This window comes from Zootoca vivipara, chromosome Z1 (assembly GCF_965207765.1).
Source record: "Zootoca vivipara chromosome Z1, rZooViv2.hap1.1, whole genome shotgun sequence".
In the NCBI taxonomy this organism is placed as follows: domain Eukaryota; kingdom Metazoa; phylum Chordata; class Lepidosauria; order Squamata; family Lacertidae; genus Zootoca; species Zootoca vivipara.
The window spans coordinates 52,344,014-52,488,192 of NC_142583.1; the positions used below are offsets into that span (position 1 = coordinate 52,344,014).

At 44.0% G+C, this 144,179-nt stretch overlaps 1 protein-coding gene across 1 annotated transcript; it reads left to right on the forward strand.

The window, feature by feature from the left end:
* The first annotated feature begins 57,084 nt into the window (after nucleotides 1–57,084).
* Nucleotides 57,085–117,135, forward strand: DKK2 (dickkopf Wnt signaling pathway inhibitor 2). The gene is made up of 4 exons (XM_035113453.3): nucleotides 57,085–57,989; nucleotides 107,519–107,669; nucleotides 109,677–109,826; nucleotides 113,840–117,135. The coding sequence occupies exons 1-4, from the start codon at nucleotides 57,729–57,731 to the stop codon at nucleotides 114,088–114,090; spliced, it is 813 nt and encodes a 270-aa protein (XP_034969344.1). The 5' UTR covers nucleotides 57,085–57,728; the 3' UTR covers nucleotides 114,091–117,135.
* The last annotated feature ends 27,044 nt before the right edge of the window (nucleotides 117,136–144,179 follow it).

Genomic DNA, 144,179 nt, shown 5'->3' on the forward strand with positions numbered 1-144,179 from the left:
TTTTGCAGATTCAGCAAAATTCTGCCTGGCTCGGACACAATTTTTTTGAGCTATTCCCAGATCCATGTCTGGGGAAACCCAGAAGTATGGCAGCCCTAGTGTCTGGAAGTTATATCTTTGTCTGAGTGGATATATGTGCACATGTAGGTAAACTGATAGGCATGAATAGTCAGCCTGCCATTTCACACTGTGGTTGCTGAGGCCCTTCACAAACAGTGGGTTGTACGGACAATTGCTTTTTACGCATATATACCTAACCAGAAGAACTATCATCTTCTTGGCTTCTAAAGAAGTAGATAAGAGGGTATTGCAGAAGAGTAAATCAATACAACTATCAGCAAACAGCATACCGTACAGAAAGCTGTCTTATTTCATTGGTCCATTGAAATTAAGTATTGTCTACACTGATTGGTTCCAGTCCTATCTGGAGATGCCGGGGATTAAACCTGGGATCTTATGAAAGCAAAGCATGTGCTCTACCACTGAGTTATGCCTCTTCTCCATAACTACGTGCAATTGTGAAGAGGATGGGGCACACTAAGTCATCTGCAATGTTGAGAATAGGACTGTAACAAACATCAAGCATGTCTCTAATTTCAGCTATGAAATGTTGGCAGGTATGCTAGTGCTTAAGCTAGGAAGGTGTGAGTGAAACCTATTGAATGAATCGGACCCAAGATGCCTTCAGAAAAAATGGAAATGGCCATAGGCCTTGATATCAGCTAATTTGGGGATGCAATGCTAGACAAGCTTACCTGGAAGTCAAGCCTCTTGAATTCAATGGGGCTTTATGCTAAGGAGAGATGCAAAGGGGTTGTTCTGTCAAGCAGGCATTGCTAATGGTTAACTTAAAAATTGTCATAATTAAGTCCAAATGCCTGAGGACATTTTCCTATGCAAAGCTAAATGTAGAATGACTTGAAATGCAAATTCAAGCAATTTGAATTCCATAGTTCTTGTGGAACATGAAAGAGCTCCAGGAATTACAATAATTAGATTACCAGCAAAAAATAATAATCAGAAAATGTGATACATGTAAGAAAGTGAATTCATTGTATTTTTTTTTTAAAAAAAGCCATAGCAATTTAGTTATATGCTGGATAGCAAATTTCTTCTCTTTTTCCACATCAACTGCCATCTCATCCCACCATTTCCATGCTAGTCAAATCTGTTCAGAGATAATACCGTATTATGATTACAAATGTTGGTTTCACTTTTTTAAAAAAACACACAAAAACTGTCTGATTCTCAATATAGAAAATAAACATGCTGTGTGATGTATCTTCTGTGGTCTTGGAAAATACTGGTTCTCTAGATGTGGTGATATACAGAAGAGGGCAGTTTCTTCTAACCATGTTAAATCTTATCGCTCATATATGTTGGAAGGGTTCACTTTCATGAGTAATACCTAAAGCATAGCTGCCAAGTACCCCGTTTCCCCCAGGAAACCCCCATATTTTATTACCATTTCCCGCAGGTGTCCCGAATGGCAAAATACCCCGTATTCCCCCGGATTACGGAGCTCCTGCCGGCGGCCATGTTCTTCTGGTGCTGCGCCGGCTCCGGAAGTCACTTCTACGCAGTTCTGGACATGCGTAGAAGTGACTTCTGATGCCGCTGTGCCCATTTCCAAAATGTCTGCAGCGCCAGAAGTCGCTTCTACGCACTTCCGGACATGCATAGAAGCGACTTCTGATGCCGCTGTGCCCATTTCCAAAATGTCTGCAGCGCCAGCTTCTATGCATGTCCGGAAGTGCGTAGAAGCGACTTCTGGCGCTGCAGACATTTTGGAAATGGGCACAGCAGCATCGGAAGTCTCTTCTACGCATGTCCGGAACTTCAATCCGGAACTTGGCACCTATAACCTAAAGATATCAGGTTTCCAAACAGAATCCGTATCCCCATCCCTTTGTGTGAAGCATCAGAAATAGCATTCTCCCTTGGCCACCTGCATGCACAATAACATTCCTTGGGAAATGTGGCAGCAAGATCTTTCATATAGTGTAAAGTGGAATCAAACTTAGGCGTTGAAATGGCAAATTTGAGCAATATAAGTAATAGCCGTTGGGGCAAGCAGCTTCACATACACATTTAGGAAGTCAGAATTGGCAGTGACTTACCAGGAAAGAGATATTTAGATTGTGGTGGATTGTAGTGCCATGAAGATGTTTATTCAGTGTGCAGCATCTGTGAGGGGGGTAACGGTAAATTCCACATTCAGGATCATTAGGAAAGAGCTTGAAAAGGACCTTGCCAGTTTTAGAATGCTATTATACAAATCTATGGTGCAATGCATCTGCATTTGGAATACTGTGTACAATTCTGCATCTGAAAATGGTATTGTAGAGCTGGAAAGGTTCGGAAAAGGGCAACCAAAATGATTATGGGGCTGGAGCAACTCCCCTATGAGGAAAAGTACAACCTTTGGGGCTTTTTAATTCAGAAAAAGGTGAGCGAGAGACAACATAACAAAGATGTATAAAATTATACAGGATGTGGCGAAAGCGAATAGGGATATGTTTTTCTCCCTTTCCCATTATGCTAGAAACCAGGATCGTCCAATGAAACTGAACACTGCAAAACTCAAGAAATAAAAAGTAAGCACTTCATTGTTAAGTTGCGGAACTTGCTACCATAAGATGTAACAATGGCCACCAACTTGGATGGCTTTAAAAAGGGGGTTGGTCAAATCTAGAGATGATGTGGCTGTCAATGGCTACTAGCCTTCATAACCGTGTGCTGCCTCCTGTATCAGCGGTGGTATATCTGTGAATGCCAGTTGCTGGAGAGTGCAAGTGGGAGTGAGAGTGCTGTTGGGTTTATTTCCTGCTTCTGGACTTTCCATGGGGGAATTGGTTGGACGATGTGATGACAGGGTGCTGGAATAAATGGGTCTTTTGGTGTGATCCAGCAGGACTCTTATGTGATGGATGCATGTACCCATGGCTGTGCATATGCCATTGTATGTTAGCTCAGAGTTGGCATACATCGTCACATTTCAACTGATATAAAGGACGGTGGAAATCAGGTGGACGTTGCACAAATCCCTAACCCTTATGCAGGGTCATTCACATCACTGAAGGCGTGCTCTTTCTGAAGCAGGTGCCTGTTCCTTTCTATGTGTATAAGGGTTTGCCAGGTCAGATGGCTGAACCAGTCCTTTGACATATTGCAAGCACCTGTGTATCCACCCTTAGTCTATTCCCTGAAGCAGAAACTTGATAAAAATAGACAGTAGTCATTTAGCTAACATCCCACTGGGTGTCAGTGTTTACTGCATACAAATGAAAGTGAATTAAATTCTATAGTTTTTCAGGGGGGGAAGCAAGACTCTCATATCAAGAGGTAGGGATTCGAAAGAAAGTTTTGTATTAATTTTTGTGGCCATCGCAATTTTAACTATTTTGCAATCAAGATCAAAGTTCACATGATTTTGTAACCCCAAAGACAAGTCCTAAAGACCACCTTCTTTCCCACCCAAGATGATGGTTGCAATTTTCATGGAGTTCCTAGCTTGGCAAGCCAAGCCAATTCCACACAATTTTGAACTGAGCATAGTGACTTGTGAGCATAGTGACAATATGATGTCTCTATGATGCTGATCGCCTTATTCATCTGAACAATACAGAGAATGTTAGGGGATGGTTTTCTGGGTGTTTGATAAGAGGTGATCCTGATGCAAGCTGGGCTGTGGATTTACAAGTATCCTCTCTCAAGTGGCTGTGTGGATCAGTCTTCTGATATAGTACAGAAAGTGTTCTGAATGTTTCATTCAAAGGCTTATTTGCACAAGTTTGTGTGTTCCACTTTGGATAACACTTGAATCTGCTTCAGACGGTACAGCTGCTTTGGCTTTCAACTCTGAAGCCACAATCAACACTGGTAGTTCAAAAGTTAGAACAACTCTGCAGCCTTTTGTTATATGTCTTTGAAACTCAGCTGACGCCTCCCATTTTGAAGGGCTGTGTTGAGTTAACCCAGTAAAAACTACAGTGTCCTTTCATAGCTCTTTTAGTGTATGTGTGTGTGCTAAAAAAGAAGTTGTTCTTGGTGCATTGCATTTCATAATAGAGTGGCCCTGTGTCCTACTTTAGAGAATGGTTCTCTGTTTGCAGTGCTGTCTAGCTCAAGTATGGTTTAAAGAAGTATCAGAAGGGAGACCAGAGGCCTTAAGTTGCTCATCAAAAATCTGCACCCGAACAGATCACCTGGTTGCAGACCTTCCCTCTATAGTGAAATATACTGCACTTCTGTTCAAATTGTAGTAATTCTTTGTAATTTTGCATTCACACAAATAAATTAGCACATGTTAATCTGTGCCCTTGTTTTTGATAACATGAGAACTGTCCTCTTTTTCGGCAATGCTTAAGTGGTCACCTCACTCTATAGTGAACTGAAGAGCAAAAATTTGTTTTCACACAGCTTTCTTATGGAGTTAATTATAGAACTGGTGTGCATTACTGGGTGCTGAATATAATTCGGTGTGTCATTCAAAATAGATTTAGAAATGGTCCAAGAAAAGTGTGCACAGATCATCTCACTTCATTGAAATGAATGTGGAAGCCAATATTGCTTCTGGGCAAGCATCAGAATTATCCTGTTGATTATGGATTGGGGTGATGATATAGCAATGTGTGTACCAAAAATGGATGACCCTTTGACTCTGCAAAACCAAAATTCAGGTGGGGGGAGAGGAAACCACTGTGTGAAATGAATACCCAGCTCTAAGTTGATTATACCTCTTCCTGGACTTTAATTCTAGGCATTTTTGCTGAAAAGTAAATCCCATTGTTTTCAATGGTTCTTACTTCCAAGTAGGTTTGCTTCAGATTGCAATGTAAAGTTACAAAGCAACTTCTATTTTCCCCCCATTTCCAGCAACACTCAGATCTCAAACTCTTCAAATCAAAGCTGACTTCTTTTCCCTTTTCTTTTTCCCTTTTCTTTTTCCCCTTTACAAAAAGCATGCCAGGAGTTCTGCAAACTCCATGTTTGTGTTGCATTGCTATAGATTCCTGCAGAATCAACAGTCAGCTGAAAGCGGTTTGTAGGAGTCAATGTTGCAGCTGCAGCTCTGCTAAAGAAGGACGCCAAGTGAGGTGTGAAGTTGCACAAACATTTGTGTCTAGGATCTTGGGGCCTCTTTTTCGGCATACGTACCCATCTGAGTTCTGCACTTAACTGACAAATTTTGTTTTTACAGCAAAAGGCAAAATAGGCTCCAGCTGACGCCCTCCCAGCTGCACTCACTTTGCTGCTCTAAAAGTAGCAGAATCACAGCACTCCTATACATGCTGTGTGCTTCTTCACCAACTTATGCTCCTCGGTAATATAAATAGCCAAGACTAGGGAAACAACAACACAGCCATCAAAGCAGATGTCCTGGGCATGAAAGCCTATAGTCTGAGTCAGGCGGTCTGTAAGTGAAATTTAATTTTTTAAGTGTTTTGAGACAAACCTGAGAAGAAGAAGAAAGCCCACACTTTTAAAAGGCTGTCAAATGCAACTGGAAATATCTGGGTCTTCCTGTTTTTTACCCCCTGAATTCCATGCCATCCATTATGTTTTTGTTTTCCATTTTAAATCATTCCAATGATAATTTAATTAGTTATATAGGATTATAGATGCATTTTGGAAATGACAAAGCACATTGATCGCATTGATTTCCTGCCAAGGAAATCACAGATTTGATTCCAGGGCTGCCAGAAATAGAACTTTATGAAGCATGACAATTCTTCGATATTTAAAGATTTTAGTTCATATGGTTCCCAGAGGTTCAGACAGGGTATGCTCCAAGCCTGACCTGGAGATGTTGGGAGTTAAACCTTCTCCATGCAAAGTAGTTGCTGTACCGCTGAACTATGGCTCTTCCCTTTTCATTTTGTTTTAATATATTAATACTAATTACAATACTAATTACAATACTAATTACAATACAATACAATACCCCATTAATACTAATGGGGACCCAGGTGGCGCTGTGGTTAAACCACTGAGCCTAGGGCTTGCTGATCAGAAGGTCGGCGGTTCGAATCCCTGTGATGGGGTGAGCTCCCGTTGCTTGGTCCCAGCTCCTGCCAACCTAGCAGTTCGAAAGCACGTCAAAATGCAAGTAGATAAATAGGAACCGCTACAGCGGGAAGGTAAACGGCGTTTCCATGTGCTGCTCTGGTTTGCCAGAAGCAGGTTTGTCATGCTGGCCACATGACCTGGAAGCTATACGCCGGCTCCCTCGGCCGATAATGCGAGATGAGCACGCAACCCCAGAGTCGGTCACGACTGGACCTAATGGTCAGGGGTCCCTTTACCTTTACTAATTACAAACCACCTAATGAGCAGTTTCCTTGCTATATGCCCCCCCCCAATGCATGATATGTAAGTATATGTATATATACATGCGTAGCACATTTCACCCATGAAATTCCCCCATATAATTATTCTTGCTGTTAAGAAATATGATGAGAGCCCTCTATCTGTGGATATTTTCCCCACCCCTACTAAGTGTGCATCCTATAAATTCAGCAGTCATTGGTCTGAGATAGGTTTCATTTCTGAGAATTGCAATACTAGTGTTTTTACGGTCAATTCATGATGCCTACATGAAAATTCTAGGTCAACATTCATTTTAAAATTAAAAGTTTCAGTTATCCAATAATACCCTCATTTCCTTTCATCCTGCACACAAGAAACAAATGCCGGGGGTGGGGTGGGGGAAGCAACTGTTTATGTGATCGACATAAAAATACAATTCAATGTGAAGCTGAACTACAAGTCACAAGATGTTCCAATAAATTTAAAGAATGATAAATTTAGCTTTGGAGACCAAGCTCCAAAATTGTACGAATTGATCTTGTTTGCTTTGGAACTTTCCTGTGTTATAATAGAGTCATGATTGCAACTCCAGCTATCTGCCTTACCGTGAATGTCTAAGACAATCCCAGATACGTTTCAAGAAGATTAACAATCCAGAGAATGCCAACAGTTAAATAAATGCGGTCTGGGATTTACTGGTGGATACGTTGGGAAAGCATACAGGAAGTTGCCTATACTAAGTCAGCCCAGTAGTCTATCTAGCTCAGGAATCTACAGTGACTGACAATGGCTCTCAAGGGTTTCAGACAGCTGTCTTTCCCAGTCCTACTAGGAGATGCAAGGGATTGAATCTGGGATCTGTTGCATACAAAGCATACTGTTCTACGATCTAATCCATATAAAAGCTAATTCTTCAGTTTGTGTGGTTCTTTGTCATGCTTCAAGTATGATGAAAATGATGAACTGGCTCTGTGCACCTTCCCTGTTACAATGTTCTTCCTTGGCATCACCACTGAAGAAAGAGAAAGGTGAGAAAAGGAGAAGGAGTCAACAGTGAGGAATCTCTAGGTTCCACCAACCTAGGAGAATACCTTCTATCCACGGCAACAGAACCACAAGGGGAACGTGGAGTTCTAAAGTTATAGGGGTGGTATATGGTATGGGGTGGAATGGGAAGCCTCCCCCACCCCAAACAACCCCTGCCCATCAAATTGACCAATCATCATCCTGTCTGTGTGTCTGTCTCCCGCCTCCACTACCTACACACACACACACACACACACACACACACACACACACACACACACTCTTTCCACTCTTAAATGCCATATTGTATCTATTTTAATTAACTAAAAAAGAACCTTATGAGAAGGAGGTCTTTGTAAAGCCCTTGAATCACTTACCCTATGAATCAAGCCAACATTTGGTTTGAGTTGTTTGAAGTCACTTGATGAAAATTAACGAATAAAGGAAGAACTTTAAAACATATGACACATTTCTCATCACTTTATTGGGAGTAACTGTGGGGCTCTTCAAGCATTACCCTTGCCTCATGGGAGCTGCTGCTCATGAGTGACTCCCATACAGCTGGGATAATGTTTAAATAGCCAAACCACATGGGTGGGGGAGCGATGGTTTGGGTTTATCCCCGTTGACTCCACACCCAAGGTGCCAATTTTGTGGTTGGGACCCATATGGCCTACCTCGCCATGTGGTAGTGTCATTTGAATATTATGTGCTCGTGTCACTTAAATGTGCCAGCTCCGGAGATGTTACTCAAGAGAAACTGGCTCTATGTAGCTAGGGTAATGTTTTCAATTTATTACTGAATTTTAACATAGAGAAGATAGAATAACACAAAACCGATGCTAAGCCAAGTAAAAGAAAAATGGTCTCCACCTAGTTACAGCTTAAAACTAGGTGAATTCTTTTTGCCTAGTCATTTTCCTCTGGCTTATTGCTATTCCAGGAAAACATTACAGTATTTATTGTCCGTGCTTGATTACAAATGGCATTTCAAAAGTGCTTGAAAAAAGGCAGTTGCTTCATAAGAATAGCAGGTAACTCTTTTCTACTCTTGAGAAACATTCCACCATATATATATTAGTAGAATCATGAAGAAACCTCTAACCTCACCTCTATCATCCACTCTTAAGAATTCTTTAAGGAATCTGATAATATAGCTTTCAATCACAATGCAATATCATATGTACTCATAGCCCTTTACAACTTTCTTCCAATAACCCTGAACATATGTACAGTCCCACCATATATGTGAGAAAGTGCCAACTACTTGATTCCATTACAAAAACTGGTACTAATTCAATAGCATTTTTATTTATTTGTGTATATGTATGTATTTTTTTGCCTTATATTGAATAAATAAGAGAGTCCCTGCAAATGTAACTTCATTTTATTATCTGGCATTTTGCTTTGGAAATGTTCTTTCATGCATTTCAAGATTCATGAGAATTCTGTAAACTTTAGAAAGCAGCTTATTCATATTTTTTAAATTAAAAAAAAACCCCAGTTTAATTAACTTTTAAATTTGATTAATCTTCTGAATATGTCGTCATTTCTTTATAGGCCTTATATGGAATTTCTAATTCACAGGTACTCAAAGACAGCAGGAATCAAATGAAACATTTCCCCCCTTTTATTACTGAATTTAAGGAAACATACCCTGCTATCCTCAATTGAATCAGCATACCTCAACACCCAATGCTTTTTTTTAAACTCCAAAATAATTTTGTCTTATGACAAGGGGCCCACTGTTACCTGCATTTATTTCACACTTTAATTCCTGCATTCTGGATGTAACTTCTTTCTAGTTTTACGCAATCATAGAACCATAGAATTGTGGAGTTGGAAGATACCCCCCCAAGGGTCATCTCGTCCAACCCCCTGCAATGCAGGAATCTCAACTATAGCATCCATGACAGATGGCCATCCAACCTCTGCTTAGAAACCTCCAAGGAAGGAAAGCCCATCACCTTCTGAGATAGTCACTATTTTTAACCACAACAAAGCTGTCTGTCTTTTATATTTTCAGTTTTATGATGGTTAAATGTTGTATGTATAGGCTGGGGCTCATCTGTCTCTGAAATAGCTCCTTACATTTTCCCTAGTGACATCACTATAGCACACAATCTGCCTTCGCCTTTGTTAATATTCCCGGCTCATAAAAATACCACACTGATTGTTTTCTATAGCAGAAAATAAAGCAGTTGTTATAAACATTTTGCATCACCGAAGCTTTATGTTTCTCAGTTATATGTGAATTTAGATAGCTTGGCCTGAGCCAAATATAAAGTGAAGTAGTATCCAGATGCTTAAATATGCAAATACAGTTTGGGGTTTTTTTTCTGAGTCAACATGTTGTTTAAATAAAAATAATATGAATTAGAGAGTGGGTTACAGTTCTGCCAGAGAAAATAATTAGATTAAACGGCTACACATATTTTAATAGATTTTATTTTGCCTGACTGACATGTATTTGAATTAAATTTCAGGGCCGTTGTTTCATAAAATGAAGAAATCCAGAACAACTGTAATGCCCAGAACAAGGGAAAATGTAATTTACGTTTCATAGAAGTTTTTTTTTTTCATTTTCAATTTTCATTTAATTGTTTGCTTACATGGGAAAAGGATTCTATGATTCTATGATTGATTGAGTTCCTTTTTAATGGAAGACACATTTCATGGGTAATGGACTAATGGGTGATGTTCAGAAGGCAGAAGCAAAATATACTTCTCTGTGTCTAGACCAGAGTTTCCCAAACTTGGATCTCTAGCTGTTTTTGGACTACTATTCCTGACCACTGGTCCTGCTATCTAGGGATGATGGGAGTTGTAGTCCAACAACAGCTGGAGGCCCAAGTTGATGGGCTGCATCAATAGGAGTATAGCATCTAGATCAAGGGAAGTAATAGTACCACAGTATTCTGCTCTGGTCAGACCTCACCTGGAGTACTGTGTCCAGTTCTGGGCACCACAGTTCAAGAAGGATACTGACAAGCTGGAACGTGTCTAGAAGAGGGCAACCAAAATGGTCAAAGGCCTGGAAACGATGCCTTAGGGAGCTGGGTATGTTTAGCCCGGAACGGCTTAGGGAGCTGGGTATGTTTAGCCCGGAGAAGAGAAAGTTTAGGGGTGAGCTGTTCGACAGTGGAACTTGCTGCCAAGGAGTGTGATGCATATGATAGCCATGTTCAAATATATAAAAGGATGTCATATAGAGGAGGGGAAAAGGTTGTTTTCTGCTGCTCCAGAGAAGCGGACACGGAGCAATGGATTCAAACTACAAGAAAGAAGATTCCACCTAAACATTAGGAAGAACTTCCTGACAGTAAGAGCTGTTCGGCAGTGGAATTTGCTACTAAGGAGTGTGGTGGAGTCTCCTTCTTTGGAGGTCTTTAAGCAGAGGCTTGACAGGCATATGTCAAGAATGCTTTGGTGGTGTTTCCTGCTCGGCAGGGGGTTGGACTGGATGACCCTTGTGGTCTCTTCCAACTCTATGATTCTATGATTCTAAGTTTGGGAAACCTTGCTCTAGACACATAGAGCAAGTGAACCTATGGATCTCCAAATGTAGCTGGACTCCCATCATCTTGACCTTGGCCATGCTGTCTGGGGCTGAGGGCACTGTGGTTCAGCAACATATGGAGGGCCAAGGATTTCCCACCCCCCTGCTCTAGTTCTTCCAGTTAGCTACAGTCACTAATTCTTTTTCAGTTTTCCATTTTGGCTCCAGGATAAAAGTGTTCTCCCACACCTGCATCAAATTGCCCAAAGACACTTCCAAAAATCATTTGGGGCTGCAATGTTCTAACAGCTATTACTGAAGTTTTCTAGCAGATGTCAATTGTATGATTCCAGACCAAATATTGACCATCTCAGCCTCACCCCTGCCTCTTTGCCCAGAGTCTGATGTAAAGAACGTGTTGCCTTGAATTTGAATTTGCCTGCTTTTGGGAGGTCACCAAATGGCAAGACTTTGGAAGCTGTCCTTTAAAATAGCCAGAAGAAAAGAAAATGAAACTTTGCTTTCTCTGTTGGGCCATCTTTTCTCTTTTGCAGTCATATGCATACTGCCTACTCTGAAGAAAGTGCTATTGACTTCAGTAGGACTTACTCTCTCCCAAGTTAGTGTGTATAGGTTCGCAGATCAAAACGCAGGCGAGAAAAAAAAAACTGCATGGCTTTCTATTTCTATTTTCTGTTTTGCAGGTTAACAATTGCAGGTTAACAACACGATAAGCCTAACTATGGCTTACCAGGACTGTGTGAATGTCCTGATTCTTGGAAAGGCGCTTCACTCCTATACAGTTCCACCTGGAGATGCTGAGTTTGTAGCTGAGACCTTTTACATCCAAACATCCATTCTTTCACTGAGCTACAACCTTCCCCTAAACACCCACCAGCTTTGTCCCCTGTGTGACTTGATGTTAGTTGGCTAAAGATGCAAATGAAATCTAGCATGTCAGAGGCACAAGTTGTCCATATTTTCAGATAACGTTTTATCTGGTGTCTTCCTTTCAAAGGCAATAAATATGACTGTTCCTCTCTAGACTCTAGACTCCCCTCCCCACTTCCCACCAGTCATGTGAAGAATGTATTAATATCACTTTGATATATTTGCGGAATGTGGATTCTAATGGGATTTTTTTTCTGAACTTGGTGGGGGGAGCATAAAAGGAGCAGGCTCCAGGAGGATGGAATCTCTACTCCCTCCAGGAGGCAGAGATGGAATTTCATTTGTACCACACTTTCATTCTGCAGTTCCTACCACTTTTGCCAGAGTATTGTAGCCCAATATTAAATCATTTGTTCCTAACTGCAGGTCAATGTGAATGTCTTCTGAATGACCTTGGGACAATAGGGTGGTGGTGGTGGGAATAAAATCAGCCATACAGCTTTATTTTCTTCCTGGGAACTGGAAAAGTGGAGGTTCAAAAGAATTGCTTGAAAGGAGGTTCAAAAGAATTGCTTGAAATTGCCCACTGTTTAAATATTTGCTATTATATCTAGGTTGATTGCAGGTGAAATGCAATAAGAGGGACATGTGTTTTCTTAATGTGTATTAAGAATTGCATCCAATAATCCTTTACAAAGAGCAGACTCATTGGAATTAATGGAGCTGTTAGTAATGTCTATTCATGTCAACAAGTCTACGTTGAGTAGGGTTGGGAGAGAAATTTGATTCAATTTACAGTTGGATATATATCTATCAAATTCACACTTTCTGGAGCACTTGGAGAACCAAAACACAGCCTTTTTTTTTAAATTCACACATTCGAATTTTGTGGTGCAGATGTCTAACCAAACAATGTTTACAAAAGTATTAGGGGAAAGTGTGTATTAAAGTAAATAGATTAATATAACATACCAAAAATGCATCATGTTAAAATAATGTGTTTGCAAAAATGTGTGTATTAATAAAAACTGGTTACAAAAATGTGTTTATTAGGAGAAATTCACACGTACAATGCTGAATAATCTTCATGGGATTTTTTTTTAAAAAAATGATAGCTTTTGCAAATTGCTGCAGAAATGTGAAGAACTGCATTCCAGATTGAAAAAAGGAGAAACTGAGAAAAACGAAGCTGACAGTTCTTTCTGTCCCTGATTCAGAGTATAAATGACATTGGATTTAAGCCTAGACATCTATAGCTAGTACATGTTACATAAAGTAAGTGCATGCAGTTTCATGAATGAATATTGTAGATTATTATTTACTAAGTCCTTATTAAAACTTTATTGTTAAAGTTGGCAGTGAACTGAAAAGACATGCAACATTTTGAAGTGGAGGCCACTCTGAAGGTGTCTCACTGCAGCCCAGCGATACGTCTGCAATAGAAGCTGGCTGTGTGTGGTACCCACTCTGTGGGATTCCCAAGGAACAATCCCCCACCCTAAGAGCAGCTTTGCACTTTAAAAAGAACCCTTTTATTATTGTGATAGATGGACTGATTTGAAAGCTCCTGCAGTGCTCCTGAGCAGAAAGAAATGAAGACAGACAACAACTGAAGCATCAAGGAGCAAGATTGACAACTGAGATCTGGAGAAGGCAGATGAGTCCACATGTATCGGCTTCTCCTCCTTTCCTGCTCTCTCATTGCTTCGCCCTTATCTAAGAGTCAGTATTATTTTCTTTATCTCCCCCCTCCTTCTTTGCAATACAGTGGTACCTCTGGTTACGAACTTTATTTGTTCCAGAGGTCTGTTCTTAACCTGAAACCGTTCTTAACCCGAGGATCACTTTAGCTAATGGGGCCTCTCACTGCCACGGCTCGATTTCTGTTCTCATCCTGAGGTAAAGTTCTTAACCCGAGGTACTACTTCCAGGTCAGTGGAGTCTGTAACCCAAAGTGTTTGTTACCTGAAGTGTTTGTAACCTGAAGTGTTTGTAACCTGAGGTACCACTGTACAGTAGTTTCCTCTCCCATTGATCCAAACGACAAAAGCATAATCAATATTGAAGTGTGCAAAGGTTAGACGGGACTGACGGAAGGTAGTTTAGGCCCAGGATGTATTGGGTATGGCAGAATTCCTTTCCTAGGCCCCGGTGTCAGTCACAGTATCACCACAATATGTACATGAGCTCCTTGTTAATTCAAGGCAACACAGACCTGGGAATTCACTGTAGCAGGGGGAAGAATAGTTTCAAAGCATGAATAAAACAAAACAGATTCAGAGCACCAGAGGCTGCGTTTTATTTTCTGGAGCATGTCCCCATTCCTTTGCGGATGTCAGTGGCACCTTTCCCAGTTATAATAAACCAGCTTTTAAACTTCTTTTCAGAGTTCTTCCTGGGGCAAACAGCCATTGACGTCAGTAAGATATTTTTTATTAGACAACAAAATGAACAGTGATCAGGGGTGGCTGTGTCATTTTCTGTGTCAACCAGTAGCAACGGTATCTCACTGAAAGTTGTGTGACATCTGTTGTCAAAAATGTATGATTTGTTGTTAGAATGGTATACGAAAGATGAATTGACAAAAGATGTGATGATAAAATGGGCAAAAGATTTTGGGTATAATATTGAATACCATGTGTGGTTGAAATTGTGGAATCAAACATTGAAATTTACTGCGTGTACTGCCCTGAAAGAGAATGTCTTGAAGATGATGTATAGATGGTATTTAACACCAGTAAAATTAGCTAAGATGTACAGGATGAGTAGTAAAACATGCTGGAAATGTAAAGAGAAGGATGGTGAATTTTATCATATGTGGTGGACATGCGAAAAAATTAAAAGATTTTGGGAAATGATATATAATGAGCTGAAAAAGATCTTTAAATACACTTTCCCCCCAAAACCGGAGGCTTTTTTATTGGGACATATAGATCAGGAGATTGCAAAAGGAGACCAAGTATTATTTATGTATGTGACAACCGCGGCTAGGACTTTGTTAGCCCAAAAATGGAAAACTCAGGCGTTACCGATGATTGAAGAGTGGCAGACAAAAATGATGGACTATGTGGAATTAGCAAGGCTGACTAGCAGGATCCGAAACCAGGGAGAGGCAAGGTTCCAAAAAAGACTGGAGTCAATTTGTGGACTATATGGAGAGGAACTGTAGAAGTTTAAAGACACTTGCAGGACTGAAATAAATCCTACAAAATGACTCTAAGTAGAGGGAGTAAAGGAACTGCGAGATAGGAGTGGATAAGAAAACCGAATGAGGGGAGGGAGGGAAGTCAAAGCTTGGCAGAGCACAGTGAATTTGAGATAATGGAATAGATGTTAAAAGGAGAAAATTTTGTGTTTATTGTGTGTTGTTGTGTTTGTTGTTGAATGTTTGTTATTGTCTAATATGTTTATTTGAAAATTTAATAAATTGTTTTTTTAAAAAGAAAGTTGTGTGACATCTGGAAAAGAAATCAGTCACGAAAATTAATGCATACTCCTGTGATCCGCTGCTGACATTTGTGCATAGCTGTGCATTTGAGACATGGCAACCCTGTGATCTCTTAGCAGAGTCTAAACTCAAGGCACGAGAGACTTAAACCTTGTCCTCGATCAGTTCGAGTTGGGGATAAACAATGACATGTAGGGTGTGCTTGGGTAGATATAAATAAGCTATCATGAATTAGACCTAAGCACTTAATAACTGGATAAAGCTAGGTAGGAAAAGCTGAGCTCCGGGCTAATTGTAACCAATGAAGGTAGCTTCAGGACGGCAAGGGTGTCTGAGAGACTTAGATCTGCAGTGGTCAGGCTCCGTCTTGAAAGCATTCCTAATGTTGATGCCTCAAGCTTTTACCACCCCATCTCCAATATTCTCTTTAGTTACAGAATATGTGGCTGCCTATCAGCAGTCATTGAACTGCAGTTGCATAACAGCATTGGCAAGCCATAGCCACACAGTTTGAGGGCCTAAAGGCACAAGGGGTTACTGCAGAGCAGCCAAAAGATACATTACAGGTAGCCTAATAGGTTTAAAGTTACTCAGTTGTAACACTTTGTGGCGAGCAATTAGATGGGATATTACCTGAATGCCTTTCCTAATAGATGGACATCTAGAGAGGGGTGGTGCTTCGTGATATCCCTGAAGTGGGGGCATCTCCTCACCCCTGATCCATGTGGCTTTGACCCCGGGCTTTGATCAATTACCCTCTGCAATTGGCAGGCACAACCAGATTCTTTAGTGGCTTCTGAAAGCTCTCTGCATGATTGGAGAGGGGTACAAAAGAGCAGAATATACCTTGGAGCGCTTTGCATAGTCACAAAAATTGTGAGGCACTTGTCATATTGAATGCAAGGGTAGAGACCGTGCTCGCTGCCTCTGATCAAGCCGGTGAGAACCAAGATGGCGGCGCTGACTCATGGCAAGTGAGTTCTGACAGGAGTTGGGATCAGTCAGAGAAGACGATGCAGTGGAGGGCCCCTCGATTCATCATGATTTGGGCTCATGATGCTATTGAGATGGTCACACATGCTCTCACTTTCAGTATTGTTTGCTCCTGCAAAAGTTTTCAAGTGGCCACACTGCTTCATTTCCATTCAGTGCATATCCTACAACATCATGCTAAAATCCAACCAATGTTTATTTTTGTCCCATTTCCATCACTCTGTAGCCCCTCCGGATAGCAATAATGTGGCACCATTAAATCCACCACTCTTATTGTGTCAATAACATGTTGCAGAAAACATCTGCCAAAAAAAATCCTCAACACACCAATTTTGAGAGGCCCTTAGATGCACAAAACAATTTGATCTACAATGAAGTGTGCTCTTATGTTCCAGCCACTCAGACCTTTGTTACGTTTCTGTAGCTGGCTTGCTTGAAAACAAAGAGATTTGTAGGATGTTTAAAATTCACAAGGATGTGCCATATTGTGCAAAATTCCCTTAATCCTATGACCTAAGAATATTAGTGTTTGGTTTGGGAACAAGGTAAGATGATTTCTCTGGGATAGCAACCAGGTACTCACCAGTAGAAAATATTTCACCCCCTCTTTTCCTAAATTAAACAAAAGCCTGAAGCATTTTCTTGCACTGTGGTAGATTATGAACAGATTCAGAATTGTGACAGACCAGGAAATTTGAATGGAATAGATTGCAAAGTCAATGATTTATCTTCTTTGCGGTGCCCCACTTTTAACAAAGCCAAGATCTGAAATTGTCACTTTGAATTTGCTTTCAGTTCTTTCCAATTCTAAGACTGTTTTGACTCTAGTGCTTGGCTCTAGGATTTGGAGACATTAAAGAATATTCTGTATGACAATTATAAAGTATTTCCCCATATTTTATCAGTCAAAGGGCACATAACATGTAATAAGCAACTGACCATCTGAAAGTCGTTTGGTTTTGAAGCTCTGGAAGCTGTTTGTAAGCTCTAGAAGCAGTGCTGTTTTCTGAAGTTTTATTTCAGTGTTTAGCTATCTGTCATCCAGAAGTGCAATGTTTACTTAAACGCTACAACTTCAGTGTTGCAAATTAACAGGCACTGTCGTAAATTAGAAGTGTTGGCTTTAAACAGTTGTGTTGAACGTTATAATTAAAAACAGCTCCACAAATGCTTTTCTCTTTGGGACCAGAATTGCAGAAATATCTATATTTTAAAAAGCAGCAAAGCCCCCAAAAGAAACCGTCAATATGTACAACGCTAAATGGCCAATAGGATTATACTATTATTGGCCAGAGAAAAATGCCGAATCAAATTTGAAGTGCTGAAAAGTTTGAGGATTGTTACAACTGTTGTTCTTAGTTTCTCTTTGGATTGCAGAGATGATGATGATGAAGATGATGATGATGAAGAAGGTTGTTTTCTGCTGCTCCAGAGAAGCGGACATGGAGCAATGGATTCAAGCTACAAGAAAGAAGATTCCACCTAAACATTAGGAAGAACTTACTGACAGTAAGAGCTGTTTGACAGTGGAATTTGCTGCCAAGGAGTGTGGTGGAGTCTCCTTCTTTGGAGGTCTTTAAGCAGAGGCTTGACAGCCATATGTCAGGAATGCTTTGATGGTGTTTCCTGCTTGGCAGGGGGTTGGACTGGATGGCCCTTGTGGTCTCTTCCAATTCGATGATGATGATGATGATGATGATGATGATGATAATAATAATAATAATAATAATAATAATGGGATATCAGGTAGAATTAGTTTTTAACTGATGTTTTGATAACCATGCCAATTAATTCTCTTGAATCCTGACCTTGGGATACTTGTATGCATTGGTTGAAGTATTAGAATACTCATTGTCATTGACACTGAAAAATGAATAGGAATGCACACCTTCATTGATACCGGATGTCACAGTGAACGGATGTGTGTTCACCCTATCCTACTGATCTGAATGCACACGCGTGTATGTCTTATATAAGATGTTCTCTGTGCAATTGCATTTGGTACTGCCTCAGGCATTCAGAAGGTGGACCTATAGGCCCAAATTTCCTCCTTGGTAGGGTGGGGGTCCTCTACTTATGTACAGTTGTGCCTCGCTTAACGAACGCCCTGTAAGACGAAATTTTCGCTTAAAGAAAGGATTTTTCTAGCGGAGGTTGCCTCGCTAGACGAATTCATTTTACGAGAAATTCGTCTAGCGAATCATGGTTTCCCATAGGAGTGCATTGAAATTCAATTAATGCGTTCCTATGGGCAAAAAAAAAAAAAATTAAAAAAAAATTCAATGCATTCCTATGGAATTCACTAGATGAATTTTCCGTTATAAGAATAGACCCGTGGAATGAATTAAATTTGTCTAGCGAGGCACCACTGTACATGGAAAATTTCTTCCACTCAAGCAATGTTCGTTCCATTCAGCTAAGACAATTGTTGGATAGGCTTTTGAATGATTGAACAGCCTTCTATGTGACGCTTAGGCTGCATACACACAAGGACATCTGTAGCAGAAAATTATATATGTTGTGTATTGAGTCAAAGGATTTTATATCTGTATTATTATTGTCTGTATTTGCATTAGGATAAAGTAACTGCCTTTTGGTTCCAGAGGGTACAGCTACTATTGGTTCATTTAAGCTGCTGTATTTGGATCCTCTGTCTTATTGGTTCCCTCCAAAAGGCAGCACTGTGATTGCCTGATATTGTTCCCTCCAAAATGTATCCCTTCCTAGCCAGTCCCCTGTCCCTATAAATGTAGCCTTCCTGCCCTCACAGTCAGTCTTGTTCACTTTAATAAAGAGCTGTTACTAGAGAACTGTCTCCAGCATGTTATGTCAAGAGAGCTGAAATCACAAACCCCACGTCACAACAACTGGCGACGAGGATGGGATCCGGAATGCTGAGGAGCGGTTAAACACAGCCCTGCCTCAGAGTCCGGATTGCAGCTTAGAACAAGACTCACTGGCCAGCTGAGAAGACGACCCTGCCCGCTAGGACAATGGAGAGTCCAAGGGTATTGGAGCCCTTCCAGCCATCAGAGCCCCACACATGGGAAGACTACGTCGAACGCTTCGAGTTCTTTGCAGTGGCTCAAGGGATCACCGATGCCAGCAAAAGAAGGGCCACATTCCTGAGCTACTGTGGGCCCGAGACCTTCAAGCTGGCCAAGGCATTACTTGCTCCAGCGAAGCTGAGTGAGACATCTCTCAAAGATATTCTTGCCTGCCTAACAAGCCACTTGGCGCCTACTGAGACCAAGATGGCCCGGCGGATGGAGTTCCATAAGAGGCAGCAGCATGCTGGGGAGTCTGTATCCACATTTCTGGCTGAACTCCGGAAGCTCGCTCAGCACTGCGGCTTCCAAAATCTGGAAGAGACTCTCCTGGATCGGTTTATTGGTGGTCTGAGCAGCAAGAAAGCCAGAAGACGCATCGTGGCTAAAGAAGAGGTTACCCTTGCTTCAGCCTTGAAGGAGGCCACCGCCACGGAGAATTATGAAAGAGAGGAGCTTGATGCCAGTCGCAAGGCCACTAAGCCACAGATAGAAGTTGCGCATGCCATGGACGAGCTAGAGGCTACTCCGAGCCAGAGCCCAGTCCGTGGGGTCGAGTTGGTGCGTCAGGCCTGCACAGTGCACAAAGATCGCCGAGGCAGTTGCCCAGGTTGTGGCGGAAACCATGAGCGGAAGAGTTGTCGTTTCAGGGATGCTATGTGCCGGACGTGCGGAAAGACGGGTCACATCGCCAGGGTCTGTAGATCGGCGGCGTCGGGAGCAACAGGAGCACCTAGACTGGAGCATCGCAGACCGCCCACAGCAACTCGTTTTCTAAAGGACTGCCACTACGTAACGGAGATCAACGGGAGGGCCGTGCAGTTTCCAGCGCAAGGCAAGGCACACGTCAAGGTGAAGATTGAGGGTCAGCAGTGCGACATGGAGGTGGACTCCGGATCTGCATTCACCATCGTGTCGGACCAGACCGCGAAGACATTCTTCCCCAGGGGTAAGTTGCCCCCTCTGGAGCCCTTCCCGGCAACCTTGCAGTCGTACTCAGCAGGCCGCATCCATGTTATGGGAATGTGTGCCGTGAGAGTACAGTTCCGGGACAAACAGGCTGTACTCAAACTGGTGATTGCGAAGGGCAGTCGCCCCAGTCTCCTGGGCACTGACTGGTTCCCCGCCCTGGGACTGAGTATCTCAGGGCTTAATTCAATCCAAACCTGCCCTGAGATGAGTGAGGCATTATGCAAGGAATTTGCTGGTCTCTTTAATGGAAAACTGGGTTGTTATAAAGGGCCCCCAGTTGACTTCGAGTTGGACCCCGGTGTGGCCCCAATCCGACTCAAACCAAGGCGAGTGCCATTTGCACTGCAACCCAAGATCGAGGCAGAGCTGGATAAATTGGTCAAGCAGGGAGTTCTCTCACCCGTGGACTCTGCTAAGTGGGAGACTCCAATCGTCACGCCCCTTAAAGCAAATGGGGAAGTCAGGATATGTGCAGATTACAAATGTACTATCAATAAGGCACTCAGGGGAAACTCATACCCCATTCCAGTCGTATCACATCTGTTGGCTAAACTGGCTGGGGGCAAGGTGTTCGCCAAAATTGACCTGGCACAAGCTTACCAACAGCTGCCAGTAACCCCACAATCAGCGGAAGCACAGACTATTGTCACACATAAAGGGGCGTTCAGAGTTAACAGATTACAGTTCGGAGTTTGTGTGGCCCCAGGGATTTTTCAAGGGCTCATGGAACGCCTGTTAAGAGGTCTGCCGGGGGTCTTGCCATTTTTTGATGACGTTTTGATTGCTGGAAAAGACCCACAGGAACTGGTTGCGCGTGTCCGTGCAGTGTTGCTCAAGTTCAAGGAGGTGGGGTTGCAACTGAAAAAAGAAAAATGCAGTTTTGGGGTGCCAACTGTGGATTTCTTGGGGTTTAAAATTGATGCATCAGGCATCCACCCCACAGATGCTAAGATTAAGGCCATCATCGAGGCACCACGACCACAGAACAAGACGGAGTTGCAGTCATTCCTGGGACTTATTAACTTTTATCATTCGTTCTTACCCCAGAAAGCTTCGGTAGCTGAACCATTACATAGACTATTGCAGAAAAAGAATGTGTGGCGATGGGGGCGGGAGCAGCAGAAGGCTTTTGACTCCTTGCGAGGAATGCTGAGTAGCAGGAGCGTCCTTGCTCATTATGATGAGTCAAAGCCGCTGGTCCTGGCATGTGATGCCTCTCAATACGGTCTGGGGGCTGTGCTGAGTCATAGGGAACCGGATGGGTCGGAAAAGCCCATCTCTTTCTATTCCCGTACGTTGTCGCCCACAGAGCGCAACTATGCTCAAATTGATAAAGAGGCACTGGCTATTGTGTCCGGAATCAAAAGGTTCTATGATTATTTGTACGGTCGCCATTTCTCCATTGAAACGGACCACAAACCACTGTTAGGGTTGTTCAACCCAAACAAACAAACGCCACAAATTCTCTCCCCCAGAATGTTGCGTTGGTCAATATTCCTGAATGGGTTCCAGTACACCTTGACCCATGTGCCGGGGAAACAGTTGTGCCATGCTGATGCGCTGAGTCGATTGCCCCTTCCTGGCGGGAGCAATGAGGATCCTGCTCCGGCGGAGCACATTATGATGCTAGAAACACTTCCGGGGGCTCCTGTAACAGCTACGGATATAGCTGAGAAAACTAGGAAAGATGCTGTTCTCTCCCGTGTGCTCACTTGGGTGGGGAGGGGGTGGCCAGGTGGTCCGCATGAAGAAAAATTCAGGCCTTATGCGACAAGGCAGCACGAATTGTCCATGCATAAGGGTTGTCTCCTATGGGGAGATAGGGTGATCATCCCAGCACCACTGAGAAACAGGGTTCTTGAGACGCTTCACATGGGACACCCGGGAATGGTCAGGATGAAGTCGCTAGCCCGATGTTATGTGTGGTGGCCTGGAATGGACCAGAACATAGAACAATGGGTACGAACATGCAAGGCATGCCAAGAGGTGCGGCCAGAAGTGGCCAGAGCACCAGTCCACTGGTGGGAGCAGTCCAGGACTCCCTGGAGCCGGCTGCACATAGATTTTGCTGGGCCATTCCAAGGGAAGGTCTTTTTGGTTATCGTTGATGCATATTCCAAATGGTTAGAAGTGGCGATGGTCCCTAGCATGGCATCAGCTGCCGTAATCAAGGTGTTGAGGCAGCTGTTTGCAACCCACGGGTTACCTGAGACCATTGTATCAGATAATGGGGCAGCTTTTGTATCCCAAGAATTCAGGGCATTCTTGGCTGATAACTTCATAAGAGGGGTCACATCCGCGCCCTTTCACCCATCCTCCAATGGGCAGGCTGAGCGCATGGTACGAACAGCCAAAGAATCCATTGCGCGCTTAATGGAGGGTAACTGGTCGGCTCGCATTGCACGAATGTTATTTTTGCAGCATGCGACGCCGTGTACTGCGACGGGCAAGTCGCCAGCCGAGCTGCTCTTAGGTAGAAGACTGGTAACAGTGCTGGATTATGTCCACCCAGATAAAATGCCAAACCGTAATTCAAGAGCAACCCCCCAGGATGAGACTGACACAACAAGGTATCTCGCCCCTGAAGATCTGGTCTGGGTGAGGAACTATTCACGAGGTCCGCGGTGGGTGGCCGGTGTGATCACCCGGGCTAGTGGACCTGTGTCCTATTATGTGACCTTGGAAAATGGGCAGGTTTGGAAGAGACATATAGATCAGCTGAGGCGCCGGGCGCTCAGCAGGGAGGAGTCAGATAATTCATCCCTGGCTAATGACGCACAGCTGCAAGACCAGAGTGAAGATGGCCCAGAGGTGCAGTCACCAGGGGCTTCAGCAAATGAACCAGGGTCTGCTAGTCCTCAGGATGACGAGGTACAGGTAGGGGACCCTGAGGTGTCTGGGACTCCATCTGTTCCTGACGAAACCCCTATAGCAGCCCCTCCACCACAGGTAACACCCAATCCAGAACCTGCAACACCTGTTGTCAGGAGATCAGGTAGAAGTTGTAGGACCCCACAGTACCTGAGGGATTACGTCTGCTGTGCTCACTAGGGGGGGAGGGGTGTTGTGTATTGAGTCAAAGGATTTTATATCTGTATTATTATTGTCTGTATTTGCATTAGGATAAAGTAACTGCCTTTTGGTTCCAGAGGGTACAGCTACTATTGGTTCATTTAAGCTGCTGTATTTGGATCCTCTGTCTTATTGGTTCCCTCCAAAAGGCAGCACTGTGATTGCCTGATATTGTTCCCTCCAAAATGTATCCCTTCCTAGCCAGTCCCCTGTCCCTATAAATGTAGCCTTCCTGCCCTCACAGTCAGTCTTGTTCACTTTAATAAAGAGCTGTTACTAGAGAACTGTCTCCAGCATGTTATGTCAAGAGAGCTGAAATCACAAACCCCACGTCACAACAATATATAGTTTTATTTTGCCCACGCTCAACATGTTGGTTTCAATCTAGATTCATCCTGCTGCCCATAATGGTGGTTTTGGTTACTTGCAGTGGTGTGGTAATGGGTGGGGTGGGGGGGTGCCACGCTGGGCGGGGGGGGGCAGCAGGCTGGACGGGGGTGACCACCTCCAACTGCTGCTGCCGCTGCGAGCGCCCTCACCGCCCAAGTGGAGGCGATGTCGGGGTGCGCTGCGGAAAGAGCTCTGGCAGCTTCCGAGCCCGGCTCCTCCACGGCCTCTGCTCCCTGCCGGAGGAGACGCCCTCCGTCGGCAGCGCAGCCCTTGCCCACCTCCACGATGGCCCTGAAGAAAGCCAGGCGGCGGGCAAGCAGGACCAGCCCCCATGGAGCCAGCGCAAACTGGCTGTGAGGAGAACCACCTCAAGCACGGTAAGGACGGGTGGAGGGAGGGCCAGAGGGAGAGGCGTCATCGCGGCACCGCATCGTATGCCACTGGTTACTTGATGCATTTTTGAAAGCCCTGCCCTTGATTATATTATCCTTTCTTTCTTCTTCTCCCTGTGCATGTGGATGAAGAAGGAAGCATGGATTGTGATCTTGGTAAACGCTCACCCATAATGTCATTGGGAAACTGGGCCTGCCTCCATCTGTGTTAATCTGTTTTAAAATGGACACACTGTAGGGTAATGCAGAATCAATCTGCAATGAGATTTTATTCACAATGAAACCAGCTTCTCAAGAAGCTATTAACAGGGACATATATATATATATATGGGACCCAGGTGGCACTGTGGTTAAACCACTGAGCCTAGGGCTTGCTGATCAGAAGGTTGGCGGTTCGAATCCCTGTGACGGGGTGAGCTCCCGTTGCTTGGTCCCAGCTCCTGCCAACCTAGCAGTTCGAAAGCACGTCAAAATGCAAGTAGATAAATAGGAACCGCTACAGCGGGAAGGTAAACGGCGTTTCCATGTGCTGCTCTGGTTTGCCAAAAGCGGCTTTGTCATGCTGGCCACATGACCTGGAAGCTATACGCCGGCTCCCTCGGCCAATAATGCAAGATGAGCGCCGCAACCCCAGAGTCGGTCACAACTGGACCTAATGGTCAGGGCCCCCTTTACCTTTTATATATATACACCGTATATATATGCATGGACTGAATAGGGGGGGGGAGTACTCATTTTATTGATTCTCTAATAAAATGTCATGTGTATGCAGCTGATGGGTTTTGTTTCTACATGATGATTAAGATATCATATCTAACTAAATACAATAAAGCCATCAAGTGTGGCTTACTGTGTGGCCACATGAAGTGATTTTAAATCAGCCTCCATGTGGTAAGCATCACATGTAAGCCAGCCCTACATCACCACAAGCTAACTTTAACATGTTAGTTTTAAACCGTGGCACATATGTCATCTGAATGTACCTCCACAGGGTGATACACCTTATGTAGTAGGGCAGCGCAAAGCCACATTTCCAGTGTTTCATGTTAAATGACAGATCTTATATTCAAATGAAGTATTTGTTTAGCATATGTGTTTCACATGATAAACTATCCTATAGTGACTACTTTGAAAGGGTACATTTGATTGTAATCATCAGCAGGGAGGAAAATGAGGTTTAGCAGTGAGTGCAGAAGAAATATATTTGATTTACTTTCTATTGATTTGATTTCTGTACTGTGCAGCATTACAAATCCTTGAAACAGTTTACAACATTAAGAAAGACATCAATGCTATACAAAGAGCAAATACCATAGACAGTGTATGTCAAAGAGCCAGTTGTACATGTCAGCCATCTTCCAACTGTACTTCCTCTAACCAACTGGAAAGGACCCATTGGTGTCACAGTCTGTGAGCAGCTGCCCTGGGTGGTGAGTCACTGAACTGCAGGTGTCAGCTTCTCATTGAAGGACCATATGACTTTTGACTGGCTGGTCAACTGGATCCTCCTGGGCAGAAAGTATTGTAGCTCTGTGAGGGGGGGGCTACCATTCCCAGGATTCTTTGTGGAAGATGTGCTTTAAATGTGCATTGGATGTGCTTTAAATTTATGGCGTGGATCTACCCATTATGACTCTGAATACCGATTATGAGCTATTGCCTTCATGTGCTGCTTTCCAAAGGTATGTGCTTGGCCACTTTGAAGAAGGGATGCTAAGCTAGATACAGTCATACCTCAGTTTAAGTATGCTTTGGTTTGAGTACTTTCAGTTTAAGTACCCTGCGGACCCGTCTGGAATGGATTAATCCACTTTCCATTACTTTCAATGGGAAAGTTCGCTTCAGGTTAAGTACGCTTCAGGTTAAGTACGGACTTCCGGAAGCAATTGTGTTTGTAAACGGAGGTACCACTATATCCATTTATGCTGAATCCTGTTGGGAAACCAACTCATCCACCCACTAGGTTGGACTTCTGTTCATGCCAGTGATTTGTTCAACCCCCTTTCTGGTTAAAGGTAAGCTGATTAGAAGGGGCCTGGCATTCTTAGATCCATAGCTGTCAAGTGCTCCCTTTTTTAAAAGGGAAATTCCCTTATGTGAATAGGCTTCCTCACGAGAAAAGGGAAAACTTGACAGCTATGCTTGGATCCCTTCACCACAATAGGACAATTCTGACAAACCTCCTTGTGTGATCAAAGAACACAGGGGGAGGCAGTCTATCCTTGATGTACTACAGATGTGCAAGTGGAGTGCACATCGGCTCGCTCAGTGCAGAGTCTATACAATCAGGAATATTGCAGCAGGTGGAGTTACTCAATGTGTGTTCAGTACTAATATCCATATATAATTGAATGTGTTATAGGCTCTGCTCAGACATGAAGCATGGTGCCAAGGGGCCTGGGGTTTGCCCCTGATCACCCTGCAGATTCAATAGTGTGGGTCAAGTACTGCCTTTATCAATACAGACAGCTAAGCAAATTCATGGCAGAAAACCTTATCACTTGATGAGTGTTTTTTTTGTTTTTTGTTTTGTTTGGGGCTGATGTCAAAGAAGGTTTTGTCTTAGCATTTTACCCCCAGTTATCACCATGGTGTCTCGGGAGCTTCAAAGATATTGTGTAAAATAAACAAAGACATACTTTTTCTTCTTCACTTGCAAATTATGTGTTAGAGGTTTGGGATTGTGGATATTTTTAACTTTTTATTTGGAGTAGTTAAATTTAATGGATGGTAAAAATCCATGGTCATTCTCAGCTCCTGAAGAAATGAGTTCCATACTCAGTTTCTCCAATTACTGCACTTCAAGTTAGCTGTAAATTCTTATGGTGAGATTCCTGTTTTTGGTGGAGGAAAGTTGCTTCAATTAAATGATCAAACTGAGCTGATGGGGCAAGTGTCTTACATTAAATGTGCAATCAGAGAAGTCACCTCCATGTATTTGCTGTACTTTTTTGGGGGGGAGGGGATAGGTCTTTTCTGTTTTATCTCCCACCTTGCCATTATGCAGATGATTGGATCAAAGTCTGGAGGGTTTTGACAGGAGGCAGCTAAAGCTTTTGGAACTCTGAGAAACACAAGAGGCATGGAATGTGGAATGTACAAGCAGGTTAAATCTTTCCCATAAAATGAAAATGATTAGCAGCAGGGGAGGCAGGGTCAATATCTGCATTCTTGCTATTGTTAACATTGTCACCTTTAACATTCAGGTTACAGTTTGTCTTTCTGCAGGTTCAGGAAGGCATTGTTGCTTTGGCTATATCCTTTGCACAGGTAATACATGGGTTAAAAAAGAAACAAGTACACAGAGCATCTGTACTTTAAAATTCTGAAGTCACATGATAGTGCCACTATGGCCATAGGAATAAAATGGGAAATGTTTCTTACTTGAGAATATTGTCAATATTACAGATATTACACTATTGCAGATATTAAGGTAAAGGTAAAGGACCCCTGGATGGTTAAGTCCAATCAAAGGCGACTATGGGGTGCGGTGCTCATCTTGCTTTCAGGCCAAGGAAGCCGGCGTTCGTTCACAGACAGCTTGCCATCTCATGTGTGACTAAACAACTTCTGGCGCAACAGAACACTGTGACGGAAAGCAGACCACACAGAAAAACCATTTACCTTCCTTCCTGCTGCAGCGGTACCTATTTATCTACTTGCACTGGTATGCTTTTGAACTGCTAGGTTGGCAGAAGCTGGGACAGAGCAATGGGAGCTCACCCTGTTGCACATATTCGAACTGCCGACCTTCCAATCAGCAAGCCCAAGAGGCTCAGTGGTTTAGACCACAGCGCCACCCGCGTCCCCTATCAACCTCAGCATTGTCTACATGGCCTGGCAATGGCTTTCTGGGCTTGAGATATGAGATGCTCCCAGGTTTACTTGGAGATGACAGGGATTGAACCTGAAACCTTTCACATGCAAAACATGTGCTCTATCACTGAGCCATCTCCAAAAGGATGTTTGAGTAAACTGCTGGGCACTTTCATGCCTGTTTTTCACCATATGGTGTTGCTAGGCCTGCCTGCCACTGCCCCAGTTACCTGCTGCTCTCCAGGTGGACATTTGGGGGGGGATGTCCCATGGCCTGTGGGACCCTGGACCTCCCACCTGAGGTCCAAACCTAGTTGCACCATTCCAACCCTTCCTTGAGGTGCCAGACATTGAACCTGGTACCTTTTACATGCAAACCGAATGCTCTACCACTGATCTACCGTCCTGTTCCATGCATTAATCTGGAAGTATTGAAGGGAGAGGTTTGCCAATTGTGTTATTGAGCTAGATCTGATCCTATAGTTTGCATTGCCCCCCCCCATATTCCTCCTAAAATGCTTCTTAAAGAAGCTTTCCTCTTTGCCTCTATGCCTCTGTGTGTTAAAGTGCAATGTCACAGTGAGACTGGCTATCAAGGCCAAGAGCTGACCTTGTCTGGCTTGTCTGGAACACAGAATGAGAGGCAGAGAGGTTTATCAGCGGTACTGCCAGCCTGACGCTGACGCTGGAATCCTTGACGCATAGTCTTACTCAAGGCTGAGTGAGGATGCTACCGGGGCAGCATGAGTCAGCATGTGTTTATGCACAGGACCGGACACAGGAAGATCCATATATGTACTTGTGACCCCCTTGCGTGCACACATTTACAGAGGAGGGGGAAAGGAGCCCAAGGAGTGTATAAGAAGCTTTGCAATTTGTGTTTCTTTACTCTTGTCATGAGCTGATCACCTTGAGTCTCTTATTAATAAGAAATTAAAATTCTTTCTCTGAATTCAACCCCGGTGTCATCATTGACTATCTCTGTCCTGCCTGGGCGCAACTTAAAGGACCCTTAGTAGCTGATAAGGCTACAGCATAAATTAGGTGGGTTCGCTTAAAAATGTGGACAGAACAAAATTACCCTCCATCCCTAAATATGGTAACAGCTTTCAACTCTTTTAAAAGCTCTTGACTGTCTCCAGCTTGTCTAACTTTCCCCATCAAACTGAGGAAGGTTTGGTTCTGAAATTTCTGCTTCCTGTCTGAGGGGTGGGTGGGAAACCTACCACAAAATTTCTCACCTAATCATTTCATAATGACCCATCATGAAGTCTTCATCTTTTTCAGAGAGCGGAACTGACCTGAGGACCATTGTTTGAATAAAATCGACAGACTGAAATTACAACGCAGCTTCTTTTACAACTTGTCCCTTATGCTTCAGTTATCAATGGGAGCTGATTTAAGACAGCAGGCAAATGAGAAACATGCGTGCTACATTGTGGTGAGTGTGGTGCCAATTAAAATGCCATCCTTTGTGAGACTTCAAAGATAACAATCCGTTCCCAGCCCACAAAAGCATTATTAGAAAATAGAACTGAAGTCTCACTGAGGGGGCTCATTGAGATGGAGGCTGGGACAGACAAAATGGCCGCTTCAGGACAGCGGCTTTCAATATCTTGGCTGATCCTTCTGTCACAATTTATGTTTGTTTGCTGTTGATGCTGTTGGTTTGGATTTTGTTATTTCTTTTTTAAAATGCTAAGATGAATTAATTTAAAAACAGTGTATGATTTGCTCAATCATACAAACCGGTCGAATGGCGGTGCACTCTGTGTTGTCCAATTAAAGATGGCACAGTCCTGGCTGATAGGGCACAGGGGGTGAGTGCCAGGGCTAGGTGGCCCCCCGAACTCCCCCCCATGGATTAGTGGGGACTCCAGGGGTCCAGCAGAGCATGGGATCTCGCCCTAACCCAATCTTCTCGTTATGAGCACTAGATAAACTTTATTTCGGCCATAGGCCCATAATGTACTGCAACCAAGAATAAAAACAGTATAAAACTGACATACATAAAAACAATCAGACAAATTAAAAACATAAAAGAATCAGAACAATCAGGCAAAATTAGTGGATCTTCCGATCAGAGGTAAAAGCCAAAAAAAAAAAAAGTTTAAAGACGAAATTAGGTGTAAATTAACTGATATGGTAAAATGGAAGCCAAAGTTGTATAAGAAAGGAAATGAAAAAGTTTTTAAGTTAGAGGAATATATATATATAAGTAATCTGCCAAAAATAAAAGAGGAACAATTAGTGATTCTAAATTTCCCAAATAACAGTGCAAGATGTATTAGAGGCAATGAATTGGACAAAAAGTGGCAAGTCTCCGGGACCAGATGGACTAATGGCAAAATATTATAAAAAGCTAAGTGAGGAATTAGTAAATAATTAGTAATAAACCTCAAAACATGTAAATTTTGAGAGGTTGCATTCTAAAATAAACACAACACAAATTATGCACAAAGCTAATTGAATAATTAGCATTTTCAATTAGAAGTGCAAAGAGAAGTCACCTGACAGATTTATCTAGGATGGAAATTGCATAATGAACTGTTTTAGTCCTGTTTTTGTTGTCCAGTGCAACTAGACACTCTGAAGTCTGAATCTTATTTACCACACATTTTTGAAGTGCTTTTTGAGGTCTAGGACAGTCCAAAGAAGTAGACCGAATGTCTCCAACTTCAGAGTGGCTACTTTGCATCCCATATGTGGAAGAACGGAGAACAGTTTCACTACCAAACTCATGACAAACAAGGATTATGAATAGGATTTTTTTTTTAAAAGAGAACATTACTCCAAAATCATGGCCTATGCCTTGAGCTGAAATTATGTTTGACAAATGGGTAAGGAGAGACAAAGGACAAGTGCTTTTGAAAACAACTCCAGAAAATTTAGATGCATAGAGATCAAAGCTGAAGAAATATATCCATTGCCCAAGCATCGGGAGTTTGTGTTCTCTTTTCAGAACTTGAACATGTGTGGCAGAGTGTGGTTAAAGCTTTTAAGAAAAGCAGAGGACTCTTTCCAAACAGTCCTTTTATGGAGGAAGGCAGTCGCGTGAAGCTCGCTCTGAAGAAACCCAGACGCACCAGGGTCAAACCATGTAATGTATGTAATCTCTCCTCAACCACCACCCTAATATTTTCTCTTTCTCTTTTTATCTCCTACAAAAACCCTTTCTTTTCTCTCTTTTTTTTTTTGCAAAGGCTGCAATCTGCAGTGGAAGACTGGTGTGGGGCATGAAGGGTTTCCTTTAACCCTTTCCCTTCAGCCCCATCTTTTGATGTGAATCACTTCTCCCCAGCTGTTTTCCACGAAGCAACAAGAACACTGGGGTACCCATGATTTTACATGAAGGGAGGCAAGTGGCAAGTGATTTTTAGCTGCTTTTCCATTGCTGGTTACAGTCTCAACATCTGTGTCTTGTGAAAAAGAAAAGAGCACAGCAAGACAAAACCAAGTGACTCATTTTAGCATTGCTCAGTATTGCTACTTTGGTCCAATACAAAAGGTACAGGGTGCCAATTTTTGCCAGTCATGCAACTTTCTAAAAACAGGAGCTTATGAAGCAAGCCCCAAAGAAAAGGGGGTGACCCCCCCACTCCCACCCCTATAATTCAAGTACTGTTCCAGTGCTTGGCAGTCTATAAGTAACATGGATATTGTGCTTGGCAGTACATAGAAAATTAACATATACCGAGTCTGACCACTGGTCCATCTAGCTCAGAATTGTGTAATAGAATCATAGAGTTGGAAGAGACCACGAGGGCCATCCAGTCCAACCCCCTGCCAAGCAGGAAATACCATCAAACCATTCCTGACATATGGCTGTCAAGCCTCTGCTTAAAGACCTCAAAAGAAGGAGACTCCACCACACTCCTTGGCAGCAAATTCCACTGTCAAACAGCTCTTACTGTCAGGAAGTTCTTCCTAATGTTTAGGTAGAATCTTCTTTCTTGTAGCTTGAATCCATTGCTCCGTGTCCACTTCTCTGGAGCAGCAGAAAACAACCTTTCACCCTCTTCTATATGACATCCTTTTATATATTTGAACATGGCTATCATATCACCCCTAAACCTTCTCTTCTCCAGGCTAAACATACCCAGCTCCCTAAGCCATTCCTCATAAGGCATTGTTTCCAGGCTTTTGACCATTTTGGTTGCCCTCCTCTGGACACGTTCCAGCTATACAATATCCTTCTTGAACTTTGGTGCCAGAACTGGACACAGTATTCCAGGTGAGGTCTGACCAGAGCGGAATACAGTGGTACTATTACTTCCCTTGATCTAGATGCTATACTTCCCTTGATCTTGATGCAGCCCAGAATTGCATTGGCTTTTTTAGCCGCTGCATCACACTGTTGACTCATGTCCACTCACTGGCAGCAAGATTTCAGTCAGGGTCTCTCCCAGCCCTACTTGAAGATGCTGAGGATTGAACCTGGGACCTTCTCAAAGGCAGATGCCCTCTCACTGAGCTATGGCCCTTCCCACAAGTGGAGGGGGATGCTATGTGCCTCGGTCTTTGCCCATTTCCCATGCAGATATGTTTTTTTGGAATTGGCTTTACGCTGAGGGTCAAGCTAGAAGTGAAGTTAGTTCATATGCGTTTTGGTGATGTGAAAAAGTAGCGATGGGGCAGCCTGAGCAACTCAAGATGGCAAGGATAGAATGAGTCAGGCTGAAACCTTCCCATGATATGGCCATAGCTATTTCAGAGAGGAGATTTTTATGGGGAGAGAAAGAATTAAACTTACACACTCCACCATGGTATACTGGAGGAAGGCGAGAAGCATCAGGGAGAATGGGACAAAAATCTGAAGTCTGTCTTCTCCTGGTGCTGTGAATGTCGTTATCCCAATGCTAACACCAAGAGAAGGAAGCCTGGATGGGAGCTGAATGAGAGAAGCACTTTCTCCCTTTTGTGTCCACCCCACCCCAAACCACCACTGTCAAGGGAATGAAGCCTGTGCAGAACCTCAGCCAGGAGAGAGCCTGGTAGTCAGGTGGATGGCTGAGTGACTCCACCTTGGGACGAGGAAGCTTCCAACGCTCCTGAAACTGCAGAACCACCTGGTAGGGGGAGGGAGAACTTTCACTTTGTAAGACCCTCATGGATTGGCTGAGACTTTGCTTGTGAATGGAGGAGGCACAGTCCCCTGGGCACAACAGCATACACCGCAAGTGCCTCATTTTAAGTGGGACATCCCAGATCACATAAGCCAATCCTGGCTTCTGCTTGGATCCCAGATTGTCTTGCTTTTTTGGTCCAGTGCTCTGGCGTGGGTCTTTCCAGTCCAGCGCTCTGGCGATCATCAGCAGGGTTGCGACAGAGCCCTTTCCTTCCACTGCTCTGGGATGACCCTGCAGACAATCACCATAGCACCAGATTGGATGGCATCTGCCTCCTGATGTCTCATTTTGGGGATGAAAACATAGGGGGGAATATGCATATGAGGGGCTTATTCTTGAGGAAACAGGTGAGGCTGTGCAAAATGTTGCTTCTTACTGCAAAACGTTTAGGGTTCATTGAGCTGGACGAAGAAGCAATGCTGCTATCAGCTGAATTGGATACTAGGTTTTGGGTACGTTTTTAAAGTATTAGTCTCCTTATGAAATATCAACAACCTCAGATATGCAGATGACACAACCTTGATGGCAGAAAGTGTGGAGGAATTAAAGAACCTTTTAATGAGGGTGAAAGAGGAGAGCGCAAAATATGGTCTGAAGCTCAACATCAAAAAACCCAAGATCATGGCCACTGGTCCCATCACCTCCTGGCAAATAGAAGGGGAAGAAATGGAGAAAGTGAGAGATTTTACTTTCTTGGGCTCCTTGATCACTGCAGATGGTGACAGCAGTCACGAAATTAAAAGACGCCTGCTTCTTGGGAGAAAAGCAATGACAAACCTAGACAGCATCTTAAAAAGCAGAGACATCACCTTGCCAACAAAGGTCCGTATAGTTAAAGCTATGGTTTTCCCAGTAGTGATGTGTGGAAGTGAGAGCTGGACCATAAAGAAAACTGATCGCCGAAGAATTGATGCTTTTGAATTATGGTGCTGGAGGAGACTCTTGAGAGTCCCATGGACTACAAGAAGATCTAACCTATCCATTCTGAAGGAAATCAGCCCTGAGTGCTCACTGGAAGGACAGATTGTGAAGCTGAGGCTCCAATACTTTGGCCACCTCATGAGAAGAGAAGAATCCTTGGAAAAGACCCTGATGTTGGGAAAGATTGAGGGCACTAGGAGAAGGGGACGACAGAGGACAAGATGGTTGGACAGTGTTCTCGAAGCTACGAACATGAGTTTGACCAAACTGCGGGAGGCAGTGCAAGACAGGAGTGCCTGGCGTGATATGGTCCATGGGGTCACGAAGAGTCGGACAGGACTAAACGACTAAACAAACAAACAAAGTCTCCTTATGCAAGGTAGGAGCTCTCCCCCCCCCATCCCATGCCCGACTATTTCAGCGATAACAGGAGCAGGCTGTCAGCCGGTTCTACTGACAGCTGTGTGATTAGCTGCTCCTTCTCCTTTGTGCTGTTTATGGGTCCAATTTTCAAGGAGTCGGTAGTGGGGCCAAAGGAGGAAGGTGGGAATTCTTAGAGTCTAAGACTTAAGACCCTGCCAATGTCACTCAGTCCAACCGAAAGAATGGAAATTACAAAAAGATGTTCTTACAAGCATAAGGAGATAGTGCCAAAATTACACAGTCAGCATAGCAAATGACTGTAATGGATTTTGACACGAAGGCTACTCAATCACTGCTTCACCAATCAGGAAGAAAGAAGAATGGGAAACTTCTGCATGTTTCCGGAGATGTTCACTACGTTCTGCGAAAAAGAGGGGCTGGGAGCCCCACACCGCTGACATATTTATGGCTCTTTGTTTCACACATGTGTGGATATTGGCCCATAAAGCGAGGCTGTATGTGCATGTGTGCGATTTATCTGGCTTCTGGTAAACAAACAAATAGGAGATTCCTGTGGCTTTATCCCTTGGCTGTGGTCCACAGAGGCAGTGGTCAATGGGGAGTGGGGACTTAATCTACGTAATGGATCATTGCCTCTCCCCCCACCGATAAATATCTCTCTGATTGCATTCACTATGGAGACAAGCAGGAGTTGGAGCAGAAATTAGTTATGCTGAAAACATGCGAGAAATGGAGAGCATCGAACCATTAAGGCAAGCCCTTTCCATTTAAAATGGCCTGCTTAGGGCTCATGTATAAATGAATCATATGACTTAAGGGAGTTAGTACATTTAGATATCGGTTCCCATATACATATTGCAGAGAAGCAAAGAACTCTGTCTCTGTCTCTCTGATCTGGCCCTTGCAGAAGCCCTTCTTTAGGGAAAACAGGCACCAGCATCATGGATATGCAGTGGGCAAGGAAGAACTATCAAACCATTTTTAATTCTTAAAAGCTTCCCTTGAAAAAGTAGCCATTTGACCTTGAATGTAGCAGGAACATTCTGAAGTGTGAGGTAATGGAGTTACTGTCATTGAGACGGGACTGTTGTTGAACAGCAGATATCTGAAGCGCCTTCATTTCCCAAAGAGACTAATCCTGACCAGATTGATAGCAGGACCTCCCATATGAAATGAATATGCAGAACTGCCATGTACTGACTCAGAATATTGGTCCTCCGAGTCCAGAGTTGGGGAAGCTGTGCCACTCCAGATATTGTTAAACTGCAGCTCCCATCAACCCTAACCACTAGCCCTGCTGGCTGGAGCTGATGGGAGTTGGAGAGCCACATATCTGGAGGACCAAAGGCTTCCCAACCCTTGGTCTAACCCAATACTGGCTAACTCAGTGTGCTCAGTGCTATTTTTCTAGGAAAAGAGATGCCAGAACACCTCCCTCGTTCTCTTGGAATGGCAATGGCGCCCACCCGAGAGCCGCCACAACTGAGTTCCAGCGAGTTCTGGCTCAAGAAAAGCCCTGAGTGTGCTCCCAGCACTGGTTTGGGAAGCATAAGATCACAAGAAGAGCCTTCTGGTTCAAGCCAATGGCCCATCTAGTCTCACATGATTTATTTTACACCTGAATTGACCACCCTGAACTCCTATTCAATGAAGCCGTCATCTGCACATGTGTAACAGCTGTCTGAAATGTATACACCCCAGCTTAATCATAGCTTGCATTTTCAAACTGGATGGATGCTGCTTTGAAAGAAAACACATTGAACTTCAACATTTCTCAGAAAACTGCAAGATAGATATGGATTGTGGCTAACAGCATGTGCACTTGGCCTCGGACACCAGCAGTGGGAATGCACTGGAGCAGGAGTAAATAGTAATGTGTACACAGCCAAATGCTCAATCCCAGCACGTGACCCATCACTGAGCATTAAAAGCAACTTAGCTGCTTGCTGAACCAATACCTATTTGTGTCTTCCGGGATGAGGAATTAGGCAACAATACCATGGGAATCCCAAGGCTGGGAAATAGCATTCTTTTTTCTCTCTTTTTTTTACAAGAAATGTGATATTTGACATTTAAAGGAAATGCACATGGAAAACAAATGCTCAAAGCCCAGACACACGCCATACTGATTATTATCATATTGGACTAGTCATCTACAGTTTGTTTATTTTAGGGGGAAGGTACAGAGATTCAGTCACATGTTATTGTCGCACATTGAAGCCAGAGCGGAATAAATTCAATGTGTCTAAAATTGAGTGAAAACCACACTGGCCAACAATAACAGCAGAAAAGAATTAGGACTGATCTGGGGCAGCAGAATGGTGGGACTGACTGCCTTGTGGAGGTGCCCTAGCGGTGATTCTGTACAGCTCTATCATTGCTGGGTGCTGAGGAGCACTGTGAATGGGTCTTTGCGGAACGCAATGACCAGCTGGTCCTTGGCACTTGCAGAGTGCTGTGCACGGGACTATGCAAGATTTGATGACTGGCTGGTGGCTGGAGTCTGCTCTGCAAAGTCCCATGCAGAGCACTTGCCTTCACAGGCAGTAGCTTTGCCTGCACAGTTCGATTGCAAACTATGTGGACAAAAATGAGTCGCCTGACGTGACAATGATCTTTGGTGATTGACAGGTGGATGACTCTGCCCACCTGTCAAGCATGACCCACAGTGGGTAGGGGAGACAAGGATTCAGTCTGCTGACCAGATTCAGTTCTCCACAATAGAGATTTTAGGCTAAGGGTGGTAAACCTATGACCCAGGGGCTCAGGTGTGGCACATCCCGCTTCACGAATTGGAGCCTTGCCTTGTCTGCTGCTGCCACCACTACCATACTTGCTGCTACCGCCACCTTTTCCGCCCACCCTGCCACCTCTGCTACTGGTGGAGAAATGGTGCTGGCTTGGCACCAATTTCAGGTGAAAGGTGGCAAGGCAGGCAGAGCTGCCGCCTGAGGGCTTCTGCCACCTGAGGCAACCTCCTCAGTCTGCCTAATGGTGGGTCCTATCCCACCTATCTGCATGGGCCCTATGCGGCTAATTCCATTTGGCTTTTGGTGTTCAGCAGATCCCAATGTCATGCCACTTGCTTCCTCTGCTCATCCAGCTTCAACCCATAGGAAGGCTGGGTGGGAGGAGGGTGTATTGGTTCCTGTTGTCTAAACATGCTCCACTTATTTATAGAGAGAAGCCCATGGTGCATGCTCCCTCCCCCACCAAGCTTTCAACCTGGAAAGGCTTGGCTAGAGGAGGGAATATTGGTCACCATTGCCTAAAGGCATTCACCTCTCCATTGGGTAACAACACCCAACCATATGTACTCCATGCATGGAATCCAAATCCAAATAAAAGGCTGGGTGGGAGGGTGGAAATGCCTTTGAAAACATGGGTTGGTCCGATGTCAGCCAGCCCAATTTGCTTGTTCAAATGCCTGGATTGCCCCGAGTCCTGCTTGAGGTGGGAAGGAGACAGAGGGAACAAGGTGGATGGGATGATGGGGGGGGGGGTGAGAGCCTGAGGAGAGCTTTGAAGATGCAAAATGAACCAGCTGACCCTGTCACTGGTGTACATCAAAGCCAGCCAGGCCCCGACTGACTGTGTGGCCCCCAATTGATTTTAATGTGGCTTAATGGCCCTTGTTAGGAAAAAGAGCCCCTAAGCCTGCTTTAAATTACAATCCTGTAAAATGTCATTTCATTTCTTTCTTTTTTTAAAAGCAGCACAAGTCTTTAGTCTTCATGGCTGTAGAGCAAAGCTGTCTGAATCACATTATTTTGATGTGTTTTCAAAAGCTGTCTCAATTCTCAGGCACTGTCTTATGATTGTCAACTTTAGAGTAGGTTTACTATCCTTGCAGCTGCACACCTCCTTATAAAAGGCACTACTGTTGGTGTCACAATGGGCCACAACCAATTCATCAGAAAATAAATACTATATATAAATAATGCTGAAAGTCAAACTAGACATGAGGATGGTAATTCCCTATGTTTACACACAATGAGTAGCAGCAGAAAGGGTGAGTGGGTGAGAATCCTCCATACACCCGTTGTTGCAGCTTATTTTGCTTCACCTCTGCTAATGGAGCAATTAGGTAACTTTAGAAGCAATTCTAACCTCCAACTGGGAGAAGTGGAGTAGAGTGGCAGAACTACCACCACATTCAAAACTCTGATGGTAGTGCCATAGAACCATAGAATCATAGACCAACCAGAATGTTTCTCCCCTCATTCTTTGCTGTGCCATTTCCAGGCTGGTGCAGCAGACGAACCTAGATCAGGCCCATTGCTGGTACCTGGACAGGCTTAGGATCCAGCAGATCCTTGGCTGGACCAGGTCCGCCCCTCTCCACCTCCATGATTTTGGAGGTTTACACTGGTTACCTGATGGCACCGATCCACCTTCACACCTCTTCTGCTGTGGAAATTGAACCCCAATTTCTTTTCTTGTCTATATATTCAGGGCAGTTGCACATTTAACTTCGAGGAATGACTGGGCAGCTGCTCTGCTCAGATGCTCAAGATCATTCCACAATGCCTCCTTATGATGAGATGCTTTGAAAATGGGAGATAATGGGCTTCAGATGGAACTGGATGGGTGCTTCCAACCAGGTAGACTTCAACTCATTTGTCTGAAAGTCCCTGCTAATTATGCATGCATGGGATGTGTCTTCCTGGGCCGAGATGCATTTGTAAGGCAGCCAGCAGCGATGGATGAAATGCAAGAACCAGATCTAAACAGCCCCATTAGATTGCTTCTATCAGATCCTTTCTACTCCGGGGTGTTTGGAATGTGGGCTCTGGTTCAAAACCTCTGCTAGCAGTCCAAGCATATGCAGCTCAGAGATAACTTTTAGGAAATATTGTTATATACCAACAGGTAATAAAGAAGGGAGAAAGGAACATCTTGAGCCAATCAGACATAGCTGCCCCCTCCCCCTATCCAACATGTGCCAGCATCTTCATGTGTGTGCAGTCTAAAAATATGCAACTGTATGTGCATGGTTTTTCCCTCCCTGCTAGTGGGGAGAAAGCACTAATTGTTTACAGTCATAGAATCATAGAATTGTCAAGTTGGAAGGGACCACAAGGGTCATCGAGTCCAACCCCCCGCAATGCAGGAATGTTTTTGCCCAATGTGGGGCTCAAACCCATGACCCTGAGATCAAGAGTCTCATGTTCTACCAACTGAACTATATAGGCTCTATCTCAAGACAGGGGAACCTTTGGGCCTCCAAATTTTATTGGACTTCAGCTCCATTCATCCCTGACCATGCAACATGGGAGCATGAATGAAGAAGTCATAAGCAGCTGGACACTAAATTACATTTTCTTTCAGGCTTGGGAAGTCAGCTCTTTCAGAGCCAAGCCATTCATAAAAACAGTCAACATCACTGGACCTGCCATAAGATAGTTAAGAGTGGATGCTATGAAAAACGGTTTTTCAACTGGACAGGTCTGATGGACGATTAGGGCAAAAAAGAGGAAATACATGATATAAAAGGGGGCAAAAATGGACACAGTTTTGCATGCCACCTGCATGTGCTAATTTATATAGATGGGTGGGATTTCAGAAATAATTCCTGTAATTTAAATAGGAATAAACTGGCGTAGACCGGAAGACTGACCTGGTGATCTGAGTGCCTCCTCATTCTGCCGTTCATGCACATCTTCTGGTCTCCCTTCACCTATCTTTAAACTGAACCTGGGATAGGAAGCCCTTTAAGCAGGACACTGTCCTCAAACAGTCCTCAAAATAGATGATGGACTCTGTAAAGTAGAACACATGACGGCCCTCCTACTGAGAATGTCAGGGTACACCATGTCATTCAGATCATTCCTTTAGAAAACCATTAGCCTCTGCTAAGCAAATCCCTTTTGAACCCCATTTTACTTTAAAGTTGCCAGTCTGATTAACCATGGTCTTTGACAGTTGCTTGGATGTTATACCTTGGAATCCATTTTCTTTGCACTTGTCACAAACATTTCAGCTAACATTTCTCAAGGAGGCGGTCTGGATTTATCATAGTAGGCAGACATTCCCAATTTGTTTTTCGGTGGGATGTCGGCAGCTAATTCCTGTCTGATGCATTACCTAGCTATCTGAACAAGGAAAAGGAAATGGGGAAGATTTGCACATTTTCTGTTCCTCTTAATTGCACTGTGAAAGCAATCTATCCATATATATTTACCACCAATTATTCAAGAACATTAATGTGATTTACAGCAAACTAAAATACCAGTTGATTAAAATCAGTATGTTAAAAAAACTATAATAAATGCATATTAATAAAAACAACCATGACTTTCAGCATCCTGAACAAACTACAGTTCCCAGGATTCTTTGGGAGAAGCCATGACCTTTTAAAGTGGTATGATGTATAATGAAAATGGGTACTTATTATTATTTTATGCTGGAGGACCTTTGGCTCTTCAGATATCGCTGAAGTATAATTCTCATCAGCCGTAGCAACCATAGCCAATGGCTGAGGCAAAATTGTAGTCTGATTTGTAGTCCAAGAGCACCTGGAGGGCCAAAGTTTCCCCACCCCTGCTTTAACACAAAAGAGAAGGCAACGTGTTATCAGACAGCAAAGCTTCTATTGGCAAGGAGTTCCATAGGGCAGAGCATGCCACTCTGAAAGCTTGGACCTAGTAAAGGCCAGCTGAACTACAGGGCCAAGTGAGACTACCCAAAGTGCCCCACGAGAAGACCTGAGCAATCAAGGCAGGACATAAAGAATCAAGCAGTCCTTAAGGAACCAAGTTGTTTAACACAAGAGTAAATTAGTAGCCAGCGCCAAGTGCTTCTAGATGCCACTTCTGCATGCCAGCGCCAAACATTTCAGTATCAATGTGTGTGGTATTCAACTGTAGTCCTACTCGGAGTAGACTAAATGAAGCTAATGCACATTATTAGATTAGGTTCACTAATTGCAGTGGGTCTCCTCTGAGTAGGACTACTTTGCTTATACTGGGGGGAAACCATATGTGTTTCAATGAAGACAACAGCCTTCCACGGCAAAGTGCTGCAGCAGTGAAGGGCTTGTCCCCAGGCCTCGCACAATATCCTTTTGTGTTCTTTCCCAGAACAAATCTAACTACTTTTTGTGTTAAACTCAGTGCTTTTCTTCTAGAAAAAAAAAGGTGCTGGTTTCGCATACCCTCGTGTACCCCCCCCCGGGGGGGGGGGAAGCACTGACCAGTTAAACTGTATGTTCTAATTACAGGTAGGTAGCCGTGTTGGTCTGGGTCGAAGTAAAATAAAAAAATTCCTTCAGTAGCACCTTAAAGACCAACTAAGTTTTTATTTTGGTATGAGCTTTCGTGTGCATGCACACTTCTTCAGATGCTCTAAGTTTGTGTGTGTGTGTGTGTGTGTGTGTGTGTGTGTGTGTGTGTTTATAAAAGAAAGAGAATTGTTTCCTTTAGCAGCAACAGAAAGCCTCCTCTCCGTCTGATATTAACGTTTGATGGCGGCTTAAGATCACACAATAAAAGTCAGGGTGGGCTCCATCAGAAAAAGTTGTGTTTCACAGAACATTTGCTATTGATATGTTGGGAAAGTGGCAGACTTGGTGGGGTGGGGTGGGGGCTGCTGGGGAGAGCTTGCATGATCCATTAATAAGAAACAGTTTGGCACACTAGATTACTAAAGCATGGCTAATCTCTCAGCCAAAACCCACGCATTCTTCATTTGTGTTTCCCAGCCTTTTTTGAGCTTGTGTGTGTACACACACACACACACACACACACACACACACACACACACACACAAAACATATACACTGTACAATACAGAGGAACTGGCTAATTAAATCTTGGAAAGTAAATTCAGGTTTCTTTAGGCATTTCTGAAAGGGAATTAAAAACACAGTGGATTGGATTCATAGAGGATGTGCTTTCAAACAGCAGCACAGAAAGAGGAAGAGAATTGCTGTCTTTGTTACGAGACTGCTTGTTTGTAGAAAAGTGAGGAGGTGTTCTGAAATACGATGAATATATGGATATATACTCTGGAAACTATCGAGGACGTTTTGGTGTTTCAACAAGCTTTTCCAGCTGGATGAAAAGGTCTCTGCCTTAGATGTTCATTTTGTATTGTTTTAAAACCTGTCTTCAGAGAGAGAATGTGTGTGTGTTATAGATGGGGGAACCTCCATAAATCCTAGAAATTAATAAATGGTAGGATTTTGATTATTTGGAGTATTGAAGGGAAGCTTGGAGGGCAGTGGAAAAATACAAGCTGAGCTTCCTTCCAAGCAAGTGCCTCACCTGGGATAGATAGAGGCAGTGCTATTTTTATAGGAAAAGTGCTGGAAGTCACCATCGTGAACACCTCCTTCATTCTCTTAGAATTGTAATAGCACCCACCTGAGAGGTGCCAGAACTGAGTTCTGGCAAGTTCTGGCTTTTAAAAAGTTCTGGATAGAGACATTAACATGACAAAAGGTGTTGACGTCCCATCTAAGGGGAATCTTGGGCCTGGGCAGACGGAGGTTGCCATGCTGATGGGGCATGTGGGAAAAGAGAGTCTTTAGACTGAGCAAGGTGTGTTGGGAAGGAAAAGGGGAAAACAAAAGGAAGGGATCCATCTTGGGCAGACCGGCTGAAGGCTGGCTGAGAGAGATGCCTTGCATTCCAGTGCAGAACTGCTGTGGGGAACAAGTCCCTCTCGAAATGACCATGCTGTAAGATCTGGACTCCCTCCATGCAGACTGAAGGTGCAAATATGTGAATAAATTCAATTTCTTAAAGTTACGGCAGCCTTCACACCACATCTTCAATTCCCTAAAGGAGCACAAACTCTGGGAAGCCCCTGGAACCTTGCTATTGCTTGGCAGAGAGTGGCGTGGTACCCAACTTCTATAACAATATAAATCGTTTTGATGCACGTATACAAGGTGTATAGTTATTGCTAATAATATTGATGATAATAATTTGCTGAGTTGCTGCTCACACTCCTTTCTTTGTTCACGGACCTCAGTTTCTTTCAAATCAGAAGAGGTGTTTGTTGGCAGTTGGAGCGGAAGCTATCAGACCCAACCACCATAATTAATCAGCATCTTCCAGGGACGACAGGCAAAAACTGACCAAATCTCTGGGTTTGGGCTGGAGACCATTTTTTATGATAGTTCTCCTGCCTAGAATTTGTGTTTTCAACATACTGTGGTGTTGGGTGGAATTAGAGAGCTAATAAGCATTTGCTTTGCTTGGTTTAGGGGGCAATTGCCATAGCGTAGAGGGAAAATGGTGGAAGTGGGGGTGGGTGGTCGGAGCAGAAAGCATATTTCCTCATTTGTATTTCATAATGTTGGCATATATCAAGGTATGATACCTTACTTACAGACTTCCCTCCCCCCGGTCTTCCACTCAAATGAATTACTGAATGGCTTTGTTTGCCATAGGAAGTTAGACTTCCATGAAACAACTTTAACATGATTTACAGAAGCATAGCTATGTTAGTCTATTATAGCAAAAACAATAGAGTCCTTTGGCATCTTAAAGACTAACATATTCACCGAGGCATAAGAGCTTGTGGACTAAAGCCCACTTTGTCAAATCGGAGGCCACGGGACTCTTGGTTGTTGTTTTCTCTTTTAAAAGTTGACATTGAAAAGTTGTCTTGTTCTTTTTGGGGCTTCTGGGTTTTAGAGATGTGAGTGTTCAACTTAAGCCTTCCATCCTGGGTCCTTGCAGAGGTTTTGGACTCCAGATCCCATCAGCACCAGCCATCACGGTCAATGGTCAGGCATCATGGGAGTTGTAGTTCAAAACATCTGGACAGTATCTACCAGGTTGAGGAATGTTGGTTTAACTGGTTGGCAAGCATTGTGAATATCACATCAGATGTATATTGCAAGGGTATTGCTTTGCAGTTTCTTCACTGTTTGCCTTTGCATCTCCCAAAATCCATAATGGTTTGTTTGGTGCCTGTGGCAGAAGTCAAGATTACCAATATGACGTTGCAGAGTATCACGTGAATGGTCTCTGCCAAGTGCAAGCTCAGTTACCCAAGGTAGCAGGGTTTTATTATTTATTTGTCTATTGCATTCGCATTCCCCCCACCCCCAAGTTGCTCAAGGCAGCATATGTAGTTGTCTCCCAACATTTTTATCCTCACAACAACCTACACAGGGATCCTAAAGAAGGTACATGGAGGTGTGGGAGGAATAGTACCATGGGAGCAAAGAATTTGGGAAAATAAAGGGAAGGCAGCTTGTGCAAGCCTTGGATGCCACTCATAATATTTAACATTTCATTTTGGTGACAAGTTTAGTTAACTCCTCTTAAATTAGCATGGTGATTAGCACACACATAGAAATGATCAGGCAGAAGTTCTGTAAATATAACAGAAAAATAGGATATAAACATACTGATACCCTATGCAGAAACAACTCGTTTTCCTTTTCTTCAGTGTTTGAGCGGTCTACTAGTCTCACTGACTCTCTGGCAAGTTTCCTATGTTCAGCTTTCTTTTATTTAAGAAAAAAAATCGTATTGTTCATTTTAATGTTTTTTTTAGCTGGTTACACCAAAAAAAATTCCCCCTTGACCAGCTTTTTTATAGGTTTCCCCCCACCCCTTCATTTAACTTCCCAGAGTTTATGCTCCCTTCTGTTTTCTTCATTTGGACTTGACTTCCAGGATATATATATATATATATATATATATATATATATATATATATAATTTGCTCTAAAACTTCTAGTAACACTTCAATTTGCTCCTAAAACACATCTTTCTAGACTAATGTAAATTGGTCCCTTTCTCCCTGCTCATATGGGTCATTTCCCCAAACAGGCAATTCAGACAGCCGTCCCCGATGTCTCGTTCGTTTTATTCTTTGAGAGGACTGCAAAGAGCAACGAGCAAGAAAACATGGAAAGATGTACTAGAAGAAAGCATGCAGAAATGCGGAAAAGGTGAAGAAAGAGTAAAGGGAGAACACAAGAGAGATATTGCAATAATATTGTCCTCTCAGGACTCAAATCGCTGCTTGACTCTTTAGGCCTCATGCCTAGATCTTTAGTGTTCATTACTCTCAGGCTGTTGGCTGAATGATGTTCAGCCTGATCCATCTTCTTGCTTGGCCGGGTTATGCCACGATACAGGTCTCATTCACACGCAGCCCCAACATGTTTCCTTTACATGTGGTGGGCACTGAAGAAAACCTTCAGCTCATCTATCTTTCTGCTGCCACCCTGCACCTTTAATATGAATCGGAGCCCATGCATTTGGAGTCCATATTTAATATGTGTGAAGGTCCTGCTAAGGCAATCCACCTACTCTGTAGGTCGGGTGGCATCCGAAGAAGAGCTACGCTGGTAGACAAATTACTTGCACTACAGCCTTGTCGTTGCATTGAAGTCAGAAGCAGCTAATGGCCTGATCCTATGCAAGCCATTAAGCCAAGTAACTGTGCAGGGATTGAAATCCATAAGTGACTCGATTCAGAAAACTCCACGGTTCGGTTCAGTCCATTCTCTTCAATACAATAAAGACTCAGGGTGGGAAACAGCATACCGTGTGCCACATTCAGCCCTTGAATTACTCTGTATGCCCCCAATGCCCACCCCCCCGGCATCTTCCAAATCTTACTTTGATCAAGTATCAACTGACATGGCAACTGAGCTGCCTATGGAGAAATAAATTGCCTTATTCTTGCTCCAGCAGATCGCTTTTCTTCCCTGCTAAGCTTAGAGAAAGAGAAGCCTCTTTTTCTGCTCCCAGGATGCCAGTGGAGAAACAGATCAATCTATTCTTGCCCTAGCATCTCACTTTATTTCCTTGCTAGGCTGGCTGGGGGGAAATGAAGCTTTGTCTCCCTTGCCCATCACGGAAGGAGAGGAGAATGGGAGGTGATTATGTGAATGGGAGGGAAAGAAAGTGTGGGATGAGACTCTTAATTCCAGGGGTGTGGGTTCGAGTCCCGCACTGGGCAAAAGTTTCCTGCATTGCAGGGGATTGGACTAGATAACCCTACAATTCTATTATTCTATGAATGTGTGTATGAAAAAAAGAAATGGAGAGAGGGAAGCGGGTGGTGAAGAGAGAGACTGAGAGAGAGAAAGAGAGAAGGTGCTTCCTTTTTTTTTTTACTGTGCTTTGTGTGATGATGATGATGAACTGGGGAGTTTGCGTATATGGCTCTGTATTTGTGTGAATGTGGATGGATAGGTTGATGGGAGCGAGAATGAGTGCATGTAAAGGCTGGATGAAGAAGAGATGGGGTGCTTGCCAGCTTTTGACACACCCACCACTACTTTGCACTCCCTGGCCACTTTCCCTTGAGGGTAAAAGGTAAAGGCTGACTGTTGGCTCCAGTCGTGGACGGCTCTGGGGTTGCGGCACTAATCTCGCTCTATAGGCCGAGGGAGCCGGCGTTTGTCTGTAGACAGCTTCCGGGTCATGCGGCCAGCATGACTAAGCCGCTTCTGGAGAACCAGAGCAGCACACAGAAATGCCATTTACCTTCCTACTGGAGTGGTACCTATTTATCTACTTGCACTTTGACGTGCTTTCGAACTGCTAGGTTGGCAGGAGCTGGGACCAAACAACCGGAGCTCACCCCGTCACAGGGATTCAAACCGCCAACCTTCCGATCAGCAAGCCCTAGGCTCTGCGGTTTAGACCACAGCACCACCCGTGTCCCGACTCCCTTGACTACCCTAAAAGTGAAAAAAAGTTTGCCCACCCTTGAAAACACCGCGATCCCAAATGCTTCCATTTCCAAGTTAGCCTTTAAAACTAATGTTTAGTGCACTCATGCTTGGCTGGCTTATAGAATGGACAAACCTCAGCATAAGTATGGCAGCCTAAATTGCTTATGAATTGCACTATGGTTATGATGCATATGAGTCAATGGATTACTCTTGTTAGTAGAATGACATTATGAATCCTTGCCTTTAAATATTTGAAGTCATGTTACTGTTTTGTTACACGCAGCATCTTTGATGCAAATAATTGCTTTTGTGTGTGGGACGAGTGTCGTTGATTGTATTTGTCAGAAATTCCTGGTTTCTGACCAGGAATGATGGCAAGAGAACAATGCTGCCTAAACTGTCCCAATCATCCCATTTTTTGTGGGAGTTGTGGAAGTTCCTAATGACAAATCAATATCCATGCCTATAACCGAGTGACACACATCAGGGAGAATCAGGAAATGGACCATCTTTTTCATAGACTGCAGTGTGAGTAATGTGGCCTGATTCAGAAGGCTGTTGATTAAGGAAGCCATTTCGTATGAGCCATAAATGGAAACGTATCTGACATGAGTGCAGTAGGAAAAATGGGGAGGCAAGCACAACAGATCCAAAAGCAGTTGTTTCTTGGGCTGCTGTTAAATAACTCTTCATCTCAGAATGCCAATAAAGAAGTGGGAGCCCTAATGGTAATTTGGTCTGGCTCCAGACGCAACGATGCTCAGCAAGAAGGCACAGGTGATGGAACTGAGCACCCCCACCCCCCAAACTTCATTCCAGCTTTGCTAGTCACATAGAAATTTCCTTCCTCTTCCCTATAAGTAACCAGGACTTCATACTCTCTTCACACACTTTGCTTGGTCCACTGTTATTATGGACAACCGGGGAATGTCTTTATGACCTACAATATATTTTTCAATTGGTAATTAAATAAAACTGCGAAGGGAGCACTTTGGGGAGAATACGTCAAGGGATGAGCTCTTACTATATATGGCTTATAAGGGTTGCTGAATGGGATGTCAGAAATTCATTGCAGCTGGAAAGGAAAATTGTAAAAAAGCTTCAGAATCACTGAACAATACACCTTTATTTTTTTTATACAACGTCTTTCATTCAGTCATTGTCTCCGAAACTTCACAGAGAATGAAAAACAGATTTCATTTTTTTAAGAGCAGGTAATGTTGTTTATTTAAAGGGGGAAATATGCAGGATCCGGGGGGGGGGGGAAATGACCTCATGCTTGTGTAAGTCAGGTATGGTTGCATTTAAATGATTTGACTTACTAATGGTAACGCAGCCTAAACCAGAGTGAATCTACAGAGTGATCACCAACATTAGTCATACTCTGAGTTGGCTCACTTAAATGAATGGACCATTGATTTCAATGGGTCTATTATGACTATGATGTTTGGATACACCCTCCCATGAAGATGAGTGAGATGCTGAACTCCTATGGTAGTATGCTGGGCAGAGGCAGGGAACTTCAGACCTGGGGTAGGTGACTGCCCACTGTATCTGGCCCTCAGAACTTTCCAGGACAACACCCTCTTTCTCCAAGGCCACACTTCTAACAAGTCCTGCTTTTCACCCTCCCCTATTATTTGCCTGTCTGGAATTAGGGGAAGGATTTGATTCAGTTCACTGATCTAATTTACACTTTTTAAAAAACAAAACAAAAAAACAACCATCCATGAACCAAAACACAGCCATCCTTTGAGATTCGCACTTCTCTAAATGTTGTAGTGCAGTTCTCAGGCCAGCTAATGTGAGCAAAAACACATATACATGTGAAACGTGTGCATATATAGCATATATTGGTGAAAATAACATATAAAACACATGCTTTAGGTTGGGGAGGAAAAAATGAGACATTGAGATAAGTTGAAATTGGCAGATTTGCCCATCCCCATCTGAAATGTGTCCTCGAACTGAGATGTTGCATCTTACTTGCCTGGATAGAAGATAAAGGGATGTGTGTTGTTATACATGTACAGAAGCATCTGTGTACTCCCCTGGTGCTGGAGTATGAAGCTCCACCACTGGCTAAAGCAAAGCCTATTATAATAAAAGACATGTCCCAGCTGACCACAGACATGTGGCCCTTGCAAAGTTTCCTTGGGCTGAAGAAGTTTCCTCACTCCTGCAATAGGAGGCATTCAATTTTTTAATGTTCCCCTGGGGAAGAAAACACCACAATGCAACTCTTTATAAGTAAAAATCTAACATGTCAAGGGGAGGACTATACTGAATTCTTCTCCCTGACATGCTCATTTCCTACGTGCAGGAAGTTATTTACTGTAATGATAATTCAGAAATGGTATTTCCCATCTGCAGCTTGAAGTGCATCCTATAGTTCGGAATCCAACTATCTCTGTCTCACCTGAGCTGGAGGAGAATGTGATTGCACAGGGATTGGAACCCAGATTCTTCCAGGCCTGAGTCCAACTCTTTCTACACTATATGTGTGTGTCAAATGCCAATTTACCTGTACTCAGCTCTGAGGCCTTTTCTGACCCCATTCCACCTCCTTCTCAGCACAGTCTGCATCTGGCTAGGATTTGCTGCTAAAATTTTCAGCTGTTTCCATGTAGCATCCAATAATGTCGGTCTTCCTTCTGATCCAATCTCTCACACTGTCTTGGAAATTTAGAACGCCACCCCACCTTCAGAAATACTTAGAAAGCATTACATTGTAAGATGTTTCTTACAGATGGTCAGATGCTCTTCAGAGGAATTCACCCTCCAGAGCAGGAAATCCTTTCTGGAGGAAAAGGAATTTTAAGGCTCAAGGACTCTCGCAAAGCTACTTAATCTGTTGCATCGTTTAGATCCAAGTGCAGAAGAATGTAGGTGCCTATGGAGAGCACTAGGGCTGGTGATTAAAATTCACTATTGGGGTTCCACTTCCACAGCTTCTCAGAGCTAAAGTCTTTGTCTGAAAAGAGTAGATAGAATGAATGAGATAAAAGGAATTCATAGTCTTTAAGTACAGAAACAGTGTAAATAAAATGGGATAGCATGTTTTGGACACTGCTTTATGGACAACCTCCTCTGGCAGATGTTTAATAGAATCACAGAATTGTAAAGTTGGAAGGGACCCCAAGGGGCATCTAGTCCAATCCCCTGCAATGCAGAAATCTCAGCTAAAGCATCCATGAGAGATGGCCACCCAACCTTTGCTTAAAAACCTCTAAGGAAAGAGAGCCCACAACTTCCCAAAGGAGACCGTTCCACTGTCAAACAGCTCTTATTGTCAAAAAGTTATTCCTGATGTTTAGTCGGAATCTCCTTTCTTGTAGATTGAAGCCATTGGTTTGAGTTCAACCCTCCAGAACAGGAGAAAATAAACTTTTTTCCCTCTTCCATGAGACAGCTCTTGAGGTATTTGAGGATGGCTATCATATCTCCTCTCCGTCTTCTCTTTTCCAGGCAAAACATATCCAGATCCTTCAACCGTTCTTCATAAGGCTTGGTTTCTCAGACCCTTGATCATCTTGGTTGCCCTCCTCTGCACACATTTCAGCTTGTCAGCATCCTTGTGCCCAGAAATTGTGGTGCTCAGAATTGGACACAGTGTTCCAGGTGTGGTCTGACCGAAGCAGAATAGAGTGGTACTCTTACTTCCTATTTGCAAGGCATCTTTTGAGTGGCTTTGCTCAGTTTTGATGAGAAGGCTCCTTCGGTGGTGGAAAGTGGACCAGCCTTTCTTCCTTTCAAGAGCTCCACTCCAGTCTCACTCACTTCCACTCAACATATATGAGACCACTAGGTGATATTATGGATAGCTATGTAGCACTTGTAACTGCCGACAGCAGCCAACTTCCATCTTTTCTTAACATCCAACCCACTATCCTCAGTTCTTAGACAGTGTCCATGGCCGTCACTATTTCTCAATGACTGGGAACTTACTGTATCCCAGAGGTCTGTGATACTGTGGAGTTTTCCCTGTGACCCTCTGAGGCCCTCCTCAAATCTGTCCATTAAAAAAGAAGCTTTTAATTAAATTGAATTGCTGCTGTCATAGCAATAAGTTAAAACAATGATGCCCAAAGGGGTTTCTCCCCCAATTTTCCAATTCCTTTTTAAATTTTTAATATTTTATTGACCACTTCCATGTGCCCCCTGCTGTGATTCTGTGATGCCAAAAAGGTATTTGTGGCCTGTCATAACCTCCTCACCTTGAAATTTAACATCTCCATGCAGAATATAAGAATGATGAGAACAGCAACAGCAATAATGTAGAATATTTAAACCATCACTCACATTTTGGTGTGGTTTAGATTTCACAAAAGCCTAAAACTAGTGAATAGATTTGCATATATCTAAGCCAAGTGGTTATGAAAATGTTTCTCGATCTTCCCAGGCCAAGTACACTGTTTACTACTAACTAAGCAAACTTTAGCTGATACTCCCTTTTCTGTAAATAAATACATCTGTCAAATATGAATTGAACAGCCTTGTCCTTAACCATGAAGCCAAGGAACTTTGAATAATTAGAGGAAGTTGCCTTATGCCGCTCAGTCTGCTACACTGATTGGCTGCAGCTCTGCAGGGCTTCAGAGGCCATCTTGGCTGTGTGTCCTGGAAGACCTGCTCCCTTGCGTTGCAGGACTTTCCCCAGCTGGTCTGGAAGGGCAGGGCCCTGACTCCAGCTGCAAAAGCTGAGGACGCTGAACAGACTTTTGGGCTGTAGTGTTGTTTAGTTTGCAGCTGTATACTACTATGCTGTTACTGATACCCATAACATAGGGTTTTTTTTTATATAGCAATGGTACCAAAGAACATTTTTTGGCAGTGTGTGTGTGGAGTGGGAGATGAAATATATGCAAAGGTGTAGGGAACATCTGATCTTCCAGATGTTGCTGGAATGATGAGTCCATCATTCATGGCCATTACTACACTTTCTGGGGCAAGGAACATAGCTGCCAAGTTATCCCTTTTTTACAGGGATTTTCCCTTATGCTGAATAGGCTTCCTCGCGAGAAAAGCAAAAACTTGGCAGCTATGGCAAGGAATTGGCTATCTTTTCCCTGGTAAAGAGGAGACTGAGAAGAGATCTGATCGCCTGAAGGGTTTTCTCATTGAGGATGGAACAAACTTGGTTCCTTCTGCTCCAGAGGCTAGCATCCAAACCAATCAATTCAAGTTACAAGAAAAAAGAGTCAAACTAAACATCAGGAATAGCTTTCTGAAAGTAAGAGCTGTTTGACAGTAGAACGGACTCCCTCTGGAGGTTGTGGATTCTCCTTCCTTGGAGGTTTTCAAGCAGAGATTGGATGGCCATCTGCAGGGGCGTACCCAGGATCAAAACTAGGGGGGGGCAAGGGGTGGGGCCAAGGCATGGGAGGGAAGGGAAGGGAGGAAGCATGCACGGCGGAACAGGGCAGGGCGGGGGAGGAGCCGGAGCACGATGGCTGCCGGGCGAGGGGGCCGGCGGCGGCAGCAGCAGCAGCAGGATCAGCGGCAGTGGGGGAGTCTCCAGAGGCAGGTGGTGGAGGAGGAGCACAGCCCAGCGGAGCGGAGCACGAGTTCGGCATTCCCGCCCGCCGCGCCGCGCCCTCCAGCTTCCCGTCGTGCTCTCTGGTTCCCCGCCGCACTTGGCCTTGCCAGAGGGTGTGACGGGGAGCTGGAGGGAGGGCGCGGCGCGGCGCACGGGAACGCCAAACTCGCGCTCCGCCGGGCTGTGCTCCGCCTCCACCTCTGCCCGCTGGCAGCGCCGCTCTCGAGCGCCGGCCCTGCTTCTAGGGGGGGCAGCTGTCCCCCCCGCCCCACGTTGGGTACGCCCAGGCGCCCATGGCCACCTGTCATGTATGATCAAGTTGAGATTCCTGCATTCTTTCTTTCTTTCTTTCTTTGGCGATCACTGGTAGCCGAGTGAGATTGTCTTCCATAAACACGGTTTTAACAGTGAGTCCGTAAGTGACTGTGAAGGCCAATTATGGATCCACACATCCTTCCACAGTGGTTCCAGGCAGGAGTTTATCCCTCAGGGTCCCTTCCTACTCAACAATTCTATGTATGATTCTTCTGGTTTACACAGGGAGAATAATAATGGGGGAATGGGGGGGCAGCAGATTTCTCGGCTGCGGAGAGAGTGTATGGATTTGTACTACTTCAGACTGCAGGAGGGGGTGGGGATGCATGTTCTCAGTACTCCCCAGCTGTGCTAGCTGGGATGCATGAAAGCTGTAGTGCCAAACATCTGGAGGGCACCAGGTTGGCAAAGGCTGCTGGAAAATCTCCCACCCCCGCCTTGAGGAAGATTACATTTCCCCAGGCCCTCCGTGTGAACGTTTTCTGCCAGTCGAAATCTTTTCCACTCGATCACAGCAGGAAGACTTGGAAGTAAATCCCAGTGACTCCAGCGGAATTTACTCCCAAACCCCATCAAAGAAAAACGTCGAGATGTCCCTTGTTTGTACATCAGCGCTCGATTCTCTGCCTGGCCATCTTCCTTCCTGCCAGTCTCAGCTGGAAAGAGCCCGTCTAGTTATCAGTCCTCTTCTAGGCAGATGAAACATTTCCTTTTCGTCTTCAGAAGGTGCTGGTTGTGTGAGAGGCGCCTACACACAGAGAAGCATATATTCCCAGATAAGTAGAATTTTTTAATCGTGATTCGGGGCAGGAACCCCGGAGCGCCACGTTTCGCATAGGTATGCATACATCTTTGCAGAAGGATCGCGCCCCTCAGTCCTCTTTCCTGGGAATAAGACTATGACCATATAGGCACTTAAACCTACTCTGTCTGACACGTGTAAACCATCAGTCCATGTGACTACCTCAAAGGGTGTCTAAATGTGTGTCCCCCTCCCCAAAGAAAAATGGGGTTTGGCACCTAGAATCAAAGAATTATAAAGTTGGAAGGGATCTCAGTGCTCCTAGTCCAACCCCCTGCGTATCTCTTGAGAAATACGTCCCGTAAATTTAATAAAACTTTCTTCTCGCTGCTTTTATGCTGCAAACCAATACCCATTTTGTTGGGAGTAAGCCCCGTTGAACTCCGATTCCATGCGTGTTTACTGAGAAGCAGATCCATCCCGGGCAGATCTCATGGGGAGAAGAAACTTCATTCAGATTCGCTGCTTCTGGTTGGTAACAAATGGGAAATTCTTGCGCCCATGAATTGGTGGGGAGGGGGGACGACCGTTGAAAGCTAATGTTCAGGACCATGGAGCCGCCTCTAAAGCACCGTCCTGCGAGGTTGTGTGTGTGTGTGCATATCCTCCTTAGATCGAGATTTCCTGGATCAAGGGGATTCCTATGCTGTCACTTTCCTGAACCGGGCGAATCCGGAGGAGACCTCCAATGGCCGTGGTTTACAGCCCAGTCCTGGCTGTGCCTACTGAGAAGTAAGTCCCGTTGAAAATGAGGCTTACTCTCAGGTAAGTGGGGTTAGGAGGATACCCACTCACTTCTGAGCAAGACACCTCTAAGGCTGCAGCCTTGGCGCCTCTTTACACAGGGAGGAAATAAATTGACCAGAAAATGCAGCCTCTCCGCTCCTTCTCTGGGTAGACCGGGAAGGATTTTTATGAGCCTTGTTGTTTAACAAAGGGTCACGACAAAATCACACCCACGCACGCACACACACACACACCGTTAAAAGAAAGGACTGAAATGAAGAAAGCTGAAGCGGATCTTTGCGTGGAAGGACTTGAACTCAGCTCAGTTCTGCAGGTCATATTCCTCGGCTCAGAATAAGTTCGTCCCAATGGATGTGTCTTGCACCTGGCTCCATTTGGGGGAATCTAGTAAAAAAGAAAGCAGATGAAGGATGAAGGCTGCCCTTCCCTGCCCTCCTCCGGAATCGCAAGGAGAGTAATCTCTTAGAACATTTATTATTATTGATTTATTGCATTTATATCTCGTTTTCTCTCTCTAAGGCGCTCAAGGTGGTGTACACGCTTCTCCTCCTCCGCATTTTATCCCCACAACAAACCTTTGAGGTAGGTCGACTTGACAGGCAGTGACTAGCCCAAGGACAAACAGGGAGCTCTATGGCCCGGCGGGATTTGAACCCTTGTCTCCCAGATCCTCGTCCGACAGTCTTAACCACTCCACCGTCCCTGCCTGTAAAGATATTTTGAGAGAGAGGAAGAGGAAAGAACTTACAGCACGCAGGCAGGTCAGTCCAATGGTCCCTCTGGCCTCAACCCCCTTGGACTGCGGAGTCTATTATATTTGTTGGGACTACCCTACAGTTGCTTACCGGATGGAGAAGGAGCGCAGAGTTATAGCTCTGGGCAAATGTGACTTGGAACTACTGTCCTCGGCTTTCAGAGATCCAGTATCTTTTGCTACCTTAGACCCAACCTTGGTACACGTGAAACAAGCGGAAACTCCAAAATCCGAAGTTCACCAGCCAAACATGCCACAGAAAGCGAGACAAGCTTTCCAGAACTCTTTATCAGACAAGATGTTTCGCGAAGCAAGAGATAGAGGGGACCAGGGTTTATTTTTTCCAAGTACCAAAATTAGAAGGGTGCTGTAGCATGAGATCGTCCAGGCTCTGAGAGAGGTGTGTTTCTCTGAGCACATGCAGAAAGCCCTGCCTGCCTGGATGGGAGAGCTCTCCTTGGATAAGAGCTCAAGGAATCATAGAATTTAAGATGTGAAAGGGATCCGAGGGAAATCTAGTCCAACCCCCTGCAATGCAGGTCGGGGATATACTAAATCTAATATATGCCCATGGGGCACTGAGATAACTTTCTCACGAGGGCTCCTCAACCTGATCCATGCAAGCCCGCTAAAGCAAAGAATGGAAGCGTTTTGAATTTCAGCTCAGCCAAGAAAGGGGAAAATATTTTGATGGATTTGAAATCATGGGTGGTGGGTTCTGTTCAGGCATCGAGTTGGAGTGGGGAGAGAGGCTCAGCTTGGCTGTATCCAGCAATAAAAGCAATAAAAGGGTCTCCTCTGGCGTCAGGGACAAGACCCAGTCCCGTCGGTTCTGCTGCAGCAGGAAACAGCTACAAGGAGTTTGGTGGCCAGCAGATTTGATCGCAACGAAAGCTTCGCAGGGCCAGAGCGAACTTTGCCCGGCATGTATGACTGGCGAGCCTCGGTTGGTGGTTGATATCGAAATATGCAATATCAGGTGTAATGAGAGCAATACTGCCAAGTCCTGCTGATGTGAACTGCCCCGTTGCTTAAACTTGGATACATTTTAAAGGTTGCAGAATAATGGCACAGACTTATATCATTTGTATTTCATGGAGGTCTGGTCTGACTCCCTAAATTCAGAATGAGGAAAGCTCTCTCTCTCTCTCTCTCTCTCTCTCTCTCTCTCTCTCTCTCTCTCTCTCTCTCTCTCTCTCTCTCTCACACACACACACACACACACACACACACACACACACACCTCCCTCCATATCTATATGGCGAGTAATCGCCAAAGAATAAGGTATATATAGTACTATGAAATGCGCCAGGCAAACCCATGAGTTTCTCAAGTGCCGCCAGACGCCTAACAGTTTAAGCGCAACTAGAAAAATCCTCACCCCCACCCCATGCGTTTCGGATTCCGGAGCAAACTGTGCAGTGTGTTCGCCGACGAGAAAACCCTATTGAGCAAAACATTGTGTCGAAGGTTCGCAGGCTTCCGGTCTCGCACAGAGCTCTGAGTGCAAAGCGGGGAAGCTTTGTGTTCCTTCCGACGCCTGGCAATCCTGACCGGTCCCCAACATTTCTGAGAGGCGGGGGGTTCCATTTCCAAAAGAAAAGGAGGGCTCTAACATCCCTAAAAGCCCTCTTACTACGGTATGAAAAGAAAGGGTTTTTTTTCCGGGGTAGGAGGAAGAAAGTCCGCACCAGAGATGAGTGCGAAGGCGGGAAGGCACTCTAGACACGGACAGAGACAAGGGCAGACCGTTTTATTTATTCCTTCTGTACTCCGAGGGCTCGATAGGAGGAGCAGGAGGAAGGCGCCGGGTGGGACTTGGGAGGAGATGTGGGGAGTGGGAGAGAGGAGGGCGTATGAGTCAGCTTCCCTCCCTGTCAACTCGGCTCGGCTTTTGGGGGGCGGAGGGAAAACTGCGCCTGGGGAAGCTATAAAAGCGAAGGGGGTAGGAGGAGAGCTAGGCGAGTTGCCGGGGACAGGGCTGGAGCGCGGACCGACGGGACGGACGAGGCGCTTGAATCAACCTCTGCCCGGCCAGGCGCGCTGGGTCCTTCTCCCCCAGCACCCACCCAGGACTTTCTCCTGGCCTCCCCTCGGGATGTCCGGGACCAGCTAACTGCAAGCGGGAAGGAGGCGAGCGTGTCCCCTTTTCCCCGACGGAAGCGCGAGCGAGAGGGCGCTAAGCCTGTCCGGTCAGCCAGCCTTGCCTCGACCGGGAGCGGGTCGCCTTGGAGTTCGCCCCGCGGGCTGCTCCGGCAGCATCTGCAGCTAGAGGCGGAGCAGGCGGGCGGCGAGCAGGGACTGCCTTCCTTTCGCTCACTCCTTCTCCAGAAGCGCAGCCGCTGCCGCAAGGACCGAGCCACCCGCCAGCCCGCCCCCTCCAGGGAGCGCTTCTCGCGCCAAGCTCCTCGGAGTCTTTTCCAAAATGCCATCTGGGGGACTTTGATGTGCATCGCCTGAGCTTCCGTGAATGAGAAGAACATCGCGATGCAATAGAAGAAGCAGAAGGTGCTTTGAAATATCTATATAAAACGCACCAGTCAAGGCAAGAACAAGACCCACACCCCACCCCCAAACCCCGGAAAAGAAGCGTCAGCCTTCCTTTCTGGGGCGAGGGGAGATGATCATGCTGAGCTGGAATCAGTTCTCCACGTCGCGCCCTCTACTCTTCCTAGCCGCGCTCCTGGTGGTGGAGAGCTCCCAGCTAGACGGCACCAAGGTGAACTCTATCAAGTCCACGCTAATGGGCGAGACGCCGACGCAGGCGACCACCAACAGGTCGACCACCTTCCACCAAGGATTGGCTCTCGGGAGCAGCAAGAAGGGCAAAATCTTGGGCCAGGGGGGCAAGGGGCTGAAGCATTATCACCGGCAAGGCGAGGTAGGAAGCCATCCTTGCCTGCTTGCTTCTCTCTCTCTCTCTCTCTCTCTCTCTCTTTTCTTTTCTCGGTAGGATACCATCCTTGCCTTCCTCTGCTTGCGACCAAACTGCTCTGTATCAGCCCACACGATGCTTCAGGAACTTAGCTCTAACCCTCTTTTCTTAAAAACAAACACCAGTTTCAGGATTAGGAGGAGCTCCTTCCCCTCTCAGGTCCGTCCACAACATTCAGAGATATACTGCTCTTGAACATGGAGGGTCTCTTGTCTTGGGATCTCTAGCTAAGAATGGGTTGTAGCAAAATGCTGGTCTTACTCAGAGTAGACCCACTGAAATTAATGGACTTAAAATACTTGGCTGATTTGAATGGGCCTACTCTGCGTAGGACTTGCACTGCATGCAGCCCAAAGATAAAGAAATAAGAAAACATGACAACAGAGTAATGATTGCCGAGCCTGTACAGCCCCTAGCACAGTGTTTTCTCTCTGTTGTGTGTGTGCACAAATAGTACACTTCGCAGGGGTGTTGTGAAGGTAAAATGGAGGAGAGTGGGACTCATGAATGTTGCCTTCTGCTCCATGGAGGAAATGTGAGATGTATTACATTTTACACAGTAGTAGAAACAGTGGGCGCTACTAGGAAGAATGATAATTTTTCATTGTTTTGCTATTTGTTGTGTGACATTAGTGCATCCAGTTGGCAGAGGTGCAAAAATGCAAAGTTCAGCATGAAACCAGAACATTGTAAGACAGTGATCCTAAGCCGGCTTGATTGAAATCAGTGGGACTGATTGCTAAGCGCTTAAGGATCAGGATATAAACGTGTCTCCAATTATAGGAGAATAGTTGTTGCTCTCCTAAGTGAGGATAAGGGCATCAATGCTCACTCTCATAATAGAGGTCCATAGCTGGAGAGCGCAGGAATCAAATTCAGCTCCCTGACAGAACAAATCTCCACCACATACACTCAACAGTAAGAAAGACATTAGTGGCTGTGGAAAGAAGACTTGTTTCTAATTTATCTGCCGTGTGTGTGTGTGTGTGTGTGTGTGTGTGTGGCAGGAGCTGCAAACTCTACCCTCCATTCCACTACTGAAGTGTCCCCACACCACCAGATCAGTTGCTAGCCAGGGTTCGGGTGTCAAAACTAAGGTAACTGGAGATCTGTGATCAGATCTACCCAAACTGAGGGGAAAGGGAAATGAGTGGGACAGTGGAACCGGATGAGTGAGCATTTTATCTGCTCCCCTCCATAATAGCTGCTACTGCTTTCACCTCTCTAAGCCCTGGTGCAATTTGCACACACCCCAATAGCTGTTTTTAATTTATTTATTTTTAAGTGTGGAGATCTGAAAATGGATCTCTTGCACCATGTCTGTTTTGGCCCTTAGACATTCATAATGGAAGTTGGCATTGTAGTTGTTTTTTTCCATACCTGGTGTGGTAAGCACAGAGGAGGTGCTAACTGGGTGGTACCCCATCCAGTTTGCCTGACAATAAGGTTTCTTTTACTCCTGTCCCATCTTCCTGATACTCAGGAGATTATTAGGGACATTGTGCTCATATTGAGTCGTGGGGTTTCTCCCCTTGCCTCCTGACTTGAATAAGTTGAATAACTCTGCATTCTACAAAAAACACCCCAAACCCATAGACATTTGTGTATTGTTGGTGGTCTGCCCAGACAGTGTTTGGCTGCTAAGGTAAGACTGTTTGATATGCGCCACAAGGAGACAGACAGTGCAGCAACTGAACTGCTAAGATTCAGTCAACCATCAATTGTTTGCTAAGTCGCTTCATTTGCTGACCAAGTGACGGGCTCTCCTAACATTTTAACAGTACCTTCTGAATAATAGGATGTACGGTAACAGTTTATGACGGAATATGTGGTTACCAGGTAGGAAAATATATAATATTTGGGGAGGGGGTGAGTCACAGATCCATTGTCTGAATTTTGACCGCTTTCCCTCATTCTGTTAACTGCAAACCCTTCGGTTAAAGGTGTTAACAAAAAGATGTTACAGCAGATTACATTTTAATGGGATGGTATGAAACATGGCTTGACAGGCATATGCCAAGAATTCTATTATTCTATGTGCTACCATTCACAACTCAGCCCCGTGGAGTATAATTGACAAAGTGGCATCTTCAAGGAAGGAATCTTCCGCCAGCCTTGGATTTAAGACGGATAGTAAGTGGAGACAGGCAATTCTGCCATGAGGGATTGTAATGCTAGCTAATGGGAGAATTAACGAGCATTCTGGCTTGTTTGTTTATTTTTACCCATTGAGAATGTCGGAAAACAATGCTGGAATTTAGCCCAGACTATAGACAGTTACATTAGATCAGTGAATGAAGTTGTCACCATGTATTTGTGATCGTTTGCTTTGGAAGGGTTCTGCTTCATTGGTGGATAAGGTAGCAAACACAGGTAGTTCAAAAATAGTTTGATCTTGTACCTCCCTAATAATATGCACTATATTGATAGGATTTTCTCCCAGTGGGGTTTCCAATAAAGTATGTTTTTTAAAATAAAAAACCCCAATAAAATAAAGAGGGTCTTGCTTATTCCATCACAAAGTCATTGAGCCATCCCCCTCCCTTTTCCTCTTCCATTTCTATCTCCATGCCTTATACCATGCTGCCCCATGTGGTTGGATCGATCTCCTTTACATTCAGCAAATGACTTATGAATATTGTAAGCGGTATTATACAGAGTCAGTCCATTGATCCAGCATGACTCAGTCCATCTGCCCAGAATCTTCAGGGCCAGACAAAAGAAAATTCTAGCTTTGCTACCTGAAAATCCTGCCATTCGAGGTCTACCTAAAATATCGCTTGTTCCCTTTAAGCTCTTCACTGATAATTAATTTTGAGCCAAGCCCTCTCTAAAGTTCCATCTTAGCCTTACCCTCACTTAGAATCATAGAACTGTAAGGTTGGAAGGTACCATGAGGGTCATCTAGTCCAACCCCCTGCAATGAAGGAATGTTATGCACCCTGTACATTATTTACAGTATGCATGATAACAAATATCCAGTACATCACAGTAGTTGGGACAGAAGTAAGAGCTACGGCCAAGGTTGCTTTTCATTCTGTTTATTCACTGACTTATCATTCTCTGTTTTTATTTTGGTATGAGCTTTCGTGTGCATGCACACTTCTTCAGATACAGTGAAATGGAAGTTTCCAGGCACTTATGTAGAGAAGGGGTGGGGAGGGGTGGGGATGGGGAGGGGGGATCACTCAGAAGGGTGGTGGAAATGGGTGATTGACTGACTGATAGCTGTTGATGACCGCAAACGACTGCAAATGGTTTTGCATGAAAAAGCAAGGGTTGAGATGGCTGAAGATCGCTTATCATGTATAATGAGATAAGAACCCGATATCTCTGTTCAAACCAGGTCCCTCCATGGTTTTGAGCTTGGTGATAAGTTGCAATTCAGCAACTTCTCTTTCCAGTCTATTTCTGAAATTCTTTTGTAGTAAGACAGCTACTTTGAGATCTTGTATAGAATGTCCTGGGAGATTGAAGTGTTCTCCTACTGGTTTTTCTGTCTTCTGGTTCCTGATGTCAGATTTATGTCCATTTATCCTTTGGCGTAGGGTTTGGCCTGTTTGTCCAATATAGAGAGCTGAAGGGCACTGTTGGCATTTGATGGCATACACAATGTTAGAGGATGAGCAATTAAATAGTCCTGAGATGGTATGTTGGATGTTGTTGGGGCCAGTAATGGTGTTGTCTGGGTGTATGTGGCAGCAAAGTTGGCATCTGGGTTTATTGCAGGCTCTGGTACCAGTGTCCATGTTAAGTCTGGTGGTTGTATTATTGTGGGTGAGGAGTTGTTTAAGATTGGGTGGCTGTCTGTAGGCAATGAAAGGTCTTCCTCCCAGAGCTTGAGAAAGGGAGCGGTCATTGTCCAGGAGAGGCTGTAGATCTCTGATGATGCATTGTACTGTTTTAGCTTGTATCTGAAGAAGTGTGCATGCACACGAAAGCTCATACCAAAATAAAAACTTAGTTGGTCTTTAAGGTGCTACTGAAGGAATTTTTTTATTTTACTTCGATCCAGACCAACACGGCTACCTACCTGTTATCATTCTCTGAAAGTCAATGTCTGGGATGCCATTGAACACGATTTTAAAGGGTCAAATAATAAGACCTAGATTAGAACTACATGACATGCAGTTTGATGAAGTTCCACAAGAGTAGTGGAAAACTCATTCGCTACTAAAATGAGGAGGATGGCAAAAGCCTTGCCTTCAATGAACTCCTGCAAACACTTTTCCTTTTGATTTTGCCTGGGATTTTATTTTGAAATAGTTATAAATGCAGACAACGGAAAGGAAGAATGCATTTAACAATACAAAAGGTCCACTAAATTAAGGGAAATTGACTGATTGCACTCCTTAGTCCATCATGGGACCGTGAGAGTAAAACAGCCTGAGAAGAAGCAGATTAACTATCAAGAGAGTTTTAATGTGTAAGTTAAGTAGCTGAATCATGGAATGGGGGGAATATACAAACATCCTTGATCTGCTTGATAGATCCTTGAAGAGCTTCCATTTAGATGATAAGTGAAAACTGTAGCATCTTTTCCTTTCAAGTTGAGATTCCTTGCTTGTTGCAGTTGCTGATATTTTATCATCTCACAACTTCACTGCTGTATACAATTGCCTTTATGCAGCAACCAGGGTTGCTCGGTTTAAAAAGATGATGCAAAAGTCGCCTTTAATGTACAATACAGCATCCACAGCCGTTAGGTTTAAAATAATGCCATGCAAGAAAACTTTAGTACATAACAATCGCCAAACGTTATGATTTATATGATAATTTCAAACGCGTTCCACTCCTAAGGAAACACTGTTCAAGTCAGTGCTGTTTTGAAACTGGGGTTTCACACAGCGAACAAAGGTTCTAGCAAATGGTATTGGATCTCCCTATCATTGATGTAAACTGGGGTCAGTTCACCCAACAAAAGCAAGTGGCAAAGTCTGGACTCTTCCACAAAAGGCTTCAGGTGGGGTATTATTTATTTCATTTCTTTCTTTATTTTAAAACTGTACAGTATTGCCTATCTATCTGACCGGCTGGGTGTGGCGCATCACTCTGGTGTGGCAAGAGAGGATGGCAAGCATGGCGGGAAGATTCAAGGGCAGTCAAACTCACTGAGTTGTTATATACTTACGGTACATATCTAAGTGGCTCGTTTATATTTTGTGAATGATTCATGTTCTTATATAGCTGCATTGTTTTATCCTTCCTGGATGTCCCATGGTCATATTATAAAGTAGTTGTGTTCTGTGTTGTAAATCAAGCATGGCTAGGAGCTGTTTCTTTTTGTTTTCCAGAGTATTTCTTATCAATGGAAAAATTGGTGTGGCACGAGCAAAATTTTATTCTGAAAGTGTGGCCCAGAGAAAAACGTTTGAGAACCACTTCCATAGATGGAAAACACAATGGAGAAGCCTGAAAGCTTCTCCTCCGATGAATACCCCCCCCCCGGTACCTACAAACCTAGCATGCCAGTAGAAAAGCTCATTCCACTTTCTCCTTGCTTTCCTGTCTTTCTATGTGCAGGGAATTTTCTCCTTGACATGCTGCTTTTCAGTGTGCAGAGAGAGCATTTAGACATTATCCTGAAGCCTGCAACCACACAGTCCGGAAAGAACATAACCATTTGTTTCTGCTAAATATGTAAGCTATCCCTTTATCTCTGCTATGAAGCAACTTATAACAACAGAGCGGAAAGCAGGAGGGGGCTAGAATGATTAAACAATGCATCAATTTTTATTATGCCTTGTTAACATGACTTGCCTAATCACACAGACCACTTACTTGAAAGTAAGTTCTGCCGAAATCAGTTGGGTTTATTTCCTCGAAGTCGTAGTTCTGAAGCCTGGAAGGTTAAGAAAAAGGCGGGCAACTCTATGAAGAAAGGTTGCACCATTTGGGATTTCTTTTAGTTAGGAGGTGACGTGATGGAAGTTTTTTTAATTCTGCATGGCATGAAGAAAGTGGGTAGAGAGGAGTTTTTCTTCCTCTCTCATAACACTAGAAATCGTGGGCATCCAAAGAAGTTGAATGTTGGAAGATTCAGGACCAGGTCCATGCAGAGTGTGTGCCAGGGGCAGCCAGGTACACTTGTCCCCAGGCCGTGGAGAGTTAAACTGGGTGGGGGGGGGCCCTGCCAGGAGCCTTTTGGACTTACGCCATCATGCCAAGAGTTTATAACCTTATTCTAACAAGACTCCTGCTGCCCCAGGCCTCAGACAAACTCTGCTTGGGCCTGTTCCGGACAGTGAAAATAAAATATGTCTTCACACAGTGCATGGTTAAAACGATGAACTTACTCCCACAGGAGGCAGTGGTGGCCACCAACCTAGAGGGATTTAAACGAGGATTAGAGAAATTGGTGGAGAGGGCTATCGAAGGCTATTAGCCATGATGGTTAAGCTCTGCCTCCACAGCTGGAACAGCAGTACTTCTGAATAGTACCAGTTGCTGGAAACCACGGGAGCATGAAGCTTTCTCGTGCTGAGATGTGAGAACAGGATGCTGGACTAGGAGAGCCATCCAGCAGGCTCCTCTTATGCAAAGGACATTTCCAGAGTTGCCCATGGCAAGAGGGAGAGCCTGTGATGGGACACAGGGAATTCATTGTCACCTACAGAATTATGGGGAGTAAGTTTTACAGACAGACTAGAAAGTCTAGTTTGGAGGAGCCAAGGAGTAGCGAAAGTGTTTATTATATGAGCAACTATTTAATCTATGCTATAAAGACCAGACTTTAATGTACTGTGGCTGAGATCTGTGTTTTGGGGGTGCACCCTTAGGTATTCCTGGGTGCCATCCTTGTCTGGCTTGACACTCCTTCAAATTTAATTGTGGCCAGTATGTTTAACCCTGCAAGTATCTGCAGTCATTATTCTGTTATGAACTGATAATGATGTTCTTCTTCAGCTGATCATTTGCTTTGATGGTATTAACGGTTTCAAAGCTAGAAGTCTTGCCTTTAAGAAGAGTGGTTTCATATATCCTAAATAATTAGCACATAACAGTCAAATATTTTTTTGTTTTAAATAAACCTTTATTAGATTAGTACTTCTCCCTGACTTGTTTAGACTACAAAATATTGTTTGGAGGAACACAAAACTCTGTTAAAAGAACAAGGCTTCCTTTTCTCTCTCTTCATTCTCTCTCTCTGCCTGCTTTCTTTTCCTTTTCCTTTATGACATTTTATTTTTTTGATATGATTAGTTTCTAAGACGGTTCCCTCCTTTCATAAAGAGAGAGAGAGTAACTTTGGAAAAAGAGGCAAATGCACAAAACGAATGGGATAACATGGCTTTGTTTGCTACTTGTAGCTATTAGAAAGCTACAAAAAGTGATCCCACTGTAAATTAATGGAGTGCAGTTGGGATGATTCTGCCCTGCACATTAAAAATGATTCCAGGCTACACAAAAGAACAGGGTTCAGTGTGTGTTGGGTTAAACCGATTAATCAATTTGCCTTCAAAATACCTCATAAATAAATAAAGGATTCAATCTTATGTGCACACCTTCTTGGAAGTAAGCCCCATTCAACTCAATGGGGCTTCCTTCTGAGTAGACGTGGAAAGGACTGCACTGTTAGGGTGTGTCCAGAACAGCAGTTTTTCCATGTGATTTGCTACTGCTAATCCACATCAGAGCAGGCCAAAATCTGTAGTGCATTCCATTACAGTTTGCATTCCTGCTGCACACAAATGTGTGGGGGCCATTTCATGCCGTGTGCATAGCTGCCAAGTTTTCCCTTTTCTCGCGAGGAAGCCTATTCAGCATAATGGAAAATCCCTTTAAAAAAGGGATAACTTGGCAGCTATGGCCGTGTGCAATGAGACACATGGGTTTCCCAACAAGTGTATACACAACAGGGAGCTGCACTCAACTGTGGCTTTCTAGAAGGTGTATCTGTACGATGCAAGAGTTTTCAAACTCCTGCTTGTCATATCCAAACGTTACATTTTTAGGTGTTAACTTTGCAATCCAGGCATACACCTTGAAAAATAACATGTGCTCCAGCCATGCCTATTTTTGAAAAGAAAAGAAAAAGGCCTGAGTTTTTGCACAGCTGGTCTAGAGACTGGACTTGTGGTTCTTCTTTTTCCTGGCAAGCGATGTGCTCCATTACACAGTGCTTTGATTTTCTTGCCAGAATCCAGTGAAGGTTTTCAAGCGTCCTCCTCCTGATTCTTGACAACAGAGAACCATCAGGTTGTCCTGAAGGAAGTGCCAGCCTGGGCACTGATTCCTTAGTCACAAAACTTAGAATCATAGAGTTGGAGGGGACTTCAAGGCTCATCTATTCCAACCCCCTGCAATGGCTGAAACTTGTGTGTCAGCAGGACAGCACAATGTGTTCCAGTGTAACTCTGCCCCAGTCACTCTGGGGAATGGGCATTGCTCAGTGGTACGAGGTCCCAGGAGAGAGACTCGTTTCTGAAATCCTGCAGAGCAAAAGCTATTTAGAGTAAGCTGGACCAATGGTCTGATGTGGCTTACGGCAACTTCCTGTGCTCTACCACAAGCAGAGTGTGCAGGATATGATTAATATGCCAAAAGGGTGCTTGGGTGGGGAGTGTTGCACCCCCTGCTTTGCTTCTGTTACCTCTGCCACCTGTCCTCAAAAGTCACTTTTCATGCCGCCAAGTTTGATAGTGGACGCTACCCAAGCTGGGAGAGAAATGTTGGCACCACCATTGGGCAAATGAGGCATTTGCTTCAGGTTGTTGAGAGTGTGTGCATGCTACCTGCCATGCCCTTCACCCTCTAAGCAAGCCTGCAGCCCTTGGATACAGTTGAGGACACTGTCTCATTGCAACTGAAGCATAAATGAGCTCCCAATCTGGTCAGCTTCTAGAGGTGGAAGGGTGAGGACTTCACCTCAGGCAGTCCTGGTGGGGAGGGACCAGAACTTTTGCTTGTACATTCCTTTTGTGCTTTAAATCACACCCCCACCGTATGATATTATGGAGGGCTGCATTTGAAGTAGGGTACCTGTGCGTCTTTCTTTACAGACAACAATCTGATTTAATTCTGGTTTAGTAATACAGAATCAGAAGAGAGCAGCGGTCTTAAGATCAGCACCTGGACAGCAGACTGAACAGGCTCACAGATCACCTGGTCATGTATTCCCCACTAGGGTGATACACATTGTATTTCTATTTAATTTATAGCAATCAATTCTAAATTTGAGGTCTGGGCTGAACGCAGCTACTCCACTCTTCAATGGTGGGGCACTTCTTGAGATGCTCCACCCTGGGAGACTGATGGAATCCGATGGATTCCTGAATGCTCTGGAGGTATTTCCAGGCCAGCTGACCTGCCTGGTGTTCCCGTTGAGCCTCTTCTCTCACTCTGGAAGGGTGAGATGGGAAGAGCCATTGACATAATTTGTCCTGAGTGCCCTAGTCATTGTTTTGGAGCATGTAAGTCACCTTGGTACTCTAGTGTCCTATGTGAGATAAAACAGGAGGGTCAGCAGTTAGAGCACAGGGGGTGTAAATCTTGGTCCAAAAACTGACCAAACATGGATGACCAAACATTGCCCATCTTGACTTCTTAGAGCTAGTTCTCTGTAGACTTTGACAGTGTTAGGTAAAAACCAAGAAAAATATGCGATGCAGTTTTTTGATGGGGTATAATCGGAGATCTTCTTTTACATTTATCAATCACTTGATTATCTTTGCAATTATTATTTATTCACTCTGATTTCTAAGGAAGCTCCGTGGGTGGAGAATTTAAATCCAAACCAGAACATTTCTGTTTGGGTCCTTTGTGTACAATTCCCCCCCCCCCCCTGGGCTGGAGCATACCATTAAAACTGAGCTTGTCACATCCCGAGAAGAATCCCTAGTTCGGGCTTCATACCAGTGGGCAAATAAAACTGTACAACACTGAATAATTGACCACAGTATCCTGAAGGCACAGCCATAATAGGCCCTCTTGAACACCAAACATGTAACCACAGTATCTTAAATAATTAGTAACCCAGAGAATTCCAAATCCTTAACCATGGGACCTCAGCAAAAATTTCACTATGCAAACCAGAAGCAATTGCAGTTCTAGACGAGCAGTGAGAGCTGTTTGCCATTGTGCTTTGCTTTATAAAGTCTTAAGTGTTTATTACGATGAAGCTTCCTTGCTTACTGTTGGTGTTCCTATTCGCTTTTCCTTCCAGGGATTTCATCTTGTCATGTGGAGGCTCCTTTGATTTACTGCATTTTTAATATGGCAACTTGAAAGAGGGGGAAAAATACCATAATGTATTTTATTATCTCTACTATAATAAGCCCCAGCCTGTAGTCAAGATCAGAGCCCTACTTGGCTGAACCATGTACAAAAACCCACCAGGATAAGAGCATCCTTGATTGGATGATCTTGTAATTCAAACCAGTAATACAGCAAAGCTAGGAAAGCATTGGTATGATAATGATTTCCCCTGTATAACGGCCCTCCGTATTTAGAATGCAATTCCACAATGGGATGGGTGGCTGGGTGATGGGACAGGCATAGACAACAACAGCCTTCAAGCTTTGATTGCATAGATTAGTTTTGCAACCCGTTCCCCATATCTTATAATGCTGAGTGAGAGAGTGGGAGCTACAGACAAGGAAAGAGGGAGAGATGGATAGCAGAGGGAGTAGGGAGGAGAGAGAGCCCTATAGAATCCTGCCATGCTGCAAACCCCACCCATTGGCTGTAGCATTGATTGACTTTTCCCATGGGATCAATAGCATTTTCTAGGGAGAAAGTTCCCTGTACATCTCTCTCTAGTAGAATGTTGCTTCCAGAATTGACACCTAACCACAGCTTCATGGTAGAGCATCTGCTTTGCAAGTAAAAGGTTCATTCCTCGGCATCTCCAAGTATGACTGGGAGAGATCCTTCTTTGAAAGAGGCAGTGCAGAGTCTACAATACTTAGTCTAGGCAATAATGAGCTAGATTGGCCAATGGTCCTACCCGATATAAGGCAGCTTCCTCTGTTCACTTTGAAGAGGGCACTGGGCAAGGTGTCATATGGTAAGCCTCCTCCTCTGATGTTCTCATGTGGCTGTGGGAGCATTCCAGGTAGCATGCCTCTGAATACTAGTTTAGGGAGAACAGGCCAGAACCATCGGGTTGGCCATTCAGCAAAACAGGATGATGGAGTAAGTAAGCTCTTAGCTGGGTCTCCGGCTACTCTTTCTAATTTCCCACAATGGCCCAGAATATTGCTAGGCTAGGAACATTGCATACATTAAAAGGGTGTCTAGGTCCAGCTGCCTGTGCTGTTTTGACTCCCAGACAGGAAAAAGAAATCAAAGTGCAGCAATGAAAACTGCCCTATGATGTCAGATACGGATGCTGGTCTTGCTGGTAAGCATTGTTGCAGGACCTCTTAAGGTGCACGTCTTGACTTCCACATGCAGATGCCTCCTAATGCTGGAGGTTGATGGGTCAACATGTATTTGGTTGGAGATTCCCACCCACTCCCGGGAGCTCAAAGTGCTTTGGCAGCACCATCAGTTTGGATCGTATAAACCAGGGATGGGGCATCTCAGGTCTGGGAGCCAAATGTGGCCCTCTAGGCCTCTCTATCTGACCTTTAGGATTCTCCTTAGCTCACAGCCTATCTTCAGCCATGCCCCTCACCCGCCTTGCTTTGCATCCAGTGTTTTAGCAAAAATGAGTCTTTGAACTCCGATAATGCCTCTTGTCTGAGAGGGAGAGAGATGTGCGAACAAATAAACATGAGTTGCTCAACCAACTTTTGATTCGGACTCCACTCACCACCAGCATATGGCCCCTGGAAGGTTACCCAGGAGGGAATATGGCCCTCAGCACAAACAACGTCCCCCAGTTGTGTTGTAAGCACTCATTTGCACTGTCCATGGTGTTCCAGAACTTTCAACATCTAGAACTTTCAACACTGAGTAGTTGCATGGTGACCACAGTACAGACAACCACAGGCAATGACAAATCTGTTGTCCTATCTCTAGCTCTTTTGCAAACAGTTACCCATCCAGAAAATACTTTGTTCTTGTTAAAAGTTCTCCAGAAAAATATTATGACAAAACCGATTTGAGAATTCACATCTAAGAAGAAGACAATATGTTAAAGAAACTACTCAGCTCCTGCTATTTCTTTTAGAGAATTAGGAGATCTACCCAAGTATGCAACTGAGGAAATGAGGGTTTATGGAGTAATGAATAAAGAGATCTTGCAAAAAGAGGGAAAATGTATATTTTGTGGTGGTGGTGATGGTGGTAGAGAAAGTGTATAAATGAGATGAGGGTTTTGTATGGGACATTAAGCAGGCATGGCAGGCGGATGACTCTCCTAGGAAACAGAGCAACTCTGCAAGCACTGAGGAATCAATTCATAAATATATGCACTGTACCATTGTTGTAGGATAATATTATTAGTTATGTGTGAACATATGGAAGGAGGCCTTCAGGTGTACAGAAATCCCAGATGTCTCGCAAAAGAAGAAAAAGAAGAAGCTCTCTCCCACCACACACGCACACATTTTGGCACGAGTATTTATTTAGTGTGCTGGAAGTTCTTCAGCCAGTCTGGGAGCAGATGTTACACCACATGACGGCAGTAACCAATGGGAAGCCCCCAGATGCTGAGTCTCAAGTAGATGACATACAACAGTTTACTATTCACTCATGGGCTGAATGCTTTTTCATCCAAGGTTTTTGGGGGATGCGTGCCAATAACAAATGAAACAGTAGAGATCAGGATCTGGTCACGAAGGATCTGGGGACTCCATTTGTAACAAACGTTATTTACAGAGAAGCAGTTCAATTAGCATAGCCCTGTTCTGAGAGAGCTTGTGCTGGGCTACGGTATATATAGGGTGTGCATTTGTAGGGAAACCATGGGTTGTCGGCCCGCCCCCCCACCACTGAAGTGGCTTCCAGACAACTACAAAGCAAAACTGGCCACCAGCCTTCCTTTCTACAGCTCCCAGAGCAAATCAGAGTGATACATTTTACCTCATGTGCGTTTTGTTAAGGGTAATGTGTTCACTGAAGCAGAACAGCTGTCTGTCAAAAGCTAAGTTAAAAATTCACTCGATATTAAAAGTTTCATTGGAAGGGCTATGCTCCTTAACTCAGTAAAAATGTGTGGGGTTTTTTTGCAATTGTTTGAATTAATATAATGCTTCCAAAATGCTTTTTTGGAGTGCTTGTAAAATTCTGGGCTTGTTCCCCCCCCCCAACATTTACTATCTTCCAGAACTTCCCTTGTAAGGAAATGGTTTTTTAACCAGAAGAATCCTCTTGAAATTATAATATTTTTTCTTCCAAAGGGGTCCTCGCCACAGCAGCTGCAACAAATTGAAAGTGAACTTTACTCTCAATTGGTGTTTCAGATTTAAAAGTATGAGTGACCAAGTAATTATGATTATTATAACCTGCAAGACAACTTATTGGGAACTGGATCTTTTTTTAAAAAAAGCAACAACACAACCCTCCCCCCAGATTATATTAAAATAAAGCAGGTAAAAAGCAGCAAGTAGGGGTTTTGAGAAAAGTTTATCAATAGAAAAGTATTGTACTTGAGTCTATCAAGTTAGCCAGATTTCATGTATCATATGAAAATGTGTAGCTATGTTTGAAGTATGCAAGATAAAATCCCACCAAATACCACAGCATTTTTCAGGATTATCTGAACTCTTAGGAATTGGATCTTTTGATACAGAATTTACCAGCAAAACAGAACAACAAGCATTATTCACAAAACTATCCCTGATATCTGATGTCTAGAAATACTGTATGTACATTGAGGGAGATGCATCTCTCAGCTGAATTCAGGGTTATTTGCCCCTGTTTTGACCTCTTCTTCTGTGAGATGTTCATACGTTTATATTTTCCAAAATTTTCCTCTTTCTTTCTTTCTTTCTTTCTTTCTTTCTTTCTTTCTTTCTTTCTTTCTTTCTTTCTTCTCAGTTGCTCCCATTCCTTCTAAAACAGGGATGGAGACCTGTGCCCCCCCCAATATTACTGTTCCCATAACCCCTGACTATTGGCCATGGCAGCTGAGGTTGATGGGAATTAGAGTCCGGAGGGCCACAGATTCTCCCTTTTGATTCTAGAACAAAAAGGGAAGAGCGAGTGAGATTTCAACAACAGTGTGTGTGCATGTGCAAAGGAAGATGCTCACCATGGTTTAAGCTAGGAGTGCAGGATTAATTTTCTGTGGTTGCTCCTATAGCTGTAGAACTCCCTTCTGAAACACGATCTTTAATAATGGAGACACATAAAATATAAAATAAAATAAAATAAAGTAAAAAAAAAAAATCTTGCCCACTCTTACTTCTTGGTTTGCTGTGTAGTTTTCAAGAGTAGCACAATATTTCTCTCTATCTGTCTCTTTCCTTCCTTCCTTCCTTCCTTCCTTCCTTCCTTCCTTCCTTCCTTCCTTCCTTCCCCCACCCTTCCCTGAATCATAATAAAGCTCAACGTGATTTAATACAAGGGAATGAAATCACAAATGTATTGTGATGTTTGTTTCCTTCTGAGACACAACCTTGCCACTTGGGGTGCTTTCACAAGCTCTTTTGACTCCATTAGGAACATAGAAAGCTACCTTACATTCAGCTAGACCATTGATCCATCTAGCTCAGTATTGTCTACACTGACTGGCAGAGGCTTTCTAGGGTTTCAGGTGAGGGCCATTCCCAGCCCTACCTGGAGATGCCGGGGCTTGAACCTGGAACCTTCTGCCTAAAAGGTAGAGGCTCTACCACTGTCATATGGCATTTCCCCCATTACAATGTTCCGTTACTGTTCCAGTGCAGCACTATGAGAAGGAATTGCTACTTACAGTCTGTCTGTCTGTCTGTCTGTCTGTCTGTCTGTCTGTCTGTCTGTCTGTCTGTCGTCTGTCTGTCTGTCTGTCTGTCATGCTTTCCTTAAGCTCTCCATTCTGTGAAACTTTATGCAGAGTCATTCATACATTCCCAGGAATTTTTATAAGGATTACTGTGATGCTTTATATGTGTATTCCAGACGATTGCCAGTCTGAGGCCTGTAGCCATCATTCAGTAGCAATGAGATCAACACTGCACTGACGATCTGAGAGACAACTGCTGGGCAGGATGCATTTCATCTGCATGAAACAACCCTTTCACCAGCAACCCATAATCCTTTATTCCTACACTGATCTAATGCTTTCTATATAAAACTGGACAGGGATGCAAGGATGTTACAAGCAGAATTGTGCCTTTTTCTTTTCTTTAATGAATCCCTTCCTGGCCTTGCCGACGTTTAGAAGACAAACTGGTGCCCCATGTGTTCTGCAGCTGGGAGAGCCGTGCCAATTCAGACCGGCAGCTCTGCGTGTCTGTTTTGATTTTGCCCTTCCAGAAGCTCAGGCACCGCGTTGTTCCCCAGAAAAGCATCTAAGTGATTTCCCATTGATCAGGAATATGGTGCTAGTGGTAGAAGCAGTGTGTGAGGTGAGAGTCCCTATATTCAGAATGAGGAAAGCGCTCTCTCTCTCTCTCTCTCTCTCTCTCTCTCTCTCTCTCTCTCTCTCTCTCTCTCTCTGTGTGTGTGTGTGTGTGTTAGATGCAGACTTAACTAGGGCCAAAATTCTGGTTTTGATTTTCCCTCTTTGGTTGCACAGCATTTCTGCCGCTCACCTTTCAGCAATCAGCATTTGGGCTGCCTGATAGGAAGGGCAGAAGGTCAGCAGTAAAATACAGAGGGATCATCTCTATGGAAAAAAATGGCTGTCAGATGAACCCGGTATATCGGGTATTATTAAGACATTTGAGCCTCACTCACTTACTGACCCAGAGGGTACCAGTAAATTGCTGTAGCATTTCCCCATCAGACAGAAAGCTGTAGTTCGGCACTCATGCACTCCAAAACACTGCTGCTTTGATGCAAATGTCTAAAAATGGAACATTTTTACATCCTCTGCAATGTGATTTGTGAATTGCAGAGGATTTTACATCCTCTGCAATTCTCCATAACAACGGGCAGAATTCTAAGTGTATTCCCAATCCTCTCCTTCTTTCTTTACAGCCCTTACCTGGGGCAGCCGAGGAAGGTTCATTGCAGCCATGCATTGAATTCAAGACGCAGATTCTTGCCCCAAATAGGGCTTGCAGTCTGCATTGAATTTAATGTGCAAATCTACTTTGGCAGAGATCAACTCTACTCAGGGGTTCCATTCAGAAGTTCCAATTCCAGTGGGGTTAGTATGAGGTGCCAGAGATGCTGGGTCCACAATTGAGAACACACTTGTTCCTGCCCTACATTTGTGTGTGTGTGTGTGTGTGTGTGTGTGTGTGTGTGTGTGTGTGTGTGAAACCAAAATCTTGCTTCAGGCTGCTGGGAGTCATTGATCTCAGTACATGCATTAATAGTGTCATTCATTCATTCATTCATTTTTGCATATATGCCTGGCCTTTCTGCTGAATGGAACCCAGAAACAAAACAAATAGGATTAAAAAAAATTGAGATAAAAAGCAGAACTTAGCAGTTCACCAAGCAGTGGACTGAATCTACAAGTCAAACTAAACATGGGAAAATAAAATGAAAAGCAAATAACAATAAATAATAATAATAATAATTACTGTGTTATTTCTACCCCGCCCATCTGGCTGGGTTTCCCCAAACAATACAATACATCAGGGGTTTCCAACCTTCTTGTGCCCGTAAGCACATCTGGAATACTCAGTACGTGTCTTGGGCATCACAACATGGACAACACTCGATGCAGGACACCCATGTTATCCAGATCAACTCTGGTAGAGAGAGAACCAGTTCATTCAACATCTATATGGATATGAATGAAAGGAATCTCTAACCCCAACCTTCACAGGTGGATTGGAAGCTCTGAACAGAGCCTATATGTATACAAGTTATAGAAACATTTTACATGGACCTTGGTTGGGCAAATATTTTGTGCAAAATCTACACCGTGTATGCATCAGGCTAGGGGTGTGGAACCATTTCTCTCCCAAGGGCTGCATTCCTCAGCCCAGGGAGGGCCAGTAGTGGGTAGGATGAAAGCCAGTTCCGTTCTCTTTTTTCTCTCACTCCTCTTCTCCAACCAAGTAAGCTTGTTGGGAAGGAACAGGTCTCTCGTGTTATAGACCTGGATTGCCCACTAACAGAGAACTCCCCCCTTCCCAGCTTCCATCACCTCATCCCATAGCTTCCAAGTTCCGGCCTGAGAAATAAGGGACTGGACCGGAAGTAGCAGACCGGAAGTAGCGCTGCCGCCATTTTGGAACTGGGCGGAGCATGCTCAGAAGCTACTTTTGATGCTGCTCTGCCCTGTTCCAAAATGACCGTCACACCAGAAGTCGCGCTGCAGCCATTTTGGAACTGGGCAAAGCAGCATCAAAAGTCGCTTCTGAGCATGCTCCGCCCAGTTCCAAAATGGCCACCATGCCAGAATAAACTGGGGGAAAACAAAAAAATCCATTTTTTCGGCTGGGAACAGCTGGAAAAACGGGGGTTTCCCGGGGAATACGGGAGACTTGGCAGCTATGCCTCATCCACATGGGCTTTCCCTTCTGGTCCTTCTCTCCTTCTGGTCTCCCCCAACCATGTGAAGTTGTAGGTTGCCCTTGGCTAATCTAGGCTCTGTTCAGAACTCTGGATGAAGATATGAAGGTGGGTGGGTGCTTCCACAAGTACAATCCTGCTGCTGCCAATCTATGCTTCCATATAAAAAAGGAGTGGCTCTTCTGGTGGGATTGAGCCACAGCCAGAGCTCCTGGCAGCAGTGTCACGGTCACTTCCCAAGAAAGGCGAGGCGGCAAAGTGAGGGCTCTCACCAGAAATTTTTGGCACTCCAACAACATTTCTGCATCACCAGGCCACAGCTTGTCCTCCTGGTAAGCGGCAATCGTGTTGCTATCATGAAAGGCTGTTGCTGCAGCTCTGACCCACTGGAGCCTCGTAGGGTGGGAGTGGCAGCAAGGCAAATGGATGACAAGGGTATTGGCCAGTAAGACAAGTGAGTTGGGGTATGTAGGATGCTAACTGGCTGCCTTCTGTCGCCACTGTTTGAGGACATTGCCTCATTTTGCCTCACAGTAGCACTGGCCTTGCATGTGAATGGGACTATTGAGGTTTCAGCGCATGAGGACAGCTCTCACATTATTGAGGGATTTGGGAATTATCTTCCACACATGAGGAACGATATGTGGGAGGAATGGGGCCTGAAGGAAGCTTGCAGGCCTCAGTATTGTTCCCAATCTCAACTCATGTGGAAGCATGTCTGCTTCATGGGGAATGTTGCCCAAACTGATCCCCAGAGCCAGAATGTTAGGTGGGAAGGGCCTCTGCTCTATTTTTAATACATTCTTAGGGAGCCTTGAAGAGATTAGAGCCTGAGTAATAGGTTTATTTTGTGCTGGGTAGCCTCTTAACAACACATCTGTGGGGACAGAGTTCTTTGTTTAAAGAGACTCTTGACGGAGATACAGCAATTTCAACCACACCAATGAAACACGCTCCAAATCAGAAAGGCATAGTTGACATCATCACGACTGCCTTGGGAGCAGACTCGGGATTCAGCTTCATTGAATGACCCTGCGTATTCTCCCTCTCTCATATAATACTCCAGTATTATATAACCCAGGGTTATCCCAGCAATGAGAAATTCAGGGCAGATGAGAAGAAGTACTTTTTCAGACAGTTAAACTATTGGATGTGCTGCCACGAGATGTTGCAGTGCCCACCATCTTGGCTGGGCTTAAAAGAAGGATCAGACAAATTCAGAGGATCAATGGCTAATTTATTTATTTATAGCAATATTTATATATCAAAAATTCATTAAAAATATCAAAGTGTTGCATAAAACCACACAATAGAAACCATATATATATGTGAATGAAAATGAGAAATCAGATAACTCTACAGCTCTGTGATTCTATGATTGTGAAGGTTTTCAGCAAATGTTGAAAACGTGACAATGCTGGGGCTTGCTTCAGTAGTAAGGGGAGCGAATTCCAAGGGTGGCACAGCAATAAAAGGGTGGCACAGCAATAAAAGCATGAGCTTGAGTCACCGCATGCTTTACCACAAAGGTATGTGGCATCGTCAACAGATCTATAGCCATATATCTGAAGAACCAAGATGGGATGTAGGGAGAGAGGCCACTTCTCAGATCCCTTGCAAGCTGTAGCTCAGTAGGGGAGCCACATGTATTGCACGATGAAGGTCCCGTGTTCAATTCCCTACATCTCCAGGTCAGACTGGGAATGTGCTCTGTCCCAAACCCTGGAGACCCTCTCCCAGTCAGCATAGACAGTAGTAAGCTGGGACGACTAATGGTATTGCTTTGATATAAGGTTCCTATGCAAGTCCTGCTTGTGAGCTTCACATAGACTTCTGTGGAGGGTCATTGGACCTTTGGTCCAATTCAGCTGGGATCCTCTGTTGTGTGCACCAAGTTTATCCCTGTTCTCTGCTTAAGGTTCATTATGGCATTGATTACATGGGTTGCTTGTGGGAGACAAGGGGATTCTGGGGGAGGAGACGTTGCTGCCTTGAGCCAGGACTAAATGGTCCGAGTTCCCTTTCAGGCCTATTATTCCATGTTTTTTTACTTAAAGCTGCTAGAGCAAGCATGCAGGAAGTTTAAGAATGCTAATAAAAGGTTACTATAGATTTGAAGTAGACCTTTTGTCCACTTTGATGTTGAATCAGAAAGGTCTGGCTTCCTATGCCGGGTGAAAGCAAATGCTTGCATATGGTCTGAAGAAGAAGAAAAAAAACCATTCTTTTCATTCCCTCCCACAGCTGCAGTTTCCTGTTACAAGTTGTGATTTAATAAATATATTTAATAATGATTTTTCTTTAAAAAAAATCATTTTCTAAAATGCCCTTCCCTTCCAGCTGGAGTCACGATAAATACATATGTTAATTTCTTCTTCTCCCCCTCCCCAAAGAAACTAATAATCGCCATTCCACCCTAGAATCCCTCTCCCCTCCCCCCCCCACCAGCATCCCAGCTGCAGATTTCCAGCCCCATGGCATTTTTCCTTCCAGCTTTTATTTACAGAAATACTTCATTGAAAAGAAAAAAGAAAAAACCCAAACTCTCCAAGCATCTCTCCCAAGGCGTTCGCCATTGCTTTCTTACACTGCTTCTAACTGCTTCCAAAACAGGGCAGAACAGTTGGGGGAGTCAAAAAAAATCCCCTAAGGGGACCTTCTTGGATGGTAGAAACTGTCCCCTGGTGAGATAGACAATAATAGTGTTGCAAATTGTAACAAATGTGGCAAGACCCACAGCCTTTGACTGCGTTTGATGATTGTAACTCATGGTTTCTATCACACACACACATACAATGCAGCATGCCTCCCACATTGCTTTGAAGGTTCCTGCTGGGCTTTGGGGTTCCTCTGCCCCAGAGTACAAAAAGAACTTCTCATCTTAGGGCATCGGCTGACCTCTCTGTGTGTCTTTACATGCAGGGAGTTCTGCAACGCTGCCTGGGGTATAGCCAAGGATTTGATCACTAGCCTCCTTCTGCCTGTTAAAATGTGTCCAATGGCTGATCTCTGAGGGTTGCTTCATTTTCCGAGCCAGAAATAAATATCCATGTGGAAGTATGGGAAATACATTTGAATTCATAACCCAAGAGCCTTATGGTAACAACGGATTAAGGAACAAACAGAAAATACCCATTAAAATGCAGTTATTATTCAATTAAATGCCTTAAACCATAACAAATGTTCTGCTGGCTTAAGACCAGCATCCCAAAGACAGGCCTAGACACAATTCAGTGGGAACACCTTCAGTAGTTGTTTTGGTTTTACTCACCTGGTTGGGCACTGTTGGGATTGCTAGTTTTATTAATGACCTGGGCTGGGTTTGCTCATAGATACCCAAAGGAAAATGTGCTGCAGAAGTTCTTCTACATACAGTGGTACCTCTACTTATGAATGTTTCTACTTACAAATGGAGCTCCGTCTGCCATCTTGGATGTGGTTTAGATAGGATTTTTTCTACTTACGAATTTTTAGATGGGGTTGCTTCGACTTACGAATTTTTCTCCCAATGCATTCCTATGGGATTCGACTTACAATTTTTTTTGACTTACAAATGTGCGTTTGGAACTCATTAAATTCGTAAGTAGAGGTACCACTGTAGTTGGCTTTCCTGTTCCATTAGGGTGGCAACAAATACATTATCTGAGTGGACAATACTGGGTCCGATGCAGTATAAGTCATAACTGCTTTTTTCTATCACAAGAAAGAAAAGGCACCATAAAAAAGAGGATGCCAATTTGCATAAAACTTGCATGTGCTAATTTATACCCATAGATGTAAATTTAGAAATAATAGTTTAAATAGAAATGCAAAGAAAATGCTCCACATCGTAGTGGGGAAGGATTGTGCCCAGGCTATCAAGTGCCTTCTGGGTCTGCCTCCTCCAACCCAGTTCATATGCATGCATGATGCAAAGATGTACAAGAATGAACAATCTGCTCTTCTCTTGATGTACATCAGGTGTTCCTGCTTTCTGTTGATGGTCACATTTCTTAGGGGATCATCTGTTGGGGGCTGAATTCAACAATGGGAGGGACCAGACAGATCCACTTTTTTGCTTCCTCTCTGCCACCCCCCCCTCTTCTCTGACCAGCAAGCTGCTGTGAGTGGGTCACGGAATTCATGCCATAGGTCTGAATTAATCATTTGCAGTGGGCTTTTGAAATGAGGTCAAGGGCTGCATGAAGTTAAGCCAATAGTTGCCAGCAATCCTAGGGCCACAGCTTGTCCACTCCTGATGTAGATCACAGTGGAGTGTTGCTGGCCTGCTTCTGGCTGCGGAGATAGGAAAATATTAGCAGAGAACTGGGAAGAAGCTAGAAAGGTTGAGGAAGAGGAATGTACTGGCGTCACTTGGTCTGTTTAAAAATCAAGGGAAACTAATCACGACGAATTGCTCCAACAATGAAAATGTTAGCAATGCTCTTTGTGGATTTTAATAGTGTCCTATAAAAATGAGCAGGCAGTCTTATCTTTCTAAATTTCAATCATGTCCACTAACAAATCACTGCATGGAAGATGTGTGTTTTCTAATATCCCCTTGACTGAATGTACAGAAGAAGTTAGTCTTGGTTTTGTTTTAATGGCCAGCGTGGTTCAAATCCTTGGGAGATTTAAAATTCTTGTCTAGTACTTGCACATTTTTACTATGTCGGCTAGGGGGCGCACATGCTGAAAATACGTAACAGGGAAACAAACACCAGCTAGAACACAAACAGTAAGCAAAAAGGCTGATCATTTTTCTAAAGAGAATAAGGCTTCTGTCCCTACTTTCTGTAGAAAGGTAGCATTCAGCCAACATAGTTCTGTTTCATTTTATTATTATGGAAACCTGTATTAGGAAACTCCTGATACATGGACTTTTATATGAGACCAGCACAAATTATGTATTGGAATTTTTTTTGGGGGGGGAGGACTTACCTGGAACACCTGAATTGATGTGTTCTCCTTAAAATGTTAGCCATCTGCTTATGTCAGAACAAGGAACTGCCATTCCAGACAGTATCTCTGTGAACAGAAGATTAGTTTTTCCTGAATTGATTGCTTTCTTTGTCTTAGAAATAAGACCGCTTATAAATCAGAATTGTCCCCAAACATTTTCAATCACCGGCTTAGAACTAAAACCAACATCAAAATAAATAATAATGGCCAAAGCTGAAAAAAGCTTCTCCCCCCAACGTCAGCAAAGGCATTCTAAAGTTGTTGTTTTGTTGTATGAAGTGCCTAATTAAGCGGTCTTGCATTTGAAAATTGAATCCAGATTATTGTCTGCCGAGTGGACTGAAAGTTCCATGTCAGAATCGGGGACAGCCTTTGCAAAAAGCAATAACCTCAAGGTGGTACTACTTACTTCTGTGTTTTAAATTTTAGATCTTATTTGTCTTGTATTTGCATAGTGCTATTTTTGCCTTGAGATCCAAAAGTCAGATAAAGTCATTATTAAGTCTAATAAATTAATAGTAATTGGTGCATATGAACCCAAAAATATCAACAAAACTATCTGTGTATGTCTATTGGAACCTCAACAAAATTGTGGATTGGGAGAGGCAATTTCTTCCACCTAGCTATTTATCAGTTAAATTTGTATTCTGCATTTCCACCAAATGGTGCTGCTGAGGACAATTAACAGTAATAGTAACATTGCTGTTGGCGGTTAATCTGTCAAGAGGCAATGGATGAAGTCAAACTGCTGTGTTAGCAGCACTAAAGTGACCTCCTTGGGGTGCAAGCCTGGGCAATGTGTACTGAGGTCCTGGGCTGCCGCTCTAGACAACAAGACCACACTCTTGGCTTCACTGATGTGGTCCAAAGGAAAACACAGCAAATACGTTTGGCACCAGCTTGGCTACATGACTTCCTGGAAGGAGGCATACAAGGCATTTCCAACTGTCTTAGGGACTCCAGCTTTGTGTAGGGTTTACTCCTTAGCCTTTTCTTCTCCTGAAGATATCCTTCCAGGCAGCTGAGGTTTAGGATCAGAGTTTTCCTTGTCTTCCCAGGTTGACGACCCCCGTATGCCTCTCATAATCTTCTACAGCACATGCAGAAACCACCGTTGACCATGTTGAAATGTTTGGTAGTCCAGGTAGTAACTTATCACAAAGGCTGGTAAATAACTCATACAGACTGTGTGTGACTCTGAGTAGTATCACTGTGGTCAGCCTTATAAGATGGTGCAAGCAGGCCCAGATGATGGACTTGGGTTTTGAGGCAATGCTTTTGCATTTAGTGATTGCCTCCTCTTGCAATAAGACAATATCAACAGCTTCTGTTAAGTATCCCATGTTCAGTCTCAACAGAATATGATCTGGGTTTTCCATATCTTTTCGTCTATGTCCTTTGCTATAAACTCTCTGCTGGCTCCAAACATGGTAGCTCTCACACTGAATGGCACCAGTCATAGAAATGTTAATAACCTCTCTTAACTCGGTAAGCTGACAGCTTCTAGATCAGGTCGCTTTGGAATAAAATTCTTTTCTAGGATTGTTCTGATTTGACTTCCCATTCGCATTTCTGCTGGGATACATCCTGTTTTTATCATTGGTGTTGGCCCGTAGCTTAGCTGGACTGCCTTCTCCGCCGCAGCAGTAATATGGCAAAAGTGGTAAAATGGCTGCAGCTACTGGAATTCGGCTGCCATCGATTGGGCTGCATTGTTAGTCGTGAATTCATCTAGACTGCCAAAGAGAAGAAAGGTTGCGCTGCAGCAGGTAATGTCAGAAAAGGTTAATGCCAGCATCTTAATATAGGCACAACTGCATGGAGTTGTCTTGCACATATTGACGTGGACCACATTCCCTTTTGGGCCTCTTTCTAGAGGATGCATGCCAGTGGTGGGAAGCGATAGAGGCAAAAGTGGCAGAGCAATGGATTGAAATTTCACTTTTGTACAAAAGGCTAGTCCGTCCCCGTCCCCCCCCACCGCCCCTCGATCTGCCATTGAGCCAAGCTAGAGTCACTACCAGGATTCCAGGGCAAATACCAGCCATGCAAAGACACCCAAGGAGGGTGTGAAGCAAGACCCGTGAGTCTAGGGGAGGGAGAGTGGCTGGGGAAGGGGTATGCCTAGAGGCAGGCTTTGGTCCTTCAAATTTCAGGCACACCCTGTGCAAGGACAGAATTTGGCACCCTGCCTCCGCCTCTCACCTTCTGTTTTGCTCAGTTCTCTACACCCAGTGGTGTAGGAAGTGGGGTGTAGTGGGTGCAGTCCACCCCGGGTGTCATCACCGAGGGGCGTGACAAAATGGCAAAAACATGTGTTTTTAAAATAAGAAATTCCCATCACAAAATGTTAAGTAACTAAACCAGAAAACAACACTTGCAACTGTAAGTATCTTATTTTTCCTTCTCGGGTTACAAAACTTTTGGGTTACGGACTCTGCTAACCTGGAAATAGTACCTTGGGTTAAGAACTTTACCTGAGGATGAGAACAGAAATTGAGCGCCAGCGGTAGCAGGAGACCCCATTATCTAAAGTGGTACCTCAGGTTAAGAACGGTTTCAGGTTAAGAACAGACCTCTGGAATGAATTAAGTTCGTAACCAGAGGTACCACTGTAATTTCAATGTGTGTGTGGGGGGGGGGGGATGACAAGAAATTTTCTGCACCGGGTACCACCTGACCTTGCTACGCCACTGCTAACGTCATAGTTGTGATGCCTCGCGGCACCCCCTAGACTTGGCACTCCATGTGGTGGAACCGGTTGGGCTGCCCTAAATGCACCTCTGGACATGGCCTGGGGAAAGTACCAAGGGCCAGACAGAGAACTATGTTTTTCCTCTTGGCCTGATGCTCATCATATTATATCCCACCCTTTTCCCTGTCAGGGACTCCATGCAGCTTATAACTAAAATAGAAACAGGTAAAGGTAATCAACAGCACAATCCTATACCCAATTACTTGAGAGTAAGTACCATTGAACACAGTAGGACTTTACCTACTCATAGAACTGCCATGCAAAAGGTTAACATTGGCTGGACTGTGGTCTTAGCGTTTAATAGTGGCATTCCTGCCATTAGTAGTTCTGCTTGATTAAAAGGAAATGCGGTGAGACTAGCATTGTTTTAAGATTGCCTTTGTGAAAGCACTCACGAGAAGTTGTGGAATAATAATCAGTGCACCGGTGGAAGCAATTGCTGCAGTTGGTCTCCCTGAGTAAGTGAAGCAAGCTTTTGCATGCAACTGCCATGCTGGGTTGGGAACTGATCACACAGAACAGTGCTGTGCATATGTTTCAGATGATTCAGCTGCTTGCACCCAACATCTGGATATTGTTCATGCAGTCCCTGGATCATCAGGGCTAGCCTGAGACTTTTTACTCCCTGAGGCAAAGGATAAGATGGCGTTCCCTTCCCAGTCTACATACAGAAGCTGACCAGATGGGGAGTCTAATCATATGACACTGGCAACATTCTTCACAACTCCTGGGGCAGCAGGATAGCTTTTGGAGGGCAGAGGGACAGGACACTTCTGTCCTCCAACAGAGAGGATTAGGGAGAACAGCTTGGTTGCGGCTTCTACGGCCCTTGAAATCTGTCTCCCGAAGTAGTCACCTCACTTAATGGCAGGCCAATGCCAAATGGATGCACATACATACACAAACCTGGTGGTCAGTGCTGTCAGTTTCTGTAACATCAATACCATGTTTAGAGGGTGGGAAGGCTGAATTCAGAGGTGATGGGCTCCAACCCATCTGGTAGCACCAACCATTTCTGAGGTTCTCACATGCACTAATGCACACAGCAGGCTTGTTTGTGTAGGAATCTTTGAATTACAGCCTGCAAGTGTTGAGGACGGGGTGGCATAAGCTAAAAAGATGCCTCTGGGAAGTCTTGCAAGCAGAACACAAGGGCAAAACATCTCTCCTGAACTTGTTCTCCACAACTGGTATTCAGAGACGTGCTATTTCCAATCCTTGAGGTAGTATATAGCCTTTATCTTCCTCAAACATGCCTTGTTCTCTTCAAATGCAATCTAATTTGGTGGCTATCACCACATGTCATGGTAGCCAACTCCACAGGTTCACTGTGCATTATATGAAAAACTGTACTTCCCATTCATTGTCCTGAATATCCCACCATTCAGTCTTTCTTGGATGGCCTGAGGTTCTAGTATTGCGAGGGAGGGAACTAAATGTCTCCTAGTCTAATTCCTCACTACCATACATACTATTATGTCTGACCCTCCACTTAACCCTTTCTTCTGAACTGAAAAGCCCTAAGCATTCTAAACCTTTTCCTCATATAAGGTAAAGGTAAAAAACCCCATGACAGTTAAGTCCAATCAAAGGCGACTATGGGGTTGCGACACTCGTCTTGCTTTCAGGCCAAGGGAGCCTGTGTTTGTACACAGACAGCTTTCTGGGTCATGTGGCCAGCATGACTAAACCGCTACTGGCGCAACGGGACACTGTGACGGAAGCCAGAGCGCATGGAAACACCGTTTACCTTTCCGCTGGCACAGCGGTACCTATTTATCTACTTTCACTGGCATGCTTGCGAACTGCTAAGTTGGCAGGAGCTGAGCATTTCGTGCAACCCCTTGATCATTTTGGTCGACCTTTTCTAGAGTTTTTCAGCAACCAGAACTTGACTGTTATAATATCAGGGCACCAGGGCTGCATCACCAGTATCTCCTTGCAGGGGCGGAGCAAGCGGGTGGCGGTACGCCCCGGGCACCGCCCTGCAGGGGATGTCACTCAGGGCCACGCCCCCACCCCGCGATCGGCGGCTCCAAAGCCCCGCGGCGCACCCGCAATGCTGAGCAGGCTTTTTACCTGGAGTTTGTAGCTGGAGCGAGGCGTGCGGCTTTGGAGGCGCTGGGGGGCGGCAATACCCTGCCACATAACGGGCAATTTGCCGCCCCGGGTGTTGCGGCGCCTCGCTACGCCCCTGTCTCCTTGGAAGTTCTAGACTTGGCCATGAGAAAAGGCATGCAGGGCATCAGTTGTGCAGGAGATCTCCCGACTCCAAGGAGCAGAAAGTGGCAGGGATATTTAACCTGGTGATTAAAAGTGCCTAAAGCACATTTCAGTCCCCCTTATGGCTAGAGTGCCCCAGCACATAGGGAATCACTGGTTTACAGATTTCACAAGATGTTTTGCCTAATATTTAACTCCCACCTACATTTTCATGCTGACTTTTCACCAAGTAATGGTAGCAACCAAGAACTTTTAATTTTTTCTTTAGCTCTGTGTAGGACCCTTACATGCTGGGCTGCTGGCAACATGGAGGAAGGAAGTTGCATGTGCATGTTTTGCTTTTTTATGAATAATCACATGACACGTTGAACAAAACCAGCTGAACTTTATACAGTATTGAGGTTAAAGAGCTATAATCATGCCTATGCATTGTATATATTGATGGCCCACTTTTCATGATGGATGCTCTGTAGATTAAACACCAGGGTTGTAATTTTCCGTAGCCTCATGTTCTACCAACGCTCAGAATATTTGTCACAACTGCGGCTTTGCAGTTTACAACACTGACACAGAAAAATTTCCTTTTAAAAAGACATTGTGCTATAGCTTGAGAAGTAATGGTCTTAAAGTTGCTGCTTTTCAGAAACAATTCCCAGAAACACTAGGGAAATCAGAGGGACTTTCAAGTTTTTCTGGAGATCAGTCATAAAAAAACATGTTTTGTATGAAGAAAACCCTAGTTTCAAGGCCTGGCATCTTCAGTGAAGAGGATCAAGTGGCAGCTATTGAGAAAGGTTTCAGCCCAAGTCTCTGCAGATCCACCGTCAGTCAGGGTGGCAAGCAGCTTAAATAGTACGTTGACCTAGCATAGAAGCATTTCCAATGGGGTGTAACAATTCCAGCACCAGAACAACACTTTAATATATGGAATTGCTTGGGCTCTGCAAACTGACAAGTATCCCGGGTCTTATCAGCTGTGGCACTCAGATTTTAGCAGCAAGGAGTCAGCAGCAAAAGGCTACAAGCCACCATCTTATTCCTCACAGTGCCTTGGAGTTATGCTAAAGGTAAAGGTAAAGGGACCCCTGACCATTAGGTCCAGTCGTGACCGACTCTGGGGTTGCGTGCTCATCTCGCATTATTGGCCGAGGGAGCCGGCGTACAGCTTCCAGGTCATGTGGCCAGCATGACAAAGCCGCTTCTGGCAAACCAGAGCAGCACATGGAAACACCGTTTACCTTCCCGCTGTAGCAGTTCCTATTTATCTACTTGCATTTTGACGTGCTTTCGAACTGCTAGGTTGGCAGGAGCTGGGACCGAGCAACGGGAGCTCACCCCGTCACAGGGATTCGAACCACCAACCTTCTGATCAGCAAGCCCTAGGCTCAGTGGTTTAACCACAGCGCTACCTGGGTCCCTGGAGTTATGCTACACTGGGGGAATTGTGAAAAAAATTAAAACATGGCACAAAGACCCGGCCGTCTTATGAGGAGTGGGTGGGATCTAGGGCAGGTGTTAGCCCTGGTAGGTGGTTTTTTAAAAAAAATACATATTTTATGTATTGTGACTTGTTCTTATTCTGATTGGTTATAGTTTAGCAATGATTTATTGAAGTGGTTGAGAATGAATTTCTGTTTAATTAGTATTTGCTGATATTTTGAGGGTTATTTTTTTATTGTGTACTATTATAGTCCATTGGATTGTTGAATATCACTCTGTTCGATATAAGTTGCTTGTTTTCAAGTCATATTTTTTATCATGACTTATTTGTATCGGATCAGATTGTTATAAGGTGTGCGATCTTTGTTGCATACCTCCCGCTTGCAAACTGCCTTGTGTATAGCAATACAGAAAGACAGTAAGTACTGTATATACCCGGTAAGTTAAAAGTGAAATGAAAAATGGGTTATGCTGGACAATTACTTGAAGCTGCCAAAAGCTAACAGCAAGGGACACTGGCACCATAGTGAAAACAAAGATGCCATTGATAGCTGAAATGGCACACACACTTCTTCCTGGGCTTGATGGATTAGTCTTCTTAAAGCATTTAAGGAGGTGATTTTATTTGCAGTCACCTTTTTCAAATGATCTTCCTCTCGGAGACCATCCATCTATCTACATTCACATTGGTAGCATGGATATTGCTCACGTTTCTAAATTCCGAATTCAAGGCTGCAAAAGATGAAGTGATCTATTTTAGTTACATCTCTGAAAGGATGTTGAGATGCTTCTGCAGAACTGGAGACCAGTTTAAGTACAGAAGGAAGGCCTGACCTTGACCAAGGACACTTTAAAATCCTTTTGCCAACCAGCTAGTTTTCTCCTGTCTCACCTACTTAAATTTTCAAAAAGGCTTTTTATGTATGGAATGTGCTCTGGATCATACTTGTTCCCCAGCAGCCCTGACAGCTTTCAGAGATTGCCGGTGACTCCCAGATGATATGTAATACTAGAAACAGCAGCCTGATGCTAAACATCTCCACCTGTTCTCCATTATCTTCCTTCAAAAGAAAACAATGTTTGGCTAAAGTTACAAACTAATGGAAACCATTTTCACTAAATAGGTACATTTGGTCTTATGTAATTTGGTAGCTCATAAAAGGGAAAAAAATACATAGAAAATGGCTTCGAACAGAGAGAAGGAAATGAAATGGGGAAAAAATATATCTTACGGCTGTGATCCTCATCCCACTTACTTGGAAGTAAATCCTATTCAAGTCAATGGGGAATATTTCCAAACACATGTGGTTGGGGCGATGATGAAATAAAATCTGTATTTAATATGCAGGGCATGGATGGAAGAATGTATTGCCAATTTGACATGGTGCACATAAGGTTGAGATTCTGCCCTGCTCAGCTTCCCCACCTCCATTTAGCACAAGCTCTTTTGGGATATGTGCTAAACAGCAGGGGTGTGCACAGACCACAAAATTCAGTTCAGACCCTGATTTGGCACCAGTCACAAAAGCGCTCCCTGTTTTTCCTCTCCTAACCGTGCCATTTTTCTTATATGGCAGCCTTGGGGAGAAAGATTTCTGTTATGGCAGCAGTCTTTTCGATGCCTAATCCTCTGAAGCATCCCAAATTGCTTCACAGACCCCTGCAGGGTGCTTGGAAAAAAGCCTGCTTTGGTTTGGACCAGCCCTGAATCTGTCTGAAGATTCAAGATTTGTCCAAATCTGATGTGCACCCCTAGTCAACAAACCCAGAAAGGTTGCTGTTATGGCAAATAGAAGAAGGGTATTTTCACTCACTTCACATGCAATGTGTACTTTATATATTTCCTGGGGAAACCCCCTGAGCTTTTACACCTCCTGGATAACAAGGACATAGAAGTTGTCCCACACCAAAATTTAGAGCTGCCATTACAACATATCTGGCAACAACAACAACAACAACAACAACAACAACAACAACAACAACAACAACAACGTTAATCCATTCAAGCCAAGCTGTGGAGAACATGCAAGAGAATAGTTTTCAATAGCTCATGGATTCTATTTTCCCTATGGAACAAGTCACAGTTTTAGTCTGCGGTGTCCTCACCTACAAAGTATCAGGGCTTGAAAAGACACTACAGTAGTAGGGTTGCCATACTTCCAGAATTTCCTGGACACGAATGGTATTTCACCCTCGTAAACAGTGTCCAGGTGAAAATTGCTTAAATGTCTGGGAAAATCTGGACATATGGCCACCCATGTTGGAAGTCCAAACCTGGCTTGGACTGGCATTCCCTTCAGTGAGAGAGACAGGTGTCCTCTGTAAAGTTGGACCCATGGCAGCTGTCATCTAGGCTGGAATACAATTGCCACCTATCCATTTCCACAGGTCAAGCAGGAGCTTGGATCTATGATGAGAGCTGTTGCTTCAATAATGATGCAGCTCACCCTTATATAGGTGGAGGCTACACCCCTTTCCCTGCTCTCTCTCAGGCCCTGATCTATGCAGGTTTTTTCCATGTGATTCCATTTCCTCCTGAGGAGCAGCTAAGGCACTTCGGTGGCAGCTCTGGCATTCCTATCTGGCTTGCCATCTCCTCTTGCTCCTGCAGCCTGGGGTTGGTCTAAGAGCTGACCAGGAACCCAAGACCTCCAGACCTGGGAGCAAAATATTCAGATCTATTGGATTGTCTGAGTAACTAGCAATGAGGAGCTCTGTGGCAGGGTGCATCTACTCTTGCTTCTCATCTCAGGAAACTTCGGGTTCAGGATCTGAGCATAAAGGTAAAGGGACCCTTGACCATTAGGTCCAGTCGTGACCAACTCTGGGGTTGCAGCGCTCATCTCGCGTTATTGGCCGAGGGAGCTGACGTACAGCTTCCAGGTCATGTGGCCAGCATGACAAAGCTGCTTCTGGCGAACCAGAGCAGCACACGGAAACACCGTTTACCTTCCCGCTGGAGTGGTACCTATTTATCTACTTGCACTTTGATGTGCTTTCGAACTGCTAGGTTGGCAGGAGCTGGGACCGAGCAACGGGAGTTCACCCCATCGTGGGGATTCGAACTGCTGACCTTCTGATCAGCAAGCCCTAGGCTCTGTGGTTTAACCTTAAACACCACCTCTTTTCCTTTCATATATATCTAACATCACCACAAGAGGAGGGGGAAATAAGCATATAAAGGAGTGTGAAAACATGAAGTATCATAAAAATATTTGTTACTGCTTTATGCTCTATCAGAACTGCTCTATGTAACAGGACAGAGCAAGAGATACTTTATTCTGGAAGATCATTGACCATTGTCTCCCCCTCCACCCCATAGATGTAATTTACGCCCATTTTTGTTAATTAAAAGACTCCCAATGAGTCTAAGCCCCCAAATGACAATGCTTGCTTTTGAACTGAACATTTCCAAGTCTATCCCTTTCTAGCAAATTAATGCTTCCAGGTTTGAAATATGGCTGGTGTTCTTTACATTTTTTAGGGCTGTAAGCTGTTATCCACACGAATGGGCTTTGCTTGTATTGCTAGAACTCATTAACTTACCCTATGGAAGCCAATGCAACTGGCTATGTTAGGTCCAGACCATGACTATTTCGCTTTTTCCAGGGCTAAGTCAGTTAATAACATACTGTAGTTTTGATTTTGGCAAGGTGAGGTCCTTTTGTTGGTCCACTACAACTTTTCCATTCATTTGTATCATTTCCCTCCCACCAGGATAGGCAATATAAGTGCTGGCCTGACTCTATAGAACAAATTATTTCCCAGAGTCTCTGCAAGTATCCAACAGCTGTGGATAGCCTCATCATTGTTTGGAAGCAAGATCTGAGTGTAATGGATTCTCATGAAAGCCATTGTTTGTTGCTTTTCTTTTGAGCTTTCCCATAGCTCTTCTTAAACTGTATGCGATATAACAGATAAGGATACTACTGTGCATTCCTCAATGAATGTGTAACCAATGAGCATTTTCAGTGTCTCTGTGTGCATAAAACATGAGGCCAAAGTGAAAATATCCGAGGGGAATGTTCTTTACACCAGCTAGATTGTTGTAATGGGTCTCTAGAGCTAAACAAAGAGATTCTGCATCGGGGAATGAGATATGGGACATGTCTTCACAGTACAGTGAAAAGAGGGACCATGTGTCCTATTCTGCAGAGGACTGTCCTCTATTCAAAGGTGCCTTCTTTTTGAAAGGCTACCTGTTCCAAATCTGATTTAAACATAAGGAACCATTAGAGGGAAGAGGATGCAAAACTTTAAGTTTGTCCCTATATATATACATTAGCATATACAATTTTCCTACAATCTATCAGCCACCATTCTATGAGCACTGATCATGCTCAGTTCTCACTGGTTTGTTTTGGGTTCCCCCACTGTTTCATGGATGTGGGGTGGGATAATTCTCTCTCACTGCCAGGAATTGAACCTAAGACCTTCTGCATGCAAAGCAGATGCTTTACTACTGAGCTACAGCTCTCTTCCTGTCCCATCCCTTTGGAGCATCTTGCTTGCAAGCTAGTTGATGTATGAAAGCAGTGAAAGGTGACACTTAGACAAATGAGGGCCACCTGGCTTGCTAGTAGTACATGCAAAAAGGATCTAGGGGTCTTTGTGGACCACAAGCTTAACACAAGTCAACAGCTATTCTAGGCTGCATCAACAGTAAGTGTCCAGTATAGTGTCCCGATCTAGAGAAGTGATAGTCCCACTCTATTCTGCCTTTGTCAGCCCACACCTGGAATACTGTGAACACAATTTAAGAAGGATATTGACAAGCTGGAATGTGTGCAGAGGAGGGTCTGGAAACCAAGCCCTATGAGGAATGCTCGAAGGAATTGGGTTTGTCTAGCCTGGACAGGTCCTGGAAAGGACCTGCCAACAAAGGTCCGTATAGTTAAAGCTATGGTTTTCCCAGTAGTGATGTATGGAAGTGAGAGCTGGACCATAAAGAAGGCTGATCGCTGAAGAATTGATGCTTTTGAATTATGGTGCTGGAGGAGACTCTTAAGAGTCCCATGGACTGCAAGAAGATCAAACCTATCCATTCTTAAGGAAATCAGCCCTGAGTGCTCACTGGAAGGACAGATCGTGAAGCTGAGGCTCCAATACTTTGGCCACCTCATGAGAAGAGAAGACTCCCTGGAAAAGACCCTGATGTTGGGAAAGATGGAGGGCACAAGGAGAAGGGGACGACAGAGGATGGGATGGTTGGACAGTGTTCTCGAAGCTACGAACATGAGTTTGACCAAACTGCGGGAGGCAGTGGAAGACAGGAGTGCCTGGCGTGCTCTGGTCCATGGGGTCACGAAGAGTCGGACACAACTAAACAGCAACAACAGCAACTAAACAGCAACAACAACAAGCCTGGAAAAGACGAGACTGAGAGGAGAGTGATAGCCATTTTCAAATATCTAAAGGGCTGTCATGTGGAAGAAGGAGGAAAATGGAGGTTTTTAATCAGAGGTGTTATTTATGTTTATTGTTTTTATTTATTAGATTTATACACCACCCTTCATCTCAAGATCTCAGGGTAGTTCTTAACATGAAAATACAAGGTAAAGGCACAAATAAATAGTCAAAACAAAAACAAAACCCCCTATTTCCCACAAACACATCCCAAAGGCCGTGGATTGTTAATCAGCTAAAGGTTGGATGGACATCAGTCATGGATACTTTAGTTGAGATTCTTGCTTTGTAGGGGGTTGGGAGAGGGGTCCCTTCTAACTATACAGTTATAATGCTTCTATGCCTCTAAGCCTTTGTACCATTTGTTGCCTTAGCCTGCGGTTGTGTTAAGGGCATTGAGTTTTGAGGACCTTCCCTGAATATCAAAGAGCAGAGACCTTCGGGTACTTTATCAACGAAGCGAATGTGAGTTCTGCCCCCCTGCCCCCAGAGCAATCAGTGTTTCACTCGCTTTGTTACACATACAAAGTGAGACGGATGTCTTACAATATAACAAATCATTACTAATGAATCGTGATATCTGACACTCAGTGCCGAAGAAGGATTTACAGACGTGCCTCTCAGCAGCAGCCGTTTCCTGTATTAGGAAGTCGGACTTTGTAGCAGGCATTCCCGTTCATTCAACTATCCCAAGAGTGTGAAATTTGGAATTAGCAGAGTTTGGAAGGAAGCTATCGGCTGCACTTGTGCCTTGGGCACTGAAAGTGAGAAGTCAATGTGTCTCTGGGGTTTGCGTTCCTTGACAATTTTCAGAACTGGCAAGAGAGTTCATAATCAGTTGCGTCAACTTTTATGACCTTTTGCCCCTTTTGTAATGCAGAATTAATAGTCAGCAGAGGAAGGGTTGGAAGGAGACTGGAATTTGGTCACTGGCATCTCCCCCCATATGGTCAGGTTTGCATAATAATAATAATAATAATAATAATAATACATTGAATATCTTCAATTCGCTACTTACTGAAATTGTTGAAAAACCACGTGGGTTCCAGCTCAACACTTCTGCTGATCCCAGCCATTTAGTCCATGAAAATGGCTGGGATGATAATTATCATTTTTATATTCAGTAGATTTTCAGACCATGGGAATATAGACATTTGCAAAAATAGCCATGAATAATGTAGAGGATGCTGATGATTCAATTTATTACCTGCCTTTCACCCTAAGGTCCTAAGCAGGTTATGACATTGAAACACAACTTTACAACACAACATTAAAAACAGTTTAAAGCAACTAACAGAAATAAGGTGGGTTCTAAAAAATATACACCTCAAGTGTCAAAAGCCAGGACAAAGAGGTGTATTAGATGTGTATGTTATAGTGTACACTATCACAGAGGTACAGCCTGGTCCCTTTATATTAACAGATAATTTTATTGAGCATCTACTGTTGGTGTAGATACTGCAATACAACTGTGTGGCCATTTATAGAATGTGCAGTAGTATGAAAAAGCACAATTTGTGTGATCTGATGGTTCAGAGGAAAAGATATTAGGTTGGAACGTCTGAAAAGCTCCTCTTGGAGTGTTGCGGAATCATCCAAAACAGATACAGTCATACCTCGGTTTAAGTACGCTTCGGTTTGAGTACTTTCAGTTTAAGTACTCCGCGGACCCGTCTGGAACAGATTAATCCACTTTCCATTACTTTCAATGGGAAAGTTCGCTTCAGGTTAAGTTCGCTTCAGGTTAAATACTCCACGGACCCATCTGGAACGGATTAATCCACTTTCCATTACTTTCAATGGGAAAGTTTGCTTCAGGTTAAGTACGCTTCAGGTTAAGTACTCCGCAGACCCGTCTGGAACGGATTAATCCACTTTCCATTATTTCAATGGGAAAGTTCGCTTCAGGTTAAGTACGCTTCAGGTTAAGTACTCCACGGACCCGTCTGGAATGGATTAATCCACTTTCCATTACTTTCAATGGGAAAGTTCGCTTCAGGCTAAGTATGCTTCAGTTTAAGTACTCTGTGGACCCGTCTGGAACGGATTAATCCACTTTCCATTACTTTCAATGGGAAGGTTCGCTTCAGTTTAAGTACGCTTCAGTTTAAGTACTCTGCGGGCTATCTGGAATGGACTAATCCACTTTCCATTACTTTCAATGGGAAAGTTTGCTTCAGGTTAAGTACAGACTTCCAGAAGCAATTGTGTACTTAAACCGAGGTACACGTGCACTCACAGGAGCCTCTGCAGGTGGCAGGATTCACAGTAAGCATTTTAAAATTGGCCTATTCAATGATAAGAAGAGTAGAAATGGGGAACCTCTGGTTGCGGACTAAACAGGATAGTTAAGAGGCCTAACAACCTACTTTCCTCATGCTATACTACTGCTTGCTTTTGTGATGTTAAAACTCAGCTGGGGTGTCTCTCTTGCTGGAAACTCAGCACTGTCACTCTAGGGATCCAGCCAAATCTTTTATAAATTACCTTACACAGGTGATCTATATACACTTTCCCTCACAAGAGATTGTCGTAAGAAATGGAGGGAGAAATATGGTTCACTCTGCATTTAAAAGCTTGTATGTGGATCAGAAGCCAGCTGTCAATTACTTTCTGAATTCTACAGGGCATTTTTAGTTTAAGAAAATGCACATAAAATGCTTGGTTTTTTACCCAACTAAGTCCAGTCCAAGTAAACCAACTGAAACGAATAAACCTAAGTAAGTCATTAATTTCAATGGGTCTGTTCTGAGTATTAGCGGTATTGGATACAACACACGTATTTTACAGAAAAATGCAAACAGTAAAATATCTTTTATGGGGAAACACACTGAAAAGCATACAAAAATACAAATTTAAGGAAAGAATTCAAAAATTAGGGAAAGGCAAATAAAATTTAAGGTGGTGTGTTGTTTTTTTAAAAAAGCAATCTGAAAAAGAAGTAGATGGAATGGACTTATGGAGCTATATAAAACTGGCACAGAATGGAAAGAGGCTGGTCTTCCCTTCTCTGATCTGTTGTTTCCTTGGGGATTCATAAAGCAGCACATTTGAATGAAATTGCATCACAATAACCTTTCCTTGGTTTTGAAGAAATGCAGCAGTTGCGTTCTTTCAGGCAGAGTTGTCTGAGGGGTGGTAAATAAGCACAAAAGGATGAATGCACAATTGGGCCACCCACCGGACAATAAGAGTGACCAGTGTGAAAACAAAAAAACAACAACGGATATTTATTCTACAAAGGAACAACCCTTGGTCTGATGTTGTGCCAAACCCAGAGGATTTGGGACTTTTTAAAGAAGAAATGACTGAACATTGACTAGTTTCAAAGACATCCAAGAGGGAAGACGAGGTTCCCAAACGGAACTTTCAAGGAATATTGTTTTGAGAAAGCCAGTATGCTGAAGCAGATCAAAAGGCTATTGTAAAAGAGCAGAAGCTGAAGTGTACTGAAAAAAGAGCCATTGCAGTTGAGATCAGAATGCAACATCAGACAGTATTTCCACATTTTAATTCATTGAATGTATTTGAAACACCCTGGCGCCTAAGGACAGGCAGTAATACTTAAAGCAACCCAGTAAAATTTTGCACTTAAAAACACTAATAAAAAACAACCAAGACAATATCTAATAAAACCATGACAATTGAAATGCAAAAATAATAATTATAATTAGCGTTATGTACATAAAAGTAAAATGACCTGCTTTTAATTATTGCATTTATATCCCATTGTGGGCTACCTTGGACTAAGAAGGGCTGTAGCTCAGTAGCAGAGCACACGTTCTGCAGGCAGAATGTCCCCTGCCTCTGAAAGTGTGGCTTTGAAAAACTCATTTCTAAACCCTAGATAAGCAACTTCTAGTCAGTAAAGAAAATGAGGTAGATAGACCAGTATTCCAACTTTCACAGAGGTAAAATATATATTTATTGCTCCATTCTCTTCTGCCTCTGGCCCCACCCAGCACTGGCCCCTGGTATGTTGCTCAGAAGGGAATGTGGCCCTTGGGGTGAAAAAGGTTTCCTACCCCTGGTCTAAGTGTCTGACTCTCAGCCATGAAGCACAGTGAACAACCATGAGCCAGTCATCATCCCCCAGCTTAGCAGGGCTGCAATAGGACTCAATGGGTAGAAAGAATTGTGTTGTATGCTGGACTGAGCACCAATAAACATATGTGTGTCAGTTTTGCTGCTCTTTAATTTCAGAGTTTCACTTATCTAGCTGTGATTTCTCCAAACTACATTCTCATGTTCCCATTCGACCTTCATTACCTTGCCAAAAAGTTTCACCACCAGACTTGATTATGTGACAACAATCTCCCATGTGTACAACTAGCCTGGAATGTATTTTGTGAGTTCCTCTTGTTGAGAAGCAGGGACAAAGGCCGTTGTGGTTTCATTTAGATTTCTGTTTCTTCCATCTATCTATGCCTAGCTAAATAAAGTTGTCTGAGGAAAGATTTTGTAGTGTTGAAAAGCGAAATGCAGCACTGCAAACTGTAACATCAACATTGTGATCTTGCTATTCTTCGTTTTGCTGTAGAAGATTGTTGAGCTTCACCTCTTCATTAAAAGGGTTTAGGGAACCTCAGGCCAGGGGTTGAGTGTGGCCCACTAAGTCTTTCTAGCTGCCCCTTGGAAATCCCATACCTCTCAACCTCCCTGATTTGAGCACGACACCCCAGAATCACAGAAGCCATCCTGGCTTCTGATTGGATCCCGGAATGTCCTAATTTTGGTCCGCTGCTCTGTCACAAGTCAGCAGGCTCGCACCAGAGCGCTGGACCAAACAATCCTCATTTCTTGGTCTCACACTTTTGTGTGAATCAGCTGGCTCACACCAGAGCATTAGACCAAAAGATGGTTGTTTTTTGGTCCTGCATGCTCCCACAAGAGCTAAGGAACACAAAAAAACCGAGCACCCCAATTTTGATCACTGGGATGTTAGAGGGCATGAAATCTCCCCAGGCCACACCTCTCATTGGTGCTGGTTTGCACCCCAAGGGTTTTTGCCTGACTGGAATATGCCCTTTGATCACGTTGCTTGCTTGTCTGGATGGAGGATGGAGATAGGTGTGTGCAGGCATGTACGATATTAGCTACTGCACAAAAGGAAAATCCACACTTGCTGTTCTGCCTGCTTTTGCCTCTGGTCCTGCCCACCACTACCATGGGACCCTGGGAGGTTGTCTAGAGAGAAATCTGGCCCCCAGACTGAAAAAAGATTTCACATTATAGAAGCTTTGAGTTGTCCGAGGCCTTTTAAGCAATCTTGTCTAAGAGTTCGGTAGAGGCTGACACATGAGGGAAAATGGGGCACTGCCCTACCGACTTCAGTCCGCCCTCAGCCAGTCCCTACTTTGCTGCCTTCCTACAATTAGTCAAGGTGTGTGGGCTGGGGGTGGGGGTGGGGGTGGCCCTGCCTACCAGCTTCCTTCCCTAAGTCCTTCCTTCCCTAAGTGTCAGTGTTGCTCCTTGTAGGATTCAGCAGAGAGGATGGTAGAAAAAACTGAATTAGTGTTGCCCTCCTTGCCCTCCACCCCACCAGTCTCAATGGGTGCCAGCCACCACTGCAGCAGTCTGCTCATTGCAGGAAATGCAGAACTAAAGCATCCCCAGCAGACGGTGGTCTTGCCTCTGCTTGAGAGCCTTGGGCAGAGGCGAGCCCATCACCCCTTTAGGTAATAGGTTCCACCATAGGTTCCATCCTCTCTTATTGTCAAGCCATTTCTCCTAACATTCAGCTGTAATCTACCTTTGTGTAACTTTAAATGCAAAAGAGGAGCCTGCTGGATGAGGCCAGTGGCCCGTCTTGTCCAGCATTCTGTACTCATAGTCGCCACCCAGGGCAGATCTATACGGGGGGGGGGGCACCTATAAATATGCCATAAATTAAATCATTGTAACAAAAGGAAAAAACCCTATGTAAAACCGCATAGAAAGGTTTTGTGCTCTACAGCACCATCTGGTGTTGCATGTTTATAAAGCATTTAAATTGCTGTTTCTTAACTAATGTAGCTGAGTCACCAGATACCGGTACCTTCTCCAACGCTAGTCACTGGGGAACAACATCAGGGCTACTGACGTTGAGCCCTGCTTATGGGTTTCCCCAGAGGCATCTGGCTGACACTGTGGGAAACAGAATGCTGAACTAGGTAGGCCTTTGGTTTGATCCAACAGAGCTGTCCTTTCATTCTTATGTTCTCCCAAAGCAGCATGCTGACTGTTCAAAGTGCCAGATCTAACTCTAGGCCAGATGATAAATAACCACTCAGAGATTAAACTAAAAAGCTAACTAGCAGATGGGGGATGGGTGGGAGAGGAAAAAGCAGAGATGAAAGACCAGTAAGATTATTAAAAGAAACAAAACCTGGATGGGGAACAAAGTGCACAGACAAGCTTCATCTTTCAGTGACTCTTTGGTGAAGCACTCAGACATGACATATAAATAAGTGATAAAGTCTTCTTGTCACAGTGGGTATTACCCTCCCTCCCATGACTTCTAGAGCATTATGTGACTGTCGGTGACAATTATAGTGGTAATAGTTTATGCTTTTAACAACATGCGTTGTACAGACATAGTCTGAAAATGCATCCCAAAAATTGTGATCAGCTCTGCAGAATCTAGGTAAAGGTACTCCTGACCGTTAGGTCCAGTCGCGGACGACTCTGGGGTTGCAGCGCTCATCTCGCTTTACTGGCCAAGGGAGCTGGCGTACAGCTTCTGGGTCATGTGGCCAGCATGACTAAGCCGCTTCTGGCGAACCAGAGCAGCGCATGGAAACGCTGTTTACCTTCCCACCAGAGTGGTACCTATTTATCTACTTGCACTTTGTGCTTTCGAACTGCTAGGTTGGCAGGAGCTGGGACCGAGCAAGGGAGCTCACCCCGTCACAGGGATTCGAACTGCTGACCTGATCGGCATGCCCTAGGGTCTGTGGTTTAGACCACAGCGCCACCCGCATCTAAGGGACACATAATTTCGCTCCTGTTTGCTTTTTCTCCTGGCCATGAATTATCTCCTGGGAGGATTTATTTAGGCAACCCACTGCAAGAGGAGCACCTCTCTTGATTGTCGTCCTGATTGTCCTTTGGAATTACCATAAGTCATAGTACTAGACATGGGCATTCAAGTAATTATAACGTACCACTAATAAGAGTTAGACAAACCACAGTGGTTTCCAGTCAGTTCTTTTGTGGCTCAGTAACTATGTTATTTCCCTGTACGAAAACCAGGAAATAGCTGCACTTTATCAGAAGCAATGTGGTCTTGTGAGAGGAATAAATGTCCACCACAGGCAAAACTGAGATCATCAGACTCATTTTCACTTGGTACTTTGTCAAAATGTCACCTCCAGTCTCCAGAAACCATTAAGCATACTACCTACTTTTTTCCTATAATAAGAGGCAAATTCATTATTACTTTATATTCCTTTAAGAAAACTGATTAATAAGCAGCCAGATCTTCCAAGTGTCCATATTTTCTAGGGACATCCCTGATTTAGAGAAACCATCCCGGTTTCTGATTTGATCCCGGAATGTCCCACTTTTCCTTAGGATATCCCTATTTTCATTGGAGAAATGTTGAAGGGTATGGAGTTATCTGACCCCCGAGCCATCTGAAGGCAATCCTGTATAGGGAAGTTGTTGTTTTTTGTTAATGTTTAATGTTTTATTATGTTTTCATATATGTTGGAAGCTGCCCAGAGTGGCTGGGGAAACCCAGTAAGATGTGTGGGGTATAAATAATAAAATGTATCATTATGGAATGGAACGGTCCCTATTTTCATCGGAGAAATGTTGGAGGGTATGAGCTGCAACTAACACAATGCTATTTACGTTCTACTAAAGAGAGGCAGAAGGAATAAAAGATAGGCTTTGGAATACAAACTAACTGTGAGTTCTGGATTCTGCCAAAGGTTTTCCGTTTGAACCACGTGAACATAGCAGTAGTCATCCTTGGAGGCTTTTTGAGCTTGATTTCCACAAGTTGAATTCTGCAATTAAAGCACATTCACACACACACACTCACACACACACACACAATCTTATATAATTCCGCTTCATGGAGAAAGACCTTGCAACCCTGCTTCTTCTGGCTTCTAAGGGTCAATCTACATATTCTCCTGATCAACAGTACAATCTTTACACAGGAGAGATGATGTGTCCTACTTTACAGGAACAATCCTTGATCTGAAGGGCTTTTAGGAACAGCCCTCTCTTTGAAGAAGTCTTCTGCTTGAAGGCCTGCCCAATTCTGGTCCTGCTGGAAGACAAAAAACCATAAGGCCTCAAGATCAGGAGTGGTGGTGTGCAGGGCCAGCTCTAGGCCCGCTCCTGGTGGCGCGGGGCGCCAGGCCACCAGGGGCGCCGCGGCTGAGGCTGCCCCAGGCGCACCTCTGCTGTTCAGCGGCTTCAGGCCGCTTTCCGGAGGCGCGCGGGCCTGGGGCCGCCTCCGCCGCACGCAGGGGCGTCGCAACAGTGTAGCATGGCCCGCCACGCTGAGAAATGGGGCAGGGGGGCGCCGAAGGGATCTGGAGTGCCAGGGCGCCGGGTATGCTTAAGACGGCCCTGGTGGTGTGGATCTGCAGCAATATCGGGGGCACTGTTTCCACTTACCGGGGTGTGTGTGTGTGTGTGAGGTGAGGCAGCAATGAAGTTATGGTCTGTGCAGGCCCACCAGCAGAGCCAATACATCACTTCCATTGGTACACCCATACACCCTGACCTGGTTCTCAACCTGCTCCTTCCTCCAGTAAACAGCAGTGAGGCTATTGCTACAGCTCCACGCCACTGGGTGAGCCTTCTGTGGCTAAGGCTGGCCAGACTGAGCAGGGGCACTTGGTCATGTTGACATCACCTTCTCCACTAGGGTGAGATGCATTGAATTTCTGTTTAAAAGAAGAGAGCAGTGATTTCTAAGTTTGCATCTATCCACGTGAATCAGCATTTACAAAATATATGCAAATCTGCGTCCTCTTTCTTCTTATTGTTTTTGGTGACGCTTTCCCACTCTTTTTTGGCAATGTGGCTGTCTTGGGGTAAGAGTGTTGTCTCATACAGTGGTACCTCGGAAGTCGAATGGGATCCATTCCAGAAGTCTGTTTGACATCCAAAACGTTCGGAAACCAAGGCACGGCTTCCAATTGGCTGCAGGAAGCTGCTACAACCAACCGGAAGCGGCAGAAGCCACGCAGGATGTTCGGGTTCCAGAGAACATTCGCAAACCGGAACACTCACTTTCGGGTTTGTGGCATTCGGGAGACAAAACGTTCGACTCACAAGGCATTCGGGATCCAAGGTACGACTGTATGTCTACTCTGAAATAAATAGCATTGAATTCATTGGGACTTACTCCATGAGTATAGGATGGCGACCTAAGTGGGGATCAGAGGCGGATTTAGGGCAGTGTGACTGGTTCTGCTGCACTGGGCACTGAGCCTAGGGGGCACCACTGGGCATTGCAACTATGATGTAGTGGATTGAGCAGAAGAGAAGGCAAGCGGCAGGGGGTGTCAAATTTTGGCCTCACACAGAGCGCCGCTGAAATTTGAAAGACCAAAGTCTGTCCCTGTAGGGATGATTTGTAATCCAATCCATGAGGAAGCCTTTACACAACTCACATGATTCTGACTTTTTGGCTGGATTATGGTGAACGGGTGGGTGGGGAGCTGTGTGACTTCACCCTGAATTCACTGTTCTTGCAAATATGCTTTCTTTCACTGCAAGCTCTTTATAGCTGAAGTATGTCGCAAACACTCCTCATGTACGAGCAAGGGAGACAAGACTCCAACATCTGATTGTTTTAAAATACAGATACGAAGTAAAAGCTTTCCAGGGAGTCTCTGGGGAGTTTTTTCTCTCATTCTGTGCCATGGCATGTACTTTTTGGACCATTCCTCAAGGAATATCGTGTGCCAGCCAAGTCATGAAGAGACCTAGACATGAAATGAAGAAGGGGCCTCTAGCAATAGCATCTTAAGTTGTGCTTGTAATATCAAGGGCTTTGAATGAACCATAAGGATACCCCGGGGAAATTATAAAGTCATAAGGCAAAGCCAGAAGTCCTGGATGCAAGCAGCAGCCAGTCTGTGGTAAAATGAACCAATCTATTTTCCATTTCCAAATACAGTACTAGCAATAACAACAGTTAGATTTGTTGGAAAAGATCTCCATGAAGCTCAAAAGCTTATGTGTTCCCACTAGCAGAACTTGTAACCCATCACTCTAAGAGAGCTGGTTTCCTAACACATCTCCCTCACAAATATTTATCTTTCCGCCTGGTGTCTTTATCTTTCCATAGATATTTTCAGAAGGTTTATGTCAAGTGACCTGAAAGGGAAAGGTCTGCCACAGGGGATATTCTTGCCATGTCAAGAACAGGCCTGCCATCTTTCTGATCTTTCTAATTATGACTGCATAGCAGTGGTAGGAAACCTCTTTCTGCTCGAGGGCCACATACCCTTCTGGGGTCCACATGACAGTGGTGGGCGAGGGGGAAAAAATGGGCGGAGAAATAAATGTGAATTTTACCCTTGTACATAAGGCAGGTTTTTATCCACACTTACATCCTGTCTCTGTGCTCCATTCAGGCAATCAAGTGATGTGATCAGAATTCATCCAGCTAAGCAGAAACATTCAAGGAAGGTGCAACACAGGACCAGCAAGGCAGTGTAGCATGGCCCTTCTTATGGTCTTATCAGGTTGCATGGCATAACGCTCAACTGTCCTAGGAAAACCGGGACATCCTCTCTCTTTTTCACGTGAGAGCATGGCAGCCATTTTGGGTACCACAAACTCACTCCGAAACAGTGCTTTGGGGGCCCCCACAATCTTTTATTATTCTTATTATTTGGTTATACAAAATTAAAATTATAATAATACCACAAAACATCCACAATTAAAAGATCCCTCTGAATCTCTGGACTTTCCACCTTCCCCTCCATGGTTTCTGTTGTTAAACCTTTTCTACTGCATCTTTTTTCAATGATCCATACTCCTTTATATTCATGTCTCTCGTTACAATACAAGTGTTATTGCAATACTGCTAGTGTTTTCAACTACATACAGTGGTCTCCAAGATAAATTATAATCCCCCCCCCATTTCTTATTAACGTTTTGGTCTTCCTTGTCCCTGAGCATTTCGGCATAGTCCAACAATTTAATTTGCCACACTTCTCTGGTAGGGACTTTATCTTCTTCCCATCTCAGGGGCAGGGGTGGAGGAAGGGGGGTGCGGTGGGTGTGCTCCACCCCAGGTGTCACCACAGAGGGAGGTGACAAAATGCCGGGCAGCACTCACCGTGGGGCCTGCAGTGCACCCGAGCCACGCATTTCTCCTGGGAGAGACACAGTGGCTTGGGCGCGTGCGGGTTCCGCACTGCCTAAACGGTCCGCCCGCTGCCTCCCCCCGAGCTGTAGGGCGGCTGAGTGGGAGGAAGCAGGCAGACTCCTTGGAGGCCCCACGGTGTGCCCCACCCTCGCCCCGCCCCAGGCAGCTTCCCCCACAATCTCACCCAGGTTATGTGGCTCACATGGGAGCACAGTCCCGGAAGACAGTGCCCTGGTTTGTCACCTCGTTGACACCTGTGTTGAAAGGTATGACATGGGTGTCTTGTTTGTGTGGAGTCCCTACACAGGAGCGGGTGGTGCTCATGTGTTCAACCACAAAAGACAAGACTCCACAATATGTGCTGTACACCTTTGACAATTGCTTTCTTACTTTATGGACTAGCAATATTACAAGCATTATTGTTGGAATGAACTCTTTCATACCTTTGAACTTCCTACAGTATTCTATGGGAGCAAGGGACTTGATTTGAATTTTGAAAATTCAAATTTTGAAAATTAGTAATTTGAAAATTACTAATTTTGAAAATTAGTTTTGGTTTAGTTTATATTTAATAATCATGCAATATTGAGACAATTATCAGCTGGTCACGTCTGTTTTGTGGCTGAGTACGTTTATACGTGATCTTGGTTTCTTTGTGTGTGACACTGGGGTGCTCATGTGTTGGCATTTCTAAGCAGACAAGCACACTCCACTGGCAGAAAGAAGTTTCTATACTGTGGACAGGGCTCAAAGTGCTGCCTTGCTCCATAGTCACCATGGAAATGCCCTGCATGTGAGCAATACAGGAATAGAGTTGAAAGAGCACAACAAAAACGAAAACAACAGGATGGTGCTAAATATTTGATAGAATTAAGTTTATATAATCACAGAGAGCCCTTTCCCAATATTGCCACACAATTTGCAGTGCGATCCTAGTAAGAAGAAAACCCTCTTGAATTCAGTGGGGATTTCTCCTCGGTACATTTCCAGCCATAAGGTTAGATATGTGAACCCAGCAGACAATAACAGGGCAGTACTTGCTAATTTATGGTTATTGGGGGATGGACAGACGACAGACTTTTTCATGATTTATAGCTTTTGATGGCTGAGCTCTTGTATACGGACTGGTTTCTTTTGCTGCATGAGAATATCAAGATGCTTCATGAGAAATTAATATATTCCCAGTAGTTTGAGACACCACCAAAGAACAGCTGGTTCTCTTAAATCCAACATCTACAGGCAGATTGTTGGAATATAGATCAAACTCCACCCTGTTAAGAGAGTGGAGGGGGGTCATAAACCAATGACACAAACCAATGAAATCTGTAATGGAAAGTTAAGGCTCCCTCCCCAATATTTTTCTTTCATTCACACAAACATTTTAAAAAATCTATCCATCTAGTCATTTCAGCTTCTTGAGTTAATAACAAGGCCTTGCCAACAACTCAAGAAGCCACGGTGATTAGATTATCTTTTAAAAACACTCTATTTTTAATATTTTTTTAAAAAAATGAATCTTCTGAGTGTCTCTTACACTCTCCTCATAGTGTTTCCTGCTCTCTTCCAATTAAGAAGCACCCTGCTGGGATTCTCACGAGCCCACTGGTTCTCATTGCCAAATTTTCTAGATCAAAGACACTGTAATAAATTCAGATAAGTGTTTCAGCTTTATAATGTTTTGCCAAAATGGGGCTCGTTGGTAGAGGAGAAGATTTATGCGAGAATATTAGGAGGCATTTACATGTACAGAAACCGAAGAGGGTAAAATGCTGGAACTTAACTGATTAATAACATTTTCTATGCAACGTTAATAGCTTTTAAGTACTCATCTATGAATACAGTGGTACCTCGGTTTATGAACACAATTGGTTCCGGAGGTCTGTTCATAAACTGAAGCGTTCATAAACTGAAGCGAACTTTCCCATTGAAAGTAATGGAAAGTGGATTAATCCGTTCCAGACGGGTCCGCGGAGTACTTAAACTGAAGCGTTCATAAACTGAAACATGGGTGTAATTGGTTCCGGAGGTCTGTTCATAAACTGAAGCGTTCATAAACTGAAGCGAACTTTCCCATTAAAAGTAATGGAAAGTGAATTAATCCGTTCCAGATGGGTCCGCGGTGTTCATAAACCGAAAATTCATAAACCGAGGTTCCACTGTACAAAGCTTTTGTGGTTTGTCATTTGTTTCTAAATGTGGATCAGGGCCAGGACCATGTCAAATACAAGAAAGGGAAATCTGATTAATTCTGGTCTTTTTAAATGATAGGCATGCTGCATAATGGGAGCTCTGTTAATTTACCCAGATATTAAAGATTTGTGGAAAAACTGTAAGTTGGCTTCTTGCTAACTTCCTGCTGGCAAATAAATAGTAAATGTCACATTCCATGCGTGTGGATATTGCCATAAAATAGTTTAGTGACCAGTTAACACTCAGCTCTGTATTGCTTTATCTAAGTACCCAGGTATTGTTATCTTAGTCCTCTGTCTGAAAATGATGACGAATAGATGAGGCTAAAGGATCTGAAGCTGAATCAAGACACAAATGAAGTGGATGGGAAATTCTAAAGCCTGTGAATGTATTGTTGTTATGCTTGCACAGGGTGGGGTGCTCAGGGGCAGAGGAAGGGGGTGCGGTGGGAGCAGGCCACCGCGGGTGTCACCACTGAGGGGGGTGACAAAATGCCAGGCGGCACTCACTGTGGGACCTGCAGCGTGCCCGAGCCACACGTCTCTCCTGGGAGTGACACGTGGCTTGGGTGCCCACAGACGCCATGCTGCCCCAAACGGTCTGCCTGCTGGCTCCCTCCCAGCTGTAGGGCGGCTGAATGGTTAGAAGCAGGCAGACTCCTCGGAGGCCCCGCAGAGTGTCCTGCCCCAGCTCGCCCCACCCCGCAGGTGTCTGGCCCCGCCCCTAGATGTGCGCCGCCCATGTGCCCAATCGGCTTGCTCCCCACTGGTGTGTGTGTGTGTGTGTGTGCTCCCTCTGTCACAGCAGGTTCAAATCCTGAGGTTCTCCTGGATCCTACTTTGCTCCTGGAAAGCTAGGCAGCATAAGTGGCCAGGAGTCATTGGGATAAAATTATTGCTGGAAGCCAAATGCTCTACAAGCTGAACAAAGGCTGACAATTCTCACACACTTCCCTTGGAGTAATCCTGGTTGAAAGCATTAGGACTTGCTTCTGAGGACTACATACAGTATAAGGTTTCACAGTTTCTAGGAGAGTGTGGCATATCATTCTAAAGTCCCTTGTCACCACAACTTACAATACAATATACTTTATTCGACTGCGGAACCAATTGTGTTTGTAAACCGAGGTACCACTGTAGTTAGAAATGTGTGAAATTTGCACTATTTATTCCATTTGAAGAGCATGGGGTGTGTGTGTGCTTCTTTTTTTAAGGATGAGGACTCTGAATTCCTTGCTGTCATATTCTGGTTTATATGGATTTATTAATTGATGAATAATTTTGAGAGCAAATGAGTCTTGCCACTTGACAAAATGCTTTCAGCCCATGTTGTCTGCCTTACATTGGTTGGAGAAACACAAAATTTTTTCAGTCAAACAGAAATCCACCTGGCCCTGAATTGCTTTCTGATCCAATGCGACTCCATTTCTCTGATATTCTTCTAATACATGGAATACTTTTGGACTGCAAGTTTTTTGTGCCATCAGTTATGACCAATAAAGATTACAGGGTCATAAATCGAGGACTTGGAGTGCCATTAAACTTTTACAGTTTGAATGTCATTCAAGTTTAACATCTGGAATTACCCTGGGCTGCACTCTAACTTGTTTCTTCATTTGTTACATTTTATATTTGGCAAGGTATTATTAATAAAGCACTGCATTCTTTTCTTCCTACCACCCAGGCTTACCCTTGCACCAATGACAAGGAGTGTGAAGTTGGGAAATACTGCCACAGTCCCCATCAAGCGACGTCTGCCTGCATGATTTGTAGGAGGAAAAAGAAGCGTTGTCACAGAGACGGCATGTGCTGCCCTGGGAACCGCTGCAACAATGGTATCTACTATATGTACCACTTTGATGCCCTTTGAACAACATGGATGGCTCAATGTATTAACTCTCTGTCGATGCACAATCCACATACTCTAGAACTGCACAGTCAATAAGTAGGGAAGTCTAGAACAGGCATCCCCAAACTTCGGCCCTCCAGATGTTTTGGCCTACAACTCCCATGATCCCTAGTGGTCAGGGATGATGGGAACTGTAGGCCAAAACATCTGGAGGGCCGAAGTTTGGGGGTGCCTGGTCTAGAACAGCAAAAACTGATGTCTACAAGATCGATCGGGCAGTCAGTGTTTATTATGGCAAACAGCCAGCAGATTAAACCAGAATTTCTGCATAACTCTCTGCATAAACATTTAAAATGATCAATATGGGGTTTTATAATCAATATACAGTACTAATTATGTGTACTTGAAATACATGTGTCTACAGGATCTGTCTGTGGATTCCTCTAACCATCGTAGATATAAGCCCTCTTCAGGTGTTCAACCTGCGCGTGTGAGGGCTAAAGTGGGTAGGGGGTGGGGTGAATGCATTAACCCTGCCCCAGTACTGACAGGTGAGTCTCCTTCATCCCTGGCCTTTGCTTATTTAACATGAAGGTCTGAAAGGGACTTGTAAGTGCATTTGGCTAATCTCCTCCATATTAGAAACCCTCTTAAGGCAGGGTTCTCAGCGGCAAGGAAGCATGAAAGCAGGTTCTCTCAAACTGGAGACAGACCTAGTGAAGGGACGAGCCCTGTTGATTTGACAATGGCAAAACAAAGTAAAACAAAGTAAAATGAACCTTTTTTTTAAAAAATAAAAAAGGTTAGCTTGTCAAATTTGAAATACAGTGGTACCTCGGGCTACAGACACTTCAGGTTACAGACTCCGCTAACCCAGAAATAGTACCTCGGGTTAAGACCTTTGCTTCAGGGTGAGAACAGAAATTGCTTAGTGGCGGTGCAGCGGCAGCGGGATGCCCCATTAGCTAAAGTGGTACCCAGGGCCGGCCCTACGGCAAGGCTGGGGGGCGCAGGGCCGCCAGGGGGGCACCACGCTGCTGCGCCCGCCAGACAGCCGCGCTGGGAAACAAGGCAGGGGGGGCGCTGGAGGGATCTTTGCACCACGGCGCCAGGGCAACAGATATGCTTAAGATGTCCCTGGTGGTACCTCAGGTTAAGAACAGTTTCAGGTTAAGAATGGACCTCCAGAACGAATTAAGTTCTTAACCCGAGGTACCACTGTACTGTACCAAATATAAGCACCTATGTATTGATCATAGCTGCCAAGTCCGGATCGTAAAGATCCGGGATCGGCAGCGCGCTCATGGCCGGAAGTTGCATGACGCAACTTCTGGTGGCGCTTCGCCCTTCTATGGGCACCAGAAAATGGCGGCGCCAGAGCCGGAAGTCGCTTCCGCGCATGACCGAAAACACGTAAAAGCGACTTCCGCCGGCGCCGCCGCCATTTTCTGATGCCCATAGAAGGGCAAACCGCAACCGGAAGTCGCGTCACGCAACTTCCGGTCATGCGCGGAAGCGACTTCCGGCGCCGGCGCCGCCATTTTCTGGTGCCCATAGAAGGGCAAAGCGGCACCAGAAAAATGGCCGCCGGGAAGAAGCAAATTAAAGGGACAATGCCGGGATTTTCCGCCAAACGGGAGACCGCCGGGAAACGGTAAGAAAAAAGGGGTTTTCCCGGCGGATACGGGATACTTGGCAGCTATGGTATTGATTGTTAGATGAATCAATAGACAGATCCTGTAGACCTAACGTTTGATGCTTTGCTGTAGTTTTATAATTAGAAGCCTCCCAGAGTGGCTGGGGAAACCCAGTCAGTTGGGCAGCATTTAAATGAATTATTATTATTATTATTATTAACAATTAAAATCCCATCTTAGTCACAAACTCATGAGCAAAGAGGCTCTTCTCTGTGTCATTCTGTGAAAATTGTCCTCTGCCATGTTATTCCCCCAAGAACCCTTCCATTGTAACTCAATTCTATTCATCTTTCTAGGTATTTGTATACCAGTAACTGAGAGCATTCTTACTCCCCACATCCCAGCCTTGGAAGTACCTCGCAACAAGAAAAATAATCATTATCCCACTAAGGATTTGGGATGGCAGAATCTTGGGAAAGGGCAGACCAAGCTGACACACACAAAAGGTAAGGCCGTGTTGTCCATAAACTGCCTTGAAGAGATGGTCTTCTGAAAAGCTTTTTGCTTTGAAATGTTTAACATTGCCATGAGAGAGAGAGAGAGAGAGAGAGAGAGAGAGAGAGAGAGAGAGAGAGAGAGAGAGAGAGAGAGAGAGAGAGAGAGAGGCAGGCAGTATGGTGTCTAGTGAATCACAGTCTGATCCTGTGGCCGTATCTGGCTTCCCATTTTGTCTGCCCTCTTCCTCTGGGACTAATCCTCTGGGACTGATACCAAGTCAAATCATTGGTCCACTGAGCTCAGTGTTGTCCTATCTAGTAGCGGGTCTGCAAGATTTCCAACCTGAGCCTTTTCCAGCTCTACCACTGAGCTGCAGCCTCTTCCTCTGAAAGGAGAAAGGGAAGGCGAGCATCTTCTACCTTTCTCCTGTCACTGTTTACTCACTCAGAGACAGCAGGTAAACAAACAAGTAAACATGGAGGAGGAGCATCAGGGTGAGGGCATGATATCAGTTGGCAATGGGTTCCCTTGAGCAGGTGAACCAGCATAGCTTTGAGTTCAAATCAAACTCCATGAATGGTCTTGGGCACTTGCTCATATATTCTATTTAATTATTTGAAGCATTTCTATCATTTATCAAAAAAAATTCTAGCTGCGTACGAAATTATTAAAGACAATTAATGCAATGACAAGCAATAATTCAAAGATTAGTAAAAACTATATTGCACGGTAAGACCAAAAGCAGGTTAGAAATAAATCAATTTAAAGAAGGGGATAAAAAAATGCCATTGGAGGAACAGTGGTGAACTACTTTTCAGGGGTTAAAAAAGGTAAAGGGACCCCTGACCATTAGGTCCAGTCGTGACCGACTCTGGGGTTGCGCGCTCATCTCGCATTATTGGCCGAGGAGCCGGTGTATAGCTTCCAGGTCATGTGGCCAGCATGACAAAGCTGCTTCTGGCAAACCAGAGCAGCACATGGAAACACCGTTTATCTTCCCGCTGTAGCGGTTCCTTTTTATCTACTTGCATTTTGACGTGCTTTCGAACTGCTAGGTTGGCAGGAGCTGGGACCAAGCAACGGGAGCTCACCCCGTCGCAGGGATTCGAACCGCCGACCTTCTGATCAGCAAGCCCTAGACTCAGTGGTTTAACCACAGCGCTACCTGGGTCCCCTTTTTCAGGGGTTAGCCAAGCCAAAAAGAGACAGCTTAGTAAAAAAGAGACAAAGCCTTAGTAACAGCTTGTGTTGTACTGGTTTGATTCCTCTTAAGCATGCAACTTTTGAGTATGAAAGCTCATACTGTAATAAACAGGTTAGTGCCTAAGAGGAGCCAAGGAAGGGTGTGTGCACATCACAGAATTTGGGCGATTGGAAATGTGAATGACCTAAAAGTGCAGTCCTGCAATGCAAGTGCATTTACTCAGAAGAAAGCCCTGCTGCATCCTATGGGTCTTATACCCTGAAAAGTGAGCATATGATTGCAGTTATAGCCACCTATGCAAGTATTTGCAGCCTTTTGTTTAGACTAGGATTTTTTTTCTCTCTCTCTCTCTCCCTTCCCATTCCCCCATGTTTTCGTTCTGTTCCTCTGTGTACTTTTAAGAATTAAAACAGCATGCTCCCACTCCCCCCTTTTCAGTAAACATATTTACTGTGGAAAAGTCGTGCAGCACATTGCTTGAAAGGATCAAATGACACATTTGTAATGCACCTCTTTGGTACATAAACAAGACACCCACACCAAGCAAGAGAGCGATGGCTTGGAACAGCCCAAGGAGTGCCTCTGCAGAGACGTATCTTAACTGTGTGTGGCTACCTGATTTGAAAGAAGACTTCTCCCCACTTTTATGAAGTCCCGTGCCTTGGCAGTGGAAGCTTGTTTGTTTGTTTATGAGTATTTGTATTGCATCCAACGGTAATCCAGTTCCAAGAAGATTCGTTGAAATTAGTGAGCCTCAGTCACGTCTAGTAGTTTCAATGTGTCATCAGTAGGACAAACTTTGGCTACAACTCTTTATAGCCCATCCTTCCATGGCAATAACATATTTCTAAAAACCCTGAAATGCCATGTGAGTGTTTTGCAATGTGCATTTCGTAATCTTTACCGTAGTTTCACAGGATGCAGAGCTACTCCATTCTAGCATACTGAATTAATCAGATGCTCATATACAGCGATAGCAATACATACATTCAGCAATGAGTTTCCTTCATAAATATGACTGGAAAGAATGAGGTCTTTTTTAATTGATCAAAGCTGCAGTCTTAAGCACGCTTACCTGGATAGGCCCCACTGAAGAAATTTCTACCTCTCTTTCAAATCAGAACCAGTGAAGGCGGTGAATGTCCTGTGTGTGTGCCTCCACCCCTATTGTTCTGCCCAGACACTGAGGTCCAGTGCCGAGGGCCTTCTGGCGGTTCCCTCGCTGCGAGAAGCCAAGTTACAGGGAACGAGGCAGAGGGCCTTCTCGGTAGTGGCACCCACCCTGTGGAAGGCCCTTCCACCAGATGTCAAAGAGAAAAACAACTACCAGACTTTTAGAAGACATCTGAAGACAGCCCTGTTTAGGGAAGCTTTTGATGTTTAATAGACTATTGTATTTTAAAGTGCACCCAAAGTGTTGGGGAAACCCAGCCAGATGGGCGGAGTATAAATAATATATTATTATTATTATTATTATTATTATTATTATTATTATTATTATTATTATGGTTGGAGGATGGATGGCAGCTAGCAGATTGAGTTTGAATCCTGACAAGACAGAAGTACTGTTTGGGCGGGTGGGTGTGAAGGACTCCCTGGTCCTGAATGGGGTAACTGTGCCCCTGAAAGACCAGGTGTGCAGCCTGGGAGTCATTTTGGACTCACAGCTGTTCATGGAGGCGCAGGTCAATTCTGTGTCCAGGGCAGCTGTCTACCAGCTCCATCTGGTATGCAGGCTGAGACCCTATCTGCCTGTGGACTGTCTTGCAAGAGTGGTGCATGCTCTGGTTATCTCCCGCTTGGACTACTGCAACGTGCTCTACTTGGGGCTACCTTTGAAGGTGACCCGGAAACTGCAACTAATCCAGAATGCGGCAGCTAGACTGGTGACTGGGAGTGGCTGCCGAGACTACATAACACCGGTCTTGAAAGACCTACATTGGCTCCCAGTACGTTTCCAGGCACAATTCAAAGTGTTGGTGCTGACCTTTAAAGCCCTAAATGGCCTCGGCCCAGTATACCTGAAGGAGCGTCTCCACTCCCATCGTTCAGCCCAGACACTGAGGTCCAATGCCGAGGGCCTTCTGGCAGTTCCCTCGCTGTGAGAAGTGAGGTTACATGGAACCAGGCAGAAGGCCTTCTCGGTAGTGGCACCCGCCTTGTGGAACGCCCTCCCAACAGATGTCAAGGAAATAAACAACTATCTGACTTTTACAAGACATCTGAAGGCAGCCCTGTTTAGGGAAGTTTTTAATGTTTTATTCTATTTTTAATATTCCATTGGGAGACACCCAGAGTGGCTGGGGAAATATTATTATTATTATTATTATTATTATTATTATTAGTGACCTACATGCATAGAACTGGACTAGTAGTTTGGAATCTTAAACACACTTACTAGCATTAAATTCTGTGTCACCTTTGAGTAAACTTGCCTGGAAAAGGTGCTAAAGAACATAAAAAGAAGCTGCTGGATCAGGCCAGTGGCCTAGCTATGGTAGTCCAGCATCCTGTTCTCACAGTGGCCTGTGGGAAGCCTGCAAGCAGGACCTGGACACAAGAGCACTCTCTCACCATAACCATCATGTCCAGGAGCCATGAATTTGTCTAATCCTCTTTAAAGTCATCCACATTGGAGCCTTCCCATTGGTGGGTAAGCCTACAGTACAAAATTTCATTGCAAGTCCCACTTCTGGCATAGTTTCTCCCTCAACTGTATTGTGCTGTGAGTTTTTTTTAATATATAAAGCCCATGTTTGATTCCTTTCCGTGCTCTTCTTCCCTGTATATTAACTATGCAGTTGCTTTTTTTTTTAGGCCACGAAGGAGACTCCTGCTTAAGGTCTTCCGACTGCACTGAGGGCTTTTGTTGTGCTCGCCATTTCTGGACCAAAATTTGCAAGCCCGTCTTGCACCAGGGGGAGGTGTGCACCAAGCAACGCAAGAAGGGGTCCCACGGCTTGGAGATTTTCCAGCGATGTGACTGTGCCAAAGGGCTGTCGTGCAAAATCTGGAAAGACGCCACTTACTCTTCAAAAGCGAGGCTTCACGTGTGCCAGAAGATCTGAAGGTGGACTGGGAGACTGTCATTCAGAGGCCGTGAAGAACTGGCAAAATGTACGCATCGCAGCATCGTCGAATGCAAGGATTGTAAATAAGAACCAAATGGCCGAAGTATGCATTGTTGTGGGAAGAAACAACATCCCAAACTGAATTATATTTCTGCCCTGGAGGTGAATACGGTGGCAGCTGGCCTTTCATTTGTGACGTGGTGCCTCTCTGCCAGACATTTGTGGAAAAGCGCTGTGCCAATGACATTTGACATTTAACTCATGTTTTTGACGTATGGCTTTGTGAATTCTCCACATTGGTTGTGGTTAGGTTCCCCCCCCCATTATGATTGTAAAATATTGCTATATGACATATTTACAACACAAAGCAGTGCTTTGCCAAATGACTTTTCTATCGGCACCTTCTTGGGTACCGAACAAAAAACCATCTTAGTAAAGTGAAGCTATCAGAGGCCAAAGGGGGGAATTACCATACATGTCTTTATCTGTTAACATTACCCATGAACAACCCAAGGCTGTCACTTGAATGAGAAAGCTTCTCCTGCCAAACAAGGGATACGTCTGGAAGATGCAATGCAAATGGAAAAATTTCACTCATTACACACACACACACACACACACGCCTGGCAAAATCTGCCTTGAACAGAGGTAATAAAGCAGAGATGATGTTTTCGATTTTCATGCTGTTAAGCATTTGGACCACAACACCCAAATAATTTAATCTTCATAGCCAATGGCTTCTGTTGGTCTCAGTTTACTGCTAGCACACAGGGGGCTAACAGAGAAAAAAAGCAAAGTGCCCATGAATGCATTCTGCGCAGAATTGTATACTGAGCTGCTAGCTGTAAATAGTGGGGAATTGTGGGTTGTATTGTGAACTATTTTTTCAGCTTTGCCTCCGGCTGGGGCATCCATTGTCCATTGACTGTGCATACTACTAAATAACAGCATCAAGAGGGCTTTCAGTACAGATCTTCTGTGGTTTGGAGACATTAAAATGAAAGCATCCTATGCCGGCAGCAACAGGGGGGAAATGGAAAAGAAAACGAGATGGACATGGAGGCACAAAGTGTGATCAGCAAATGGCATCACATGTTAAAATATAACAACTCAGACTTGCAAAGATTTGGAATGTGGATAGTATCACTTGCTGCTGGATTCCCATTGACTGTAGTGGATAACAGTGTTCACTATCACCGCCACAGTATTAATGGACTGACAAAGATGAATGGTGACCTGTTCAATCATTCCACCACCACCCTCCTAACACTCTTGCATTTTCTTTTACTATACTATACTTGTTTTTCAAATGTGTTATTTGTGTAAGCGCTGGAGCCTTGAAAAGGGGTAGGATCACTCTCCAGGAAATATTGTTGATTATTGGCATTCCCTTTTTAAATGCTACTCAGAGGCGGGGTGTGTGTGTCTGTGTGTGTTAGACTGAGTTTTTCCTGCTACCATGTGCCATTTGCAACAGCAGTGTGATCGTATCTATGTGAAAATGAAGCATCTGAAGCAGTCTAACGGAAAAGGGGTTCCCTGGCTATCTCACTTTCCATAAGCCATATTTTCCTGGCTTCCCGTAGCCACCTTATGACAACGTGCCATGAAAATTATGGTCTATTTGTAACCAGTATCGAAATTTCTCAGTAAACGCAAGCCTTATGCTACATTTTCTTTATCTCTATTTTTTTTAAAAAAAGGTAACTCTCATATATTTGTGAATAAGGAGAATGATTTATCATGTCATTATCGAACCAAAGGGTTGGAAGGTACCTAAAATTATCTAGGAGCATGTGTCTACACTACAAATAGAAACTGGATTTGAACCAGTCCATCTGCCATGGCTTCTTCACTAACTGTCCTTTAGGGAGAGTGCTGAGAATTATTTTAAGATTCCACTTTGATGGACTTCAAAGAAAGCCATGACAATGAAATGGTTTTAAGAGCATAGTGCCTATATATCCTGGGTTCAGCCCTTTGACCTCAGGCCTTAGTATCAACACCTATGCACAATATTCGGGATAATGTACACCCTCTCAGGCATGGGCAAGGAACCTGTGGCCTGCCTAGTGCTACTGGACTACCAATGGCCATCCTCCTTGACCCTTGGCCATGCTGTCTGGGGCTGATGGGTGTTGAAGTCCACCATCATTTGGAGGACCAGCAGCTTGGGGAGCATATTGAGTGAGAAAACAGTGGTGGGAAAATGGCAGACTGACCTCTCTCTTTCCATGCACAACTTCATTCAAAAATTCAGCCTTCTCATTGAAAAACAGCTAGGTCTTCATTTCTAGCATTTGTGTGCAACATGTAGTTTGCATGTAGATGGCAACATATCAGTAGCTAAGAACAGAAGCAAACTAACTAAGATTAGGTCAGAGGGATTTTGCCCATGGTTGTATTTTTCTAAATAATAATATTATTTACAAAGGACTATGTAAACTCCAAAAAGGAAAGGCTTAATTCTGTATCTCACTGGGACTTATTTTAAGGACTGAATACAGGAAACTGTAATTGGCTTACTTTAGTGGAGAGGTGGGAAACCTCTTCCACCTCTCTTACCATTGTCTCTGTGCTGCCTAGGGGTAGAGAGCCCCAGTTTCCTCTCCACTGCATCACATGGAGTACTACAGGTTTCCGCCAAGGCTCTACTGCAATGAAAACAAGACTAAGGCTGGAAAAATGTACAGTTTCAAGAAGACATTTTCATTTCTGAACGCCCTTAAGGGATGGAAGTGCGTATCTGAAATCCTTTTGCCTCTGTGAGACTACAGGAAGGAGTCGGTGTCCCTCAGCACAGCCAGAGTAAAGCTCCCACTCATTTAAGCGTTATCTGATGGCTTCTGCATGCCCTTCCCATAATTCTCCTGCAAGAACTAGCATTTGAAGTAATTTATTTACAGGAAATGTTTAATGAGATGTATTTTCTTATAGAAGATATTTCGTACAGAAAGCTTTTTGCAGCAAACTATACTTGCAACTTGTCGACTTTGTAATTTAGAAAGAAATGTATAAAAAGATTAAATATATTAAAATGTCCCTTTGCCCACATTTGTCTTTGTATTCTTTGCTCATTTGCTCACATTCGGGGTGTTGCCAATGCAGACTCTGTACCCACAGAGTCCTCTTCCACTGCTGAAATAATTAAAAAAAAACAAAGATCACTTAAGCCAGGCATCCCCAAACTGAGGCCCTCCAGATGTTTTGGCCTACAACTCCCATGATCCCTAGCTAACAGGACCAGTGGCCAGGGATGATGGGAATTGTAGTCCATAACATCTGGAGGGCCGAAGTTTGGGGATGCCTGACTTAAGCTGTCATCCTAAAATGGGGTTGACGGTTGGGGAGGAAGAACCGAAAGTGGACAAATCCATTGACTTACTGAGCTGCTTTTGGCAGGGTGGAAGTGAAACGAAAGGTACAACCTTCCTCTCCTCTGTGCTTTTCTGGTTTTCTTTTGTTTTAATCCAATTTCTTTCCCACTGAGGAGCAAATTATGCCAGTCGTCAGCAGACTTTTAACATACTCTCTGCATGGAGGAGGAGTGAGGGCCTTTTCCTTTTCCTGATCTGGCTCTCACATCCTTTCCACCTCCTTCCCTCAAATGCCCCACCTAGAAATGTGGCCACCCCATTTAAATAGGAAGGCTGAAGCTTTCGTTGCTTGTGAAATTACTCTTGCCAGTAGAGTAGAGTGGACAGGAGTAATACTCTTCCTGCTGCTGTTGTTAATTCTCAAACAAACATGGACTTCCTTCAGATAACCCCAGTAAGCAAACATCATATATTGTTTACCATCTTTTAAAGTGTACCCCTGGGCTCAGATTTTAAGCATGTTTTAACATCAAGGCCAGGGAAATATTTGTGCAAAATATTTGTACAAACAACCGCCCTTATCTTTGCACCTCCCAGTATTGCCATATGGAATGCATCTGATTCTGAAGCAAAGAGGCCTTGTTTCTTTCTGACTTGAACCCACAAGAGCAAGACCCATCAGGATATAGCCCACAGGCTGCACACGTCAAACAACTCACAATCAGATCATTGAGACTTATCTTCTCTCTATGTCAGGCGTCATCCTCCCTCCCTCAAACTGAACCCCCCAAGTTTCATAAAAGCTGTAATTACCTTAAAAAAATAATCCAAAATCCAAAACATATACTATTTGGTTTGGGAAGATCATCCCCAACAAGGACTGATTTCTACAGTAACTAAGTTGATGGAGATGAGACAAAAGGAAATGTTACAAGACATCTGTATGGTGAGCAATAAACTGTGCAAACAATATACTTTAAATTTATAATACTAAAGCAGATATGTTTTGTCTGTGAACTGTTTTTCAGAGGGTGTAACTCCGACATCGTTCAAACTGCACTGGCATTTCCAGTCACAATTCAGTGAATTGAGTCCTTAGCTATATAAAGTCATAAACTCTGGGAGTAGGCAACTTGGAAGAATTGCCTTCCCCCACGTAAGTTTGGTCAAAAAGTACAATCATTATCACAGGCAGTGCTCTTTGTCCTATTGCCATTTCTCAGAGGCTGAAAATGGGACAGGACCTTTTCAGTTTTGGCACCCAGATTGTGGAATTACCAGTATGTTCCGCAAGAAGCCCAACTGACTCATTATTTACTGGCATTTTCCTGTGTTGACTCATTCATTGTTCTTAGATTCTTTCTCCCCTTCTGCAATCTTAACATCTGGTTATTGGTTTTCATCTGGGTTCTTTGTTTTAATCGCTTTACCAATTGTATGTTGTTTTAAAAGGCTTTTGTGAGCCATGTTGGAATGGGGCTGAAAATATAAATATTTTCATAAATAAATAAGTTTCCAGCAATATGTCTCTGCTCATTTTCAGCTCGGTGGCTGGGGGGTGGGGGGGTGGGAGGTGGGATTCCAATTTTGTCACAGTTTTTAAAGCAGTTCAAATTACATCAATTGCATGGAAGATTTAGAAGAGAACAAGCACACACCCCCACCCCCGATATCTTGGTTCTGGTCCTGAAATACAAGCTATAAAACACATTTAAAATGAAAATATTTTGACTTGAACATTTGAACTTACAACCTCATTGCAGAGAAAACAGAAGCCTTGGGTTCCTTTAATCATTACAACAGAACACTGTCCGAACACTAAGTACTTTGTGAACAATAATTGCCCCATCACATTAAGAAAATCTTATGTGAAAAGTCAGTTCTGTGTAGGACATTTCACAACTGCCATATGTAAATCATCAAATGTGACAGTGATGTAAATTACTACATGGGCACACAACACTTTATAAATATGAAAAACTTGATGAAATATATGTGGGGATTTCTGATTTTTGCACCATATGAACTGACCCCCCCACCCAAGCCGCTGTCCTTGTTTTAATGCTTTAAGCAACCAATCTTATGCTCTATAATCTACATTACTACAAGATTATATGCATATTTACTCTGAGGTCCTACTATGGTCAACAGGGCTAAACTTAAGAACAGCACTGCAAAATCAGTTCTAAAACTGTGGCTTAGGCTGCAAACCTATAAACCCTTAGTTGGGAGTAATCCTCAATGAATTCAGTGGGGTTAATTCTAAGGAGACATGTGCAGCATTGCACTGTAAGGCTGCAATTCTGTGCATAACTATTGTGGTGTAAGTTCCAAATAATAACTTTGGCTGAGCATGAAAAGGATTGGACCACACATCCCCATTCTGTTGCTTTTATCACCTTGGAATGTTGCGTATCTATTTCCTGTGGCTTGACCCCTGGAGAAGGCTAAGAAAATGGCATGAAATTGACATGAAATTGATATGCATTTTTAGATGCAGTGCCGACACATTTCTTTGAAACAATCGGAGCTAAATATGACAATAGGAAATTGCCAACATTCAATACCAAATGACTTTGTTCCTTGGAGTGAGTAGCCAGTGCATTTTCTAAAAAAGGGTTGAAGAAATTATGGCCTGCTCCCATCAGCCCCAGTCAGCGTGGCTAATGCCCAATGGTATCTGAGGGGGCCACACATTCCCCATTCCTGCTATAAAAAGCTACTTCTCAACATTTAATCTGAGGAACCCAACATCCAAGCACTTCAATCAGGAAAACAGAATCCAAGAAGCAATACAGAGGAAAGGCCAAGTAGGAAATTTGATAGGAGCAGGAAATGTAGCTTTAAACCTGGCTTCTTTGCTGGTGGTATCTCACCCTCACACAGTCACACTCCTGTTGCTAACCACCCCTGGGTTTGACCATATCGCATGTATGCAGCAAACCACATGGGCAGATATGGGGGCAATGTGAGAGCCAGTGTGGTGTAATGGTTAAGAGTGGTGGACTCGTAATAATAATAATAATAATAATAATAATAATAATAATAATAATAATAGGAGGAGGAGGAGGAGGAGTAGTTTGGATTTGATATCCTGCTTTATCACTACCCTAAGTGATAAAGCGGCTAACATTCTCCTTTCCCTTCCTCCCCCACAACAAGCACTCTGTGAGGTGAGTGAGGCTGAGAGACTTCAGAGAGAAGTGTGACTAGCCCAAGGTCACCCAGCAGCTGCATGTGGAGGAAACGCAAACCCGGTTCCCCACATTACGAGTCTACCACTCTTAACCACTACACCACACTGGCTCTCGTGAACTGGGTTCGCTTCCCCACTCCTCCACATGCAGCTGCTGAGTGACCTTGGGCTAGTCACACTAATCTGAAGTGTCTCAGCCTCACTCACCTCACAGAGGGCTTGTTGTGGAGGAGGAAGGGAAAGGAGAATGTTAGCCGCTTTGAGACTCCTTGGGGTAGTGATAAAGCAAAATTACTGCATCTTCCTGCACACCGTTTGTTTATTTTGCTTCTGTTTGAAATATGGCAACCCTAGTTTCTGCAGCTGTTCCTTCTTCTTCTTAGCCACCCAACCACTTTTGGAACCCAGGAGTAATTTCTTGTGTGATATATGATTCGAGGCTCAGGGCATCGTTGTGGTGTGGGGGAGCAGAAATCACAGGTGTATGAAGTACAGGTGGACTCTTTTGTGTGCCTGGCTAGTGGCCAAGCCCTCATATCTGCCTGAAAAAGAAGATAAGAGTGGTGGCCATCTATGGCCCTGATCATAGCTGCCAAGTCTCCCGTATTCCCCATTTTTCTAGCTGTTCTCAGCTGAAAAAATGGATTTTTTTGTTTTTTCCTGGTTTATTCTGGTGCGGCGGCCATTTTGGAACTGGACGGAGCATGCTCAGAAACGACTTTTGATGCAGCTCTGCCCAGTTCCAAAATGGCTGCAGTGCGACTTCTGGCGTGACGGCCATTTTGGAACTGGGCAAAGCAGCATCAAAAGTCGCTTCTGAGCATGCTCTGCCCAGTTCCAAAATGGCGGCAGCACTACTTCCGGTCTGCTACTTCCGGTCTGGTCCCTTATTTCTCCCACACAAACTTGGTAGGTATGGCCCTGACAGATTACCCCAAAAGGAACGTGGCTATCAACAACAAAAAAAGGTTCCACCAGCCTTGCTTCTCGGGTTAACCCAGCTGGCATAGAAACTCAGCACCAAACTATAAATGAAATGAGGGGGAAATACAGAATCTTAGCAGGGCAGTGGGGCTGATGGGGAAAATATCAGAACAGGGGAGAAAATAAGCAAATCTTCTCTGGCAACACAGACTTTTACCAGCCTTTGCTTTTACCATCCCTGTTGCATAGCTATTTTTTTAGGTATAAACAGCATACCTGCCAAGTTGCTGTCAGAGAAATAAGGGACCGGGCCGGAAATCGCAGACCGGAAGTAGCACTGCCGCCATTTTGGAACTGGGCGGAGCATGCTCAGAAGTGACTTTTGATGCTGCTTTGCCCAGTTCCAAAATGGCCGCCACGCCAGAATAAACCGGGAAAAACAAAAAAAAACCATTTTTTCAGCTAGGAACAGCTGGAAAAACGGGGATTTCCCGGGGAAAACGGGAGACTTGGCAGCTATGATAAACAGCCAGAGATATTCCATGTTGCATGCAGTTGGGCCTTGACGCTGGAGGAAGGTGCCATTCAGTGATCATTTCCTTTAAGATACAAACCAAGGGACTTATATATGCGCGCACGCACGCACGCGCGCGCGCACACACACACACCCTAAGAACAAAAATAAAGAAAACCAAACCAAACTGTGGAAGGGTTGGGCAGGGGTTGGGCAATGCCATCGCCATGGCTTCCTTTGTGCTAAGACTACCCAGGGATAAAATGTGGAATCTGTTTCCAGTACTGCGTTCTGGAGTATGTGAGAAAGAGTTCCTCTGAGCATGTGGAGAGTGCACATTCTCATTATTGATAAATTAAAGCTTATTCCCCCTGTTCTGGAAGTTTCAGTTATTTGGAGAGTTTGTCACTGTTGCATGAGTGTAATTACTTGCAAAGCCCTCCTAGAAATAAATGTTTGTGTCATCAAATACAAGCCCACTATTAGTTGTGGAGAATTGATTGTTGCATACAGTTTCTCTTGAAAGAGAATATGATCTTGAATCAGAGAGACTACTTTTTAAGTAAATAGAGGAGGACCCACATGGATTTTTTTAAAAAATGACAGGAAAAGTAATAGTAGGCAACAGGAAAATAAACAGTAGTTTTTAAAAGTTCATCTACTCTTTTCTGGACAGCTCTTCATATTTCCTATTGATCTTAAAAGTGTTACAAAACAATGATGTTGCCAGAGAAAATGGGTAGTTGCTGGAACAGCTAGAGAAGGCAACTTTATTACTATATTTTTGCAGCATCATAATACCAACATGTGGATTTACACTGGCTTGCAGCACAATATAAAATACCACAGCTGAGCTTTAAATTTTTATTGTCAAGAGAAGGAGGGCATGAACTGTTCTGATGGATAGTTCCCCTTTTTAAAAGATTTATAACAGGGCTGTGAGCAAACCACAAGATTTGGTTTGGAACCCAATTTGGTGCTTCGGAAAACAGCTTGATTTGGTTCAGGCCAGTTCAGAAGATGAGTGATTTGGTTCAGATCCAAATCCAAATCACAACTCATAAAATTCCAAGTGTCATGACTCTGCATTCACTATCATGGGGAGTTTTTTTCATTGCTACTTTTCTCTCTGTTTGACACGATTGGATGAAATTTGGGGTGGGGGTAGGGGAATGCAGGCATTTTAGCTTCTCCAGGGTGGATAAAGCCTGCTAAAATCCAAACAATTATAAATTAAAAAAAAAACCAGACCAAATTGGATTACATTTGCAAACCTCTTACATGGGAATGAATTACATGGGCTTGAGGGCATCCTGAACAAGTTTGCAGGTGACACCAAATTGGGAGGGGTGACTAATACCCCAGAGGACAGGATAACACTTCAAAATGACCTTAACAGATTAGACAACTGGGCCAAAGCAAATAAGATGAATTTTAACAAGGAGAAATGTAAAGTACTACACTTGGGCAAAAAAAATGAAAGGCACAAATACAGGATGGGTGACCCCTGGCTTGAGAGCAGTACATGTGAAAAAGATCTAGAAGTCTTGGTAGACCACAAACCTGACATGAGTCAACAGTGTAATGCAGCAGCTAAAAAAGACAATGCAATTCTGGGCTGCATCAATAGGAGTATAGCATCTAGATCAAGGGAAGTAATAGTACCACTGTATTCTGCTCTGGTCAGACCTCACCTGGAGTACTGTGTCCAGTTCTGGGCACCACAGTTCAAGAAGGATACTGACAAGCTGGAACGTGTCCAGAAGAGGGCAACCAAAATGGTCAAAGGCCTGGAAATGATGCCTTATGAGGAACGGCTTAGGGAGCTGGGTATGTTTAGCCTGGAGAAGAGAAGGTTAAGGGGTGATATGATAGCCATGTTCAAATATATAAAAGCATGTCATATAGAAGAGGGTGAAAGGTTGTTTTCTGCTGCTCCAGAGAAGCAGACACGGAGCAATGGATTCAAACTACAAGAAAGAAGATTCCACCTAAATATTAGGAAAAACTTCCTGACAGTAAGTGCTGTTCGGCAGTGGAATTTGCTACCAAGGAGTGTGGTGGAGTCTCCTTCTTTGGAGGTCTTTAAGCAGAGGCTTGACAGGCATATGTCAAGAATGCTTTGATGGTGTTTCCTGCTCGGCAGGGGGTTGGACTGGATGGCCCTTGTGGTCTCTTCCAACTCTATGATTCTATGATTCTATGAATTATGCCATATTTCAGAAGGATAGTCACAGTGATTTTCCTGCAATGGTAGCCTTTACAGTTTTGAGGTGATTAAAAAAAGACTAAAGACTAAAACATATTGTTTTGTGATCAGAGACGTGCCTCTAGGTAAGAAATTTGCAATGTTTCAGAAGGATAGATGTCATGCTGCCTCCCCCCCCCACACACACTTCTAGTCTCTGAAGTTGACTAGATTAATGCACTTTTCAATGATTCAGTTCAGGGCACTTCAGAAAGATCCTGCTTTGGCTTGAACTAGCACTGATTCTTTCCCAAGTGCCCTTCTTTGGCTTCTGATTTTTGGCTTCTGATAAAGATGCACACCCTTAATTTCTAAATATCAGTTATCTGAAGATTAAAACAGATCCCATGGTGCCAGAAACTCAAGCGCTGGAGTTAATCATATCAACATAACTCTCTCACATTCACAATTTTTCCAAAAACAATAAGCATCTGAGCCTGGGCTGGTTAAGCAAATATTGTGAAAGGACATGGCCATCTCTTATAGGGAGAGATATTCCCTTTAGCCTAGATAACTTTAGCAATCTACACCCATACCTGCTACAGTTGGCTTCAAAGCTCATTTCCCTATTGGTACCCCTGACCATTAGGTCCAGTAAAGGTACCCCTGACCATTAGGTCCAGTCGTGACCGACTCTGGGGTTGTGGCGCTCATCTCACATTATTGGCCAAGGGAGCCGGCGTACAGCTTCCAGGTCATGTGGCCAGCATGACAAAGCCGCTTCTGGCGAACCAGAGCAGCGCACAGAAATGCCGTTTACCTTCCCGCTGTAGCGGTTCCTATTTATCTACTTGCACTTCGACGTGCTTTCGAACTGCTAGGTTGGCAGGAGCTGGGACCAAGCAACGGGAGCTCACCCCGTCACAGGGAATCGAACCGCCAACCTTCCGATCGGCAAGCCCTAGGCTCTGTGTGGTTTAACCCACAGCGCCACCCGCATCCCATGGGGACCCAAATGTACAAGTGTCATTAAGCTTCATGCCCCTTCCTTGATGGACTAAGACTCCCAAAACAAAGTTCAGCTTGCTCCAGACCTCTTCACAAAAGACCAAAGGAAGAATTCACTTGACTGCAACTCCCATCATCCCTGGCCATGTTAGCTAGTACTAATGGGAGTTAATACCTAGAAGGCCACAGATTCCCCACCACTGTTCCAGATGATATGTGAACTGTGTGATTATATTCCGTGTGTGTGTGTGTGTGTGTGTGTGTGTGTGTGTGTGTTTAATTTCTTAAATAGCACCCAAAGGGAAGCCCTGCCCCCTGCATCATGGTCCCAATGAACATTGTCTCCTGATCCCCTAAAGCTTCATTTTCTAGAAATTGCTGAAACATATGTCTTTTTCTGTCGGTATGCATGCATGCATTAATGACCAGTGGTTTCTCTTCAGAAATGGACCTGTCGTTTTACAGAACAGACCAGGGAAGCCTTCATCCTGTGCTGCTGCTACCATGAAGTATTGATGGGCCATTGAATGCCTAGCACTGACAGTTATGATATATTCTTTACCACATTGTTTTCATTTCACTGCACCTCTGGACTTTCCAGTTCGAGCCAAAGCTGTAGGTGTGCCAAAACAGCTCAGGGAACTCTGTCTCTTCATAGTATTTCCAGTCGGATAGAAAGATAAAAATTTCCAAACTGAAGATGAATCTTAGAAGGATTCATATGAAATGGCTGAGTCCAGGAACAGAGAACCTGTGGGCCCTCCAGATGTTTCTGGACAACAACTGCCATAATCCCTGACCACGGACTATGATGGCTTGGGCTACTGGGAGTTGGGAGTGTAGCAACATCTGGAAGACTACAGGTTTCTCTTCCCTGATTTAGTCCTACACAGGTGATTTACTCACATGTTGTGCCAAGTGTAACAACAACAACAGCAACAACAATTTCATTATTTAAACCCCACCCATCTGGCTGGGTTTCCCCAGCCACTCTGGGTGGCTTCCAAACATATAAAAACATAATAAGATGTCAAATATTAAAATCTTCCCAAAACAGGGCTGCCTTCAGATGTCTTCTAAAAGTCAGATAGTTGTTTATTTCCTTGACATCTGATGGGAGGGCGTTCCACGGGAGAGCACCACGGCTGAGAAGGCCCTCTGTCTGGTTCCCTGTAACTTGGCTTCTCACAGTGAGGGAACCTCCAGAAGGCCCTGAGAGGTGGACCTCAGTGTCCAGGCTGAACAATGGGGGTGGAGATGCCCCTGCAGGTATACTGTGCCGAGGCCATTTAGGGCTTTACAGGTCAGCACCAACACTTTGAATTGTGCTTGGAAACATGCACCTCTAATGTCATTGTGCTGACTAGCCACACACCCCAATGCTTATTCATTCGGTCCATCACATCAGCAGGGAGAGAGCTTTCACGTTTACAGAGGCTTCCACACAATTTGAATCCCTGAGCAACTGGGGTTCCAGATCACATGCAAACCTCCACACATGCAATTGTTTGTGTGAAGTCTCCCTGCCTGCAGATGTTTGCACTGTGTGCAGCTGTGTGTGCAGCTGCCAGGGGTGTGGCTGCTTAGCATGGCTCTATTCCTTGCTCATGTATTGGCAGCTGTGATTGGCTACACATTCCTGCTGCACACCCACTAGATGTTTGTATACCTAAATTTATTATTCACAATTTATGCATTCTCCTTGGCTAACACCAAGGTACCCAGGGCAGCACCTAAACTAAGAATCAGCTCTAGGTATCCCATCTCTTGTGCAAAAGGTTGTGCTCAAGTACTTTGATTAAATAGTTGCGTTTATCAGCTGCTGGGAGCTCACTGGTAAAAGTCACTTATTCTACAAATAGATCAACACATTGACCAATAAGCAGATAAACCTTGGGGCTTTAGCTCCAAACAAGACATGATGTTATTGCATTTTTTTTGTTAATAACAGCCATGAGGAAGCCCAGGCAGCTTCAATACCATGGGAGGTAGCAAGGGGGAGTTTAACTCTTTGTCTCTCTGCTACAGTCCTGACAACAATCTCCTCTCTGGACCAGCTACTTCTATCTCAAGGGAAGCTTCTATTGACACCAAGGGGAACTTCTCATTACTTATAACAATTATATTTACATACTGTACTTCGCTTCACATATAGCTTTACTTTAACTCATTTACCACTGGGCCAATAGATAGTGCTATGGTTCATCTGGTAGCTACCTTTTAGCAATGGGTAGAATAACTTAATAGAAGTCGAATAAAAACACATTAAGAGGTAACTTCAAATTGCCTCTAGTACTATGTGAACAGCTGGCTGCAAAAATCACAGGATAGCTGTCAGTTAGACAAAGATCTGAAATGATGCTGTGGAGTTTGTGGCCAAAACTGAAAGCCAGAAACTTGTGTTATTGGTTTTCTGGCAACCTCCAGAACCTCTCTCCCCATTAGCTTATCTGATCCTATCATTACTCAAGTCCAGCACTACATCTAACACTTCCTATCATTTTTCCTAAGGTTGTGACCTAGAAATTTGCATTGGGCTAAATTAAGGGAAGTCCAGAGTGCAAAGGGGAAATCAGGGCAAGAGTTTCAGTCAGAGAAAAGGCAACCATGTGCAACGTGATCTTCTGTATCTCCTCTGTACAAAATTGGAGTCATTTGAAAAAAATAATAATCTTGCATTCAGTAAGCCCTTTCATTCTTCTTTGCAGTGGCTTGAAATCTAAGTTCATATATAGCTAACCTTGTGTTTTCTGAACTCCTGGACTGGACAATTCAAATGTCATCATCATAATTGTACATGTCAGGAAAGCAACACAAGGAAGAGGTATCCATCCAGTGCTTCAAATCTAATCAACATTTTCTCAGTCCCAGTTCAGGTCCCCTTTTCTGGTTTATGGTTTCATGATGAGACACTCCTAGCCAGGGCAGGACTGCAACCCAATCTGTCTGACCAAGAAACCTGCAAGAGCTGAATCAAAGTCACTGAAACAAAAAATGGGGGGCAAGAGAGCAGTGTTTGCTAGATGCATTCTTGGATTACTGAATACAGACAGTTTGGCCTAAACTTCTAACATTCCCAGGCCTAAACGCATTGGCCCTGGTCCAGAGAGAAGAGATCAGTGCCCGGAAATAGGCTTCTGTGCACAGATCCCTCCTAGAACACATGCAGGAGACTACCGCAGGAAGGGAAAGAAATTGACCACATCCATCATAATAATGCTTATCATTTATATAGCACTTCAGTGATCAAATTGCTGCTCTGTGCTGAATATTTCTCTCCCACTCTCCCCTTTTGAATCTGGCATCACCCCTGGTAGCAATGTGTGATCTGCTGTTAATGTTTACAAGCTGCAGTCAGCTAGTCTATAGGCTTGCTTCTTCCATATTTCTGCTCCTTCCATGGAGAGGTTTTTCCACCACCAACAACTGAATCATCCACGCTGCTCTCCACAGGCAAGAATTCCTCTGCAATTACCTTGGGGACTGTGACTGCAGAGCAGGGGTGCTGTACCTGGCAGCTTAGCACAAGGATTGTCAAAATGGTGCCCTTGAGGTCTTCCCCTGGTGCCCACAAAACCTCTGATCTCCCTAATGCCTCCTTGGCCGTGAGATGGTGTGGGTTGCTGCTTTCTTCTCCCTTGAGAGCTGAAGGAGGAAATTAGAAGAGTGACACTTTCCCACTTCCTCTTTCAGCTCTATGTATTTTCCCAGGTTTTGACTTATTCTACTAAAGGTGGCTAGAAGGGGTTGAACCCATGGCACTCCCTAAAAAAATTGCAAATGTGCCCACAGGTATGAAAAAGTTGTTTAGCATCTGCATCCTGCACACCTTCTATAGTTAGGGGGAGAATGAATGTACCTACAGCAAAGGCAGACCAGTAATCCTAGTGTTACCCAGCAGCTGGAAGGACACCCTTGGTGTCTTCTATTGACCCTGTCCAGAGTGTCTTAAACAGAGATGAGCAGTCCCAGAGAGAGGCCACAGCTCAGGGACAGACAACATGCACAGTTTCAATCCTTGGCATCTCAAGTTCAAAGGTATAAAAATGGGGGAAGACCACGGAGAGCTACGGTCAGGGAACTCCTTGGCCAAAAAAAAAAAAAGTCCAATGGTTGAAGCCAACGAAATCGTTGCACTCGTGGGATGATGTCTTCTTGTGCCACAGAATGTCCCCCCTCCCTGCATGCACCCCTCCCCAAATCTACTTTGAGGGGTTCTCCCACTCTCCAGTGCAGATGGAGGGGGTGCATACAGAAGGAGGGGAGAAGGAGGAGGGGAGGTCTAATGCAATATGTTCCTTATGATCCAGCCAGTGTGGTGGACTCGTAATCTGGTAAATCGGGTTCGCGTCCCCGCTCCTCCACATGCTGCTGCTGGGTGACCTTGGGCTAGTCACACTTCTCTGAAGTCTCTCAGCCTCACTCACCTCACAGAGTGTTTGTTGGGGAGGAGGAAGGGAAAGGAGAATGTTAGCCGCTTTGAGACTCCTTAGGGTAGTGATAAAGCGGGATATCAAATCCAAACTACTACTCCTCCTCCTCCTCCTCTTCTTCTTCTTCTTCATCATCCTTATGTTCCTATCAGCTGCGATTCATTCAAGCATCCAGCAGCATTCCCTGTCCCTGACAGAGATACAATAGTCTCTTCACGGATTACCATGAGTGCCCCTAGAGGTAGGAGGTGAGATTGCCGCCTTCAACCTTTCTCCCACCTCCTGCATGCAGACAAATTCTACTCTCATGTGATGTTTTCTCTTGGTTAGAGAACATACCATTTTCAGGATTTATCAGCTGCATGGCCAGATTCTATGACCTGTTTTCAGAAGTTATGCTGAATGAGCATAGGGGACAGAGGACAGGACAGTGGGTGTGCTGTGCTCCCACACAACCGGCATTTATCAAATTGTATGAAGATGGCAATGGTCTCCCTTCACTTCTAGGTCAAAATGGACCACCTGACAAATGCTTGGCCTCTAGAGGGCAAGATGGTGCAATATACTGGAAAATAAGCATGACAAACGGGCAAAGCTGCTTTTCGGAATATGACCGTGCAATTCAAAGGTGAGTCTATGCGGTTATCCATTGTGGATTTCAACCTTCTCACAGGTTTAGTCAGTCTGCCAAGCCTTCAGCAAAACTCACAAGCTGCTGTTGGCCACAGCTGCAGATTGCACTGTCCCAAAGGTCCAATTTGTGGTCATGTGCCGTATACCACCCTGGCTCAGTTTAAAAGTCCTGGCACCAGTTGAGAGCTTTGAGGATCAAGCTGAATGCTTGCCCAGTTCTTAGCAGCCTCCATTCCCACCACATGACACCAGATGCATTTAATATAGCTGGGATTCTAAAATGCTCCTAAAGTGCTGCCATGATTTAAATTGCATTTGCCGGACCCGGCAAGGAAGGTGGATATGCTGTAGATGGGACTTCCAGTCCCCATATTTCAAAAGAAATGATGCATGATAGTCATATGCTAAATATGGTTTGGAATATCACTTTCAAGCCATTGTCTGGAAAATGTGAGCAATCCACCACTCGCCCTGTTGAATGAAGACCAAGAGGTTGTGAATTAAACTACTGTCAGTTGTCGAAGGGTGAAGACAGGTGCAATCTTGACCTGCCAGCTGCAGACAGAGCAAGTTCAGTGCTTGCAAAGAAGCAGCCCAGACCACATTGCGATCATCCATTAAGAAATGGAAAAGTAATGGAGTGCTTTATAAAAGAGAATGGGTGGTTTTTCACTCAGATCATCCTGGTTTGAATCCAGCCTCAGTCAAAGAGACTAGAACTTAATTTGATGATGTGATGGTAAAATATTCAGCTTGTATGATGCTCAATGGCCCAAGCCATACTGCCAGAAAAAATAAAGCTTCCCGCACAAGTCAACTTTGGTCCAAATGGCAGACTTTTATTTTATTGGATGGGGTGAGGAGGTCAAAAATGGGTGGGGTGGGGTGGGGCTCAAGAAGAACACACATATTGGCTGAAATAATAATAATAATAAAATTCTTCTAAAGTCCTATTGAAATTAATGAGACATAAATGAGTTACAACTTGTGCAACTGATTCCAATAAGGTTTAAGGACTCCTAACTTTCTATGGAATTGAGTTACCAGATTTTGGGTTGAAAGGATGAGAGATGGGGGGGGGGGAGAGACAGACAGAGAGAGAGAGAGAGACAAACAAACAAACAAACAAGCAGACATGGAGACAGGATAAGCCCCATATAAATTTGAAAGTACTGCTATGGGGAAACTGGTACCCCAGTATGAAGAAGCCTTCAAGGAATTGTGGGTCAACCTGCAAATGGAAAAAATGACTCCTAGCCTCCCAGGCTTATCAAAGTTGAAAAGCAGGCTCTCATGAACAGAACATTTATCACTCTGTAGAGCAGAATGATTTCATTTATGACCCCTACAACACAGTCCACAAGGAGATGTGATGAATAAGCTGAGACATTCTGTTTTACAGACCTGTTGACTTTGCATTGTGGGGAACATTGAGGCCAGTTGCAATGCCGATTAGAAACTGCACACCTGCACATTCTTAGACAGACAGTGAAATTCTGGGACTTTAACTCTCTGATTATGCCATTTTCTGCAAATGTTGGGTTTTTTTTGTAATTTTTATAACACTTCCCCAATGAATGTGTGTTGGTTTTCTTTTTGCATGATAACAATTCTTAATAGTAGTTTGCAGCAGAAGATTCCACAGAAGGCTTTAATTTTCTTTTTTTAAAAAAATATTTTAACAATTAGTTTACAATTAATCTTTATTGCATTATCTAAGGATGGAAAAAATATCAGACCAGGAGATTAGTGATCAGATTTTCTGCTTTCCAACTCCACTTTTTTCGCAATTAAAAATACCCCCCCCCCAAGTTGCTATGATGAAAATGAATAGGTAACATACCGTACCATTCTCTCAATGCCATGGCTGGTTGAGCTAAGCATTTGTGTTTTGGCTAAGCATTTGAGTGGTCAAAACAGAAGACAAATGACCTGGACATGCCAATTTGTAGAACGCCTCTAATAACAACTTTTTGTGTCAGATTAATTATTGTTACATCTAAATGATTTTGCACAATATCCATATTAATGGAGAGGCATTTTACAATGCCCAATACTGTAATTAATTTGTATAAAACAGGATCAGGCTATAGGGTATAGTGCAGTGGTGATAAACTTTTTCAGAATCAAGCGTCACCTTTAATCCCAATTTTCAATACAGGGTATGTTTAATCCCATATTCCTCCATTTATATTTTGCTTTCCAACTTCCTGCCACTTTCTACCTCACTCAACTGAGCCAGGAGTTCTTAAATACCCGATGCTGAGCGCAAGTTCTCAGGGGGAGCCATTTTAGATTCTTCCACCACCACCCCTCTCCATATGATATGACCTCCTTCAGTCATTGTGCCAGAGGGAAACCTAACATCTATCTATAAATCTCTCTTAGATAAGTTTGATCAAGAATGAAGCTTTGTGGTGTGAAGTATTTGACACCACAGCTAAAGCATCCTGTTGATATATACAAGGCCATTTGGTACCTTCTCAGTCTCCTTGTTTCTTGATTTCTCCGTCCTCGAACTGTACCTCCTACTCTCATAGGGCTACTTTCCCTTTGTTAGTACCTGCAACAGGCACAGACCTGGGGGGTTCTTACGCTTCTGGCAGGACTTCAAATTGCAGAGCTTCCCTTGCTTTTGGCCCTCTCCAGTCCTTGATCAAGAGCTCCCTTGTGATCTAGATCGAGATGCCTGTTTAACTTCTGTCCGCAGCATTTCAAAGTCATTAGTCAGGTCCTGGATTGTGGCCATCGGAATATGATTTTTATTTTTTATTTTTTTTAAAAGCAGTGTTCCTCCCATATTTTCCTCACCCTCCGCATCTGGAAGACAGATAATAACTCCCCCAGTGTCGTGCTTCTCCTTATTCTATATTAATTTCAGTTACGAGGTTAAACTAATAGCTTATTGCTGGCTGGTGACTTGAGGAAAGCAGAATGGGATCCATTGACTCATTGTGGGGCAACTTAACCACAGAGGGCCTTGAGAGATGTTAAGTGACCACAAAAATGGCTTTTGGGTGGCAAAGCCCCAAACAGGTCAGATAGAAGACCTATGTTGTCAAGCTTTTAACCATACCTTGAGTTTCCCTTTGCAATTAATAGCTTTGGCCATTTCCAGTCCAATAAGTCAGTCTTGTGACAGTCTGAATTACCTGTAAGATAATTGCTGGCCAACTTTTTGTCAGTGCAAACTTCCATTACTAAAGCCTACTAAATCCCTAGGTTTTCTAGCCTCCAGCTGCATTGCCATAAATAAGTTGCTTGCACTCCTGAGGAGCTCAACTGTTAAACTCATCTGTAGGTGCACTGTGCCTTCAACTCATCACTGCGAATTCACCGGAGTCCATCTCTTCTTCATTTCAGATTATCTCAAGTTTCTTCCCTCGAGAGAGAGAGACCTAACACTTACATCTCTAACTCCCTCTTTCTAGGGAGGAACGCAGAAGACCCGAGCTTGTGAAAGGAATGAAGACAGGCAGTGAAAACTTCAGGCTTCTCATCCTGTCAGTAGCAGACTTGAGAGATTGTTGTCTTGGTCTAAGTGTTTGTTTAATGTTCTCTCAGCAGCAGACCTTTCACATTCTCAGGCCGTCTGTCACGCAGGATTGCCATAGAGGTACAAATCATAACATATGTTCTTTCATTTTAAAGGACTCGCTCAAAGATGTTTGTCTTTCCGTCAATGAAATTTGCCTTCCTTGTGATGAAATGCACAGCAACTCCACTTTCGGGCTGCACGTCGCACCATCAAATGCTTTTAAGAAATTGAAATCTTCTTTTAGAGATGTTTGTTATTGAGTGACATCCTTTCTGCCCACTTAGAGACACGCTTCCCTCCACACAAATGCATCCTCTTGTTGTTGTTCTTCTATTTGTTCAGTAATTTGAGCATTAGCAGAAGTTAAGCAGCTTTGCTCATTTATTCCACCTGAAAATGCAGCTCCAATAATGTATTCCAATAATGCCATGGGTACAGTCAGTGCTTTTATTCGGGGGCTACTCAAGCATACACAGTACTGGTACCCACCCCCACCCCCCAAAGTTACAAGTGTGGCACTTACTGTAACAACTTCATGGCGAATACTGGCACCCTTCTTTCTTTCTTTTATAAAAAAGCACTGGGTATACATTATTCAGGTGTGTGTGTGTGTGTACACACACACACACACACAATATGAATTGTATGTAAAAAGATAATATGTTTTTATGCTTAATCGTTACCTCTTTTATCCACTAAGTTGAAACAATTGCCCAAGTGTAAATCCAGCCACATCTTGATTGGGATGAAAAATCTGGAAATCACACACTACTTAATCCTGAGGATTCCCATTTAAAACAGAGTCATTTTACTGAAATCAATGGAGTTCTTCAGGATTAGTCCAATACAATAGGATCTTGTTATATGGAGAAACTAAGTCACTGTCTACATGAACTAGGAATTTTGATGTTTCCTTCTTTCCTTCCTTCCTTCCTTCCTTCTTTTGAAATAATTGTTATTTGATTTTACAAATATAAATTTATAACAATCCAAATGCATATCCATATACAGTAATACCTCGGGTTACGAACATGATCCGTTCCGGATCGCAGTTCGTAACCCGAATAGTTCGTAAACCGAATGCGACCCGAAGTGCCATTTTGCGCATGCGCAAAGCGCATTTTTTGCGATTTTCGTGCTTTGCGCATGCGCAGACCGCGCGCGACGCTTCTGCGCACGCACGCACGGTGAAAGCACTTCCAGGGTTGCGCAGTTCGTAACCCGAACTGTTCGCAAACGGAGGTGTTCGTAACCCGAGGTACGACTGTATAGAGATTACTCTGAATCTCGAGACTTCCCCCATCTCCCCAGTTGGTCCTATTGTCAACATTTGCAACTGCATATTATTCCATAGTCTATATTTTGTATCCATCCATATTATCTATAGGTATTTATTACATTACAAGTGAGATTAAAATCCTGCTAATGTTTTCATCTCCCTACAGTGGTCTCTTAAATAAATTATAAATTTTTCCCATTAAAGTTTTTTTTTCCAGTCAGCTTTGCCATTTCGGCATAGTCCATCAGCTTAGTTTGCCATTCCTCCCTTTTAGGGACTCTTTCTTCTTTCCATCTCTGGGCTAGCAGCATCTGAGTGACTGTTGTCACATAAATAAAATGTCTTTCCTGCTCCTTTGGAATGCCGGTACCTATAATTCCTAAAAATAATAATGAATAATATTTTTTTATTTATACCCCGCCCTTCCCGGTTCAAAAACCTGGGGTCAGGGTGGCTAACAACAAATTTAAAACACTTAATTGTAAGACAACATAAAAGCAGCATAAAATACAGTATAATAATAGAAAAGCTTCTGGTTTTTCAACAAAAGTTATTTTAAACATTTTTTTCATTGCATTATATATCACCTCCCAGAAAGCTTTTGTTACCTTACACGACCACCACATACGATAATACAGTAGGTGCCTTCTTTTTCTTTACATTTCCAACAGGTATTTGTACTTCTTCTATACATTTTTGCTAACTTACTAGGAGTCAAATACCACCGGGTACACCAGTTTCATATAATTTTCTTTCAGCGTACAACATGCCGTGAATTTCAGATCTGTTTTCCATAACCTTTCCCAATCTGCCAATTGGATTTTATGTCCCAAGTCTTTTGCCCAGTGTATCATCATGACAGATTTAACCTGTTCATCTTTTGTATGCCGGAATTTTGATGTTTGATGTTGTTGTTTTCAGTTGTACTCCACTTGCAGACTATTCTGGACACACACACACACACACACACACACACACACACACACACAATGACCCATTGATCCCTCCCCTACCATGCTTGGACACTCCATGCAGATACTGAAACAGTTAACTTTCTTCCCATCTAAAAAGTAGGAGGAAAAAGAGGACACATGCTTTCCGCATAAAGTGCTCATCTTACAAATCACATCATGAACATTGTGGAGGCAGTTATAGCCCAGGTTCTTTGGTGCAAGTAAAAATGTCTGAAGCTGCCTTATGTTTCTCGGCAGAACTGAGATCTTCATTTATCAGAAAAAAACAACAACACAGTCATCTTTTATGTATATAATCACTTATCCTGACATGTAAGAAAAACCTGTTAGTCTTGGCATGGATTTTTGACTCCCTGACAACTAAAGTCAAATGAGACGAGGAGGATTCCTAATTGGACCCCATGTCTATTTCAATTTCTTTAAAAAGAAGCTGAGAGAATTTGATTCGGAATAGAGAAGGACAAACAGCAGTGTGGGGAAATGAGCTGAATATGGAAAATGGTATGGTATGATAATTGCCATTTTCACGCTCTCCCATGGCTGCTCTTACAAAGAATTGTACAAGAAGGTCTGGTGTGTTTCTTCTCCTTTTCACCCTGTAGCAATCTGTAAAACCTGTGGCTCTGCACATGGCCGTACCCAGCGTGGGGCAGGGGGGGCAGCTGCCCCCCTAGAAGCAGGGCCGGCGCAGCAGTGGGCGAGAGTGGCGCTGCCGGCGGGGCTGGTGGGCAGAGGCGGAGCGCGAGTTTGGCATTCCCACCCCCCATGCCCTCCAGCTTCCCGAGAGGTGGTCTATCTCCGGCCGGGTCTGCCGCCACCGCCCAGCCCAGCCCCCGGCTCGTGCTGCCCCAACAAGCCGGGCAAGGCGCTCAGCGTCCGCTCCACCACGTCGCTCATGCCCGGGCCGATACCACGGCTGCCCGGGGCCGCTGCTGCACCCCGGAAGAGGAGGCCCCAAGCCTGATGCCCCGGCGGAGGGAGATGGGAGAGCGGCCTGCCAGCCGCCTCTGCCTCTGCTGCCTCAGCACTCACTTCTGGGCCGCCTCTGTCGGGGGAGAAGGCTGCTCGCCGCCCCAAGGAGGAAGGCGCCGGGCAGGGAGGAGGAGGAGGAGGAGGAGGAGGAGGAGGAGGAGGAGGAGGCCGGGCTGGGATCTAGAAGGAGAGCCAGGCACTGCAAGGAGAAGTTATTTTTATTATTTTCATTTTTATTCTTACATCATCATCACCATCATCACCATTCTCCGTAGCCCTGCCCACATTCCCCCTTTGTTGCCCCTCCCCTCCCGTGCCTTGGCCCTGCCCCTTGCCCACCCCAGTTTTGATCCTGGGTACGCCCATGGCTCTGCAAATGTGGCTGGACTCCAGCTCCCATCATCTAGTGTCACGCTGACTGGGGCTGATGTGGGCTGGAGTTCAACATCTGTGGAAGGCCACAGATTATCCAGCTACATTGTAAAAGGAAAACAAATGCTATAAGGTAATGGGTTGTAGGAGCATGGTTCAATTATCACACCTCTCTCTCTCTCTCTCTCTTTCACACACACACACACAGAGAGAGAGAGAGAGAGAGAGAGAGAGAGAGAGAGAGAGAGAGAGAGAGAGAGAGAGAGTGGTGTTGGTGGTTTCCTTCTCTGATGTGCATAATTGAAGTGGGTGGAAGTGATAAAAAATAAACAACACAACAGGAAGGCAACAATTTAGCCGTGTGTCGGATAATAAAGACGTAACAATCAAAGCTAAAAGTAGACAGTATGGTGGGGGAGATCGGGTGTGTGTTTGTGTGTGGAATACATTTGAAACATCATCCTGTGTGAAACATTGTTACTTGGCAGTGTACTCAGCCAATTGTTGATCTTTGATTTAATGTTACAAGGATTTAGAGATAGTATATGGCCACTAGGGGGCACCCATTTTGTTTCGTGTAAGCAATTACCATTACATTATACTAAAGAAATATATTAAAATTGAACATGTTGCTTTTCAGAAAGTTAGGAATGCAGAAAGCTGCCTTATACCTAGTCACACCAATGGTCTATTTCACTCAGTGTTGCCTGCACTGACTGGCAGCTGCTCTCCAGGGTTTCAGGCAGGGAGTATCTCCTAGCCGACCTGGAGTTGCTGAGAATTGATCCTGGGATCTTCTGCATGCAAGGCAGATTCTCTACTGCTGAGCTGTGACCCTTCCCCAGGCAGTTTCTGTTGCCTCTTCTTGATTTCCTAAATGAATTTTAGGAACGAGCTTTCGTGAACAGCAATACCTCACTATAGAAAAAGGGAATTGGCTGTTTCTCTTCCAGCATAAAACCAGGTTTTGTCTTCGACCCAAAGTACAAACCGTGTAAGTACAGAAAATCATAAGTACATAAATGGGGGGGGGACGGACACGGACGACACATTTGCCCATTACTTAAGCGTGCTAAACTGCAGCTGTGTTTTGCATTAGTCTGTGATTGCTGCAGTTGCATCCTTAGATACTGACTTATTCTATGAAAGGAAGACCTGTCTCTCCATGCATTAGCACAGGCATAGGCAACCTTGGCTCTCCAGATGTTTTGGAACTACAACTCCCATGACCCCTAGCTAACAGGGCCGGTGGTCTGGGATCATGGGAGTTGTAGTTCCAAAACATCTGGAGAGCCAAGGTTGCCAAGCTTGCATTAGCACAAGGTTTTGTCTCTACTCTCAACTTTTTTGTCTAGGGGACTAGGTGGTTAATCTGTTTTCAGAGTTTGCCTTCAAACCTTGTTCATACTGAAAGTTGTGTTCTCTTAGGTGGAGGGAGTCTGGCTTTCTTTCTTTCTTTCTTTCTTTCTTTCTTTCTTTCTTTCTTTCTTTCTTTCTGTTGTACCGCTTCGAAGTTTGCAAAGACATCCATTGACTTGTGTGAGATTTCTCATCTTAAAAACAATTTGAATCAGATACCGCACACAGAGCCATAACTTCAGGTAAGCAAAATATTAATGGCATCTGCCAGTGAGGGACAAGATTCCTCCCCTCCCCCTCCCCCAAAATGCTCTTTGGAGCAGTGTTATGTCATGATGTAAACATCATGCTGGGCATTTTTCTTTGAAACAATAATAGTGGCCAAAACTCCCAAAGATCACTGATGAGTTTTGCTGCAATCCCTGAAACCAGCTGAAATAACCCACCAATTTTTGCAGCCTGAAAACTTGCGTGTGCAACACGGGCTGTTTCTTTGCCCCTCAGTTCCAGTTATATGCATTTATGAAAAATTCAAAAGCAATCAGCAGTATAAAAGTAACCAAACTTTAAAACGGCAGGGCACCAAGCATAAAAAGCTTAGTGATTTTTCACCGAAGGCAGTGGAAACAATCTTTCCCTTGTGAAGGAATTTACAACGGAGCTGGCATTTATTGAACAAGTAATCCAAAACATCTGAAATCACTGCACATCCTTCATGTAAGGAAGTTTGGAGCATTTATCTTTTTCTGAAATATCTTCTCAGCAGCACCCTGCCTTGGAAGGTAAGCTTACCTGAGATGATCTGAGCCTCTCTGCTTTCTATGGCTCTGGCCTTCCAGCAATAGCAACCTCTGTAAAAGGAAGCAGGAAGAAGAGTCTACTGCTGGCTAGGGATGGGCCAGTCCGCCCATTTCCATTCACATTTCCACATTTGTTTGCAATTTCTTAATTTTTTTAAGGCCTTCTGAGAACACACCAGCATTTTAGTCCTCCTAACCATGCACATTTTGCTTGCAATTTTGCCCAACATACACAGTTTTGCAAAACAGTTTTCCTGGAGACTGCCATCTCCCCCACCACGAGGACCATCTGCAGTTGCTGCTGGGAGATTGCCAGCCGTTTTATTCAGAGGGTAGGGTTGTTTTAAATTGCTGTTAAATGTTATATGTTAAGTTGGATTCTTGTATTTGTATTTGTGGGCTGGAGTATTGTTTAGGACCTTTAGTTGGGGAGCGTATTGTTTAGTGGTGTGTATACATTAGTATTGTTAATTGTTTCGATTATTTTTGATTATTTTTATTATGTATTTTGTGCTTTGTATATTGGAACTTGGTGTTGTGAACTGCCCCAAGACCTATGAGTATAGGCAGTATACACATTTAATAAATAATAATCATACCTTGGATGTTAGTATATTATTTTTACCACATATGCTTTCTCTGCATTCTTTATAGCAGGATGGCTGCAGTTCATGTATTCAAGTGGGAATTAAGTAAGTTCAGTTTTGGAGATAGTGGGTAAAGCTGTATTTTTTGCTTCGTTTGTTTGCTTTGCACTCCTTTTATGCCTTTTAAAATGTAATTGTTTTTATGCTTAATTCTGTTAACTGCTTTTTAAAATGTTCTTTATTAACTTTTGGAATTTTTAAAGTTGCAGTCGAAACAAGTGGACAGAAATGTGTTGTGGAAATAAATATGTTCTGCAGCACAAACAAATGCATGTATATCCTGAATTTTTGCTCCATTGAAATCAGTAGGCTGATGATCCATACTCCCGAGGAAGCACGTAGTATTCCATTCATCCTCAGAAGTTTGGGTGAGCATGTTCTGTAGCAACCGCTACATTATTGAATTCCCTCCCCACAAAGGTGTGTCTGGCCCCTTCATTGTACTGCTTTCACCATATACTGAAGACACACCTCTTTAACCTGGGCTTGGACACCTGAGTTATAGATTTTTAGGACCCACTCTAGTTGTGAGCGTAATTTGTTTTAAAATGCTTTAATGCTGTGTTTTCTATTGCTGTAACCCACCCTGGGACTTTCTAGTGAAGGGAAGGTAAATAATAGTAATAATAATAATAGTAATCCTTAGTTGCTGTCTAGAATGAAAATGAACTGGTACCGCTGAGACTGTTAAATCTTGTGCAGTTAATTGGATGATTCAATTTGGCACAATCCCTCCACTGGATTTCCTCCCCTAATGAGCAGATTCCCTGTTCTCCCCAAATGGATGTAGCAAACTACCAGTAATGAAGTCAACCATCCCATGCCAGAAAATGCAGATGTGCTGGGCTCTATGCTATTGACTCCCAATGCCGAGTCCATGGAAAGCTTCAGCCAGGAATAGGTACCACACCCAGAAGAGCCACAAAAGCTGGACAAAGCTGTTCTTCTTGCTCACGCACAAAGCAACACTATAGCATGTTGAACCTTCCCAACACTGGGAATTTCCAAGCCAAGAAGACCAACAAAAGGAATTGGGTGGGAAGCAATGGAAAATATGAATACACCATGAGTGCACCTTTCTTCCATGCTCAAAGCAAGAAGCCAGCCATGAAATTGGCACAGTCCTTTCTGGTCTTCCAATGATCCCCTCATTATAGAGGATGGGACAAAGGTAGGTTGCAGGCGCTGGATTCATGGGAACATTTGCACCCAACTCCCTAATGATTAAAGCTGTGTGTGGTCTGCACTAAGACTTCGGTACTGTAGCTCAAGGTTCAGTACGACATCCTGGCTCTTAGAAGAACAAAGAACGGAAAAGTCTGGATTGAGCTACAGTATGACAGCCATTATCAGAAACTGTTTCTGTGTGTTTCCTAGGACAACTAGGACAACATTTCTGTGTGCTTCCATAGCAACATAAACGTATTATGTCATAATGCAAAATACATTCACTATATACGGGAAAAAAATTAAAAATGGCTTGGACAACAGGACAACAGGACACAACTAGGAATCACGGTTCATATCTAGTGGATTTTCTACTGGAATACATGTAATGTCAACCAATACTTAAAAGGTATATTGCTTAATTAACATTAATGGTCCCCCCCCCGGAAAAAAATTCATATTTGGTTCTGGTTTCTACATTTCTTTGTAGTAGTTATAATAGACCTTATAAGACATCTTCATCCTTTACTTTGCCCTCTCCATATGCACCTAAGATGCATCTACATCTGTCATCACTGGTCATTACAAAACTTGTTGAATGTCTGCTGTTATCATTTGGGAGGGTGCAATGCTGAAACTGTAGAGCTGCCAGTATCCATTGATGCAAAGAGGTTTGAAAGAATTATATGGAGAAGAATGCAATGGTGACTGAATTTGGCTTCCCAAAAGGAAAAGGAACGTCTGTATGAGTTTCTGGAAATGTGATTAAACTTGATTGCCTTACCTCTGTTTGGGGACTGTTTAATGTGATTCAAAATTCCACTTGTTCTCCTCAAACGAGACATCATTGCACCACAAGGTTCTTTATTGCATCTTGATCAGCTTAGGACTAATTAGCAACAATGTCTTATTTTATTATGTTAAAGAACACGTCTATGCTGCCTCCTACACCAGCCTCAAGGCAATATGCAGCCATTTAAAAATACGAATGCAACACTCAAACCACAAACGATAAAAGCAGCTGGTAACTCAGGGCAGAGTTTCAAAGCACAGTAATTTGCTGGAGTCAAGCACTTGCACTTGCACTTGCAAAGGACTACAAAATAATAATAATAATAATAATAATAATAATAATAATAATAATACTTTTAACCCGCCTATGTGTGGTTTCCAACAGAATATATATATATATATAATCAAACATCAAACATTAAAAATTTCCCAATACAGGTCTGCATTCAGATGTCTTCTGGAAGTCATATAGTTGTTCATCTCTTTGACATCTGATGGGAGGGTGTTCCACAGGGCGGGTGCCATGACTGGGAATGCCCTCTGCTAGTTCCCTGTAACTTCACTTCTTGGAGTGAGGGCCCTCAGAACTGGACCGCAGTATCTGGGCTGAACGATGGGGGTAGAAACGCTCCTTGAGGTGTACGTGTTGACAAGGGCTGATGAGAGATGTAGTTCAAAACATCTGGAGGGCACAAGGCTGAGGGAGGCAGCCCTGGTGGGTTTTTCAAGGAATACTCAAGGTTTCCAGCAACCCATTTTGAAAATCATAGCAGTAAATACACACTGAGTGGATGCTGGGCAAATAGAATAGTTTTGTAACACTCCATACCAAGCTTCACCCCTGTTCACCATTCAATCATAATTTTGCAATGAATATACTTTAAACTGCGGGAGGCGGTGGAAGACAGGAGTGCCTGGCGTGCTATGGTCCATGGGGTCACGAAGAGTCGGACACGACTAAACGACTAAACAACAGCAACATACTTTAAATTAGATTTGGGACAACACCAGTACATTGGTCTAGTGTAGAGTGACTCCGTTGGAGTGATATCGTTTCAAGAAACTGTACTTCAGGATCACTTCAGCCCCAGCGCACTTTCAGAAGAGGATGAACTCCTATATTTCAGAATTTACCACTGAAATGATTTACCAAGCAGTGGCATGGATGGGTCTCAGCCCTCATCTATTCTCTCTCCAGTATCGACATGCAGTACAACCGCAAAACATTTTCTACATCTGAAAGCTTCTTTCATGACCTTTTCTTAGAATAATCTTGCTGGTCTCAAGATTGTTGCTTTTGGGATCAAAATTCATAGCAGCAGAACTGGTAAACATTTTCTCCCCATCCCTCCCTCTTTTCCCTTACATAAGACAATTCCAAGACAATTTCAAATTAAGGTAGATTTTTCTGCCTTGCATTGGAGTTGTTCAAACTCGTCTAAATAACTGTACTCTTTGGCTCACACCATTTTAATAAGCCCCGGGTGTATTAAGCCAGATTATATGACACATGTTAAGGTTCATGTTTGATATCAAATTAAGTATCTGGGTGATTTATGGAAAAGACTTCACCTCCCTTTCCCCCACATGAGGTTTAATACTAATCTTCAACTAGATCTTCCAACACTTTCTGAATTTAAACCTTCCCCACTTGAAACTGTCAATGTTGTTTTTAATTTCACATGAGACTGATACCCAGCCTTGCATCTGTTATTATTCCCTTAACTTCTCTCTCTGGGAGTAAGTATGAGTCTAGAGTATATCAGTGTGATTACTGGAGGCTGCTAAATTCCTACGGTTAAAAAAAAAGGAAAGGAAAGAAAAATGACTTTCCTTTGTCTCATAGCAGGATTTGATTACACTATTACTCTCTGCATTAATGTGCTATTTGGCTATAAAGGGAATTGCTGAAGAGTTTCTCTTTAAAATCCAAATGCATTCCTTGAATATGTGGAAATCCATTATTAGCTCTT

Coding starts and splice junctions, on each gene's coding strand:
- DKK2 (XM_035113453.3), top strand. CDS start 57,729: ATGATCATGCTGAGCTGGAATCAGTTCTCCACGTCGCGCCCTCTACTC. Junction 57,990..107,518: donor ATTATCACCGGCAAGGCGAG/GTAGGAAGCCAT, acceptor CCTACCACCCAG/GCTTACCCTTGCACCAATGA. Junction 109,827..113,839: donor CAAGCTGACACACACAAAAG/GTAAGGCCGTGT, acceptor TTTTTTTTTTAG/GCCACGAAGGAGACTCCTGC.